At 36.1% G+C, this 144,179-nt stretch overlaps 1 long non-coding RNA gene across 1 annotated transcript; it reads left to right on the top strand.

Moving 5' to 3' along the window:
- Positions 1-22,809: 22,809 nt before the first annotated feature.
- Positions 22,810-97,182, top strand: LOC134728741 (uncharacterized). Its single transcript, XR_010109525.1, has 4 exons — positions 22,810-23,702; positions 49,572-49,691; positions 89,951-90,013; positions 93,512-97,182. It is a non-coding gene; the product is annotated as an uncharacterized LOC134728741 (long non-coding RNA).
- Positions 97,183-144,179: the final 46,997 nt, after the last annotated feature.

Here is a 144,179-nt window from a genome sequence, read left to right as displayed (position 1 = left end):
TGTCCTATAATACAACAATAACTAATTGACACAAGGAGATGCTTCAAAGATCCTAAGAAAGTGTACTGCAAGAGAAAAAGCCAGATATGATGTTAACTAATAGTAAACTAGACTAGAGTTTTTAATACCTGACAAAGTACAGTTGCAATACCCACAGGTGACTAGATAGCTGCTGTAGGTTCTCTCCAGGATATTGATCAAAGACAGGAAAGGTAAAACCATCAGAGATGGTTTCTAGTGGGATATTTTAGGTATATGTAAGTATGTATACAAATTAAAAGTTATATTTTATTTCCTTTCAGGAATAATTGCTTTAAAAAGGTGAAATGAGAGAGCGAAAGTAGAATATACTCACCCCAAAGTAAGTCATCCTTCCACAAAATCATCCATTAGGTTAATTTATTCCTTTAGCATTGGTAGGGTAGTTTTGATAATGTATGGCCACATTATAGCCCTCATCTACTAGACAATAAAGTTACATATTAATTCTAGATAAGTAGTTTGATTGGATCCACGGTGTCTTTACCCATGAAGCAAAGGTTTTTGCATATTATTAAATTAAAATAACTTTAGTAACCCACTAATCCAATTGATTTTTCATTATTTTGGGGTAATTTTAGACTTCATGTTCGTATCTTTAAATATGAAAATCATGAAAATGGTAATTACATAAGTATAGAATTTATCGTAGCTACAGTAATAATTAGAATATGAAATAAAATACACCGGTATAAACTCAGTTTGTCTTTGCAATTTTGATGTTAATTTGTTTAATTTACTAGGTTTAATTTACTATCACCTCAGGAGAGATGTCCCTTACTTCCTTGAGAGTGGAGCTCTTTAATCCTTTCTATTTGTAGTGCACCAAAGGTGATCTGATCTTGCCTCTAGTCCATCACAGATGGAGAATCCCCAGGAATCAAAAAGTAGATATAATTTTCTTTCCCTGCTGACTGCTGCTATAATCTACCTGGGGGAAAAACAAAACCAACCAACTGACAATAAACTGCTATATGGGGTTTACTTTGTCCTTTTATTGAAGGGTGCTTTACGTGTCCTAAAGCAGCTCAGAATAGAACTTGGACCTGTCTCTTTGTCTAACCTCTTATGGAAGGGGCTGTGAGAGGCGAAGTCACATAGGAAAAATTAATCTCCTTGGATATCTGTATACTCAAGGATAAATACATTCCTTGGGGGAAAAGTAACCTAAAATAAAAGAGTAAAGAAGTACAATTGATTTAAAAACACGGCATCTGTATTGGAAAAAGACATATTGCTTCTTCTGTAAAGCTGTTGGCTCTCATTAGATTATCCTGTGCCCCACATCTCTGAACTTATGTTTAAACTCCAGAAAGAGAAAGCTGCAATGAAAGCAAAAGAAAAGCTTCAGTGGCAGTTACTTTAAATTTTACATGAGACAATGAAAGCACTACTTGTGGCTTTTATAAATGAGAGCAATTTTTGTAGTACAGGTGCAGCACATAGTGTCTATTCAGACCAGTTTACTTTTAGAATAGAAAACAGGCACTGGATCTTGGCACTTTTAGCATGAGTGGTGCTGCCTTTGGTGCAGGTCTTGATGATTTGGCAGTAGGTAGCACATAGAAATAGAGCAGGAATGTGAAAAACCACAGACACAGAAGGTGATAACTCTGATAAATACTTGGTGAGTAGGTAGGAGACACTGTCCTAAAGATTAAAAAAAAAAAATACTATGAGGGTGGAATTTGGGGGTAGCTGGCATTCCTGCAGAAATGAGAGAATCAAAGCAAGAGAAATCATCTCTGTTTGTTTAAAAATGTTATCATGATTCTATTATTATGCCCAGGTTGGTGTCGTCTGATTAAACACAGTGAAGCTACTGACTTGATATAATTACATATAGAAAATTTGGAAAATAAAAAGAAATAGAAGTAAAGCCACAAAAAGCTGTCTGCTATTACATAGTTAGAATCTTTGGACATTTAATGGAGAAAATAGATTTGGATCAAGGGAAACATCAGAACCATGTAGTTGCTACTATACCATATTTTTAAAGGTGATCTGTGAGATCATTCATTTCCGATTTAAAAGTTTTTTGCACATTGCTCTCTTTCTGATGTGAACTACAAAGTTGAAAGGGAACATTAAGAAATGAAAATTTGACAGATGTACATAATAAAATGACTGCAAAAGAATAAATAAGGTTACACAATGAAAATTTCTGATATAATTAATACTAAGAGAAATACAAAGAGCAATTTAATAATCATATTTAGATATTTTAATATAGGCAAGAAAGAGAATAGGTTATTCTTTGTTTCCAATATGTGCCAACAAATGATATAGCTGAAATTTCTATCCATGTCTTCCTGCCTCTAAATCTATTGCTTTTGCCACTCCACAGGTTGCCTCAGAGTTGCTGAGGTCACTCTTATTCTCTAATGTTTGCTCAGACCTCCACTTCAAGAACAGGTGATTTGCTTCACTTCAAACAATTTTTTTTGTTTTATTATTTCTGAAAGTTTCAGAATGAGTAAATTGAATTTTTAAGAATGATCAAATGCACAAGGTGATCTTGCTTTTCATAACTTAACAGATTCTTATATGACATAAATAATATCAACTTATTTATATGCATTACAATTTTTAAATTTATACATTGTGATTCGTTAAAGATTATTGCAACCTATAGAATGATGTTGACTCAAAAGACTAAATAAGAAAGATTAGCAAAAAAATTTGAAAGGGAAAACACACATTTTTGTTCCTTTATTCATAAAATGCACTCTGTGTCACAAATGCTATAGTATAAGAATGGTGTTTAAACCAATCACTTATGGGAAAATATGAAGGGTAGATGATGCACATAAGTAATAAGAAAGACACAGAGAAAAAAATAGCAGTATCTTTTTCAAATATTTGTTATTAGTGTCTGGCGACATGCTTGGGGAAAACTCTAATAGAACTTATTTGCAAATTTAGAAATATTAAATCTATTATAAAGCCAGATCTACACAGATACAATTATTTCTATCCTTAGGGATAAATGAATCTTTGCTTAATGGTTTCATAAAAAATCATTTTGTTCAACTTCAAGTCTTGTATAAACAGATATTCTCAAGTAGAGATAATAATGGGAGCTTTTTAATATACTTTTATGTACTTAAGAAACGAAATGCATATTTCTGAAGTAAGCCCTCAGTGCTTTAGCAATAGAGTATTGTATAAATGAAAATCTACTTTAAATGAAAGCCTAGCAGAAATATATTAGCTCAAGGGAGTATATAAAATGTTCATGCTGCCTGTTGAATATAAATTTTATAATGGAAAATTAATTTTATTGCTCAGTCATTTAAATGATTATTTATATTGTTTATGATAATGGCAAATTATTATAAAATTGTAGCATTTAGGACAATACTTACATATCAATAAAATGTGACATTTATCTTGTATGTTAACATATACATATAGTACAATAACAATTTTTAACAGACATATCCAAACTTATCCATGTGTGCATTTTCATTAGTCATTGTATTTTCTTCACAGTCGACAAAACTTATATGGGAAACTCTTTGTCTTACCTTCTAAGTTTTATTTTATTTTATTTTTTCTAAATTTTAATAAATACAAGATTAAGAACAAAAAATGGATCAATGATTCAAAACACAGTTTTGTCCTCATCCAAAAAAGAATTCTCAATACCTTTGGGCTGAGAATAAGATATTGCAGATGATTGGAATAAGTTTATGGTTTCCAGGGTGGTTAATTTACAGGTAACCTTGTAGTTTCCCTCTGCCTGACTAAACTTTAGGCAGCCTTCCTTCTGACTCTAGGTCCTACCTCCCTTTCCTTAGAGCATTTTATTTAGAAAATCTGTAATTGTAAATTATTTCTCTGCCCTTTTGAGAAGTAAATCCTTTTAAAAGCCTCTCGTCAGTTTTACAACTCACGAATTTCTGAAGGATCTGTTTGCCATGTCTTTAAAATATAAACATTAAGAGAGATAGCACCCCATCTCCTACTTTCTATGGGAGGTTAGTGGCCCAACTTGGGTGGGTGACTGCCTTGCTCAAAGTTATAAAATTACTTCTTTTTATGAAAATATGAGAAAGTTTACTTTTCTTTTGGGTAAGATCAGTTGGCAACACAAATTGCCTATGATCTTCATCCCTGGCTTTTCAAAAACTCTCCTGTCCTCTGTTTCAATGCAGTTGAGTTCATACGATAGGTACCCTTTATCCCTAGTTTGACTTTCCGTAGTTTCAGTTACCCACGCACAGTCAACTGCAGTTCAAAATATTAAATGAAAATTCCAGAAATAAAGAATTTGTAAGTTTTAAATTACATAGTGTTCTGGGTAGTATGATAAAACTTGTGTTGAGAGACAAGACTAGCTGGGTTTCCCAGGCCGACTAAGAATTCCTAAGCCTAGCTGGGGAAGGTGACCACACCCACCTTTAAACACAACACAGGGCTTGTGGCAGGTAATAAAGAGGGCTCACTAAAACACCAATTAAGTTAAAAACAGGAAAAGAAATAGTCAAATCATCTATCATCTGAGAGCACAGGGGGAGGAACCATGATTGGGATATAAACCCCAGGCATTCCAGCCCAGAGGGGGCAACCCCCTTTGGGTCCCCTCCCATTGTATGGGAGCTCTGTTTTCACTCTATTAAATCTTGCAACTGCACACTCTTCTGGTCCGCGTTTGTTCCGGCTCAAGCTGAGCTTTCGCTTGCTGTCCACCACTGCTGATTGCCGTCGTCCCAGACCACCATTAACTTCCATGCCTCCGGATCTGGCAGGGGGTCCGCTGCATTTCTGATGCAGCGAGGTGCCCATTGCCACTCCGGTTTGGGCTAGAGGCTCGCCATTGTTCCCGCGTGGCTAAGTGCCTGAGTTCATCCTAATCAAGCTGAACACTAGTCGCTGGGTTCCTGGGTTCTCTTCCCTGACCCACAGCTTCTAACAGAACTATAACACCCACCACATGGCCCAAGGTTCCATTCCTTGGAATCTATGAGGCCAAGAACCCAAGGTTAGAGAAAAAAAGGCTTGCTGCCATCTTGGGAGCAGCCACGGCCATCTTGGGAGCAGCCCACCACCATCTTGGGAGCTCTAAGAACAAAGACCCACCTGTAACAGTGTCACCCAGCTCCATCCCACCCACCATGTGAATCACTCCTTTGTCCAGTATATGCACCTTGTATGTGCTACTCACCCATTAGTCCCCTAGAAACCATCTCAGTTATCTGATCAACTGTCAAGGTACCCCAGTGCTTGTGTTGAAATAACCCTATTTTACTTAATAATGGCCCCAAAGCACAAGAGTAGTGATGCTGGCATATTGTTATAATTGTTGTATAATTATTAGTTATTGATGTTGATCTCTTATAGTGCCCAATTTATAAATTAAACTTTATCATTGGTATGTATGTATAGGGGAAAACAGTAGTCATGTACCACATAATGAAGTTTTAGTTAATGAAAATGCACAATGCACATGCACAATGGTGGTCCCATAAGATTATAATGGAGGCCTGGTGAGGTAGCTCACACCTGTAATCCCAACACTTTGGAGACCAAGGTGGGAAGGTCGCTTGAGGCCAGCAGTTTGAGACCAGCCTGGGAAACATAGTGAGACCCTGTTTCTACCAAAAAAAAAAAAAAAATTAAAAATTAGCTGGGCATGGTAGCGCATGCCTGTGGCCCCAGCTATTTTGGATGGTAAGGTGGGAGGATAGTTTGAGCCTAGGAGTTCCAGGTCACAGTGAACTATGATCACCCCACTGCACTTTAGCCTGAGTGACAGAGTAAGACCTGTCTCTTAAAAAAAAAATTATTATGGAGCTGAAAAATTTCTATTGCCTAATGTTGTAGCGCAACACATTACCTTTACTATGTTTAGGTACACAGATACCATTGTGTTACAGTTGCCTACAGTATTAACACGTTATATAGATTTGTAGCCTAGAAGCAATAGACTATACCATATAGCCTGAATGGTAGTTGGCTATTCCATCTAGGTTTGTGTAAGTACTCTCTATGATGTTCCTACAACAAAATTGCCTATTGACACATTTCTCAGAGTATATCCTCCTCATTAAGCAATACATGACTGTATTTACCTAAAGGGCTTGATCCTGTCTGAGGTTTCAGCATCCACTGTGGGTCTTGGAACCTATCCTCTGTGGATAAGGTGGGGAGAAGTCTTCTGTACTGTATTCTGGTCTCTCTCTATTTTATTGCAATAGCATTCAATGAAATCTTTCTTGCCTGTTTAACTTTGGTGTTGCTTTCTTAGAGGACAAATTTTTAAATTCATTCTCTCCATACTTACCTACACATCTATTATTTCTAACATACTTCTTAAACTTTAGTTAGATGAGTTTGGGAACTTATTCAAAATGATTCTCATCTTTTATTTTTCTGTCATATGCTTACGAAGCAAGTAATGAGCATTGATGAAAAACATCACAAAACAATGTAATTAGTTCCACTTTGAAAGGATGCTATTTTTTTTTATTGAGTTTTCACAGTGTGCACACCTCTATTCAGTGGCTTTGTTTAAAACTTTTATATTATCTATATTTACCTTAAAATAGCTCAGTATGGACCAACAGCACAATATTTTTAACTCTCCCTTTACTATTATGAAATAGAATTCATAAATGTATGACCTACTTATACAAATAATTTTTTTAAATTGAATTACTGCAACAAAGCATGAAACATAGCTGTGACATAAAAAAGAGATAAAAGAAAAGTTATAATACAGCTAATTGCATTGTTTTTGAAAAAAGGTCATGTACCACTTGTGCTAGAAAGCATAATGAAATAGCTAAATGTTTCACCGATGTTTAATATTACCATGATGGCAACAGTCTCAAATGCAGACTGATATAGGGATGCAGTATTAATGATTCAATTAGTACAAATAACATTGCTATTGGTGACATTGTTTTCTGAAATTACACGCAATTCTTGATAAATACTTGAACAATACAAAGTATTGTCCCTTGACTCACATGTCACTTGCAATATTGAAAAATTAACAGTTCCCAAACACAATGCAGAAACACTTTATATTTTTATATAAGGCAGGGATGAAGCCTGGGTTCAGATATGTATAAATAAGATAATCGCTTACTAGAATTGTCTATCAGGTAGATCATTTGGAATTGTGTGGGATTCAATCTGATTCTGCTTTGTAAGATACTGTCCTAAGTCATGCAACTCTGGCCCTCAATCATTGAGCACTCAACAATGATATTTGCTGCGATTGACTTCAATCAACACTTTAGGAAGTGTTTAAATTTTAAGTAACAGAATGAGTTGTTTACAATTCAAGGGTGTTTAATTAGCATTTGAAAGACTTTAATCAAAGGCCCACACTTCAGCCACAAGTATAGCAAGCCATTCAATTAGTGTTATCTTAATCTACACTAGAGAATTTGTTAATTAACGTAAGGAATGGTAAAAATAAATTTTCATTATCTAAATGAGAGTTGTACAAGATACATGATTGGTTAAAAACAAAAAGTACAGTTATCATTAATGAGATCTAAAAATCTGAGGAGCTCAGCAAGCACACTAGTTCCAGTGACCCATTAAGACTTGTCCCTTTCACTTGCTAGAAGATTTTGTCTCTTGATCCAACTATAAAGTTAGGTCATCCTAACTTGTCCCCTTGTGAAGCCCCTTTCACAGCAGGCTCCTTTCTCTTGTATCCACCTGCTTCAGCAACTTTTCTGCAAGATAAGCAATCCTACGGGACCGCCAGATGGTTACAAGTTCCTGATACCTAGTACAGCCACGGAAAGGGAACAAAAGCCTCTTATTCCTGATGTAGCTTCCCCATTCTCCAGCCAATCAACACCCAAAGCCCAAGAAACCACAGGTTCCTGCCTGAAGCTAGGACTTTATCCACACGTGCAGCTAGGCTCAAGGTTTAGCTTACAGTGAACTTTTCCTCATTTTGATAGTAGAAAACACACCCCTAGGTGAGATTTTATAAGCTAATGATGCACGAGATGTGTGTTGGGATATGCAGATGCTAAGCCCCTCCACCAAGCACAGGTCCACCTTTGCATAACTTGACTTCACTAGTATTTTATGAATGAATATGTATAAACAACTCCCATAAAACAATGGCCATAAAAGGAATTCCTTTTAAGGAACTAGCTGCTGTCTCTCCCTCTGAGCAGCCCACTCTGCCTCTCAGAGTGTACTTTCACTTTGCAATAAACCTTGCCTACTCTTACTTTGGGCTTGCTCTCAAATTCTTCTGTGTGGTGAAGTCAAGAACTTGAGTTGGCCTACCAAGAACAGTTGGACTGCCTAAAAGGCTAAATAGCTAAGACTTCATCTAGTTTACATTAACATGACTTTAACTATTTTTGAACCTTCTGAACATGCAATAATTCAGCCTGAGTCTTACTGTGATGGTAGCATACCTCCCAGTAGTGAGGTTCTAGGAAAGGAGAACTACAGCTCCCACTGGCTTCAAATTGTTAGCTGCTGTCAAACTGATATGGGTACAGTTCTCATCCTTGGATGTCCAGTGGATTCACCTAAGAAGTTCTAAAATATATTGATGCTGAAAGACCTGAAGGAATTCTGGTTAATTGGCCTGGTGTGTCTGAGCATTGAACTTTTAAAAACTCCCCTGGTAATTTCAGTGGTAAAAGTTAAGAACTGCTCTCCTATGACCTTTCCCACATCATCTGATTGAAAACATTTTCCTATTTGTACAAGCCCAGGTCACTCTTTCATTTTTTTTTTCTTTTGAAACGAAGTCTTTCTCTGTCGCTGACTGCAGTGGCACAATCTCGGCTCATTGCAACCTCTGCCTCCCAGGTTCAAGCGATTCTCCTGCCTCAGCCTCCCAAGTAGCTGGGATTACAGGCGCCCACAACACCTGGCTAATGTTTTGTACTTTTGGTAGAGATGGGGTTTCGCCATGTTGGCCAAGCTAGTCTCGAACTCCTGACCTCAAGTGATCCACTTGCCTTGGCCTCCCAAAGTGCTGGGATTACAGGTGTGAGCCACCGTGCCCAGCCCCACTCTCAAATTTTTAATACTTAAGTAATATGCCATCTAGTTATTGGGGGAAGAGAGGATTTTCAATGAGAGTACTTTTGTTTGTCTTCTTTTTTGCCTTTAGGTTTCTCTGTCTTCATCTGTCTATATACCCGTCTATGGAAATTGGAATTCTCTTCCTTGCCAGAGCAAACACACTTATTGTTGTTTGGAATTAGACTCACCTTTCCCTACTGTTTCAAACACAATGTTACCTAGAATTTGGTTCATAGCATCAGTATCACTTGGGAGCTTTTAAAAAATGTAGAGTCGCATGCACCATGTAGAACTCCCAAATCCGATCTGTGTTTTTAACAGGTTATTCAAGCCATTTGTATGCACTTAAGGTTTGAGAAGCATTTCTTGAAGGCATTACTCTACTAAATAGTTATTAGTTGCATCTCTATTCTCTCCCTTGGCTGACTCTGTTTCACTAAAAAATAATAAATAAAAATTATTACCCTGAAATACCATCCTCAATGCCTTCCTTCCCTCCCCTCAAACAGATAAACAAACAATGATGAACAAACACAGTTCTCAATAATATAGTCATACATTCATTTACTCATTTATTTATTAAAAAAATTATTCTCTAATAAGTATTGACTGTGTCAGACATTCTCTGTGCACTGGAAATGCAGTGGAGAGCAGAGGAGACACGGGCTCTTCCTTAATAGATTTTTGAATAAACTAGAGGAGACGGACAATTAAGTAAATAATCTCAAGTCTGATTATTCCTCTAAGAGAGGAAGCATATAGTACACATATGCACATGCAATGCGATCATATTCATTAGTTCAAGAAAACTGAATGGAAGTGACATTTAAAATGAATCATGCAGGATGAGTAAATGAAAGCAAACGAAGTTTGGAGTAAGGGTTGTGTGAAAGGAAGATTCAAGGAATAAAGAGCAGAGTAGGACTGAGGGTACAATGACATGCCTGAGTAGCTGAATAAGCATGTTCCATTATACATTTATTCCTTCCTTATTCTTGTAAACAAACTATATTGTAACAATTTTTTATGTTTCACTTATTCCATAAATTCTTTCAGTCTGCCTTCTAGTACCAACACTCTACTTAAACACAAAAGTTATCTGTGCCCACAAAATACTGAAATTCACTAGTATTTTCTCCCATGCTTATTCCTTTAATGTGATCTGTGTAGCAGAGTGCCTGGTGTGTAAAACTTGATTAAAAGAAACAGCTGGCTGGGCGTGGTGGCTAACGCCTGTAACCCCAGCACTTTGAGAGGCTGAGGCAGGCGGATTATGAGGTCAGAGTTTGAGTCCAGCCTGGCCAACATGGTGAAATCCCATCTCTACTATAAATACAAAAAAATAGCCAGGCATGGTGGTGCACACCTGTAGTCCCAGCTACTCTGGAGGCCGAGACAGAAGAATTGCTTGAACCCGGCAGGCAGAGGTGGCAGTGAACCAAGATAGCGCCATTGTACTCCAGCCTGGGCAATAGAGTGAGACTCCGTCTCAAAAAAAAAAAAAAGAAAAGAAAAAAAAACACACACACAAAATCAAAAAAACCCAAAAACAAACAACAAAAAAAACCCCAGCTATACAAGTTTCCTAGATCTCTTCCTATAAAAGTGGAGCAGAAACTCCCTTTTTATCAGATTGTTTGTTATTCAAAGAGGAACTTAAGGAGTTCCTGTTTTAATATTAGCATTAGTATTAGCATTATTACTGTGCCTATTGCTCAGGGAAAAGTTTGCTGAAATTTTTTGCCTACCTTAAATTCCTTGGCAGACAATTAATACCAGAACAACAAGTGGATATATTGGCTTTCAAAATTATCATGATAAAATGTGTAAATGATGAAATCTGATTAAATGGTTAAAATAGAAATCAATTGGCTTGCATTTTATTTTTTCCCCACATCAGCACTGTATTTCAGAGGCATCACTTTAAAACAATTTTTATTTCAGTTCTTTTCCTAGTTCCTGCTAGAGCTCTCAATAGAATTCTTATGCCTCTTTCCCATAATTTATTAACAATATACAATACAGTAATTCCCTACTAAAGTATGTCAAGTTTGATCCACTTACAACATCTTTACCTCCTCTCCTTCCTCTCAAATTTGATAGATATATCAGTTTTTTAACAATTTGTTACATTTGAAAATTTAAATAATATGTTCATGCTTCTATTTCTTTTCCCATCAACTTTTGACTTTACATCTTGGTTTTGTTTTTGTATTTCTTGTTTTTGAGGTTTTAGAGACCTTCTGCTTCCTCCACATCTCTTCCCATTTTTCTTCTTGCTAATATGGGCAATATACCACATTGGTAACATCTATACTGTGTTCTGTAAGATAATGAACTGTTCAATAATTGCATTTAGGTAAATTCTAAAAGTTGAGAAATCTACTAACCACATTACTAACATTAATATACACTTATATGGATCTTCATATAACCTAGTTTCATGCTGATTACATTTCCTGCTTTACACTTTCAACACCTCAGTACTTCAGGCGGTATTTTTCTGCCTTTTCTTTAGCATGTTTGGATACTTTCAAGGCCATACCCTTGCTTAAATTATGTTTTATGTTTATCTGCCTCATTTAGGATTTTACCTTCCCTTCAGAGATACAGATAGTAGGTTAGGTGTTAATGTCTATATACTTTTTCTAGTTAAGAGCACTGAGTCTCTTCTGGAAAATCCAGGAGCTGTTCTGTGCTCTGAGATCCTACTAAAAGTCCTGTACCAAGGCCAAATCAATTATGTGGAATCTTAAGTTTGCCTATTCCGTCAGATCACATAAAACCTTGGAAAAGAGCAAGCCATCCCTGATTGACCTATTTCTGGTGAGATCGTGTCCTGGCTAAGTAGGACTTTTAGATTCAAAAGTTCAGTGTTTTTGTTTTGTTTTCCTTTATGTGCTATGGACTATTAATGCATTCTTCAGTCCACCACTCTCCAATTTAAGGATGTTATTGAGAAGTCTTAGCATTTTATCACATCAACTCCTTGTCTGAACACTAATTCCAAAATGATAGTTTCAGCATTAACAGCCCAGAAATATTATATCAGATTCTTCCCTTTCTTTTCTGAGTTACTAATTTTCATGTTTTAGGGTGTGAGGTCTTAGTCTTTTCCTTAGTCTGCTTCTGTGTGAATTTTAGCTGATATATTACGATGTATTTTCAAAAATATAATTTGGCATTAGAGTGTGAAGAAATCATTTTCTAGCTCAAAGAAAAACTGTGGCCTACGTGGAGACCTGAACCAGCAAAGTGATCATTGCAATATTGGTTAAAGTTTGTTTTCAGTGGCAGTATTCTATTTCAGCAAAAAAAGAAAGGTTACCTAAAACTGGAGTGCCCAGGGTACTGAGATAGATTTCTAATTTTCATTTCACCTGGTATTTTAAAAAGCTGGCCTGTAATTTTTGTTTGAGTATTGACCCAGGGTTCTTTTAGTCTTTGAAGTGAAAAAAGAGTTCTAAAGAAAATTGCTTGTCCTGCTAATTTTGCCTGAAGCATTTAATCTGAGTGTTAAATGGAATGTGACCTTATTTGTATCACACTCTTGATGATGTAGTAGTACTGGCTACCTCTATGCTATTTGTGGTAGATGACCACTAACTTGTTGCAAATTCTTCCTCCCTTGGTTTTGATACATAGTATTAGATATTATCTCCCTTATTTTTTTTTGTCTTTTTTTTCTTCCCATCTAAATGCAGTAACCCTCAATAACTAGGCTTTAACCCTCTTTATTTCTTGTTGCATACTTTATCTTTGGCAACTTCAAATTTCCAAGATTTACGTTAATTTAAGGGGTTTTAACGCCTCATAACAAAACCAACTCTTAACTATATTTCTCTGATTTATTTCTGTTAATAATTGCCACAACAATTCTTTTTGATCACCATGTTTCTAGTTCCTTGAAAATAAAACCTTGGAGACATCTATAATTTCTCCCTCATCCTTAGTTCACATTAAAGTAGACACATATGTGACTCTTTTCTGCAGCCTTACATCTAATTAGTTGTCAGGTCTGTTTATTTCAGTATCAATGTTTTTTTATAAATTCTCTCATTTCCATTCTGTCATCGGCCTAAATCAGGCTATAAAATGTTTTACTTTTATTATGTCATCACTTATGATTAAATGTCATCTCTCATGGTATGCTTTCCTCAAACTAATTCTCTTCTATGTGCCCCGGAAATACTATCCAGCTTAATAATTCAAAGGAATAGCTCTGATCATACAGCAATACTCTCCTATTCAGAAATTATCACTAATTGCTCTTACAATATTATTTTCTGAAGCATTCTTTCAAAATGGGTTTCAATAGTTAAACAAGTATAATAAAGCCTTTGTATAAATACAATTACAAGGTTTCTTTACTAGAAAACTTCTCAGAGCCTTTTATTCACTGGGTACTGGTTGTTGTTTTGTTTTGTTTTGTTTTAATTATTGTAGAGTAACTCGTAATACTAATGTTTCTTGGAGAACCCATGAGAGGATGTATGCCTACAGAATTGTAACAGATTTTTAACGACAATATTTTTTCCAGAGTGCACAGCTAAACTATATTTCCCATCATCCCTTGTATTTATATAAAGTCATGTGACTGAGTTCTAGCCAATAGAATGTGAAGGAGTTACATGTGCCATTTCTGAGCCATGATTTTTAAGAATGGTTCAATCTCCGCAGTGTTTTTCCCCTCGGTTGGTAGTATATGGATAAAGGTGGGGCCCTAGAGGACAATTGCACTACAAAATAAGAGGCAACAGTCTCTGAGCCACTATGTGGAGGAGAGCTGCCTGCCAACCAGCAACTTCCATCTTAGATGGTTATGAGAATGAGAAATAAACTTCTATTTTGTTCAAGCTGTTGTATATTTCGATTCTATTTGTTTTACCAGCTAGCACAACCCCAATAGATAAAGGTATGAAATTTAAATTCTTTAGCCTGGAAATGCAAAGTTCTTTACAATATGGGCACCAAGTATCATTTAGAACTACTTCTATTGAATAACAATAGCATATATTCTTATAGTGGGCCCAAACTATTTATTCATGATAGTGCTTCTGGTTACAACGTCTCTTTTTTCATTTAAATTTTTTGAAATTTAGACTCAGCTTAGATGTTACTTTCTTTTTTTTTTTGAGACAGAGTCTCACTCTGTCACCCAGGCTGGAGTGCACTGGTGTGATATCGGCTCACTGCAACCTCCACCTCACAGGTTCAAGCGAATCTCTTGCCTCAGCCTCCCAAGTAGCTGGGATTACAGGTGCGCCCCACCATGCCTGGCTAATTTTTGTATTTTTAGTAGAGACAGGGTTTCACCATGCTGACCAGGCTGGTTTCGAACTGCTGACCTCAAGTGATCTGCCTGTGTCAGCCTCCCAAAGTGCTGGGATTATATGTGTGAACCACTGCACCCAGCCATAGATGTTACTTTATTAATTCTAACATAAAAAAGAAACATTTGTTACTAGTAAACTCAAACTTTGGTTTAGCTTTATTTTAAATGAGTGAACATTGAGATCTTTTCAAAGTGTGGTCTTCAGGGTCAGCTATTTTAGAACCACTTAAAGTGCTGTGCAGAACCTAGGTGATCCCTCTCATTTTCTGTGACAGCTTATGGCTCTAAGTCTAACTCCATCTCCCTCTCTCCCTTGTAGCTAAGGTCTAAGGCCTGAATATGATTTGGGTTCTGCTAATAAAGTGTGTCAGGCCTCTGAGCCCAAGCTAAGCCATCATATCACCTGTGACCTGCACATACACATCCAGATGGCCGGTTCCTTCCTTAACTGATGACATTCCACCACAAAAGAAGTGAAAATGGCCTGTTCCTGCCTTAACTGGTGACATTGTCTTGTGAAATTCCTTTTCCTGGCTCATCCTGGCTCAAAAGCTCCCCTACTGAGCACCTTGTGACACCCACTCCTGCCCACCAGAGAACAACACCCCTTTGACTATAATTTTCCTTTATCTACCCAAATTTTATAAAACAGCCCTACCCTTATCTCCCTTGGCTGATTCTCTTTTCGGAGTCATCCCGCCTGCACCCAGGTGAAATAAACAGCCTTGTTGCTCACACAAAGCCTGTTTGGTGGTCTCTTCACACGGACGCAAGTGAAATTTGGTGCCATGACTCAGATCGGGGGACCTCCCTTGGGAGATCAATCCCCTGTCCTCCTGCTCTTTGTTCCGTGAGAAAGATCCACCTACGATCTCAGGTCCTTAGACCAACCAGCCCAAGGAATATCTCACCAATTTTAAATCCAGTAAGCGGCCTCTTTTTACTCTCTTCTCCAACCTCTCTCACGATCCCTCAACCTCTTTCTCCTTTCAATTTTGGCGCCACACTTCAATCTCTCCCTTCTCTTAATTTCAGTTCCTTTCCTTTTCTGGTAGAGATGAAGGAGACGTGTTTTATCTGTGGACCCAAAACTCCGGCGCTGGTCACGGACTTGGGAAAACAGTCTTCCCTTGGTGTTTAATCACGCAGGGACGCCTGCCTGATTATTCACCCACGTTTCAGAGGTGTCTGACCATGTGGGGACGCCTGCCTTGGTCCTTCACCCTTAGCGGCAAGTACCACTTTTCTGGGGGGCATGAACCCCCCAACCCTTCTCTCCATGTCTCTACCCCTTCTCTGCTTTTCTGGGGGGCAAGAAGCCCCCACCCCTTATCTCCGTGTCTCTGCTCTCTCTTTTCTCTGGGCTTGCCTCCTTCACTATGGGCAAGCTTCCGCCCTCCATTCCCCCTTCTTCTCCCTTAGCCTGTGTTCTTAAAAACCCAAAACCTCTTCAGCTCACACCTGACCTAAAACCTAAATGCCTTATGTTCTGCAATGCCGCTTGACCCCAATACAAACTCGAGAGTTGTTCCAAATAGCCAGGAAACGGCACTTTCAATTTTTCCATCTTACAAGATCTAAATAATTCTTGTTGTAAAATGGGCAAATGGTCTGAGGTGCCTGACATCCAGGCATTCTTTTACACATCGGTCCCACCCTAGTCTCTGTGCCCAGTGCAACTCATGCCAAATCTTCCTTCTTTCCCTCCCACCGGTCCCCTCAGTCCCAACCCCAAGCGTCACTGAGTCTTTCTAATCTTCATTTTCTACAGACCCATCTGACCTCCCCCCTCCTCCCCAGGGCGAGCTAGGTCCCAATTCTTCCTCAGCCTCTGCTCCTCTACCCTATAATCCTTTTATCACCTCCCCTCCTCACAGCTGGTCCGGCTTACAGTTTCATTCTGTGACTAGCCCTCCCCCACCTGCCCAGCAATTTCCTCTTAAAAAGGTGGCTGGACCTAAAGGCATAGTCAAGATTAATGCTGCTTTTTCTTTATCCCAAATCAGATAGTGTTTTGGCTCTTTTTCATCAAATATAAAAAGCCAGCCCAGTACATGGCTCACTTGGCAGCAACCCTGAGATGCTTTATAGCCCTAGACCCTAAAAGGTCAAAAGGCCGTCTTATTCTCAATATACATTTTATTACCAAATCTGCTCCCGACGTTAAATAAAACTCCAAAAATTAAATTCCGGCCCTCAAACCCCACAACAGGACTTAATTAACCTTGCCTTCAAGGTGTACAATAATAGAGTAGAGGCAGCCAAGTAGCAACATATTTCTGAGTTGCAATTCTTTGCCTCCACTGTGAGACAAACCCCAGCCACATCTCCACACACAAGAACTTCCAAACGCCTAAACCTCAGTGGCCAGGTGTTCCTCCAGGCCCGCCTCCCCCAGGAGCTTGCTACAAGTGCCAGAAATCTGGCCACCAGGCCAAGGAATGCCCACAGCCCGGAATTCCTCCTAAGTCACGTCCCATCTGTGCGGGACCCCACTGAAAATCAGACTGTTCAACTCACCTGGCAGTCATTCCCAGAGCCTCTGGAACTCTGGCCCAAGGCTCTCTGACTCCTTCCCAGATCTTCTCGGCTTAGCGGCTGAAGACTGACACTGCCCGATCGCCTCGGAAGCCCCCTAGACCATCACGGATGCCAAGCTTCGGGTAACTCTCACAGTGGAAGGTAAGTCTGTCCCCTTCTTAATCAATACGGAGGCTACCCACTCCACATTACCTTCTTTTCAAGGGCCTGTTTCCCTTACCTTCATAACTGTTGTGGGTATTGACGACCAGGCTTCTAAACGTCTTAAAACTTCCCAACTCTGGAGCCAACTTAGACAATACTCTTTTAAGCACTCTTTTTTAGTTATCCCCACCTGCCCAGTTCCCTTATTAGGCCGAGACACTTTAACTAAATTATCTGCTTCCCTGACTATTCCTGGGCTACAGCAACACCTCATTGCCGCCTTTTCCCCCAGTTCAAAGCCTCCTTCACATCCTCCCTTTGTATCTCCCCACCTTAACCCACAAGTATAAGACACCTCTACTCCCTCCTTAGCAACCGATCATGCACCCCTTACCATCCCATTAAAACCTAATCACTCTTACCCCGCTCAATGCCAATATCCCATCCCACGGCATGCTTTAAAAGGATTAAAGCCTGTTATCACTCGCCTGCTACAGCATGGCCTTTTAAAGCCTATCAACTCCCCTTACAATTCCCCCATTTTACCTGTCCTAAAACCAGACTAGGCTTACAGGTTCAGGATCTGTGCCTTATCAACCAAATTGTTTTGCCTATCTACTCTGTGGTGCCAAACCCATATACTCTCCTATCCTCAATACCTCCCTCCACAACCCATTATTCTGTTCTAGATCTCAAACATGCTTTCTTTACTATTCCTTTGCACCCTTCATCCCAGCCTCTCTTCGCTTTCACTTGGACTGACCCTGACACCCATCAGGCTCAGCAAATTACCTGGGCTGTACTGCCCAAGGCTTTACAGACGGCCCCCATTACTTCAATCAAGCCCAAATTTCTTCCTCATCTGTTACCTATCTCGGCATAATTCTCATAAAAACACACGTGCTCTTCCTGCTGATCGTGTCCAGCTAATCTCCCAAACCCCAATCCCTTCTACAAAACAACAACTCCTTTCCTTCCTAGGCATGGTTAGTAAGGTCAGAATTCTTCCACAAGAGCCAGGACCATGCCCTGTAGCCTTTCTGTCCAAACAACTGGACCTTACTGTTTTAGCCTAGCCCTCATGTCTGCATGCAGCAGCTGCCGCTGCCTTAATACTTTTAAAGGCCCTAAAAATCACAAAGTATGCTCCACTCACTCTCTACAGTTCTCATAACTTCGAAAATCTATTTTCCTCATACCTGATGCATATACTTTCTGATCCCCAGCTGCTTCAGCTATACTCACTCTTTGTTGAGCCTCCCACAATTACCATTTTTTCCTGGCACGGACTTCAATCCGGCCTCCCACGTTATTCTAGATACCACACCTGACCCTCATGACTGTATCTCTCTGATCCACCTGACATTCATCCCATTTCCCCGTATTTCCTTCTTTCGTGTTCCTCACCCTTATCACATTTGGTTTATTGATGGCAGTTCCACCAGGCCTAACCGCCACTTACCAGCAAAGGCAGGCTATGCTATAGTATCTTCCACATCTATCACTGAGGCTACTGCTCTGCCCCCCCTCCACTACCTCTCAGCAAGCCGAACTAGTTGCCTTAACTCAAGCCCTCACTCTTGCAAAAGGACTATGCGTCAATATTTATACTGACTCTAAATATGCCTTTCATATCCTGCACCACCATGCAAGAGGTTTCCTCACTACACAAGGGTCCTCTATCATTAATCCCTCTTTAATGAAAATACTTCTCAAAGCTGCTTTACTTCCAGAGGAAGCTGGAGTCATTCACCACAAGGGCCATCAAAAGGCATCAGATTCCGTTGCTCTAGGCAATGCTTACGCTGATAAGGTGGCTAGACAAGAAGCTAGCATTCCAACTTCTGTCCCTCACGACATTTTTCTCCTTCATATCAGTCACTCCCACCTACTCCCCCGCTAAAACTTCCACCTATCAATCTCTTCCCACACAAGACAAATGGTTCTTAGACCAAGGAAAGTATCTCCTTCTAGCCTTAGAGGCCCATTCTATTCTGTCATCATATCATAACCTCTTCCATGTAGGTTACAAGCCGCTAGCCTGTCTCTTAGAACCTCTCATTTCCTTTCCATTATGGAAATCTATCCTTAAGGAAACCACTTCTCAGTGTTCCATCTGCTATTCTACTATCCCTCAGGGATTGTTCGGGCCTCCTCCCTTTCCTACACATCAAGCTCGGGGATTTGCCCCTGCCCAGGACTGGCAAATTGACTTTACTCACATGCCCTGAGTCAGAAAACTAAAATACGTCTTAGTCTGGGTAGACACTTTCACTGGATGGGTAGAGGCCTTCCCCACAGGGTCTGAGAAGGCCACTGCAGTCATTTCTTCCCTTCTGTCAGACATAATTCCTTAGTTTGGACTTCCCACCTCTATACAGTCCGATAGCAGACTGGCCTTTATTAGTCAAATCAGCCAAGCATTTTTTCAGGCTCTTGGTATTCAGTGAAACCTTTATATCCCTTACGGTCCTCAGTCTTCAGGAAAGGTAGAATGGACTAATGGTCTTTTAAAAACACACCTCACCAAGCTCAGCCACCAACTTAAAAAGGACTGGACAATACTTTTACCACTTGCCCTTCTCAGAATTCAGGCCTGTCCTTGGAATGCTACAGGGTACAGCCCATTTGAGCTCCTGTACAGAGGCTCCTTTTTATTAGGCCCCAGTCTCATTCCAGACACCAGACTAACTTGGACTGTGCCCCAAAAAACTTGTCATCCCTACTATCTTCTGTCTAGTCATACTCCTATTCACCGTTCTCAACTACTCATACATGCCCTGCTCTTGTTTACACTGCCAGTTTACACTGTTTCTCCAAGCCAGCACAGCTGATATCTCCTGGTGCTATCCCCAAACTGCCACTCTTAACTCTTGAATAAATAATCTTTACTGGCAGGACTATGCTGAATCTCCTTAGGCACTCTCTAATTAGATGTCCTGGGTCCTCCCAATTCTTACACCTTTAATACCTGTTTTTCTCCTTCTCTTATTCCGTTTAGTTTTTCAATTCATACAAAACTGTATCCAGGCCATCATCAATAATTCTAAATGACAGATGTTTCTTCTAACAACCCCACAATATCACCCCTTACCACAAAATCTTCCTTCAGCTTAATCTCTCCCACTCTAGGTTCCCATGCCACCGCTAATCCTGCTCGAAGCAGCCCTGAAAAACATCGCCCATTATCTCTCCATACCACCCCCAAACATTTTCACCGTCCCAACACTTTACCACTTTTTCATTTTATTTTTCTTATTAATATAAGAAGACAGGAATGTCAGGCCTCTGAGCCCAACCTAAGCCATCATATCCCCTGTGACCTGCACATACACATCCAGATGGCCGGTTCCTGCCTTAACTGATGACATTCCACCACAAAAGAAGTGAAAAGGGCCTGTTCTTACCTTAACTGATGACATTGTCTTGTGAAATTCCTTCTCCTGGCTCATCCTGGCTCAAAAGCTCCCACGCTGAGCACCTTGTGACCCCCACTCCTGCCCGCCAGAGAACAACCCCCCTTTGACTGTAATTTTCCTTTACCTACCCAAATCTTATAAAACGGACCTACCCTTATCTCCCTTGGCTGACTCTCTTCTCAGACTCAGCCCGCCTGCACCCAGGTGAAATAAACAGCCTTGTTGCTCACACAAAGCCTGTTTGGTGGTCTCTTCACACGGACGCGAGTGAAAGAGTGTACCTATATAACAGAGGGACAAGTAATATTTCTGTTGGCTTGTGTTGATGCCAATTGACACACATGCTGTGAAGATCAAACATTTTGGTAGTGGTTGGGCCCTGCATTCTGCTAGTTCATTACCCCCTTCAATGATGGTACCTGTGGTGTGGAGTGGCAGCATTTGAACCACTGGATTGTCAGCCACTGCAATAATATATTCTTGAAATCACATGTCCAGTGGCAGTCCCCTGATTATCACTCCTTAATTAATTCTAAGTATTTTGGAAATATAATTTTATTAAAATGCCTCTCTTTAAAATGGCTAGAGTCGTTTCTATGTCCTACACTAAATCTAGACTGGTACAAATTCCTAGATTCTACCCTAGACTATGGAATCAGAAAATATGTAGATAGAAACCTTGTATCTGTGTTTTAACAAGCTCTTCATGTGATTTACGTATTTTCTAAAGTTTGAGAACCACTAACTTAGATAGTCCAGTTTTCTTTACTTTCTCTCCTATGGTGTACATAAATGAGTACAGTTAGCATTACAGAAAAAGAGTGAATCTGTCAGAGAAAGACCAACACATGACCTAGGCCTCTAAAATATGTTGACTTCTTACCATGTTTTAATAGCTTAATTCTTTTTTGTGCACATGCCCATCTGAGTTAATTTTAAAAAGCTCAAAAATTCCATTGTTAATGCTTTTGTTGTTTGACCTTAGAAGCTTTGAAAAATAATACTGACAAAGTCATACTAGTTGTTTTTTTATAACAATATATATGATTTATCATTACATAGTTTTATTTTAATGTAATCCATATCTTACAGAACAAAACAGTAAATAATATATTTTATGGATTGAATTGTGCCCCTGCCAAAAGGATACGGTAAAATCCTAACCACTGGTACCTGTGAATGTGGCTTTCTTTGAAAATAAGGTCTTTGTAGATATATTCAAATTAATATAAGGTCATAGTTGATTAGGGTGAGCCCTAATCTAATATGACTGGTGTCCTTAAGGGAAGAGAAAACAGAGAGACTCCCATGGGAAGATGCAGAGACACAGACACAGAGGGAGGGCAGCCATATGAAGATGGGAGCAGATATGGGAATTGTGCTGCCACAATGTAAGGAATCCCTGGGGTTACAAGAGGCAGAAGGAGATGAGGAAAGATTCTTCTCTAGAGACTTTGGAGGGCACATGGCCCTGCTCGTACCTTGATTTTGGGCTCCTATCCTCCAGAACTATGAGACAATACATTTGTTTTCAGCCACTCAGTTTGTAGTACTTTATTATGGCAAATAATGCAATATTCAATGATAAAAAAACAAACAAAAGCAATTTTTTCATAGACGATAGCACGTTTCAGTATCTGAATATCTTTAGTCACTAACATTTGTTTTTCTACCTTTCTCCCTTGAATTTTATGTAAAATTAACTACAGTTCTTTTCATTTCCTTTATATGTGGCTGAAGAATGTTTTCATTATCTTGTCTCCAGGAATGTAATAATCAAATATCAACTTCTCATAGTTGCTAAGGATTTCAAATTTATAAGGAGAATAATAGAAATAATTCTAGAGAGGCTATGAAATAATAAAATATAAGAACTTGAGTCATTGAAATTAAAATTAAAAGTGATGAAAGGAATATGAGTTGGTATCAATGTAGTTTTTCATATATTCTATATGTATAATTAATATGCGTTTTAAAAATAGGTATGTCTTATTAGAACTCACTTTTCTTTAAAAATGTAATGCTTTAGACAGTGTCATTACAATTAATCTTTGTATTAAGTATTACAGGTTTTTGCTCAATCAGTTGTGAATTGTGTTGAAAGCGATTTTCTTCTTTCTCAAAAAATAAATAATATAGTGAATAATTTGTATTTTAAACATATTTAAGTGGATTCAAGTTATTTCTTCAATAATGTCATCTTCAGTGATACTCAGATATTCTTTGTGAGTAAAGAAAGTGTTTTGTTATATGTAGCAAAACTGAAATTCGTATGGGAGGGCCTTGAACCTGTTTGTGTATCACACAGCAGAGAAAAAATAGTTTGAGAGATGCAATATTTTTACAATATTTTTCTAAAAATATTATCTCTACTATTTAAATAATATTTTATGTAAATGTTAAATAACTTTGAATATTGTAGAACTTTCATGTTATGTAGTAATATATGCAATTCCATCAATTATCATTGTTAAGAAATGTTGTATATTGATTTATTCATACTATAATTAACTTTGAGAAAAGCAGAAATGTAAAGTGATAACACTTTATTGTAAAAGAACTCAAAAAAAAAAAAAAAAATGCCCGTTGATGTCAGGTCTCTGAGCCCAAGCCTGCACGTATACATCGAGATGGCCTGAAGCAACTGAAGAACCACAAAAGAAGTGAAAATGGCCGGTTCCTGCCTTAACTGATGACATTACCTTGTGAAATTCCTTCTCCTGGCTCAGAAGCTCCCCCAATGAGCACCTTGTGACCCCCCTCCCCCCACCCCTGCCTGCCAGAGAAAAACCCCCTTTGACTGTAATTTCCCACAACCTACCCAAATCCTATGAAACGGCCCCACCTCTATCTCCCTTTGCTGACTCTTTTCAGACTCAGCCTCCTGCACCCAGGTGATTGAAAAATTTCATTGCTAGTGAGCCGAGATCTAACTACTGCACTCCAGCCTGGGCGACAGAGTGAGACTCCGTCACCAAAAAAAAAAAAAAAAAAAAAAAGTTTTATTGCTCACACAAAGCCTGTTTTGTTGTCTCCTCACAGGTACACGCATGACATTTGGTGCCAAAACCTGGACAGGAAGACTCCTTCGGGAGACTGGTACCCTGTCCTCGTCATCACTCCATGAGGCGATCCACCTATGACCTTGGGTCCTCAGACCCACCAGCCCAAGGAACATCTCACCAATTTCATATCAGGTAAGCAGTCTTTTCACTCTCTTCTCCAGCCTCTCTTGCTACCCTTCAATCTCCCTGTCCTTCCAATTCCAGTTCTTTTTCCTCTCTAGTAGAGACAAAGGAGACACTTTGTATCCGTGGACCCAAAACTCCGGTGCCAGTCACAGACTCACGAAGACAGTCTTCCCTTGGTGTTTAATCACTGCAGGGATGCCTGCCTGATTATTCACCCACACTCCACTGGTGTCCGATCACTGTGGGGACGCCTGCCTTGGTCATTCACCCACATTCCCTTGGTGGCAATTCAATTGTGGGGATGCCTGCTTTGGCTGCTCACCCACATTGCAGCCCAGGGCTGCTCACCACTCCCCTTCTCTGTGTCTCCACCCTCTCTTTTCTCTGGGCTTGCCTCCTTCACTATGGGCAAACTTCCACCCTCCATTCCTCCTTCTTCTCCCTTAGCCTGTGTTCTCAAGAACTTAAAACCTCTTCAACTCACACCTGACCTAAAACCTAAATACCTTATTTTGTTCTGCAATGCCGTTTGACCCCAGTACAAACTCGACAATGGTTCCAAAACGCCAGAAAATGGCACTTTCAATTTCTCCATCCTATAAGATCTGATAATTCTTGTTGTAAAATGGGCAAATGGTCTGAGTTGCCTGACGTCCAGGCATTCTTTTACACATTGGTCCCTCCCTATTCTCTGCTCCCAATGTGACTAGTCCCAAATCTTTCTTCTTTCTCTCCTGTCTGTTCCTTCAGTCTCCACCCCAAGCTCTGAGTCTTTTGAATCCTCCTTTTCTACGGACCCATCTGACTTCTCCCCTCCTCCCCAGGTTGCTCCTCGCCAGGCTGAGCCAGGTCCCAATTCTTCCTCAGCCTCCACTTCCCCACCCTATAATCCTTCTATCGCCTCCCCTCCTCACACCCGGTCTGGCTTACAGTTTCGTTCCGCGATTAGTCCTCCCCCACCTGCCCAACAATTTCCTCTTAAAAAGGTGGCTGGAGCTAAAGGCATAGTCAAGGTTAATGCTCCTTTTTCTTTATTCGAGTTATTTCTTCAATAATGTCATCTTCAGTGACACTCAGATATTCTTTGTGAGTAAAGAGAGTGTTTTGTTTAGCAAAACTGAAATTTGTATGAGAGGGCCTTGAACCTGAGAGTTTGTGTGTCACACAGCAGAGAAAAAATAGTTTGAGAGGTGCAATATTTTTACGATATTTTTCTAAAAATATTATCCATACTATTTAAATAATTTAAGTAATCATTAATAACTTTGAATATTATAGAACTTTCATGGTATGCAATAATATATGCAATTCCATCAATTGTCATTGTTAAGAAATGTTGTATATTGATTTATTCACACTATAATCAACTTTGAGAAAAGCAGAAACACAAAATGATAACACTTTACTGTAACAGAACTAAAAAAAAATGCCCATCAAGACATTTTTCAGCCTCTATATGACTTACCAAAACATTAGTGTATTTAGTTTTCTTTGTAACATCTAACTCTTTTAAAACTTATTTTTAAAGTCAGAAATGTTTGCTTCAGGAATAATTTCTCTCCTTACTCTGTTTTCAGGCATTATATGTATTAGTCTCTCAAAACCTTGAAAAGAGAGGTATTCTGAAGAAATATGTCTTTTCTAATATATTCATATATAATTCATTTTCTCTCTTTTATATATCCAAATTTTTATTGGTATAGGTTTCTTTAATAGGGAGACTATACATATTTCCAAAAAGCCTTAAGAAATTAATAAAATTAAGGAGAAATTACTAACAAAATTTCAATTTTCTTTTAATTTTTTGAAACAATATTCTACGTTAAACATACATAAAAGTGAATCATAGAGAATTGTCATAATTCATATTTTTATTTTGAAATATTTTATTGAAAAATAGAAATTGTATATATTCAAGGCATATAATGTGAAGATTTGATATACATAGACGTTGTGAAATGATTGCCACAACCACATTAGTTAACACATCAACTTATGCTGTACATTAGCTTCCCCAGAATTTATTCGTCTTATATCTGAAAGTTTGTACCTTTTGACAAACACCTCTCTATTTTCCCCATCCCTTAGCCCCTGACAAATGCTGTTCTTTCTATTCCTATGATTTCAAATTTTTTAGATTCTACATATATATGAGATCAAACAGTATTTGTCTGTCTGTGTCTGGTTCATGTCATTTAGCGTATTGCTTTCCTGGATCATACATATTGCCATAAATGGAGGATTTTTTTCTTTTTGTGGATGAATAATGTGCATTATATGTCCTCATTTTATTTATCCTTTCTGCCATCGATGGACGCTTAAGTTGTTTCCATATCTCGGCGATTGTGAAAAATGCTGCCAATGACCACGGGAGTGGAAATATGTGCAGATATATGAGACACTGGTTTATTTATTTTTGCCTATATAACCAGAGTTGGGATTACATGGTAATTTTTTAATTTTTTTGAGGAGCCGCTACACTGCTTTTTACAATGGCTATACCAGTTTACATTTTTACCAACATTGTATAAGGGTTTTCTTTTCTCCACATCTTTTCTTACCTCTTGTCTTTCTAATAATAACCATCCTACACAGGTGTGAGATGATATCTTACTGTTTCAGCAATTATGTTTTTGGACATGAGACCAAAAGCACAGGCAAGAAAAGCAAAAATAAGGAAGTGGAACAACTCAAACTAAAAAACTTTTGCACAGCAAAGAAAACAGTAAAATTGAAAAAGCCACCTATGGAATGAGAGAAACTATTTACAAACGATGTATCTGCTAAGCGGTTAATAACCAAAATATAAAAGGAGTACTTACGACTCAATAGCAAAAACCAAATAACCCAATTAAAAACATGATCAAAAGACCAGAATAGACATTTTTCCAAAGAAAACATTTACATGGCCAACAGGTACATGAAAAGGTGCTCAATGTCATTTCTTCTTTAAATGTCTGATAGAATTTAACAATTAAGTCATCTGAGACTGGTGCTTTCCATTTTGGAAGATGGTTAATTATTGATTCAATTTCTTTAATAGATATTCAAATAGTCTATTTCTTCTTGTATAAGTTTTATAGATTGTGTCTTTAAGGAATTGGTCCATTTTATCTATGTGGGAATACTATTGTTTATAATATTCCTTTATTATTTTAATGTCCATGGGATTAATTATGATACTCTTCTTTCATTTCTAATATTCATAATTTATATTATTTCTCTTTTTTGTTTGTTATTTTGCCGGGAGATTTATCAATTTTGTTGGCCTTTTCAAAGAGTTGGCTTTCTGTTTCATCTATTTATTTCCTATTTTTTATTTCATTGGTTACTTCTCCAGTGAAAAATGATCAAGATACATGCAGATGAGGTAGTGAGTTAGTGGAAGAGAAAATTATTAAAGGGAAATGATAAGATTGATTTTCTAGTTTAACAAATGAAATCCTATTTATAACTTCTCCTTGCTTTCTAAGAAGAGTAGATACTGTTAATTGGAGAGAGTTTCCAGAGCAATATGATTGGTGTGGGGATGTAAGTACTAGATAGGAGCTGGGGAACAACTCTTTGTAATAAGTAGAGAGAAATTCAAAGTCCCTCCAACAAAATGCAACATAAAAAGGAGACTGGAGAAAGCAAGGCCACATGCTACATGAGCAATTTGAAGGAAGTTAGAATCCTTGGTGGCAGCATGGCTACAAAGAAATTTGGAGAAAAAAATTTTTAAAAGGATTTGGAGCCTGCTTTGGGCTGTTGGAATATTCTATTTCACACAAAGTTATCAATAAATTACACAGTTTACTAATGTTTAAGATAGGGAACATGCCGTTGAGTTGTTCATTTGTGCTATAAAACAATTTTTAAATATAGTACTATATTTTAGTCAATGATATATTTATTGTAAGAAGTGTTTAGATGTAGAGTTCCACTTTATGCAACATTGGACTAGGTAATGTATACAAACCATCCACATTTAGTTTGATTAATCCACATTTGGATTATAGCTTATTGTTTCATTGTTCTATGGGACTCTGATATTTACCCATTTTAATAAATAAATGTGTTTTTCAAGCAAGACAAAACAAACATCTAACAATAAATTTAAGATTCATGAGAGGCTTTATCTTTTCATATGCATTACAAAATACATTTATTGTGATTTTAAGACACCTGGATACATGCATCTTCAGCTTACAAGATTTAAAATGCAGCTGAAAAGCAACCAAATAATTTTTTCTGAAATCAGGTATTTTTTTACATGAGAAATATTGGACATATCTAGACCACATTCCTCATATTCCACTCCATTTATCTACTGACATTACCCTTCCTACTAGAATCTTCCATTTTCTGAGGAACTTAATATTGTTGAGGCAGATACTGTGGTTAGGTTTCCCAAAGCCATTTATAACTCCTTTCTCTTATCTTCCTTTATACTTCTGACTGAGAAGGCAAATTATTTGACCTCTCAGTGTCCATCATAGCTACAGATGGCCATATGACATAGTTTTGGCCAATGCTGTGTAGATACAAACTCTAAAAGAGGCTTTTATTCTCAAATAAAAAGACAAAGTTCCACAAGGATAAAGTCTCTTGTACTTTCCTTCCTAGTTTTGGCCAACAATATAAATATATCTAGAGGAGCAGAAGTTGTCTGGTGACCTAAATGTTTTGATGACAACAGGCTAAAAATTGTGGCTAGTCAACTGTAAACCAACAGCAAGAATAATTTATCTGTGAAATTATGTAATCTTGGATCCCTATGATGATATTCAATATTTAGTGGCTAAGTCAAAACCTTAACATCTGGTAAGTGCAAAAATTATTATAACCCTAATATCAAGGAAGGTACTATGCTGCCATTCTATATTAAAACAAAATTAATTTTAGCTTTGGAATAATTTTCCTTTAAGCTCAACCCTTTCTAATTCTAAGGCTTCTGTGGTTAATAACTCTGCCATTTTACTAGACAGGCCTCAAAAAGGCCAGTTATATCCTAGACTATGGTGAAATGGGTGAACTCTACAAACACTGAGTTCTCACAGTTGAATCTACAAGGGACCATCAGTTAACTTAAGGGCAGTCAGTCCACTGGTTGGCCACCTATCCATGGCAACTGAGACAAGAAATAGCAATTTTCCTTCTTAGACATTTAACTAGTTTGATGAAAATGAAAACAAGTTAGCAATGAGAATGTAAGCTAAGAAGAAGTCATAGGTAGAAAGTCAGGACTATAAGGGATTACAACAAATCATAATTTCTAAAAAGCTGAAATTCTGCTTCAGTGGAAAAACTAATAGTAGAGGTTGAGATATCCTATCATAAATTGACCCAAAGAAGGACTACAAATTTAACTGAGCCTCATCAATGGTGGAGCATGGAGTGAAAATTTTAGAGTCAGTATTTCCATAGATTCCAGTTTTATTCAGGTTTCATATTTCTCTCAGTTCATGTTGTTCAGCTTTGATTGTTCAGTATTTTATAAATTTGCATGTCCATACATGTAATTTAAGATTCTTTTGGTTACAAATGACTTATGTAAAAATATGAATTTATCGTGGTACACTTAGGCCTATTATATATTCCATTCCATCAAAGAGTTGGGTCACCAGACAGGGGAAAAGCAAAATTTTATAAAACTTTCCTTAATATGCTAACATTAATATAACACAGGTCCTGCAAAACCGGTCTATCATTTAGTTTAAAATTATTTATTCATAGGAAAAAATATTTGATTAGTCTACCTTTCTTAGGTGTACCATTGATGATTCCTTGGGAAGAACAAAGATGTGGGGAGTGACACCCATGTTAAAAGAGGGTAGTTTTTGGAGTAGATGGGCTGGAAAGAGAATTTAGTATGTATGCACCACAATGTTGATTCTTACAACTTCTAAATTATTTGAGATACGTTGACAAGTTTTTTTGTTCTTTGCAAATAAAACAGTCAAACTACCCTCAGCATTAAATTTGAGGCATTTACACATGGTGGCAATAATACATCTTCATATTTTTCAAGGAGTTATGAAATCCAGAGCCTCTCCAACCTGTAGTCTCAACTGCCCAATCACATTTCCAACTTGAAGATTCCAAGAATTCCAGAGCATGTTATGAGTGGCTGAATATCCGGTCCCAGGTGAGGTAGCTGAATGCTAGGCTAGTATGTTTAGATAATTTTTCTATGAACTTTGTTAAGCTAATTTTATTTGTAAATAACCAAGCAAAAATCATAGCTTTTTCCTTAGAATGACAGAACGAGATAATTATCTACACGTTTCCTTATAGCTCTAATCATCATTTAATTCCTAACCCTTAATTCCTTGAGAAAATTCATGCAAAATCCCCATTCTATTTAGTTGGTCTCAATACCTGCATTTTCGAAAATCTTACCAGGCTTGTTCTTGAGTATTTAATGGAATGATCTGCTCTAGGTCTGTATGTACTAAGAAGTCTAGATATTTCTCAGATGCAAACACAGCTACTTCCTTGGCTTATTGGGAAGGCATCTTATGTGATCTGTAAATAAAATTCAAAACGTATTAGAATGATTAAAGGAGTTTTCTTTAAGTAACTGAAGAACATAAGTTTAAGTAAAGTGCACTTTGCCTCATAACAATGTTAGTAATATTTTATACCTTGTTATCTCATTAGTATGTCTTATCAATGCTTTAAACTATTAATTCTTTGTTGAGAGGTATGTAAGCAGAAAGTGAAATTTTGTAAACCCTAGAAGAAAAATTCCAAAGCTCAAACATATGTATAAAAGGAAAATTTATTTTGCTTTTAACATTTGTTATATTTTAGAATGCCAAATGCTAATTCGGTTAGTCATTAAAAGCCAGAAAGCTGGGCACGTGGCTAACGCCTGTAGTCCCAGCCCTTAGGGAGGCTGAGGGGGGCAGATCACAAGGTCAGGAGTTTGATAGCAGCCTGGCCAACATGGTAAAACCCCGTCTCTACTAAAAGCATACAGAATTAGCTGGGCATACTGGCAGGTGCCTGTGATCCCAGCTACTTGGGAGGCTGAGGCAGGAGAATCATTTGAACCCAGGAGGCGGAGGTTAGTGAGCCGAGATCTCGCCATTGCACTCCAGCCTGGGCAACAGGACGAGACTCCATCTCAAAAAAAAAAAGTCAGAAAAAGTGTGTTCTGGAGTTAGCAGATCTGGGAATGACTATGCAAATACAAAGACATTCCAAAAGAGATATAAGCCAGGGGTTGCATTCAACTGAGTCAACCTTTTCGACATGATTTTATTGAAAGATGACTCAACTGGTTATTGCTAAGACAATAACATGGATAGTTTCCCATGAAGATTGGTGTGATACTGTTTGGAATAGAGACACATTAATTAACTTTTCATTAGTATAAAGAGAAAAACAAATGCAGCAAATGTTCTGGTAAGAGGAATTTGATTTCTGGAATATTAATTAAATAGCAGAGTAATGATTAGAATGAAGGGACAACTGATAAAGTAGTTCAAAATAATCCCTTCATTATGGCAGTTTACTTTAGAATAATACATTGGGTATACAGCTTTATGGAAACAAAATAAACAGTTCTCGATAACATAAAATTATGACATTAATTCACTGTAAAGGCCTCTTGTAGCTTGGAAGTTTATAAGAAAGTTAAACAGTTTTCAGTAGTGCAGGTTTGTGTAGATAATTTAATAAAGTAGAAATAATCTTAAGAAAAATGCTTTATGTATTTATTACAAACTAAATTAATTAATGAAAATCTTTCCTTTAGAACATTTCTGTTGACCAATATTTTATCTACCACATTTTGGAACTTGCTCTCCTGTATGTATTAATAATAAATCCACTGTATGAAGCCCTGATTCCAAGTGTGGCAATATATGAGTTCCCTAATATAAAGGCAAAGCTGGGATTATATTAAATTTCGTTTTTGCAGTTATTGTTATAAGACAGAATGAAACTTTTGTAATATTTATTTTTCTCATTTAGTCATTTAGAAATAAGAATTTATAGCGTTTTAATTTTGTAATAGATCCAAATTCTTGATTATAATTAATTTTCAGTAATAAGATTCACTTCTATTTGAAGTGTCTAAAATAAAAGCTTCTTTATTAAGATTATAAACCTTAATAGATTCAAGTACTAGATATGTTTGTTTGGATTTGTTTCTAAGGAATTAAATGTCACTGAGAGAAGAAAGGTTTTTGTTGTTGTTGTTGTTTTGTTTTTTACATACTTGCCACAGTTGAGCAGAACCTGCTAACTGAACTGCATTACCAATGTTACTAATGTTATTTTGGGTACTGATTTTAGGTGATTATAAAATAAAACAGTTTAGAGAATGCTTACACTATTATTTCCTTTACATAATTCATCTTATTCAAATTGATAATTGTCCTTTCTAACAAGAAATTAAATTGTGCAGATATTATTGTTAGAAATATTGGTATCGTTACTTACCTATCCACAATATCAAACATCAAAAAATAATAAAACCGAGCACAAAAAAGGCATACACATTGAAAAGAGAGAAATACAGCCATCTTTATGTATAGATGAATAATTGTCTATGCAAATAATCCTAATAAATCTACAAAAAGAAAACACAAACAAATACCAACCTCCTTGAACTAATAAGTGAGTTAAGCAAGGGTGCATGTTACCAGATCAACATACAAAGTCAATCCACTCCTATATACTGGTTATGAGTATGTGTGAAACATTTACGATTGCTCCACTGAAAATGAAAACTTAGTTACAAATCTAATAAAATATGTAAAGAATCCTCATGGTAAAATTTTAAAATGATAATGATAGAAATTTTTAAAAATCTAAATAAACGACATAGTAAGAGACATCCTATATTCATGGATTGGAACATATTAAACGTGTCACTTCACCTAAAATTGGTCTGTAGGCTTAATGCAGTCCTTATTAAAATCCTAGTGAGTTTTATTTAGACATAGACATAGACAAAAGCATTATAAAATTTATACGGAAAAGCAAAGAAACTAGAGTAGTTAAAAACAGTTTTGAAAAAGGTTAATAAAGTGGGAAGAATCATTGTATCTGCTACGATTGAATATTACTCAGCAAAAGAACAAACTACTGATCACCATGACACCTTTGATGGATCTCAAAGGAATTATGTGGAGTGAAAAGAGCCAGTCTCAAAAGTAACATGCTGTAAAATTACATTTACATAGTATTCCTGAAATGCCAATATTATAGAAGTGGAAAATAGACCAGTGCTTGACAGAGGTCAGGATCGGGAGAGGAAGAAGGTGGCTGTGGCTATAACAGTGTAACCTGAGGGAACCCTCTGATGGTGTTGCATGTGATGGTGTTGGACGCAAATATACACATGCAAAAAATTACATAGAACTAAATATATATGTGCCCAGAAATGATTGCATATAAAACAAGTGGAATCTATTCAGTGGGTTTTAGTAATGTTAATTTCCTGCTTGTGATACGGTAATATAGTTATGCAAGATGTTGCCACTGGGGAACACTGCATGAAGGCTATGGAGTATGCTCATGCTCTGTATTATTTCTTATAACTACATATAAACCTACAATTCTCTGAAAAGAAAAAGTTTTTAAAAAGAGACCAGGCGCAGTGGCTCACACCTGTAATTTCAGCACTTTGGAAGGCCTGGGCGGGTGGATCATGAGGTCAGGAGTTTGAGACCAGTTGACCAACATGGTGAAACCCCGTCTCTACTAAAAATACAAGAATTAGCCAGGCGTGGTGGCGCGCATCTGTAATCCCAGCTACTCAGGAGGCTGAGGCAGGAGAATCCCTTGAACCCGGGAGACGGAGGTTGTAGTGGGCCGAGATCGCGCCATTGCGCTCCAGCCTGGGCGACAGAGCAAGACTCCATCTCAAAAAAAAAAAAAAGTAAGAAAAACTAAGAAAACATTGTTAATGAAATGTATTTTGTAAAATATGAGGTCCAGCATGGATGCTATTTTTTGCCTTTAATATTTTAGTTAAAAGGTCCTGGGCCGGGCGCGGTGGCTCACACCTGTAATCCCAGCACTTTGGGAGGCAGAGGCAGGCAGATCACGAGGTCAGGAGATCGAGACCATCCTGGCTAACACAGTGAAACCCCTTCTCTACTAAAAATACAAAAAATTAGCCGGGTGTGGTGGCACTCACCTGTAGTCCCAGCTACTCGGGAGGCTGAGGCAGGAGAATGGCGTGAACCCGGGAGGCGGAGCTTGCAGTGAGCCGAGATGGCGCCACTGCACTCCAGCCTGGACAAAAGAGCGAGACTCCGTCTCAAAAAAAAAAAAAAGTCCTCTAAGAGCAGATGATATTGGAAAAGGATTTTTAATAGGGCAAATTCTATTATAGCAATGTTAAACTCCATCTATTTCTAGAATGAACTATGCGATATCCTCATTTCTTATTAAGATTATGTTATATCTGGAGATCACTTAACTATGTTTTCGTGAGTATGCTGTAGCCTCTCTGATAAATCTGACCAAACCTAAGTATTTTATCCATTGCTCCTTAAAGTGGGTGATCTCCACAGGTAGTTTATTATGTTTGATTGTTATTATAATAGATTTAATTCTTTATCCTGTTAAAGTTTTAGGTACCTCACTTGCCCCCAGGTACTTTGATAGAAATGGATTTCATGACAGTCATATATGTATTATGGTTATATTCTCATTTCATTTGTATTTGTTCTATACATGTGATACAGATTTCCCCCACTGTAAAACAACGGCGTAAGAATAGGTATTGTGTACTTTGTTTTTACTCTTTGGTGAAATTTAAATTGGTCTAAAGGAATGCCCACATTATTTAATTTGAAAAATTTTACATGTTCAAATATCCCTTAAGATAGAAAGTTATTTAAGCTTACAAGGTTAAAATAGGTATTTATTTTTCCAGTTGCAAAATTATATTTAAAAAATAGTAAAGAAAAATCACTCTTAAGCCACTCATTCAGAAAAAAACTGCTGTTAACATTCTAAAGATTATCTTAATATATTTTACAATACTTACATAGTGTATGTAAGTGTATGTTTTATGCCATGTGTTTTATGCACCATGTAAGTGTCTTATGCATATGTGTTTTATATATACACATGTATATATGTGTTTTATATATACACATGTATATATGTGTTTTATATATACACTTTATATATATACATATATCTATGTATGAGATTTTAAAAATATAAATATATACATACAGTAGAGACAAAGTGTACAGACATTATACTTGAAAATTTAGGCCTGCCTTAAATAATTAATAATATTCTATTGTTTATAACATAAACAATATGTTATAAACAATAGTATATTATTAAATATTTTATGATTTTGATAAATAGATCAGTATGAAATGATTTTTAGGGGTGTAATTAATATGAAAATAGCATGTATCTAACTAAAATAATTAGAAATTTACATGGTGCCCAAGTGTTTGCTACTTTAAAGAATATTCTAAGGCATACCATTGTTTATATATTTATTATATAGATTTATAAGTGAAAATATTTATTTGGAAGATTGTTTTGAATTGATGCATTTTCTTATGCTTTATAAATACTCTAATATTAGGCTGGGCATGGTGGCTCACGCCTCTAATCCCAGCAATTTGGGAGGCTGAGGGGGTGGGTCATTTGAGGTCAGGAGTTTGAGACCAGCCTGACCAACATGGTGAAACCCCGTCTCTATTAAAAATACAAAAATTAGCTGGGCGTGGTGGTGCATGCTTATAATCCCAGCTACATGGAAAGCTGAGGTAGGAGAATCGCTTGAACCTGGGAGATGGAGGTTGCAGTGAACCAAGATTCCACCACTGCACTCCAGCCTGGGCAAAAGAGTGAGACTCCATCTCCAAAAACAGAAAACAAACAAACAAAACCCCCCAAATACTCTAATATTAAAACATTTCAAAATCTTTATGTTAGAGAATTAATACATCTGATTATAAATATATTAAAGTCACTTTTCTTTGTGCCAAATATCTTGCGCAGGCCATGGCAGTCATGAGATGATAGTGAATAAATGAATAAATGAATGAATGAAGCACTCCTGTCTACCTCATTGAGTTCTATACTTTCAGATGGCTAGCCCTTATCTTTAGGCCTCAATTTCCTAACACGTTTTCACCAGCTCTCCAGTCCATCATTTAAGTTAGCTTTGCCTCTAGTATTTAGTTTCTTCTTTACTAGTGGTTTTCTACCCCACTTGTATATGGCTTCTGTTATTGCAGCCTTTCAGCTACTAGTTTTGGATAAAAAGGTGATCCTTAAAAATACATTTGAAAGATAACAAACATAAAACCTTGAGAATATGTTTGGCCACCAAATACATTCTTAAGTTCCAATATTTTAAAATTCAGAACATTTTTACATATCAAAAGACTACATAGAAAATAAAATTTCACATTGCAAGCAAACTTTTTCAGTACATTGCAAGATAAATTACTGCAGTAAATGTTAGTGACTCAGTTTCGTTGTTAAAATATGACAAGGTAATAGTTGCACATGTAAATGTGAAAAGATTTTCTTTCAAGGTCTGAAAAAAGGAAATAATTTTATTCACGTTAGTTCCCTTCCTGTTTTTACTACCATCATTTCAATTCAGGGCTTGTTTCTGCACAGGATGGAGTAATGGCCTCCTGTTTTCCTTCCGTTGCCATTTATTCCACCCTGTGCAAGACTGTGAAGTTATTCTTTCTAAAATAGAACCCTGATAATTTAACCCACCTGCTAAAAACAAACAAAATGGAAACAGCTAATAACTCTTCACTGCCTACAGTTCAAACTTGTCAGGCTGAATTTAAGGCACTCAATGATCTGGATTCCTCCACCTGCTTCTCCAGATTCATTTCTCGTTATTCTTTTCCATGGATGCTGCACTTCTGCCTATCTGGACACCTTGATGTTCCCTTCACATATTTTGCATGGTCCTGCTTTATACTTCTTACTCTGTGTTATTTTTACTTTCTTTCGATTTCTTGATTTCCACCTTTTCTTAAAATTCCGCCTCATTCGTAAAGCTTACCATCAGCTAGCTACCATTTATGATTACTTATTGTTTTCGTGAATGTTCATTATAGTTTAGTATATTTTGCCTTCAACTAACAAACAACAAAGTCAAATAATAAGAAAATTATACAAATTATACTTTGTATAAAGTATTTTATTACTGTATCTATCAAGGAAACCACTGTATTGTAAGCACCTTGAAGTCAGGTTTTGTGCTTTGCTTTGTTTTGTTTTCCTGCTTTGTGTTCTGTCACTTCCACCGCTCTTATAACTATCATATTATATTGCACAAAGTATATGTAGAGTAAGTGTTTGAGAAATTGAATAGAGCCACCAGAAATAGTTAAATTGAGCTATTTCAGTTTGCGTCAGAATAAGGGCTAACATTTTCTTTCTCAGTATAGTGGTTTACTAAATTTAAAATGTGTTGTGAATTTTATAGTTTGGTAGGTGACATGTCTCTGAACAGAGCACTGTGGCCTTGGGTTCACATTGGCATTTGGAGTTGGCTAAACCTACAGATGCCAGAGTGTACTTTCCCGCCTGCTGTTCCAGCTGAGGCTTTAATGTTGGACTTTTAAGCTGAGCCAAACAGGTAGGGGAAACGATTGCCAGCTATCTGATACTGTAGAGATTTAGGCCAGATGGAAACTTGCTTTAAAAATCAAATCAGTTTCAGTCATACCAACATGAGCTTTCTTGGATGTCTGCTTTGGAGACATTATGTTATTATCATCATCATCATCATCATCATCATCATCATCATTATTACTAAAGACAGAAGTCACTAAAATATTGTATTACATTTTCAAAAATACCTGGGAGGTGGATACAAGAATGTCATGGTAAAAATACTGATCCTGGACTAGAAGGAGTAGAAAATAATAATTGTAACTTGTGTTATTTTCCCTCAATGATCTAAAATCTGGAGGTGAAATTCTTTAAAAGTACATCATAAAGGCAGCTAGGAGAACTGATATTGTGGTAGCTCCAAATGGCTATTTTGTTAGAGGTAGTAAAACTTTTTCAATGTAAGTGAAATGATCCAGCAATCAGTTCCTCCAGGACTTTTCCTGAATGTTTACTTTTAAAGAACATTTATACCTTCTGTAGAATGTAAAGGGAGGATGGACACATGATACTCAGAACAGTCTGGTCACTTTACAAGAAAAAAGACAAGAAGCAGGCTGATAGGAAGTATGAAAATACCAGGAAGTCCTTAATGATCAGACAATATAAATTACGAAAACCACAGATAGCTGATACCCAGCCATTCAACAGAACCCTTTAAGACATGATTATGGAGTCATAGTCAAGGACTCAGTTTGACTGAATGGGAGCTTTATAAATTTTTAAACTACTATCTTCTTAATTATTGCATTAGCCTACTTGAATGTGAGAGAAATTATCTTTTTCTTATCACAAACATCTACTGGGAAAACACCTGCTAAATTTCAATAGTCTGCAATTTTAATGTACCATAATGTAGTACTATTATGTCCAACAATGACTGTTTCCTCTTATGCAATTATGCAGATGTTGCAATAAGTGATCAACATTGGACTATACTGTGTCTAATGTCCAAGAGTAATAGAAGTAAAGACAGTCGATACTCCTTAATTATGAAGCAAGCTGTTTAAAATTTCAAGACATTTCTGATCAACCACATAAGGCAAACTTCCAATTTATTACTCCTGCATTTTGAATCAGAACTCTGGAGCAATTCAATGCAAGAAGAAAACTATGTGGATTTTCTCCCTTCTCCCCATATCTTTTAAATTTATGCATAATTATAATTATCTTCCTCCTTTAGTGTCTTCATTAATAAATTACCACAAATGTTATTTCAGTTTTCAACATTTGCTAATAAAAAAGAGAGTTTTAGTTCAGAGAGAGTATAACTGCTCATTATATAAACAGGATTATATTTAATAGGCAATAATGTTCTTTGTTATTGATAACAATTACCCAGAGATCCTGTAAGCATAATGAACTCTGTAAGTAAGAGTGGATTGTTTTATTCTCTCAGGAACTTAAATTCATTCATTCATTTTCTCATCATTAAGTATTTATTTTTAGCTATTATATGTCAGGCATTATCTCAGATGATAGAAAAACAAGGAAGATTAATACTGAATTCTTATCTCCCAGGAGCTTACCATCTCAAATAAGGTGGCAAGCATGTTAATAAAGTCTGTATGAGGGAGAAGGAAGCCAAAGGAAAGAGTTTAAGAGTTTTGACAGCATTTAAGAGACACAAATAAATAGAGTCAATTTTCTTTTTTATGCTGTTTTTTTTCCCCCACACTTAAAAAAAAATTCTCACATCCATTTCACAACTTCTTGACTTGAGAAAACTCTACAGCAGTTTTATGGAAGCATTTATGAGGAGCTGAAAGGGTACAGTGTAGGACTTCACATGTGGGGATACACAGAGTGGAATAAATATATTTCATGGGCTATACCTCAGAGTTGCAAGAAAACTAATGTAAAGTTATTAATGCTAGAAAAATTCAAAATATATTAAGCAAAATACCTATTAACTTACAATAGGATTTTTTTTTTTTATAGTCACCAGAATACTAGATGCTCCCTCCTACCCCTCAAATCACTGTGCTCCCAAAAATAGAGCATCTGAAAGGCCAACTTGGCAATGAGGTGAACAGGTACAGTGAATATGGAAATATCAGGGAGAGGCGAGCAGTCATTAGGTATATTTTGTCTAGGCAACAACTAAACTTTATATATTGTTTATGCCTCAGAATAGAAGATTCTTCTTTAATGTTCTTCATTTATTCTTTGTTAGAAGAATAAATTTCTGTTCATGATATACAGATTTACATTTCTTATGGACACAGGTTAAAATAATAGATCATACAATCTCTGGCTTCTTTTTTCTAATTAATACTGGATCCTTCTTCCCAGTATCTTGTGCTCTTGAAGAACATAGCAGATATGTTCATAAAGAGTCTATATGGAAAAGAATGAGGCCAAAGTAATGAATTTTAATGAGAAAGTTTAGTACAAACAAATAATAGTACTGTTCTGATGAACCTTCTTATCATAACATATTTTTTTCTTCAGACAGGTTGCAATATAACTGCTACTGATTATAAACGTTATCCATTTCTAGAATTGATTAAGCTACAGCATTGTTCTTTTGTTATGATTAGGCTAAAGCTGGTGATAACTGAGACTGCTTTAGTTACTCTGATGGAAGTTTTCTCTTTACCTATTTTCTCTCTGTTCTTTTAGGGTGAATCATTTCCGTAAGTGGCTTATTACATTTGGTAGCAATTATTCTTGATTTCATTTTTCAGTTTGTCAAAGTTCTAGGAATACCTTACTTTGTTAAATAGGTTTTATGACAATCATGTCTGTTATATTGACACTGCTCTCATTTCATTTACACTTTATGCATGCAGTGTGCATATGCATACCACAGTGGAACTAGCTTTAGTTGGAGGACATTTTGCATGCTTTCCTGCTGTTCGTTGGCACAATTTAAATTGGTACATTAACGAAAGAGTAGGCATTGGAGTAAGTGTTATTTGAGTGACATGGCATCTAATAAACTCTGAATCGCTTTAAAGTAGATATAAGGGCAATGCCTGCTTCTGCCCTTAACACACTCTCAAAACTTGGGCAAGTTCCTGCAATTGTCCACGTTTAAGTATTTTTGTCTGTAAAAGAGCCTAACTTGTCTCCAAGCTACCTCTGGATAGCTACCTTCTAGTATCTCAGAGGTCATTTAGAGCAGTAATAATGTATAAAAATGTCCTGTGGTGGGAGAAATATTTGAAATATTTATTCTATATAAAGATTATAAAAATTCAAGGGGGCAGGGAAAATGCATAAGGAAGAACAAAGCCAATTAAAAATCCCCCTGTTAACCAGTTTATGAGTGTTAGAGTAACTAAGTACCAAAGCTCCACTGAGATAAACAGGAAGGACAAGGAAATTTGCAGAAAGCTCACACACACACACACACACACACACACACACACACAAGCACACACACACACAGAGAGAGAGAGACAGAGAATAAGAGAGACAAGCTGTCCATAAGTAACGATCTTCTAACAAAGAATAAATGAAGAACAGGCCAGTGATGATTAGTACGTAATATTCAGCAAATGAGAAATGATTGGAAAATTTTCTTCTGCTCATGTGGGATACAGCAGCTTAGAACATACTACTGCTCTTCATGCCTTCTCTGAGTAGATGATTAAGGGCCTGGTAATGTTTAGTCACACAAATTTATCCCCAAAAGGTTACCTGCCAACATACTAATAATGATTTCTCCATTGGATAATCCACAAAACTATGGTAAAAATTTATGAAATACTCTTCCTTTGTTCTGAGGCGAAAAGAAGTGAATGGACAAGCACACTATATGCCACTGCTTTACAAATAAATTGCCTTTCATTTTAAGTGACTGGATATCATAAGTGATAGATTTAGACATAATTTATAGTAGAGAGAACTGGGAAGATTTTTTTTTTTTTTTACTCTTGGATTCTGTTGAGTTCTAGAAGTATTAGGTAGAAGCATTCATGGATTTCCTGGAGAGACAACAGCTATGGGACTCCCAACTTAACCAAAGATATGAGTGACAGGAAGACGCAAAGGTCAGGCTGAGCATAGATACATACAAGGTATAAAAATGAAGAAAAACTTCTTGGTGTTTTGGCTCTTTGGGGTAGTTTCTTGGTTAGGGCTTCTACCACCACAGCTCTGGTTGAACTTTAGGCCCTATGTGTCAGCTGTTCTCTCTGCTTTTACCTTTCTACTGCTTACTCAGTGAACATTCCAGAATAGCAATATACTGTTACATTTGGATAAATATTTTATCCAAAGTACAAAGTGGAATGAATATACTACTAAACACTGGCGTTAGGTTATTAAATTTATAACATGTTTTAAAAATTATACTACAACAAATAACTCATTTAAGACATCTATTGTCTGAAGAAAAGTCTTCAATTGTAAGGTCAAAATCATTTTGTTTAATGCAAAGAAATCTAGTCATGATCAGAGATAAATGTAAAGTCATACAAGAGAAAACAATTGTTTACTCAGCTTTTGTTCAAATTATCTTATGGGTTTTATTACAGTAATTTGTATACAGAACATTTATAGATTTGACTTAGAACAGACTTCTCCATACATTCAAAAAATGTACAATTCCACTAAAACTTGTATTGGTCAACTTTATCCCTAATTAGAAGAAAAGTAGTGAAATATACAATAATTCTAATATTATTTCTGCTCTCTAGATTGTGTTAGTCTCTAATATTGAGTGAGGTCATCAGTGTTTGAGGTTTACAATATACAGAATGTAACAGATTACATGATACTTGAATAGGCATTGGTTTAAAAAAAATAATATATTAGTGTTTGAGAATATGTTTCCAAAGGAATGTGTACCAAAATGTGTTTCTAGAGTGGAAAATCCCTCAGTTGGTCACTCTATATTTAGAAATATATTTGACAATGTTTTTGTCAGTAATGCTTTGACTCAAGCTGAGTCAAAATTCGTTTCATTTTTAGAGGACATGAAGAACAAAATAAATATAGCTGATTACGTAAAGCAGGGTTTCCCTAGTCCAGAAAGCCTAAGGATTACAGAGAGGCTGATAATTGTCTACACTGTGTGTGTACCTGCACTGAGGAGAGAAAGGTGTGAATATAACAAGTGCCTGGGTATTATACAACAACTGAAAACCCATGTCCAGGTAAAGAGAAATCCAAATAAACATCTGGATCGGTTTACATGCAGACATGCTGCTAATATAAGTAAGTTTCTATCGTTTATCAACTGAGAGTTAAAAGTAGCTATTAACATTTGGATACATTCATAAGATTTAGACCTTGTTATCCCTCGAATTAGTCATATTGGTAAAGTGAAAGCATAAACATTTGATGGTTTCTCTTATATCTTTGATTGAATGAGATAGAAAATAAGTGTTATAAAATGTATAGAGTAAGTCTATGAGAAGGGTAGCACAAGTCCCTGCAATTCTCCCTTTTACAACTTAGCAACTACCTGATCCAAGGCATCACTGTGCTCCACTGGAGCACTGCATTTGCCACCTGATTGTAGGCTCCCTCCATCAATGACTCCTTCTACTCCATACTCCAGACAGCAGCAAGGGTGAGACTCCTTGAGTGGAAGAGTGAAGCCCTCCATAAATCCATTTCAAAAAGAAACAAAAATACTGGCAAAATTGTCAGAATCGGAACTCTGCTCCTACTTCATAGAAAGCTATGGCAAAAGGGCCTTTGTAGATGTGATTAAGGTAAGTACCTTAAAATGAAGAGATTATCCTAGATTATGCAACATAATCATGAGTCTCTAAAAGTAGAGAACCTTTCTGGGCTCTGGTCAAAGAAATGTGACAGTAGAAGAAAGACATGAAGATATGCAAACTCACTGCTGAATTTGAAGATGGAGGAAGAGGACCATGAGCCAAGTAATGTATACTGCCTCTGAGAATCAGGGGAAAAATGCAAAGAAATGGATTTTCCCCTAGGGCCTTCACGAAAGAATGTGGCCCTGCTGACACCTTCATTGTAGCCAAGTGAGACTGCTGATAGACTTCTGAAATGCAGAACTGTAAGATAACACATCTGTCGTTTTTAAACCCGATAAATTTCTGGTAATTTGTCATGGCAGCAATAGAAATTGAATATATTCGTGTATACACCTTTGACTTCTTTACCTCTGTCTGATTTATTCTTCAGATATCTAATAATTTGCTTTAAAACACTTTCTTCAATTCATTTTTCAGGTAGCCTTGCCTCAGTGAGATCCTCCCTGGCCATTGTGTCTAAAGTTGTAACCCCCTTCACTTCCACCCCAAACAGTTTCTAGGCTGATATTCTGTTTTATTTGTCTCTTTAGCACTAATCTATTCCTAATATATGATGTATTTACTTTATTAATTTTGTTTACTGCCTGTCTCCACTTCTAGAAGGTAGCTCCATGAGAGTAGCATTTTCATCCCTTTTTTTCTTCACAACTTTATCTCCAGCATGTAGACATGAGTCTACTATGTTGTATTCTTAAACGATGTTTAATGAATAAATGAGTGTAAAGTAGATGTAGCTGCTTTTTCATGAGACAAGCCATACTTATATACTCATTTACTTATAGTTTTTGTCAGTCTCTTCTGGGGTGTTAGATTCATAAGTGCATAATAATTTGTCGTCTTCTCAGCTACAAGTGTCTCAAATGAGAATTACTTTAAAATACCAGAGGAAGAGACTCTTTAAAATCCTAATATTCTCTTTATAAAAATACAAACATGCACAACCATTGGAATATAGTTTTCAGATAATTCATGGACACACTGAAGCCCATTCTTAAGATCCATACTGGTGTAACTATTAGAAACATATAATTCCTACCGTAGTGAACATTGTAAATGCGTGGCATCACTTTTGAGAACTTGAAAATAAAATCCTTATTACAACTGATAATTGAACACAGGGTTAAATGAATATTAATAGATCTGTGAGACATGGAAAGCCCTCTTTTCACAAACATAAAGAAATGTATGTGTGCATTGACCAAGGAAATAAGAGAATCATTTTTGCCTTATATGAATGCTAAAACCATTTTAATAGTTTTTCTTTTCCTGATGGTAGTTTAATAAAACTTTCTTTTTATAAATTAACATTTATCTCTGTACTTTTTTCACTTACTAAATAAATTGAAATGCATAAAATGTTATAGAAAATATACTCACTTGAAAATGTCATTATTATCTAATTATGAAATAAAATTGAAAAATATTTTGTAACTTCCAGCAGTAATTAAAATTTTTGCCACATATCAGACAACAGACAGACCAATGGCACCTACAACTTTATCAAATTTTAAAAGCTCAATAAAAAAGTCTGTGAAATATGTAAATTTGCTTAGATTTGCTTCCTTACAGACAAATTCATAGGACAGCAGTAATTTGTAAGAAAAATGGTAAAAATTAATTTATCCACAGTTATTATTTAATTCTTACTGAAGTCAATTAAAAGAGTCACAATTCCCTCACTGAACGATATTTGCTATCTGTTTAAACATATGAGAAGAGATACTAATGCATACACAAAGTGCAGTTTACAGCTATCACTGAAGATATCTTAGTAAAAAGACTCTTGGCTTCATATATCCAATAGAGTTATTAATTCTATTATTGTTACCCACATTAGCCACACATTATAGTGCCTTCTCTCTGACATGACACTGTGTTAGGCACTTTACATATATAAAGTGAATATTATTAGTCCCTATTTTACAGATCAGAAACTGGAGCTTATTTAGTTTTAAAAATGTGTCCAAATTTATATAGCTGGGAGTGGTAGAGCTGAGATTTAAGAGCTACTGTCCTTACCACTCTCTTATTGCCAGGACCTCCTGGTTATTTCCACAGATGACTTCTATTGTTTTTCTCCTTAGTGGATCTTGTTATAATGGACTTTGTCTTCTAAACTGCTTTTCTTAGATTACATTTTTCCCATTTGGTATTAATCAGACATAAACCAGAGCCAATCAAGGCTTCTGATGAGCATGACTTCAAGGGTGCTGATATGTTATCATTGGTTACAATCCAAAAGATTTGATATTGTAATCATTGTGTGCAGTGTTTTTTAGGATAAGTATACCTTCCCTTGGGCTTTTCCAAATAATGGAGCCTGAGAGTCCCCACTACTTTCATGGCCCCCTTGATGTGTAGAAACCTCAGGCTTGTAATACCCAAACTATCACAAATGCTAAATTTAATCAATGTTGCTTTTATGCTATGGATTTGGAGTCTAAGAGACAAAAACCTCCCACCCAACTGTTACAACCCTGTCCAACCCTCAAGTTATTATTTCTGTGCTTGCCATGTATCAGACCCTGGGCTAAATATTAGAAATATAATAATCAGCACATGAGATCCCTGTTATCAGGACGCTTAAACACAAATGTGGGTGAGAGTCTCAAATCAAATATGACACAAAATATACAATTGTACATACTTATGTACCATTAAGGAACGATCTCAGACAGTAGACAATATAGGTACCTACCCTAATCTGTCAGGTCAGCTAAGTCTTCCCTAAACAGGATAAGTTAACTGAGGGTGCAGGGAAATCCAGGAGAGGGACTGGCAGTCTCAAGTTCTGAGGCTGGAGCAGACTTTGACATCTGAGAAAGTGAAAAAAGAGCAGCATAGCTAAAATACAGAAAGCAAAGGGGAAAGTGGTATAAGATGAAGTAAGAGAGGTCAGAAGGGCCTTATAGGCTAGTTTAAGATAAATCTAATTTAAAGCAAGAGCAATACAAAGCCACAGAATGGTTTTACACAGGGCAATGACCTAATCATATTTGCATTTTTATAAAACCACCATTTCCTTGTCTTTGAAAATGTGGTGTGTTTTTTTTTCTCCGAGTAGATAAAAAGAGAATTTGACCAAAAACATTTTATTCAAACACAACCCAGTCACTTTAAGACAAAGGAGAGTATTGGTTAATGAGTATTAATCACTCCTACCATTGGTTGGTTCAAAATGAATTTCAACTTTTAACATTCCAGAAAAATGTGAATAAACATGTCCTTGTAAATTTGCATAATTACAAGTATATTCCAAGTATCATGAGAGAATTTCTAATTTAAGTACAATGCCATCTATGTTTGGTACTGCATTTCTGAGTAGGATGTTTTTTGCACATTTCCCATAATGAATTTCAGAGCCTTGGTTGAGATCTTGTTCTCGTATTGTTTTCCAGTCATATGATAACATCACTGAAAGTTTTACTCATCAGGAAAATATGTTGCACTATTTGAAGAGGCAGAGGGACAAGGATAGACATGAACATATCCTGATGCAATCATTAATTTTTCTTTCAAGAAACCCTTGTTTAATATTGAATATGTATCAACAGGGTGAGATGAAAAAAGAATAGTTCTTCCTCTTTCTCTTTCTCCTTATACTCTTGTTTTTCTTATTCAGAAAGGAAAGGACAAACATGGTTCCTTAGAAGAAACTGTAATTTTATTCCAAAACATTTCATATCATCTAAAATTGTGAAAACTATCACCAGAAGCAAATACTTGGTAGATTTTGCCAGTCTAATGAATTAATTCACTGTGAAGTTTATGGTTATATTAATTTTATGTATGAAAAAAAGGAGGTTTGAAAATCATTAATTAGTGCATAATTCAAAAGAGGAAAGGTTGTAGGGCCAGTGCTCACCCCTTATGAGTATCTACTGAAAAGCTGTGTGCCTAACAAAAGCTTGAGTGTCAAGGGACTCCAGGTGAAGACAGTCTCAGGTAAGTCCAGACAAGTAATTCTCAGCCCTGGATGCATATTAGAGTCATCAGGAAGTTTTATAACATGCCAGCAGTGGGTATGGTCAATATATAAGCTTCTCTGGGTTTGACCAAGAGAATCACTATCTTTAAGACTCTCCCCATACTTCCAAAAATGCAGTTAGATTTGAGAATCCCTGGTTCAGACAAGGATTCTTTATTTTAATTCAATCTTCCTCTACCTTCATCACCTCACTTTTCCAATTGTTTTATTTCCTGTAGTCATTATTTCCTTTAAAGCTAAACCTTACAGAAGTTTTGGACAAAGAAACAAAGGAGAGAGAACAATTCATTGGCTACTGAGTGCTATTATTTACAATTCTTTTTCAAAAGCTTTATTAAAGTATAACTAATATACAAAAAATGCAAATATTTACTGTACACATTTGGATTTCACCTTTTTTTGTTGTTGAACCTATTGTCACTAGACTTGCCATCTCACCCTGGATTACTGAAACTTTCTTCCAGTTTCTTTATTTCTCTCATTAATATTATATATTAACTATGCAGTTATATTCAAGTAGACTTTTAACTGCCAGTGTACTGGTAGAAAAAAAAAACAGCGTGGTTTAAATTTGTGTACTGCCACTGCTTCTCTGCTTTCAAAACCTGTCCTTATATATTTTATACTGTCACTATTGCCCCAGTGTCACAGACTCAGCTCCAACCTTCCTGCTCATTCTTATCATGGAGGATTTCCTTTTATGCTTCCTTCCCTCTTGCCTTGATGGGCCTATCATCATCATTTGCCTTTCTCTTTCTAAAACCCCTCTCAATTCCTATCTTCTCTATGAAGCTGCTATTATTGCAGCCCACACTGACTGCTTCCTTTTTGGAGGTACTAATTTTGTATATTACATCACAAGAATTAGAACTTTATTGTTTTCTAATAGTTTTATAAATATTGGGCCCTTCATACTTTGTTTTATACTTTTTGACAGCAGAAATCAAGTTGTATATTTTTAAGTTATGTCCTCCACATCTTCTTTGAACTTCCAAACTCCATAAGTACTTAATGCTAATAAATATAATCCATGCCCTTTTGTAACGCATCGTACTCATTCATGTAACTTTTTCTGGAGTCCTAAAATCTTCTTTAGGGATACTTCTGTGTTTGTCTCATTCTTGCATACTTCTAAGGGTATTTTCATTACACTATATTGTAATGGTCTATTTGTCCACTTCCTATATCTGCTAGATTGTGTGCTTTTTGTGGACAGGAGAAATGTCTTATGTGTTCCCTGTCACTTTAATGAGTTGCTTTTCTTATGTCCTTGCAATGATTCACATATGCATTCCTCTATATACCTTCATCATCTTCTACGTCTTCCGTCACAACACTTAATATAAATACAACTTTAACATCTCTTTCACACAATACATTGTAACACAATGCTTCTCAACCAAGGATGTTTTTGAACCCTGGAGGACATTTGGTAAAGCCTGGAGACATGTTTTGTAGTCATAACTGAGATTCTATTGTCATCTAATGAGTAGAAACCAGGGATGCTGCTAAATGTTCTTTAATGCACAGGACAGAGCCTCCCCATTACAAATAATTATCCCGTCCAAAATATCAGTAGTGACAACACTGATAAATTTTGGTGTAAACTCAGGGAACAAGCACTATGTTCATGGATATATGGCTAGTGCTCAGAACTATTCCTGCCACATAATAGATACTCAAGAACGCTTGTGTAATTGAACAATGAAGCCTAAGCAGCTCAACTGAGTCCTCTGAAAAAAATAGCATACCATGCTTATTTTATCCCTCCATCAATCCATCCATTGATTCATATGTACATGTTGATCACTTCCCATGTGTGACGCAGGCCAGGCATGGGATGAGGCAATAGGTATGCATTGGAGACTATATATATTTGTGTGTGTGTGTGTGTGTATGTCTTACACTCAAAGTTCTTCTATATAATAATAAATACAGATAAGAGGCAATTTCACAACACTGTATGTACACTGATAATGGGTTTTCTGAGGCCAGCACAAAAGAAGATCATCAAATTCAAACTTGGGGATCACCAAGGGTTGAGTTTTAAAGCCAAGATTTGCAGGATAAATAAAAGTTAACAAAAAGGGGAACTAGAGAAAGACTATACACAAAGGATTAGAGGCAAAAAGTCTTTCCATATTCCTAGAATTGTAAGCAATTTGGGATAGGTCAAGTACAGAATACAACAGAATCCTAAAAAAATGAAAGATTTGGAATGATAAGAAGTTTGGACTTTTTATATGATTAGAATCATATAATTCTAATAGCATTATACAATTTTAAGCAGTTATTATAAAATAACATATATGTAAGGTATTACTATTATTTTTGTTCTTACTGCTAATGTCATTACCAGTCTTTGAAAAAAGATTGGGGAGAGGACAAGAAAATTGAAAATAATATAAAAATTCTTAATGACATTTATTTAAAATGAAATATTCAGTCATCCTTAAATAATGTTAAGTGTCATTTTACTTTGTTTCTCTTCTACTTCTGTATTTTATGCAGTTATGTCTATTTTTAAAGAAAACTGGAGCTGCCTATAATGCTTTATTGGACAAATAATACTTCACTGTGAAACCTTTCCCCAACCACAGCCTCCACGAGAGCATCCAACAATGAAAAATGGTAAGTATGATAATCTAATCTAATTTGATTATATCTTATCAATGGAGGTGGAAGTCAAAAATAGAGGTAGGTGCTGCAGGATTCAGGTAGTAGAATGAAAAGTTTAAGGCAGGAGTTATTTACAAAGGCTCTGCTGATTCTTTCTAGGTCACTGTAAAAGAAAAAGATGAGCTTTTCTTTAAAGTCCAGAAGTGGAAACTACAAGATGGAAAAGTGTTCTGATCCTTTTTTTTGAGGACTTTCATTTTATTTCATTTCTGGTGTTATGAAAGCTGACCATTTCATTTCTGGTGTTATAAAAGCTGCTTTCCCTAGCAGTTTTACCCTCCTGTTGGTTTTCCACCTTCCTAACTCATATTTTCAGATGGACAAAAATGCAATCATACATTACTTTTTGCATACCACTTCAAAGTTTACCAAATGTTTTGATCTGCATTTTCTTAGCGAAATGTTAGAGGGTTGGTTTTCACCAAGTTTCACTTACTCACCATCTTATTTTCTTTAGTATAGAACTTCACATGGTGAAAAAGAGAGAAAAAGAAGATCAGTGCAATTCAAATAATCAGCAATTACTCAGGAATTCTTACCTTTATCAAAGTACTCATTGCCAAAAATTATATTTGGTTTTTAATTATGTATGTAAAAATACATAACAGGATTTAGTCATAAGGACAGCTTTTTATTATTTGCCCCATCTTTTGGCCTTCATGATGGGCATACTTTTAAAACCAAGAGCTCAAAACAATTTGTTTTTCTATCTGTTCTTGAATAAGATAATCTATCATTCATATGTATCTGTTAAGACAGGTGAGGCCTGTAGCATTATTTTTTAAGCAAGAAATAAATTATTTTGGTTTTAAGTGAAAATACTTCACGCTAGTAATGAAACAAAGCAAATAAATTGTGTGTGGTATTTTCTTTGTGAAATGGGAGTATTTTTCTGATTAATTATTTGGAATCTGTAATAGAGAAACATATTGTTTTGAAAAATAATTGCACAGGTGAAAGCAATAACAAAATCTTCATTAGAAAGGCAAGGGGAACTAGCAGCAGAGGAAAACTAAAGAAATTCACTGTGCTTGAGACTAACCTATTTAAGGAGAAATTGCTGACACATCTCTTCAAGAGGATCGTATCTCATATATTTGGAGGATGAAAGAATTTGTAGCTAAAGGAATTAGCTTTAGGCTGTATTTAAATCTCACAACCAGTCTCAATGCCATGAGTACAATTGCAATATCTTTTCCAAAGTACATATTTTTTTCCCAATTTTTGAGAATACAATTTTATACTTTGAGTATAATTTTCTCTTTTATGTATTTTTTCAAATAAACTTTATATTTTAGAAAAAATGTTGATATACAGAAAAGTTGTGCTATTAGTCCACAGTGTAGGATTCTCATATACCCACACTGTTTCCCCACTTGTTAAAATTTTATATTAGCATCTTAATTTTGTTGCAATTGATGAAATGACATTGATACATTTTTATTGACTAAAGTCCATACTCTTTATTCAGATTCCCTTAGTTTCAAACCTAATGTCCTTTTTCTTTTTCCAGAATCATATCCAGGATACCACAATACATTTAGTTGTCATGTCTCCTTGTCTCCTTAGGTGCTGCTTGACTTTGACAGTTTCTTTTCTTTTTCTTTTTTTTTTTTTTGTTTGTTTGTCAAGATGGAGTCTTGCTCTGTTGCCCAGGCTGGAGTGGAGTGCAGTGGCACAATTTCAGCTCACTGCAACCTCTGCCTCCCAGGTTCAAGCAATTCTCCTGCCTCAGCCTCCCAAGTAGCTGGGGTTACAGGCACCCACCACCATGCCCAGCTAATTTTAAAAATATTTTTAGCAGAGATGGGGTTTCACCATGTTGGTCTCAAACTCCTGACCTCAGGTGATCTGCCGCCTTGGCCTCCCAAAGTGCTGGGATTACAGGCGTGAGCCACTGCATCTGGCCGACTGTGACAATTTCTTATACTTTCCTTGTTGTTGATGGCTTTAACAGTTTTGAAGAGTATAAGTGAGGTATTTTGTAGAATGTCTTTCAATTTGGATTTCTCTGATGTTTTCCTTATGATTAGATTGGGGCTTGTGGATTTGGGGGATGAAGACCACACAGGTAAAATACCATTTTTTTCATAGCGTAGCAAAGGTATATACTATCATTGTGACTTACTTTGAACACCTGGTTGAGGTAGTGTTTGTCAAGTTTGTCCATTGTTAAGCTTTTCTTTGTTTCTCTCTTTCCATTCTGTTCCTTTTGGAAAGAAGTCACTATACACAGCCCATACTTAAGTGAAAATTACACTTTATTTTCTTGAGGGCAGAATGTCTAGATAAATTATTTGGAATTCCTCTGTATGGGAGATTTCTATTCATCCAAAATAAAAAATTATTCACTCATTTATTTGTATCAGTAGGGACTCAGGTGTTTATTTACTACTATGAGTTATAATCCAATACTACTTCATTTATTTTCTTGCTCAAATTGCTTTAACCATTGACAGCTCTTTCAGTTGGCTCTTGTGTTCCTTTGGCATAATCCCATCATCGTGTTTAAATTTTTTCTTTGTAAATTTTTGAGCACTTCTTTACTTTATGGCAATATAAGGTACTATAATCTCATTTTTAAGTTTTCTGCCCCTGTTGTAGAATCAGCCATTTCTCCAAAGAGCCTAGTTGCTTTTGCTTTTATTGGAGAATGGTATTAGAAACCAAACTCTAGGCATGAGGGGTGCTCATGGCTACTAGAGTGTTGTTGCCTCCAGCCTTTCTCAGCTGACAGAACAAAGGAATACATGTGTATATACATGTAGCTATAAATATATATATAAACCATCTGTGTATTAAGCTAAACATATTAATAAGTCTGTAGCAATGTCTTCAATTCCAGTCCATTACCACATAAATCGTTCTACCCTCTTCTCTTTGCTTACTTGTAATCTTCTGCTCTAAAAGTGAAACACCTGGCTTCTATCATCTACCATTTATTTACTAATTGTTCAATTTTAGTATATATGTATAGTTCTGTCATTGTTTAACACATACCCCCGTGAAGATTAAATCTGTCAGCTCGCATATTATCCATATATACAATTTATTTTGCCTTTAGCCATACAGATTCCAGTTATATGCAAAGTTTTTCAGTTCAGCACTTTTTCCTCCACCCCTTTCAGTGGGGTTCTTTCATATATTTGTAATACAGTCAGATTGTTTTGTCACAGCCTACATTCCATCCTACAATACTTTGACCTCCTAAATATTTTCTAAAATTTGCATACATTAAGATTCTAACTTCTCAGGTAGCCTGCAGGCTTTTTTCTTTTCTTTAAGTTGTTACACATATAGTTCTGTTTATCCAGAGTGGTTTTTTCCCACTCACTGTTTACTTAGCAAGATCCTATTCATTCTTCAGGTCACACTTATTTCAGTATTTTAGAAAAGGGTTTCCTTGACACATCACTATAAAATACTTCTTTTTTAGGTCCTTCCATATATTCCTGGCATTTTTCTAGATGTTTTTTTCTTCTATACACTGCTAAATGAAAATTTCCATTCCAATTATACACAAAAATACAAATGAAAAGCTATACATTTTCTTTTAAATATTCACTTTAAACTTTGAAGTTGTTGCCCAACCTTACTATCTGTTTATCTATTTTAACTCAGAGTGAGGGCTTCTCAGTGTTACAAAATCCAATTATTTCTCTATTTGTTAAATCTTTTTGAAATTTTGATCACCAAGACCAGTAAATGCTTCTGGGAATACTATCCAAGGCTACGTTTGTATACAAAAAAGTCAAGATAAAATATTCAGTCAAGAGGTCCAGTGAACTTTTTTCAGAGATTTTATGTACTAAGTTTAATGGTTTAAAAATAAAACATTAGCACTTGACAGAATTACATCACTACAAATAAAAGGAAGAAATTACTTTCTTTGGCTTTTAGATCAAGCTAATAGGTTTTAGTAATACTTATGAATCTTATTCTTCTGATTTTAACTTTGAGATTTTTCCCTTACTTTTTTATGAGAAGAAAGACTACATTTAATGCAGCAGCAAGAGGAGGGATATATCCTGAATCTGAGTGATAAAATCACATCCATAAAATTCAAGACTGCTGATGTAGGGACAAAGTTTATCTCACCCCTTCCATTTCATAGTCACATTTTGTGTCCAGTTTTGTATAACATCTCTCCTTCAAATGTGATGGGGTAGTCTGATGTTAACTTCAGCTACATATGATGAAGATAGATTCCTCTCATGATTTTTCCAATCTTTTTCCTACTTGTAGAACATCCCACTAACTAGATGAAAAAGTGTTGTTTTGCTGACAACTCAAGGAAGGACAGAAAGTGATTTTCAATGCATCTCACTTTGATTGGCATACACATTTGGTGGTAAAATCTTGTTGCTTTTTTAATAGTTCCCCCTAGATTCTCTTCCCATGTCACCCTCAGCACTGTCTTAGATGTCATTTACTCTAGAACTATTTCTGTTACTATCACTTCACAAGATAGTTTTTCAATACTGTTCTTTTTAAACATGCCCCTTCAATATATCCTCGTTTCTACTGTCAAAAGTATTCTAGCATGAGTTATTTTTAACATATTACAACCACCCTAACACCTGGAAGTTTATCTCTAGCTTCCCATTTCACTATACATTCAGTTCCAGCTTCTTATTTTAAGATCAAAGTCCTGCTACGAAATTATATGTATTTCTTCCCCTTCGCTTTCTATTTCCAAACAATTTTCTGAACCTATTTCCGGGAAGCCTATTGTCACTTTTTCTCTACTCTCATTTTGAATTTTTCCCCTACCAAAACAATGTCATATGCCTGGGGCTATGTTCCTGTAAACACAACCATAGTCCCTGAATCTTTATCTTTCTCTCTCTCAGTCTCTTTTTCCCTCTCTCAGTCTCTTTCTCCTTCCTGAAATAGTGTCTAACATTTCACCTATTTCAGAAAACCTTTCTAGATTGATTACAAAATCTTTCTAGATTGATGGATGGAGGGGTCCTCCTGAATTGGAAGGATGTTCAAATACTGGTGTTTAAAAATCCACACATTTGTACATTACAGTAGCTTTCTACCTTTTTGTCATTGTTTTAAATTGTGGCCTAGGAAATAGGAAACATATTTTTATTACTCTTGTATGATAACTTTCCAAGTTTAGGCATGATTTTGCGTTTTTGGACATGCTATTAAGGTTATCATTGCTTCATTGTGAATGCATCTATTCACAGTGTAAGAGGAAATTTTCCTTTGTGAGTTATCATTTAATGGTGATATGAATACAACGATTTAAGCTTCTTAAACATTTTAAAATAAGATGTGTATACTATGAAAATGTCATTTGGTTTCAAATCTTTGTCTTATCTTTGGTGTCTTATTGATTAGAAGGTCAAAATAGGACTTGTAAATTTACGTATCATATATTAGCTTAATTACATGTTTCTAATGTACAATCTGCTGGATTTTATTGGCAGGGTATATCACAACTTTTAATGAGCCACATCTTGCACCAGTCCACACTTTGAAACAGAAAGAAAGCAAGTAATTAAATCAGGTTTCCTACATTTAAACACATTGGACTGATTAGATACTTTGGTTTAATTTTCTGGGAAAAGATAGACAGTTTTAAATTGAATTAGTTATTTACATTGTGTTTTTCATTTATGTGAAGGGTAAATTTATTATGGATATAAAAAAGAAACTTAGCATGTCTTTGCCTTTAAGCAAAATATATGAATGTTTGTATCATATAGAAATTGACTGCATATGTGCATGTATGTGTATTTTTAAAATTATTGAATTCCCCAGATATTTAATTAAAAATGCATATACATTTATATATTCATTAGATTCTCAAAGAGGGTCTGATCAGAAAAAATTCACAATAATATATTTTAGTCACTTATTTTCCTTTTTTACTACTTAATAATTTTAATAAAGTGGTAAGTCACCTAGTTATTAAAAAACAATATTTTGCATTTGTATACAAATGTATAAAATAATATTTGTATACTATCACCATATTTATTTATTTTCTTAAAATTTATTTGGTGGAAGATGAGGTAAAAATGCATGTGTAAACTGTACATTTATAGTTTACATATATATTGTTTATAAGTTCATCAAGATATTTATATATATATATGGCGTTAAAATGTTAATAATGCAGTCTAAACTTAAAAATGTGTAAGTTCTGTAGATTTTACAATGTAAATAGAATATTTAAAATGGAAGGGATATTTTTCCAGTATTCAAAACTATTGCCCAATTAAGCAAAGTAGTCATTCACATTACTGACAAACACAGAAAAATATTAGCCCAAACTGTTCATCATTACTGAAAAAAAAACACAGAATACATGTTTTATTGATATGAATAACTTATTACTCCAAAATTACTGCTCTAAAATAATACTTGTTTCCTTTTTAAGTCTTTATGTATATCAACTGCTCTTTGTATGTGATCTACTTTTATATTTACGTGTAATTATATATGTACTTACACATTTAAAGACAATTCACACATTTAAAGAGCCATCTTTTTCCCAGTTCCACTGACCATTATTAAGATTTTTAAGTTTTTACTTACATAATTATTGACTGCTTTCTTTACTGTATTATCTTGGTTGGGTTCTCTACTGAAACATACACTCCAAGTACATATCGCTTTTCTACCAGATCATCTTCAGGTTAGAGTTGGGAAATTCCTTAAAGAACCAAAAAAGCAAACACACACACATTCACACTGAACAGTATTTGTAACTGTGATATTTATTTAAAAATTCACAATAGTCCATAGGAATGATTTATAATTCATTTGGTGTATTAAAATTTTATTTAACTTTCAACAGGTGAAACACAAGCTTTGAAATGCAGAAATCTGTAGTGAACATGTTTCAACTGAGGATAATTTGGAGCAGGGCCAGTGGGGATTTTATTTTATGGTGGTGGCAGAGAGGAGAGTCTGGTGGCAGGCAATGAGTATCCAGCTGTGTTGGCAAAGTTCAAATATTCGCAGCCCCAGTGGTGATAGCTGTGAGCGTCCATCTGGACAATGGCCAAGTGCTATGCAATCTGTGTTTGGCTCTGGACACCGCTTTGTATTCCAGCCTTCCTACTGGTTCTCTTGTTTCCCTATGACATTCCTACATTTATGCATAGGTTAACTAAGGTCAGAATTTGGTTTACTTTTTTCATTTAATATCAAAAAACATTGATTTGATTAATTGCTATATTTTCACATTTAGGGCAACTAACATCCCATGCCAGATGAGAGTTTTCTCTTATACTGGCCACTACTATTCTGCCTCTCAAGATTCCTATTCATTCTCCTTTCTGTCATATAAAAATTAATTTTAAATTAAACAATGGGGTCTTGAACTGAATATGGAGATTCATTGGGATTCTATATCTGTGAGATATAAAAGCATAGTGAGTCTCTGGACAATGAAACACCTTTGCCATATATGGTTATCCAAAGGAAGGGGCAATATTATTTTCCAAGCTGTACCAAAAACATATGTTCTTCTCTAAAAAAGAGAATAGTTAGAATCAACATTTTGATTGACAACTAGGCATAAAAGGAGTTAGTTCTGTATTAAAGTCTTTCTATTCTTTAGTACAGCTCAACTTTTAAAAAATTTATAATATCCTCATCATATAACTATTTCATGTCCACTGTTCTAAATATTAATGACATCGAAAACTAACCATTTGTGATGTTTCCTGAGACAAAAGAGACTTTACTACTATTACATAAAGGTTTAGTGAGCATTTGCAAATCGTCAACTATATTCAAGATAATACTCCTGTTTATGTTCAGATTCAAATAATCAATCCTTTTAACTAGTAAATTAGGCATTTTGTTCCAATTATTTGTTTAGTTTAAACAGCTGCAAGTCTTTAATAAAATAATTATTTGTAATAGGAACCTGATGAGCTGGAATATCAGAATGTGCCATTATTAGTTGTAGACATTAACTCTCTTTTTGTCTAATAAGTAAGGGATTGGACTTATTCTCTTAACAGAGAGAGCTTGATGACTGGATGAAATGTCGAATTTCCATTTTCAAATGAGCAGTTTCTAAGGTAGGAAAAAAAGATTGCACAATCTAACCATATTCTTTGGTATTAAACACATCTCCTGAGAACATTGAGAGAAAAGACCATATTTGCTAAAAATGTATAATTCAAAGCTGGGAATGTTCATTAAATAGAGTTAAGGATATTATCCCCAGGTAGAAGAAGCAAATAAGAATATGGATGAGAGAAAAGCCTGGATTCTGCAGTAAAATAGAAGGAGGACAATCCCAGAGGGAAAGAAATAATAGCTATGTTTTAAATGCTCAGGGGACAGTGGTTAGTGGGGTCTGTAGGTGACTTTGGATTGGAGATTTCATTTGACCCAGACCCTGATGGAAATAGGTAATAGTAATTAACACTTTAACACTTTGCAGTACTTATTATGGGCTAGGTATTATTCTATGATATAGCTAGATGATTGATAGATAGATAGATAGATAGATAGATAGATATACACACATACATGTGTATTTATGTGTGTATGCATACATGTGTATATATGTGTATATGTATATACACATCCATATGTGTGTGTGTGTGTGTATATATATATATATGTCCAGTCACTTAATGCTCACAACAATTCTATGAGTTTGGTCCTATTAGTATTCTTAATATACAAATGAAGAAATTAAGGTAACAAGACATTAAGAAACTTACACAAGAACATACAGCTCCAACAGCTAGTCATATAGACTGGCTTCAGCACCAGTACCTTTCATTCTACAGCCCATTCTCAGATCAATTGCTCTACCCGCAGCTCTGCTAGAGGGGTGGACTTTACAGGTAATGTTTCTGAATTATTAAACTCTGCTTCTGTTTCATGCCTTGAGAAGGAGGTAAGGAGGTGAACAAAGAATAGTAATTTGGAGCTTTGTGCAAATATTCAAGCTGAGCCAGTGGGATTCCCTCTTATGAGTGGGAATTAAAGAATGCACAGAGAGTAGGCCAGTGAGCAGCAGAGATTGCAGCTCAATTGTCATGGTATAGAGAAGAATCTGAAGAGGCCCTGGTGGCCATGGGCAGAAAATAAAAATAGGCTCAGGAATCTGGCTGGCAGAGAAAGAATTGAGAGAACACAGTAGAGCAATGGGGAGCCAGAGACACCATGAGAGAGAAGTAGACAGAGCAGCTCATCCCATTCCAGGCAGCATGTGTCTTTATAATTAATACAAGAGAGAATTTGAGAGTATATATGTTTCTGTGTAACTCTTATCATTAGTTATATCGTTGGGAGCAACTGGGAGTTTTCAAACAGAAGGATAAAGTGATCTGGCAGATGATACAGTATAAAAAGACAGCAGAGGATGCGGATTGGAAAGGGAAAAACTAAGAGCAAGATGTTCTTAGTTTGCTAAGGTTATGGCTATAGTTGAGATAAAGAGTAATTTCATTAAAAATGGATCAGAAAATGATTTTGAAGACTTTTATTTATTAAATAGGGAATCCTTTCCCTGTTGCTTGTTTTTCTCAGGTTTGTCAAAGATCAGATAGTTGTAGATATGTGGCGTTATTTCTGAGGGCTCTGTTCTGTTCCATTGATCTATATCTCTGTTTTGGTACCAGTACCATGCTGTTTTGGTTACTGTAGCCTTGTAGTATAGTTTGAAGTCAGGTAGTGTGATGTCTCCAGCTTTGTTCTTTTGGCTTAGGATTGCCTTGGTGATGCGGGCTCTTTTTTGGTTCCATATGAACTTTAAAGTAGTTTTTTCCAATTCTGTGAAGAAAGTCATTGGTAGCTTGATGGGGATGGCATTGAATCTGTAAATTACCTTGGGCAGTATGGCTGTTTTCACGATATTGATTCTTCCTACCCATGAGCATGGAATGTTCTTCCATTTGTTTGTATCCTCTTTTATTTCCTTGAGCAGTGGTTTGTAGTTCTCCTTGAAGAAGTCCTTCACATCCCTTGTAAGTTGGATTCCTAGGTATTTTATTCTCTTTGAAGCAATTGTGAATGGGAGTTCACTCATGATTTGGCTCTCTGTTTGTCTGTTGCTGGTGTATAAGAATGCTTGTGATTTTGGTACATTGATTTTGTATCCTGAGACTTTGCTGTAGTTGCTTATCAGCTTAAGGAGATTTTGGGCTGAGACAATGGGGTTTTCTAGATATACAATCATGTCATCTGCAAACAGGGACAATTTGACTTCCTCTTTTCCTAATTGAATACCCTTTATTTCCTTCTCCTGCCTGATTGCCCTGGCCAGAACTTCCAACACTATGTTGAATAGGAGTAGTCAGAGAGGGCATCCCTGTCTTGTGCCAGTTTTCAAAGGAAATGCTTCCAGTTTTTGCCCATTCAGTATGATATTGGCTGTGGGTTTGTCATAGATAGCTCTTATTTTGAAATACGTCCCATCAATACCGAATTTATTGAGAGTTTTTAGCATGAAGGGTTGTTGAATTTTGTCAAAGGCTTTTTCTGCATCTATTGAGATAATCATGTGGTTTTTGTCTTTGGTTCTGTTTATATGCTGGATTACATTTATTGATTTGCGTATATTGAACCAGCCTTGCATCCCAGGGATGAAGCCCACTTGATCATGGTGGATAAGCTTTTTGATGTGCTGCTGGATTCGGTTTGCCAGTATTTTATTGAGGATTTTTGCATCAATGTTCATCAAGGATATTGGTCTAAAATTCTCTTTTTTGGTTGTGTCTCTGCCCGGCTTTGGCATCAGGATGATGCTGGCCTCATAAAATGAGTTAGGGAGGATTCCCTCTTTTTCTATTGATTGGAATAGTTTCAGAAGGAATGGTACCAGTTCCTCCTTGTACCTCTGGTAGAATTCAGCTGTGAATCCATCTGGTCCTGGACTCTTTTTGGTTGGTAAACTATTGATTATTGCCACAATTTCAGATCCTGTTATTGGTCTATTCAGAGATTCAACTTCTTCCTGGTTTAGTCTTGGGAGGGTGTATGTGTCGAGGAATTTATCCATTTCTTCTAGATTTTCTAGTTTATTTGCATAGAGGTGTTTGTAGTATTCTCTGATGGTAGTTTGTATTTCTGTGGGATCGGTGGTGATATCCCCTTTATCATTTTTTATTGGTCTATTTGATTGTTCTCTCTTTTTTTCTTTATTAGTCTTGCTAGCGGTCTATCAATTTTGTTGATCCTTTCAAAAAACCAGCTCCTGGATTCATTAATTTTTTGAAGGGTTTTTTGTGTCTCTATTTCCCTTAGTTCTGCTCTGATTTTAGTTATTTCTTGCCTTCTGCTAGCTTTTGAATGTGTTTGCTCTTGCTTTTCTAGTTCTTTTAATTGTGATGTTAGGGTGTCAATTTTGGATCTTTCCTGCTTTCTCTTGTGGGCATTTAGTGCTATAAATTTCCCTCTACACACTGCTTTGAATGCGTCCCAGAGATTCTGGTATGTTGTGTCTTTTTTCTCATTGGTTTCAAAGAACATCTTTATTTCTGTCTTCATTTCATTTTGTACCCAGTAGTCATTCAGGAGCAGGTTGTTCAGTTTCCATGTAGTTGAGCAGTTTTGAGTGAGATTGTTAATCCTGAGTACTAGTTTGATTGCACTGTGGTCTGAGAGATAGTTTGTTATAATTTCTGTTCTTTTACATTTCCTGAGGAGAGCTTTACTTCCCAGTATGTGGTCAATTTTGGAATAGGTGTGGTGTGGTGCTGAAAAAAATGTATATTCTGTTGATTTGGGGTGGAGAGTTCTGTAGATGTCTATTAGGTCCACTTGGTGCAGAGCTGAGTTCAATTCCTGGGTATCCTTGTTGACTTTCTGTCTCGTTGATCTGTCTAATGTTGACAATGGGGTGTTAAAATCTCCCATTATTAATGTGTGGGAGTCTAAGTCTCTTTGTAGGTCATTCAGGACTTGCTTTATGAATCTGGGTGCTCCTGTATTGGGTGCATATATATTTAGGATAGTTAGCTCTTCTTGTTGAATTGATCCCTTTACCATTATGTAATGGCCTTCTTTGTCTCTTTTGATCTTTGTTGGTTTAAAGTCTGTTTTATCAGAGACTAGGATTGCAACCCCTGCTTTTTTTGTTTTCCATTTGCCTGGTAGATCTTCCTCCATCCTTTTATTTTGAGCCTATGTGTGTCTCTGCACATGAGATGGGTTTCCTGAATACAGCACACTGATGGGTCTTGACTCTTTATCCAATTTGCCAGTCTGTGTCTTTTAATTGGAGCATTTAGTCCATTTACATTTAAAGTTAATATTGTTATGTATGAGTTTGATCCTGTCATTATGATGTTAGCTGGTTATTTTGCTCGTTAGTTGATGCAGTTTCTTCCTAGTCTTGATGGTCTTTACATTTTGGCATGATTTTGCAGCGGCTGGTACTGGTTGTTCCTTTCCATGTTTAGCGCTTCCTTCAGGAGCTCTTTTAGGGCAGGCCTGGTGGTGACAAAATCTCTCAGCATTTGCTTGTCTGTAAGGTATTTTATTTCTCTTTCACTTATGAAGCTTAGTTTCGCTGGATATGAAATTCTGAGTTGAAAATTATTTTCTTTAAGAATGTTGAAGATTGGCCCACACTCTCTTCTGGCTTGTAGAGTTTCTGCCGAGAGATCCGCTGTTAGTCTGATGGGCTTCCCTTTGAGGGTAACCCGACCTTTCTCTCTGGCTGCCCTTAACATTTTTTCCTTCATTTCAACTTTGGTGAATCTGACAATTAAGTGTCTTGGAGTTGCTCTTCTTGAGGAGTATCTTTGTGGCGTTCTCTGTATTTCCTGAATCTGAACGTTGGCCTGCCTCGCTAGATTGGGGAAGTTCTCCTGAATAATATCCTGCAGAGTGTTTTCCAACTTGGTTCCATTCTCCCCATCACTTTCAGGTACACCAATCAGACATAGATTTGGTCTTTTCACATAGTCCCATATTTCTTGGAGGCTTTGCTCATTTCTTTTTATTCTTTTTTCTCTAAACTTCCCTTCCCGCTTCATTTCATTCATTTCATCTTCCATCGCTGATACCCTTTCTTCCAGTTGATCGCATCGGCTCCTGACGCTTCTGCATTCTTCACGTAGTTCTCGAGCCTTGGTTTTCAGCTCCATCAGCTCCTTTAAGCACTTCTCTGTATTGGTTATTCTAGTTATACATTCTTCTAAATTTTTTTCAAAGTTTTCAACTTCTTTGCCTTTGGTTTGAATGTCCTCCCGTAGCTCAGAGTAATTTGATCGTCTGAAGCCTTCTTCTCTCAGTTCATCAAAGTCATTCTCCGTCCAGCTTTGTTCCATTGCTGGTGAGGAGCTGCATTCCTTTGGAGGAGGAGAAGCGCTCTGCTTTTTAGAATTTCCAGTTTTTCTGCTCTGTTTTTTCCCCATCTTTGTGATTTTATCTACTTTTGGTCTTTGATGATGGTGATGTACAGATGGGTTTTTGGTGTGGATGTCCTTTCTGTTTGTTAGTTTTCCTTCTAACAGACAGGACCCTCAGCTGCATGTCTGTTGGAGTACCCTGCCGTGTGAGGTGTCAGTGTGCCCCTGCTGGGGGGTGCCTCCCAGTTAGGCTGCTCGGGGGTCAGGGGTCAGGGACCCACTTGAGGAGGCAGTCTGCCGGTTCTCAGATCTCCAGCTGCGTGCTGGGAGAACCACTGCTCTCTTCAAAGCTGTCAGACAGGGACATTTATGTCTGCAGAGGTTACTGCTGTCTTTTTGTTTGTCTGTGCCCTGCCCCCAGAGGTGGAGCCTACAGAGGCAGGCAGGCCTCCTTGAACTGTGGTGGGCTCCACCCAGTTCGGGCTTCCTGGCTGCTTTGTTTACCTAATCAAGCCTGGGCAATGGCGGGCAACCCTCCCCCAGCCTCGCTACCACCTTGCAGTTTGATCTCAGACTGCTGTGCTAGCAATCAGCGAGACTCCGTGGGCATAGGACCCTCTGAGCCAGGTGCAGGATATAATTTCCTGGTGCGCCGTTTTTTAAGCCCGTCGGAAAAGCGCAGTATTCGGGTGGGAGTGACCCGATTTTCCAGGTGCCGTCTGTCACCCCTTTCTTTGACTAGTAAAGGGAACTCCCTGACCCCTTGCGCTTCCCAAGTGAGGCAATGCCTCGCCTTGCTTCGGCTCGCGCATGGTGCGCGCACCCACTGACCTGCGCCCACTGTCTGGCACTCCCTAGTGAGATGAACCCGGTACCTCAGATGGAAATGCAGAAATCACCCGCCTTCTGCGTCGCTCACGCTGGGAGCTGTAGACTGGAGCTGTTCCTATTTGGCCATCTTGGCTCCTCCCAACTTTTTTTTTTTTTTTTTAATAATTGGCAAACAAAAATTGTATAGGCTGGGCATGGTGGCTCATGTCTATAGTCCCAGCACTTTGGGAAGCCGAGGCAGGAGGGTTGCTTGAGACCAGGATTTGAGACCAGCTTGGTCAACATAGCAAGATCCAGTCTCAAAAAAAATTATTATGAACAGCATAATGTTTTGAAATATTTATTCATTGTGGAATGACTCAATAAAGCTAATTAACATGTACATTACCTCACTTTGATTTGTGGTAAGACCACTTAAAATCCACTCTTTTTGCAATTTCCGGAAGATAATATATTGCATCTTCAATGTCTTTTCTATTACCCTATGAGCTACCTGAAGAAAATGTATGAGTTTGGAAGCCTAGTAAATAAACACCATTATTAGGCCAAGAAACAAAACACCTCCTCCAAGCTTACATTGGCTAGACAGGATCAAATGAAGTTCTCCCTGGTCTTGCTAATGGCAGGCCTAAATTCAAGCAGGTAAATGACTGTTTTGGCCTCAGATCTACTGATCCTGTCCTCTGATGGGAAAAGCCAATTTAGTTTACAAAACACAAGCAAATTAGCATGAAGACTAGCACAAGAAGCCAGATCATTTGCTCTAAAACCAAGAGCTTTTCATGCCAGATCTTCTCAGTCTTAGAGTATCTCCCAGGCAGGACTATAACCCTGGCTGTCTCATCTCATCATTTCTGTGGGAGAGAAAACTGAAAGGAAATAAAAGTGGGAACCAAAGAGAGATATGAGATTCTGTTTTTAGCTCATGGAGGCAAGACTGTCCTTCAGTAGAAATAAAAGAAACTGACAGAGACTGGAACATGCCCTAGCAGAAAGCAATTGCCCATCTCCCCTTCACCTTTCTTACCTCTTTAAAGTGCCTGTTCTTTCTGGCATCAAGTAATAATATGCATCTCAAAAGCAATAATTTCTAAGGAAATTTGGAAAATGTTACACACACCTTCAAGATCCCCATGCATATTAACACAGAAAAGCACTAGAAAGTCCCATACTAAAGAAATGTATTAACTTATTTTCATAAACTTATGTTAGCAGCTTACATATAAATAACATTATCAAATATTAGAGAAAACCCTTTGGGAGATACTGCAGTAAAGGAGGAGATCATATAAGTTTTCTATCACTTTCCCTGTCCTAAAATGACATTGTATACTTCTAAAAATCACATTTTTTTTCTCAGACACAGTCATATGTCACTTAATAATGGGGAAATTTTCTGGAAAATGTGTCATTAGGTGATTTTGTCATTGTGCAAACATCACAGAGTACAGTTACACAAACCTGGATGGTATAGCCTACTATAAACCTAGGGTATTTCATATAGCCTATTGCTCCTAGGTTACAAACCTGTACAGCATTTCCTCTACAGAATACTTGTGGGCAATTGTAACACAGTAGTAAGTATTTGTGTATCTAAATCTATCTAAACATAGAAAAGGTAATGTGTTGTGCCACACTGTTAACCAGGCTATAACATCACTAGGAAATAGAAAATTTCAGCTCCACTATAATCTTATGGGACTACCATTGTATGTGTGGTCCCTTGCTGACTGAAAGGTTGGTTTTGTGGTGCATGACTGTATATTTCGTGCTCATTAAATTTTGGGTGAATAAATATTTTCTCTGTGATGAACATTTTCTATAATGTTATGGTAGTCAGTGGGATGATCATATTGTATCTCCCAAATTATACTCCATAAGTGTCTGATCTGTATATCTGAAAATAAAGTCAGCTCTCAGAATTTGAGAGAGTCCCCTACTGTTGTCAGGGCCAAGATGACCAGTAAAGCTGTGACACTGGAGCTTGACTGCTTTACTCATAATTTCAATAGTAAAAAAATATCGTTTGTGTTATTTGCTATATTTACATGTATGTGAATTCCTTTATACCTAGAAGTTTCCCCTGATTGTTTCTTTTCCTAATCTCCACAGTTCAGTTTTTCAGAAAATACAGATGTTTCCTATTTAAATATTTTTGAAATCCATCAACTAATTTTCATCTTGCTGACATCACCCCAATCCCAGTTATAATCATCTCTCTCCCGGACTTCAGCAGTAGCCTTTATATCGTTCTCTGTTTCTATCACAAATTCTTCTCCATAAAATAGCAAGAATGTCATTTTCTAAAGATAAGTTATGTTTCTTTCTTGCTTCAAGCTCTTAAAATGCTTCTTGCTTTCAGAGTAAAACCCAAGTTACTTCGGCCTTCAAGTTCCTTTATGGTTTGCTCCTACTTTCCTAAGACCTAGTGTAGCTGACTCTCCACAGCCTAGGACTTTATTTTGAACAAGATTCTGATGGTCAGTCATGACTGAGAATCACCCCCTTCTTCACTGTTGGTATTCACCAAATTCCCTCACTTCTCACTGTCTCAGCAATGGATTCCGGTGGCTTAAAAGTTTTGTTTCCTGCTAGCAGAGAGACAGCAGTTTGACCAATGGCAAACACCATGGTTCCTCTTGAAGACTGTGGTCTGTGCTGTGTTTTTTCACCTCAGACTCCGAGCCTCCTTTGAGGCTCCTCTGAGTTTGCTTGCTGCTTCTGCCGTGGCTGCTTTATTTCTGCTACCACAGCTGCTATTGCTGCATGTCCATGTTGCTAGATTACCTGCCACGGCACTCCTATGCTTCCAGAGCAGGGGAATGCTTTTTGACCTTGGCAGAGAGGATGCATTTTCCCAGTGAACATTCCCAAATTTGAGAACCAAGCATCAAAGACTGCTCTGTCATCACCTTTCAACTGCATGTCACGATTTACGCATGCAGAAGTGCTGGGTTGTTGGATGGTGGTAACGGCCTTAGCAGTAAAGCATTCTCATCTGCAGAATTCTGTAACACCCTTCCCCTTCCCAGCACACACACATACATGCACTCACCACTGTTTATGTGCACATCTGTTTAAACATACTCTCTCTAACTTCAAAATGGACTAAAGATAGTTTTACACCTATCACTACAGATGATAGTTACCATTTTGAGTACTAAATATAAAATCTACTCTTTGAAAATGTTGATAATGAAGAATACCCATTCTGGAGTTAATATGGGGAATGATGATAAAAGTGTTAGAGGATATTTTACTATAGCTGTGATGTTAGTTTAGCTTTCCCAAATACAGTAGGCTTCCCAAACCAAAGCCATATTCAAATGGGTAGTGTAAAAAGGAAACAAACAAAAAATAAAACAGAGTGTCACAGGTGGTGGAATTTTGCAAGCGAGCAGGGCAAGCAAAACATTCTAGAGCTGGTGAATGACTAACTGCTTCTATTTCATTAATTGTGTGCCTGGATATAGTTGACAAAGGGACATAATTGTTGTTCCAGCCCGTGAAAGATAACAAAAAGTCTTAAAAAATAGTTTTAATGAGATCCAGATAGTTTTAAGTAATTGACACAAAAATATTTTAACTTCAGGGTGATGATTAGCCAAAACAAAAAATTTGAAGAAAATGAAAATTTCAGAAATTTAAGGCATTATAATATTTTTTAACAGACTACATGAGTTTTCCACCTATATCTTTGATCAATCATCTAACACCTATAATTTGTTTCACGGATAACAATATTACTAAAATTTAATGTTTGATTTATATCTTCTAAAAGCCATATGTGTAGTTTCTTTTTAAAGGTCATTCATTGCATTTTTTAAGGTCTAAAATTTTCAATAATGTGTTAGAATTTCCTACACATTTATCACCTAAATTTTACTGCATATCGATTTGGAATTTCCTTGCACATACACTTGTTTATACATACATATTCGTGATACCAATTTGATTAATGATCTTTTCTTTCTTACTCCTACAGTTTAATGGATAAAATAGAATGCTTGACAAGGCTCTTGAGTTTGGAATGAGACATGCTAATTACTTTTTTTGAAGGCCAATGAACATTTTCAGTCATAGAACTTTCTGGTATTTTTAATGTATGGTATTCTTAATGCTTAATTCTTCAAATTGTTTCAACTGTAATGGTGATGGGAAAATAACAATAATTGCTGCAGTTGTTTTTGTTGATTCAGACTCTGACATTCAATCTATTTATGCCAGAGCCTTTTAGATGGAATGTGGTCTGAGCCTTCATCAAGTGAGCAAGGTCAGTATTTGAAAAGGCAAATAATGTGTAGTTAGATGATGTGTTTTTCTCACTGCTGGATTTAATTTCATCAAGAAAACATATTCATTTTTGATAGTTTTTGACAATATTCCTGATTATAATATAGAATTGAAGAACTTTAAATCTGAATTGAATTTCCAATAGTTTATTAGTCATCCCACACAGAAACCTTATGAGGTCAGTATAATTAACCATCATTTTGTAGTAAGCCTATTAGAAAATTTCCTCTATGTACCTCTTAGTGTAGCCTTGTTATTCCAATATTCATTTTGATAGTAATAGCAGAGGTTGTGTTCAATATTACATCTTCAGGTGTACTGTACAGAATATATTTTATTATCTGAAGCTTTTTTCATTTAATTTTCATAATAATGCAAATATAAAACAATAAAGCATGAACAACAAACATATCCTTCAAGATTAAGTACGAGTTCATAAAGGAAATAAAGGTTGTAAGATTATGGTCAAAATTATTCACATATATCTAAGACACTTAACTCATTTTATGTTGCCTCAAAATATGGGGAATGCTAATTATTAAAATCTATGTTGTATAAAGTGGTTTAAACTAATTAATATTATGAAAGATACACTGAAAATATTTTTCTTACATGGTAACTTTTCAAATGCCTGCTGCTTGCCATTCTTACACAGTTGTCTAACTTGGGCAGGACTACTTGGTTTGGCTTTCCATATTTGTCTCTTTCAAGTGTCACTGAAAAAATATGTATGACATATATCTCATAAATACACATACTTATGTAGTCATCATAGATTTCAAAGGTGTATCCATTTCCACATCATTATTTTTGTAACTTTAGAAATAAATCATGTTTTAACCAAATTATCTGGGTGTTGCTTTCTATCATTGCTATGGGTGGGTAGACAGATAAGTATCTGAGGGCACTGCACTTGATTTATATGCTGTGGGAAGGGGCATGCTCAGACTTTGTCATAATGTTGCTTTGAGAAGTTAGTGAGGTGACGCAGGCTTAAATGTTTTGATGAAAGTGTGAAGCATATAAAATCTTAATTTAATAACTTCTGAATCAGCAGTGACTATATGTACTTAACTAATCAAGACAATTGCTTCCAAGTATATGAGGGAACAGTGGAAAAAACGGACAATGTTAATAAAAATAAACCATACAAGTTTTATGAAAAAATACTAAAAAGTGGTAAAAAGCCCATTATTAACAAGTAGCAGACTTGTTGTCTCAAAAAGTGATTAAGGTAAGTCTATATTTTAAAAGCAATTGAGTATATTTATTTATTTTTATTTAATTTATTTACTTACTTATTTATTTATTTTGAGACAGAGTCTCGCTCTATCACCCAGGCTGTAGTGCAGTGGCGCAATCTCGGCTTACTGCAACCTCCACCTCCTGGGTTCAAGTGATTCTCCTGCCTCAGCCTCCCGAGTAGCTGGGACTACAGGTGCACGCTGGCATGCCTGGCTAATTTTTTTGTATTTTAGTGGAGATGTGGTTTCGGCATGTTGCCCAGGCTGTTCTAGAACTCCTGAGACCAGGCAATCCGCCCGCCTCAGCCTCCCAAAGTGCTAGGATTACAGGGGGCCTGGGCAATTGGGTATATTTAAATTGATGATTATAGGATGGGAATAGTTTAGATAAATGCTTATATCTAATTTTAGAAATGGGAAAATAAACATAAATATGTGGCCTGACTAAAATTGAATGTTGTCACATTGTCTAAGTAGCTATAATATTAAATTAATTTGTTTACCATGTGGTACAATAAATCTTTTAAACTGATTTATCTTACCTAACTAGAATATTGTATTCTTTGACCAAAATCTCCCTAACCATCCCCCTAGACCCCGATGAAGCCACTGGTAACCACCACTCTATTTCTTATGAATTCCACTTTTTTAGATTCCACATGTAAGTGAGATCATGACGATATTTTTCTTTCATTGTCCGGCTTATTTTATTTAACATAATATTTTCCAGGTTCATTCATGTTGTTGCAGATGACAGGATTTCCTTCCTTTTTATGGCTGAATGGTTTTTTTTTTTCAGTCTTTTTTTTATTGAGTCATTTTTTTTTTATTCAGTCATATGTTGGTAGACAGGTGGATTCCGTTTCTTGGATATTGCCATTGATGTTGCAATGAATATGGGAGTGCAGATATCTCTTCGACATACAGATTTCAATTCCTTTGGATATATACCCAGTAATGATATTGTTGGATCATACGGTAGTTCTATTTTTAATATTTTGAGGAAGATCCATACTTTTTCCCATAATGGCTGTACTAACTTATGTTCCCATGAACGGTGTGCAAAGATTCCTTTTTCTCCACATCTCTGCCAACACTTGTTATCTTTAATCTTTTAGATGAAAATGGCTAATAGCCACTCTAATAGCCATTATACTTTAAGTAGGTATAACTGCATAGACTCTTCTATCCTTTCTTATCTAATTATTGCTATGTCTCTTTTTATTTTTAATTTTTAATTATTATGGGTACATAATAGGTGTATATATTTTGGGGATACGTGTGATGTTTGATACAGGTATACAGTGTGTAATAGCCTAATTAGGATAATTGGGTATCCATTGCCTACAAGCATTTATCATTTCTTTGTGTTAGGAAAATTCCAATTCCACTCTTTCAGTTATCTTAAAATATATAACAAATTATTGTTTACTATTGTCATCTTGTTTTGCTATCAAATGTCTTATTCTATCTAATCATATTTTGCACACATTTACCATCTTCATTTTATCCCCCGCTACTTGCTGTCCTTTCCAGCCTCTGTTTATCAGTATTCTACTCTCTATCTCCATGAGATCAACTGATTTAATTTTTAGCTCCCACATATGAGTGAGAACAAGCAGAATCTGTCTTTCTGTGCCTGGTTTATTTCACTTAACATAATATCTTCCAGTTCCGACCATGTTGTCGAAAATGACATTTCATTGTTTATAAATGAATAATATTCCATTGTGTAACATTCCATATGCCCCACATTTTCTTTATGCTTTCATTTGTTGATGGACACTTAGGTTGGTTCCAAATCTTGGCTACTGTGAATAGTACTGCAATAAACATGAGAGTGCAGATATCTCTTTGATACACTGATTTCCTTTATTTTGCCTATATACCTAGCAATGGAGTCACTGTATCATACAATAGTTCTATGTTTAGTTTTTTTGAGAAACTTTTCTGAGATGCTGGCAGAAGCATCTATGGTTTTGACCCTTTTGGGATAATGAATATTAGCATTCTAACAAGACAAGGGGATTGATAATCAGAGAGACTCATTGCCTACAACTTAGGTACAGGTAACTTCTGATATTTCTCCTGTAAAATAAGACTGCAAAACACACTAGCCACTTCTGCCTGGGAAGCTGCTCCTTGAGAGGAAGTGTTAGAATGGCCAGTGGGAAGATGGATTCACCTTTGAGTCCATAAATTGAGCCAAGTACCACCCTGAAGACTGAATCTGCAATATTCCCAATATCACCAGGGGGCAGTAACCATGAAACATAATCATTAGCTTTGCTTGTGAACTCAAGGGTCCCAGAGATAATTACAGACAATTGAGAAAATTCCCACTATACAAAAAGTAATGTAGAGTGAGGATGGGAAATAAAATACAAATCTCACATCTCCCATTAAAAATGATAAATGATATGAAGAGATTAAATTTTGAAACACAAGAAGAAAATCAATATGAATGAAGATAACCAACAAAATCAACAAGTAAGGCATGAGATAATTCCAAAGGAAATCAGTCTTATAAAATAATATGACACAAAATTTCGTATGAGTATATCCAGAGGGTTTTGACTCAAAGAGTTTAAGGAGTAATCTCTCAGGAACAAAATGTTATATGACAAGAACAGGCAGAAATAAAACAAAAATTTGGCTATGGAGAAGAAAGTAAAGTAGAAATCTTCAAAATAAAAAAAATCCCTGAAATTAAAAAAATAAACTCAATAGACATTATAAACTCTGTGTTGCACTTATAGGAAGGAATAATTAATGAAGTGGAACACAATACTGATAGATTCATCCAGAATGTTTTTCAGAAAACAAAGAGTAATTGAGTGACATAGAAGTTGGATTAAATAACTCCAAGGTGTATCTCATAGGAGGTCCAAGGAAATAAAATAATTATAATGGAGAAGCAATATTTGAAGGAATAACAGCTGTAATTTTTTTCAAATTGAGGGAAGACAATATTCAGATAACAAGTGTGGTTTGAGTACCTAAAAACTGTAAATAAAACTCCACACTTAAGCACATAGTAAACCTACAGAACTTGAATTAAAAAAAAAATTTTAAAGCAATAACAGAGAAAATACAGATTACCTACAAAGGCATAACAATAAACTGAGAGATGACTTCCTACACAATAATAGGCTCCAGGAGAAAGTAGAAGTGTGTCTTCAAGTTGTTGAGCAAATACACTTGTCAATCTAGAATGGTATAATTAATGAAGTGGTTATTCAAGTATAAGGACAAAATAAAAACATTTTCAGGAATAAGGTTACAAGAATGTCTACCACAAAAAACCTTAATTAAGAAGACTATTAAAAGATGCACTGAAAAAGAAAAAATGAAGACAGAAATGTGTGGAATAATAAAAAATGGTGGGCATAGGAATTTAAATATCTCTTAGTAAATTCAATTAACTTTTGACTGAAAAATAGAATTAAATTTTCGTGTCAATCAAAATATAAATAAAACTACAGAAAAAATGTCAAGATTCAAGCATGCTGAGTTCTTTGCAGTGTTCAAGAAGCGAATAAAAATAATAATTAACTTCAGACACTGACAGAAAAATATATAGTTAAGAATTTATGTCAAATATCTAAAAGTGACCACTGAAAGAATGGTTTCCAAACATCACAAGGGGGAAAGAAAACTATGGAATACATTTATCAGTTTGATAGGAGACAAGAAAGTGGAAAAAATAATCAAAGGAAGAGGATAAGTAACAAATAAATCATAAAATAAGGTGAAATATTTAAACTCATGTATATTAGTAATCATGAGTCTAAATGTATTTCACTTACCTATTAAATGAGAAATACTAAATGAATTTAAAAAATAAAAACTTATGCTGCCTAAAAGACCCACATGTAAAACAAGATCATTCAGAGAATGTAAAATTAAAGAGTTGGAAGCTAAATATTAGTTATCTAATAGCAACAAACAAATACCTGGTGATTAAATATGGAGTCTGGAAACCAATATACGCGGGTATGACAAATTGATATATAGTAATAAAGATGAGGATAAGATGATGATTATGACGATAGTGGCTACTGTTATTGTGTGCATATTGTGTACCAGGCTTAATAAATGCATGTATGCTTTAGCCAATTTAGTTCTTACGACAACCACAAAGATTTAAAAAGCCATATTGTAAATTGTTCTACTGTGGTGCTGAAGAGGTTATTAGGGGTAAATACCCGGGGTTTGTCATCTCGTGCCAGGAAAATTCAAGACATGGATACATACAAGAAGTTAAGGAGTGGAGGTTTAATAGGCAAGAGAAAGAGAAAGAAAGAGCAAGGAAAACAGCTCGCTCTCTAGCGAGAGAGAGGGGACTTCTGAGAAGAAAAGGCTGGATGGCAGCTGAGGCGCCAGATTTTATAGTCAGACTTAAGGAGGCAATGTCTGATTTATATAGGGCTCACAGATTGGCTCCATCAGGTATGACGTTTACATAGTGCGCAGGAAGGCTGGCGCCCCACTCTAATCGTATTATGCAAATAAACTTTCCACTTGGCCAGCACCATCTTGTCTGCTCCTTACTATACACGTGGCTGACAAACTGAAGGGAAGATGGAGCCACCATCTTGAACATGATTGACACAACTGCTGGCATCTATGTCTGTAGCTCGATTTTACAGGCACTCTTTGTTAGAAAGGAAAATGATTTGGGGCTGCTTTTCATTAAAAGAAAAGCCTTAGGAAAGACTTCCATACCGTCACTACCTGCCTAAGTAATTTCTTCTTAACTCCTGTATGGGCACTTCATTTGATGCCAATGGGAACACATGCATTCAGACCTGCAGTGATGAAGAGAACCCCTTTAAAAAAACAAAACTGACAGCCCAATAGAAAACTAGTCTATGAATATGAACAGGAAATATACACACAAGAGGAAAATAAAGAGGCTGATAAATATGTGAAAAGGGACTCATTTATCTGCTAATCAAAATAAGTTTCTGCTTCGTTCTCAGCTTGGAGAAAAACATAAAATTCAACAGTTGAAAAGGATACAAAGAAACACAATATCTTACAATGTTGGTAGAAGAGTAGATTGGCACAACCACTCTAGAGAAGGTACAGAATAAATTTACCTTACATTCTACCAAGCAATTTCATTTCTAGGAATACTAGAAGTAATGCTTGCTCGTGATAACAGGAAAATATATAAAAGATGTCTTACAAAAGGGATGTTTTTATTAGGAAATTGTTGGAATTAATTCAATGTATATAAATCTCAATTACATGATATTGATAAGAGTAAAGAAGTAAAGATACATAAAGTAGAATGCTGTTTACAAAAGTATGAAAGCATGCAAATCAATGTTATGTATTATCTCAAGACTCATATATTAAAAGTATAACATGATGAATTTCAAAAATAAAACAAATTCAGGAGAGTGGTTACTTTTGGAGAAAGAAAAATAGGGAGAGAATAAAGAGGGTTGTACAGAAAGCTTAATTTTATCTGTAATGCTTTATTTTAAAAAAAGCAAATGCACGAAAATTTTAAATTACGTTAAAACTAAGCAATGGCTACTTAGATACTTGTTAGATCATTCTTCATATATAGCTCATTTAAAGTATTTTATAATATATAATTATATATTAATATTATATAAGTATTTTATAATATATAATTATATATTAATATTATATAAGTATTTTATAATATATAATTATATATTAATATTATATAAGTATTTTATAATATATAATTAATATAATATATGTTTAATATAATATACTCAATGTAGTAAATAGATTTATAATATAATTAATATTTTCATGAAACATTGTATGTGTTTCCAATATGTTTTCTCCTTTCCAATTGGCTCAGTATTCTTGGTGATTAACAAAATACCTAGCATATGACTGGAGTTCAATGAATGTTTGTGAGTAAAGGGATGACTGACTGAATTAAAATTCCTCTATACACTGTGTGTACAAATAACCAGAAGAAGACTGCAGTAGATATAAAGAAACAAATACAGAAATTCCAGAATGTGTCATTAAGACACAGTATAGAAAATGATTTTACTTTTTTGATGCTTTTCTTAGAAATGGTATACTCTAAATATTCTTGGAAATAGATTTTCACATATTTCAAAACAAGTTATTTTACATTGAATTTAAGATAATTGGTATAAATATAATTAATTTTTGAAAAAATGTTCGTGAGTAATCTGAGCACATACTTTTTCCTAAAGGTTATATCAATAAACTGTGAATGATTTCTGATAAGCTATAAACAAATAAGAAACAGTTTAATTCTACCTACTAAATGAGCTCATTAGGAATTAATGTAGTCTGAACAGCTGCTGTATTTAAGTAGAAATCCAATAGACAACTTATAAGAACATAATTCAATAGAAATGATAATATAAATCACATTAATTATGCAATATATTTTGAATTTTAAAATATTATTAAAATTAAGGCATGTTCACATTATGAAAGTACCCGGGAAAACATCGAAGTAACATAAATTCCAATTATTGTTGTAATTTGTATATAATAAAGTCTTTTTTCATACTCCTCTCATACTAGCCTGGAGACAAATCTATTTTATTTAAGCCATAATTTAATTTTGTCATCATGGTCTTCTGACTTATAGGTGATCCAAATCTGAACTAGGAATTTTACTCTGAGCAAAGCAGACAGATAAAGAGAACATAGTTGCTTTTAGAAAAGAGCCAACTTATGTGAGGAAGAGTCAGAGGTGCTGCTCTCATTTAGGCACTGATGGATGCCACAAGAGAGGAGACAGTGGCTGACATTACTCACAGGGTCCCAAGAGTGGTGTAATGTTAAGTGACTGGAAAAAGCCATTCAATGTAATTTTTGTTATGTGCAAGAAAAGACAATCAGACCAAGTTTCAAAATGGACTTAAAGTGACTCATAATATTAAATTATATAAATGACAAAGAGCTGACAAGATTACAAACTTGCAAGCCTGTGGCCTTTCTCCTCTGACCAAACCTAGAGCTATCCCAGAATTAGAGAAAAGCACATGCATCTCAGGAACGCAAAACTGCAGGAAACCCCAGGGATACGGAAGGTGTTCTGGCCTCATGTGGTATTGAAAGGGAGCTCAGGGTAAAGAGGTCCTGGGTGTCACAGCTCATGAACAGGTTGCAGAAGCCTTTTTCAATATGCTCTTTTCTCTCCACAGTGTAGTCCTGGGCAAGTTATAGTATTTCATTAAATACCATGAGACAAAAGAAATAAATACATATATTTCATGCATACATATATAAATACATAAAAATAAAATAAACACAACTCAAAAAGTGATAATCCTCAACTATGAGGGCTGAAAGGTTACTAATATTTAAAATAAGCAAGATAAACATTCTGGAAAATAATTATTATATTGGTAACACTGAGTAGGTAAAATAAATTATAAACAATTATAACTAAGTGGTAAAGGACCATTTATTTCCAAAGAGAGCTGAGTTACAGCAGAACCTCTGGGCAGTACCATTTTTATTTTCAGAAGGGAGTTTTGTCATTGCTAAGTTCCTTGGACAAGTTTTCAATGTATTGCAATGATATTGCATGAAAGAGCTGATTTTGATATATTCTTTTTAATATATGCCATTGCTAATCAATCACCTTGTTATTCATTAATATTCATAAATATCTACCCTGAAACCCTTTTGGGGACAGGTCTACCTGATGGACATTTTAGGATGAATTACACCAAAACATCTAAAAATGATAGAATTAATTAATCTGTTGAAAAGTAGAATTTAGTATTAACTTAAACTTTGATAAATTATGTCAAAAGTAATTTAATTTTCTTTTTTCTTCTTTTTTTATTATACTTTTAAGTTTTAGGGTACATGTGCACATTGTGCAGGTTAGTTACATATGTATACATGTGCCATGCTGGTGCGCTGCACCCACTAACTCGTTATCTAGCATTAGGTATATCTCCCAATGCTTCCCTCCCCCCTCCCCCCACCCCACCACAGTCCCCAGAGTGTGATATTCCCCTTCCTGTGTCCATGTGATCTCATTGTTCAATTCCTACCTATAAGTGAGAATATGCGGTGTTTGGTTTTTTGTTCTTGCGATAGTTTACTGAGAATGATGATTTCCAGTTTCATCCATGTCCCTACAAAGGACACGAACTCATCATTTTTTATGGCTGCATAGTATTCCATGGTGTATATGTGCCACATTTTCTTAATCCAGTCTATCATTGTTGGACATTTGGGTTGGTTCCAAGTCTTTGCTATTGTGAATAATGCCACAATAAACATACATGTGCATGTGTCTTTATAGCAGCATGATTTATAGTCATTTGGGTATATACCCAGTAATGGGATGGCTGCGTCAAATGGTATTTCTAGTTCTAGATCCCTGAGGAATTGCCACACTGACTTCCACAATGGTTGAACTAGTTTACAGTCCCACCAACAGTGTAAAAGTGTTCCTATTTCTCCACATCCTCTCCAGCACCTGTTGTTTCCTGACTTTTTAATGATTGCCATTCTAACTGGTGCGAGATGGTATCTCATTGTGGTTTTGATTTGCATTTCTCTGATGGCCAGTGATGATGAGCATTTTTTCATGTGTTTTTTGGCTGCATAAATGTCTTCTTTTGAGAAGTGTCTGTTCATGTCCTTTGCCCACTTTTTGATGGGGTTGTTTGTTTTTTTCTTGTAAATTTGTTTGAGTTCATTGTAGATTCTGGATATTAGCCCTTTGTCAGATGAGTAGGTTGCGAAAATTTTCTCCCATTTTGTAGGTTGCCTGTTCACTCTGATGGTAGTTTCTTTTGCTGTGCAGAAGCTGTTTAGTTTAATGAGATCCCATTTGTCAATTTTGGCTTTTCTTGCCATTGCTTTTGGTGTTTTGGACATGAAGTCCTTGCCCATGCCTATGTCCTGAATGGTAATGCCTAGGTTTTCTTCTAGGGTTTTTACGGTTTTAGGTCTAACGTTTAAGTCTTTAATCCATCTTGAATTGATTTTTGTATAAGGTGTAAGGAAGGCATCCAGTTTCAGCTTTCTACATATGGCTAGCCAGTTTTCCCAGCACCATTTATTAAATAGGGAATCCTTTCCCCATGGCTTGTTTTTCTCAGGTTTGTCAGAGATCAGATAGTTGTAGATATGCGGCGTTATTTCTGAGGGCTCTGTTCTGTTCCATTGATCTATATCTCTGTTTTGGTACCAGTACCATGCTGTTTTGGTTACTGTAGCCTTGTAGTGTAGTTTGAAGTCAGGTAGTGTGATGCCTCCAGCTTTGTTCTTTTGGCTTAGGATTGCCTTGGCGATGTGGGCTCTTTTTTGGTTCCATATGAACTTTAAAGTAGTTTTTTCCAATTCTGTGAAGAAAGTCATTGGTAGCTTGATGGGGATGGCATTGAATCTGTAAATTACCTTGGGCAGTATGGCCATTTTCATGATATTGATTCTTCCTACCCATGAGCATGGAATGTTCTTCCATTTGTTTGTATCCTCTTTTATTTCCTTGAGCAGTGGTTTGTAGTTCTCCTTGAAGAGGTCCTTTACATCCCTTGTAAGTTGGATTCCTAGGTATTTTATTCTCTTTGAAGCAATTGTGAATGGGAGTTCACTCATGATTTGGCTCTCTGTTTGTCTGTTGCTGGTGTATAAGAATGCTTGTGATTTTGGTACATTGATTTTGTATCCTGAGACTTTGCTGAAGTTGCTTATCAGCTTAAGGAGATTTTGGGCTGAGACAATGGGGTTTTCTAGATATACAATCATGTCGTCTGCAAACAGGGACAATTTGACTTCCTCTTTTCCTAATTGAATACCCTTTATTTCCTTCTCCTGCCTAATTGCCCTGGCCAGAACTTCCAACACTATGTTGAATAGGAGTGGTGAGAGAGGGCATCCCTGTCTTGTGCCAGTTTTCAAAGGGAATGCTTCCAGTTTTTGCCCATTGAGTATGATATTGGCTGTGGGTTTGTCATAGATAGCTCTTATTATTTTGAAATACGTCCCATCAATACCTAATTTATTGAGAGTTTTTAGCATGAAGGGTTGTTGAATTTTGTCAAAGGCTTTTTCTGCATCTATTGAGATAATCATGTGGTTTTTGTCTTTGGTTCTGTTTATATGCTGGATTACATTTATTGATTTGCGTATATTGAACCAGCCTTGCATCCCAGGGATGAAGCCCACTTGATCATGGTGGATAAGCTTTTTGATGTGCTGCTGGATTCGGTTTGCCAGTATTTTATTGAGGATTTTTGCATCAATGTTCATCAAGGATATTGGTCTAAAATTCTCTTTTTTGGTTGTGTCTCTGCCCGGCTTTGGTATCAGAATGATGCTGGCCTCATAAAATGAGTTAGGGAGGATTCCCTCTTTTTCTATTGATTGGAATAGTTTCAGAAGGAATGGTACCAGTTCCTCCTTGTACCTCTGGTAGAATTCGGCTGTGATTCCATCTGGTCCTGGACTCTTTTTGGTTGGTAAACTATTGATTATTGCCACAATTTCAGCTCCTGTTATTGGTCTATTCAGAGATTCAACTTCTTCCTGGTTTAGTCTTGGGAGAGTGTATGTGTTGAGGAATTTATCCATTTCTTCTAGATTTTCTAGTTTATTTGCGTAGAGGTGTTTGTAGTATTCTCTGATGGTAGTTTGCATTTCTGTGGGATCGGTGGTGATATCCCCTTTATCATTTTTTATTGCGTCTATTTGATTGTTCTCTCTTTTTTTCTTTATTAGTCTTGCTAGTGGTCTATCAATTTTGTTGATCCTTTCAAAAAACCAGCTCCTGGATTCATTAATTTTTTGAAGGGCTTTTTGTGTCTCTATTTCCTTCAGTTCTGCTCTGATTTTAGTTATTTCTTGCCTTCTGCTAGCTTTTGAATGTGTTTGCTCTTGCTTTTCTAGTTCTTTTAATTGTGATGTTAGGGTGTCAATTTTGGATCTTTCCTGCTTTCTCTTGTGGGCATTTAGTGCTATAAATTTCCCTCTACACACTGCTTTGAATGTGTCCCAGCGATTCTGGTATGTTGTGTCTTTGTTCTCATTAGTTTCAAAGAACATCTTTATTTCTGCCTTCATTTCGTTACGTACCCAGTAGTCATTCAGGAGCAGGTTGTTCAGTTTCCATGTAGTTGAGCGGCTTTGAGTGAGATTCTTAATCCTGAGTTCTAGTTTGATTGCACTGTGGTCTGAGAGATAGTTTGTTATAATTTCTGTTCTTTTACATTTGCTGAGGAGAGCTTTACTTCCAAGTATGTGGTCAATTTTGGAATAGGTGTGGTGCTGAAAAAAATGTATATTCTGTTGATTTGGGGTGGAGAGTTCTGTAGATGTCTATTAGGTCCACTTGGTGCAGAGCTGAGTTCAATTCCTGGGTATCCTTGTTGACTTTCTGTCTCGTTGATCTGTCTAATGTTGACAATGGGGTGTTAAAATCTCCCATTATTAATGTGTGGGAGTCTAAGTCTCTTTGTAGGTCATTCAGGACTTGCTTTATGAATCTGGGTGCTCCTGTATTGGGTGCATATATATTTAGGATAGTTAGCTCTTCTTGTTGAATTGATCCCTTTACCATTATGTAATGGCCTTCTTTGTCTCTTTTGATCTTTGTTGGTTTAAAGTCTGTTTTATCAGAGACTAGGATTGCAACCCCTGCCTTTTTTTGTTTTCCATTTGCTTGGTAGATCTTCCTCCATCCTTTTATTTTGAGCCTATGTGTGTCTCTGCACGTGAGATGGGTTTCCTGAATACAGCACACTGATGGGTCTTGACTCTTTATCCAATTTGCCAGTCTGTGTCTTTTAATTGGAGCATTTAGTCCATTTACATTTAAAGTTAATATTGTTATGTGTGAATTTCATCCTGTCATTATGATGTTAGCTGGTTATTTTGCTCGTTAGTTGATGTTGTTTCTTCCTAGTCTCGATGGTCTTTACATTTTGGCATGATTTTGCAGCGGCTGGTACTGGTTGTTCCTTTCCATGTTTAGCGCTTCCTTCAGGAGCTCTTGTAAGGCAGGCCTGGTGGTGACAAAATCTCTCAGCATCTGCTTGTCTGTAAAGTATTTTATTTCTCCTTCACTTATGAAGCTTAGTTTGGCTGGATATGAAATTCTGAGTTGAAAATTCTTTTCTTTAAGAATGTTGAAGATTGGCCCACACTCTCTTCTGGCTTGTAGGGTTTCTGCCGAGAGATCCGCTGTTAGTCTGATGGGCTTCCCTTTGAGGGTAACCTGACCTTTCTCTCTGGCTGCCCTTAACATTTTTTCCTTCATTTCAACTTTGGTGAATCTGACAATTATGTGTCTTGGAGTTGCTCTTCTCGAGGAGTATCTTTGTGGCGTTCTCTGTATTTCCTGAATCTGAACGTTGGCCTGCCTTGCTAGATTGGGGAAGTTCTCCTGGATAATATCCTGCAGAGTGTTTTCCAACTTGGTTCCATTCTCCCCATCAGTTTCAGGTACACCAATCAGATGTAGATTTGGTCTTTTCACATAGTCCCATATTTCTTGGAGGCTTTGCTCATTTCTTTTTATTCTTTTTTCTCTAACCTTCCCTTCTCACTTCATTTCATTCATTTCATCTTCCATCGCTGATACCCTTTCTTCCAGTTGATCGCATCGGCTCCTGAGGCTTCTGCATTCTTCACGTAGTTCTCGAGCCTTGGTTTTCAGCTCCATCAGCTCCTTTAAGCACTTCTCTGTATTGGTTATTCTAGTTATACATTCTTCTAAATTTTTTTCAAAGTTTTCAACTTCTTTGCCTTTGGTTTAAATGTCCTCCCGTAGCTCAGAGTAATTTGATCGTCTGAAGCCTTCTTCTCTCAGCTCGTCAAAGTCATTCTCCATCCAGCTTTGTTCTGTTGCTGGTGAGGAGCTGCGTTCCTTTGGAGGAGGAGAGGCGCTCTGCGTTTTAGAGTTTCCAGTTTTTCTGTTCTGTTTTTTCCCCATCTTTGTGATTTTATCTACTTTTGGTCTTTGATGATGGTGATGTACAGATGGGTTTTCGGTGTGGATGTCCTTTCTGTTTGTTAGTTTTCCTTCTAACAGACAGGACCCTCAGCTGCAGGTCTGTTGGAATACCCTGCAGTGTGAGGTGTCAGTGTGCCCCTGCTGGGGGGTGCCTCCCAGTTAGGCTGCTCGGGGGTCAGGGGTCAGGGACCCACTTGAGGAGGCAGTCTGCCGGTTCTCAGATCTCCAGCTGCGTGCTGGGAGAACCACTGCTCTCTTCAAAGCTGTCAGACAGGGACACTTAAGTCTGCAGAGGTTACTGCTGTCTTTTTGTTTGTCTGTGCCCTGCCCCCAGAGGTGGAGCCTACAGAGGCAGGCAGGCCTCCTTGAGCTGTGGTGGGCTCCACCCAGTTCGAGCTTCCTGGCTGCTTTGTTTACCTAAGCAAGCCTGGGCAATGGCGGGCACCCCTCCCCCAGCCTCGCTGCTGCCTTGCAGTTTGATCTCAGACTGCTGTGCTAGCAATCAGCGAGATTCCATGGGCGTAGGACCCTCCGAGCCAGGTGTGGGATATAATCTCGTGGTTTGCCGTTTTTTAAGCCGGTCTGAAAAGCGCAATATTCGGGTGGGAGTGACCCGATTTTCCAGGTGCGTCCGTCACCCCTTTCTTTGACTCGGAAAGGGAACTCTCTGACCCCTCGCGCTTCCCAAGTGAGGCAATGCCTCGCCCTGCTTCGGCTCGTGCACGGTGCGCGCACCCACTGGCCTGCGCCCACTGTCTGGCACTCCCTAGTGAGATAAACCCGGTACCTCAGATGGAAATGCAGAAATCACCCGTCTTCTGCGTCGCTCACCTTTAATTTTCATATTAAGTTTTCATATGAAGTTGTCCTTTCTGACAATAATTAGCCAATAGTTTTATTTGTTTTTATATTTATTCTTGGTTTTTGATAATAAATAAAACCAGCAATATGTAATACTTGTGTTGTCTACTTATTATAGGATATTAGTCTAAAATAGATTGTGGATTTTTTAGATATGTTAAAACCAATGGTAGAGCTAATTCATTCAGTATAACATATAATAAAAACATTTTATCTGCCAGAAACTTCTTTGTCTGTGGCTTAGAGGAATATTATGGTACAGGCTTTGTTGATACAATAATAGCATATGATCTGTAGCAAGATTGTATATGCTGGAACACAGTCAGAATCTATTTGTGGAATCAAGGCAGGATCAATGAGCTCAGCAAAGAGCTTATTCTATTATTAGTCATTTTCTTGATAAGATGAGAGAGAGGTTAGACACAGTGGTGGCATAATTGTGTCTAAAATCTACTTGCTTCTCATGAAAGATTTTAAATTGAGTGATTTATTCTAATAAGCTGTAAAGAAAGAAGCTTAAATATAAATATGAAGGTGAGATAACTCATAAAAGTATAATCTACGGAGATGAGGGTTTATTTTCATGAAAATAAATTAGACTATATTTTGAGACTATCTTAAAACTGCTAGACTACTTTAAGGATGACTGGAATTCGTCTTTCAGAGGAAGATAGAAAAAATTATAATGGTAAGAGTTCCTTGATTTGGCCATTTCAGATTAAGGAGATTATGCATTTTACAGTAGATAAAGTTGTTGGAATCTAAAAATATAAGAAATTCAGGGAGATCTTCCAAAAACCATAAATTTGAGGGGAATACTTCACTAATACAGCAGTTTTCATTGTTAGAATTTCCAAATGGAACATTTGCTCTGGAGACAGAATCCAAAGATTCGCTTTCAAATCTATTATGTTGGAATTTGTTTTAATTATTTTGAATTGCTTAAAAATTACTTTAAAATCATTTTATTCTGTTTCATAATGTTTTCTTCTTGATATTTAAGCTTTATGATAGTTTAAGGAGCTTATGAAAACATGGATACATTTGGGAATTAAGTATGACATAAGGAATTATCTAATTCAGCATTAACTTAGGTAAATTTGGGATCTTCAGTTCATTTGCCAAAGGATGTGTACTCCTCTAAGGTAAATGAAAAACCAATGTCCAGGCAACAGAAATATGCTACATTATCCAGATATGCCTCTGAGTTAGCTACTTTTGGAGGATTAACAAATTTTTTTCACCTTTTGGGGAGAGAGGATATGTGAGAATTTGTTAGTTTTATAAAGGTGTTAGCATATTTCAGCTAAGAAAATGGTGGAGTCTCCATAGTAACTTCTGTTTTAGGCAAAGATTATATTTAAAATATTTCACATAATGTCCTGAGGAATCAGAAAGCTCACACTGAGCGAAGAGTTCATAGACAGTGATCTGGGCTACAAACAGACCTCAGAAATATTGCAGATTCAGTTCTAGACCACTGCAATAAAGTGAACATTGCAATAAAGAAATCCACACAAATTTTTTGGTTTTCCAGTGCATATAAAAGTTATGCTTACCCGGCCGGGCGCGGTGGCTCATGCCTGTAATCCCAGCACTTCGGGAGGCCAAGGCGGGCGGATCACGAGGCCAGGAGATCAAGACCATCCGGGCTAACACGGTGAAACCCCGTCTCTACTAAAAATACAAAAAAAATTAGCTGGGCGTGGTGGCGGGCGCCTGTAGTCCCAGCTACTCCAGAGGCTGAGGCAGGAGAATGGCGTGAACCCGGGAGATGGAGCTTGCAGTGAGCCAAGATCGCACCACTGCCCTCCAGCCTGGGCAACAGAGCGAGACTCCATCTCAAAAAAAAAAAAAAAAAAAAGTTATGCTTACCCTATACTATAGTTTTTAAACTGTGCAATACCATTATATCTAGAACACAAAAGTACATATCTTAATTAAAAATATTTTACTGTTATAAAATGCTATCAATCATCTGAGCTTTCAGTATCGTACTCTTTTTGCTGGCAGAGGGTTGTGCTTTTATGTTGATGGTTGCTGACTGATCAGGGTGCTGGTTGCTGAAGGTTGGTGTGGCTGTGGAAACTTAAGATAGCACATTGAAATTTGCCAGGTCAATTAGGTTCTTATTTTCATGAAAGATTTCTTTCTGGTACATAATGCTGTTTGACAGCATTTTACCCACAGTAGAATTTCTTTTAAAATTAGAGTCAGTCCTCTCAAACCCTGCTACTGCTTTATCAAATAAATTTATGGAACATACTAAATTCCTTGTTGTTATTTTAACAATGTTCACAGCATCTTCACTGGGAGTAGAGCTATCCAAAGAAACCACTTTCTTTGCTCATTCATAAGAAGCAACTCTTCATCCACTCAAGGTGAACACTTAGAGACACGAAATGAGCACATGCTGTTGGAAAAATGGTAGGGGTAGATGTGCTCAACAAAGTCTTCCCACAAGAAGCACAATAAAACAAGGTATGCCTGTAATGCCCTGTAGTATGACCCTGGCTTGCTTTCTTGCATCAATATTGCAATTTTAAAACTAAAACAATTTTAAGAAAGCATTCTAAGAGATACCATCTCAGTTTTCTTCGTGGATCTTACCTTCTTGAGGCAATGGTAGGAGTAACCCTGAGCTATATAGATTCCAAGAGGCAGAGGAACTGATGGAGGGACCCTTAAGGAATCTAGAAACTCCATGGAGAGTATTATTTCGTTGCTAGAAACTGCAGTGTGTTTGTGATTTTCAACCACAAACACATGCTGTCTGGGCTCAGGACCTCAGAGGTAGGTGTAGGAAACTTTAATAATATATTAAACTACTTTGGAGAGCTCCAGAATCCTTCCACTTATTCAGTTTCTGATATGAGTCAAGAATACAACTGAGGCTGGGCACGGTGGGTCACACCTGTAATCCCAGCACTTTGGGAGGCTGAGGCGGGCGGATCACGAGGTCAGGAGATCGAGACCATCCTGGCTAACACGGTGAAACCCCGTCTCTACTAAAAATACAAAAAATTAGCCGGGCGAGGTGGCGGGCGCCTGTAGTCCTAGTTACTCGGGAGGCTGAGGCAAGAGAATGGCGTGAACCCCAGGGGGCGGAGCCTGCAGTGAGCCGAGATCACGCCACTGCACTCCAGCCTGGGCGACAGCGAGACTCTGTCTCAAAAAAAAAAAAAGAATACAACTGAGCCAGGTTCTGGGGTTTTGAACTTGGAGTAGGGGAGACAAATAACTAAAAAGCACTATTGTTCTCATGGGGTATCCTCTTTAGGGCCTCTTTTTTTCAGCTTCCCCCAATTTATATGGCTACTAATATTGTTTGGTTCTGCGTCCCCGCCCAAATCTCATGTTGAATTGTAATCCCCACGTGTCAGTGGAGGGGCCTGGTGGGAGGTGAGTGGATCCTGGGGGCAGATTTCCCCCATGTTGTTCTCGTGATAGTGAGTTCTCACGAGATTTGGTGGTTTAAAAGTGTGGCACTTCCCCCTTCACTCGCTTGCACTCTCTCCTGCTCCCACATGTGAAGATGTGCTCACTTCCCCTTCCCCTTCTGCCATAATTGTAAGTTTCCTGAGGCCTCCCCAGCCATGCAGACTTTGAGTCAATTAAACATCTTTTCTTTATGAATTACCCAGTCTCAGGTAGTTATTCATAGCTGTGTGAGAATGAACTAATACAGCTACTCTTCCATATCCTGTGGCTTCTGCATTAATAATCCTTCTCTCAGAAGAAAAGAACCCAGAACTCCCTATCCCTCACCTCACCCCTTGCATTAGAACACATGGAATGAAGCTGGGGCCTAAGAGTAGGTTAATAGAGAGCACACTGCTGCACCTGCTTCCAATCAACAGGCACTTGAGACTCCTAACTCCTTATGGGTTGTCTCTCTCAGCTCACCAGAATTTCCGGAGCCCAAGAGCTGTGCTCATTTAGACTGAAGGAGAAAAAGCAGGAATTAGGGTTACGATTAAAATCCCTTTTTATATGAGATATTAAAGGAATGTCATCTTTTCTCTTTTTTCTCTTATTTTACCCCAGATAGTTAACATAAACCTTTCTGCTCTGACAAAGATTTACTACTCTGATAAGTGCATTTCATTTTTAATCTAAAATGTTCCTTAATGAAATAACTGACTAGTGTCAGAATGAAGACACTTTAGGTTTTATTGCTATATCTTTTGATTTATCTACTTCTAGCTGTGACATTGATTGATGTTTATAAAATCCCTAAGCCTCTACTGGCAACTATGCTCTTTATCTTAGAGCATATAATCAAAGAGGTGTGAGTAAAATTACGTAGGAAGAAAAAATTTCTTGACTTTAAAGAAAAAATTGTGTTAATAATGGCAATTTATATGCAAGGGAAACATTTGAGCAAACAGAATTTTTTTCTCTGATGTTTTTAACCCCAAACTTTGTTTTGTTTAATTTTTTTTGCTTTTGCTTTCTAGCCTGCCAGTTGGCTACATGGGTATATCTTAGTATCCATGTTATTGTTAGCACAATCATAGATCACTATTTGATTGACTCTGACTGTTATTCCACATGGTAATAGCTGTGTGATTGTAGCCTTGTATTAAGAATCTAGTCATTTTATATTCTTAGAAGTTCTGAGATAAAGCATTGAAAGGTCGGCTAAGCATCAATCATTTAAAAAGTTGATAGTTGCATTAGTGGTATTCTTAATAGAGTGTTCTTTTGAAGACACACTTGTGATCATATACCACCTAGATATTAAAAGCACAGCTATTGGATAAATGTACTGACAATGAAATTCCAACAGCTATAAAAATATAAGCCCCTTATCAACAGCCAAATAAACTAAATTATGTTCTCGGTTAGGTCATTTGTTTTCCTGTTCATTCATTCCAGAATTTGGAGCCAAGTATCTAAATAACATTGCAACAGAGCCATACAATTATAGTCAGTAATAACATTCTTAAGATAATTAGGTGAAAATCTATTTGTGGTAAGTTGTAACAAAGCATAATTATACTGAATTTTAGGATAGGTAGAATATAAACTTAAAGTTTTCTATTCTCTTTCAAATTGATGTGATAACAAATAGGAGAGGCAACTTGAAGTTCTGGATTATAGTTAGGACCTGATTGCCAGTTAAGCCTGGACTTGAGTTATGCCCTGGTTGTAAACTCCCTCCTCTCCAAGCCTCATTTAAAAGTATTGGAGTAACTCTGGGAAGTCCTGTGAAAAACTGGGCAAAGCGATGAACTCTGATCCATACTTACTTTCTGATAACCAGGTTACCCCAAGATGGTCAGATTATTCTGCTCTTCAACGAGAAAAATACCTAGTTTCTATCGAATAATAATCACTTGATAACTATTGGTTCTATATTCATTTCCACTTTTCCTTATTCTGAGGACTTATTTCTTTACTTCAATTTAGCTCTGGAAAGAGAAGGAAGAGCCATCTTAAATTACCACTCTTGGCGACTTTTCTGGACAGTTGATAACTACATGGTAAATTTCAAATGCCATACATCAAGAATCCTGAAAACTGGAGCTAACCCAAAGTCCTGTAGTTTGGACTCTGGAGGCCACTAAGATAACTGATGGTGTTACTTTTATAAAACTCCCTCTCAAGCAGCCAGTCATGAATCAGGAAGATGGGAATGTCAGGCTACCAGGACGTTCAAGTCTGCCAGATTACCAGATAAGTTGAGCCATAAAGAGGAAAAAAATCCACACGTTAGGGGATAGAAAAGATAGTTTATAAGCCAGGAACATGTAAAACCACAGATGATATTGATAACTTCTCAGAGAGTGGTAGCAGAAAACTACATGTTGTTAGAGTCAGGAAATTGTTGGAGATATGAAAAGGAGGCAGAACAGTACAGCATAGAATAAATTTTGCAGGTAGTTATTTGCCTGCATTTTATATTCTTTTTATTTTTTCTGCAGTCTTCTGTACTTCCTATAGGATGCCAATTGTGTATGCTCCCAGATTCTATGGGATATCTCATTTTGCTAGACTGCCAGGATTTGAATCTTGGCATGGCAAATTATTAGTTGTATAACCCCTATTCAAGAGTCTTAAATAGTTTTATATAGAAACTTAAGGTACTTTGTTTCCTTCTCTGTGAAATGGGTAAAATGATAATGTGTCCCTCATAGAGTAATTATAGGTGTTAAGTGAATAATTAATCAGGTAAATAATTTAGAATAGTGCCTGGCTCATCATAAGTTTCCAATAAGTGGTGGCTATCATTAATATTTATTATTGCTGTTAATAGCTCCACTAAAGGATAGGTACTCATTGACACATCATGAATTAATATTAAAAATGTTTACCAGTCCTGTATTATTTACCAAAAATATTGTTTTGCTTACCCTGTAATGATGAAAGTGATCACCATTAAGAAAATTTGGTGATTCATTTAAAAATTATTTATTGCGTATCTATTAAGAAATACATTATGAAAAATGTGGAAGGAAGATTTTAAAAAATGAATAAATAAGAAACAATGCTCAAAGACATTATTTCTTGCAATTTAAGAGCCAATCATTATTATTTTAAACAAAAGCTACGAGTGAGAAGTGTTCTATAAAATAAATGCAGAGAAACTTTCTTTCAGATAGTGTAATATCAGAAAAACAAGTTTCATAACAAGAAGGGTATATTCTTAAACATGTATAGATTTTTCCAATTTATGTTGTGCAAAATATTTCATAGATTTCAAGATTTGTATTTTGTCAGTTTCTAGGGGTCGCTTAATAATGATGTGGATTCATTAAGGAGAAATCAAAGTCACCCATAGAGGTAAGTTAAAAGTCTTAAAAATAAGTCCTGTGAGAAAAGCCAAAAGATTGAGATTATTGAGTTGGAAGAACTGATACTATAGTATGAATTAAAAAGTAAGCAAAGATTCCTTCAACAGAGATGATAGCCAGTCGTTGGCTTCACTGAGGATTCAACAAGAAATCAGGCCTTGAACAGGGTTCTGTACATAAAAAAAGTTCAGTGAGCAAAGTAAGTTCACTGACAGCAGTATGGAGGATTTGGGTCATATCTCTGACAGTGATTTCTTTTAAACACTGAGGAGACTGGAAGTACTTTCAGCTTAGAACTGATAAATTCATCAACAATTAGAATGTTTACAGTTGGCAATAACTAAAAAGCCAGCTTGAACTTGCCTGATTTACTGGCTCTTGTAACAGAAGCAGATCATGCAAAGCCTGATCTAGTGGCTCAATGACGTCACTAAAAGCCTCATTTCTATCTCTGTGATTTACCTTAAAAGATACTGGCTTCATTTTAGGTGGAGACCAATGCTTCTAGGGCTACAGTTTTGTCTAGTTATACTCAGGGTAGAAGGAAACAGGAAAAAGAAGTCTTGATTGGATTAACCCAAGTAACTTGCTCCAAAAATGGAGCTGAGAAGATTCAGTTTCCCTTCTTCAATAGAAACCTGGAACCCTTAGGAAAGAGTTAGAGTCAATGCCAACAAAATACTAACAAATGCTCCATCCAGGTCGTATTATGCAGAAATGAATTTTAATTTTTGTTCAGTAGTTTTAGTAAAATTGTATGTAATTTAAAAAAGAGAATTAGATAAACCCCTACTCTTGCTGCAAAGGTATATTAATGTACTCTATGATTGAACTCTAAACCTGTGGCAAGCTAAAGGGTTTAATGGAAATCTGAAAGATACTATCAGGAGACCTGGGGTCTAGCCCTGTCTCCAGTACTTGCTAATAGTCAAAATTCACCAAGTCATCTATTTTTTCATTCCATTCTAAAATGAATATCAGCTTTTGCCTTTTCTCCTTACCAAATAGTATTTATCAAGTGAGGTAATATATGAGAAATACTTTGTAAACTATATCATTCTATCTAAAATTAAGAAATATTGTTGTTCTAACTAAACATTAGAATTTTGCCATTGTCTAGTCTAAAGATTACCTTGAAATGTATTTTTTAAGAGCTTGCTGCACTAATAATATAGCTTGTCAAGGTTTATTTCCTATGAGTTGTTGGAGACATTCACTTCCATAAATGAACTCCAAATGTAGTTACTAAATGTATTGTGCTACTGTTAGTTTTTTAAATAAATTTATAATTATTAATAAAAACCACACTGGCCGGGCGCGGTGGCTCACGCTTGTAATCCCAGCACTTTGGGAGGCCGAGGCGGGCGGATCACAAGGTCAGGATCAAGACCATCCTGGCTAACACGGTGAAGCCCTATCTGTACTAAAAATACAAAAAATTAGCCGGGCATGGTGGCGGGTGCCTGTGGTCCCAGCTACTCGGGAGGCTGAGGCAGGAGAATGGCGCGAACCCAGGAGGCGGGGCTAGCAGCTAGCCGAGATCGTGCCATTGCACTCCAGCCTGAGCAACAGAGCAAGACTCCGTCTCAAAAAAATAAAAATATAAATAAATAAAAAATAAAAACCACACTATGTATTTCCTCTTTAGAGGGGATTTTAGTGCCTATTCTTGCATCTTGTTACTTTCGTTCTTTGTGTTAGGTTTAAAATATAGCACAATGGGAAAGGTTAGAGGTAGGACTCTTCTTCAATAAAGGTTTTTCCATAATTCAGAGCTTAAGAAATGAACCAGTGTCATTGTCTAACTGAAGTTCAATACCAAATAATTCACAGAAAGGTAATGAGCCATTTTAGACTGCTATTTGAATACAATCTAGTTATATAAAGCCATATAATTTGTATTACAATATATTTCCATCATTTCAAATTTTAGTTTGAAAAATTTGCTTTTTAAAATCATTTTAGGCATTATAATTTATAAAGTATTAATTTAAAGGATTATTCTTAGAACTGTTACTGGATTATTCTTAGAACTGTTACTGGCAGTTGTTAAAAATGGACCAGGCCTAGATTTCTATTTGTCTCTGCTTACCTATGCCCCATTGCCTCAATATCTTATCCCCCCAATTCAGGTGATGTTAAAAATATGTCCTTTATATTATGCAATTATGCTTTAAAAAGTTAGAAATTATTATGTTTCTATTTGACATTCACCACTCTGTATTAGCTCATTTCAAAAAGACAAATGCTAGAATTCATTCCTTCTTTATGCCTTAACCTTTATTATGTGCAAGATATTGTACTAAATGAGTGTAGATATTAAATTTTATAAGAATCATTCCTACCTTTCTGGCTTTCAAATCAGCATAGATATAAGACACAATTATTTTCAAGATATGTGATAAGAGTGGTAGCAAGCACAGGGGAAGTGAGGACAAACTCTGAGGAAGCAGGCATTGTTTCCATTTTTAACACATGAGAAAGAGCTCTTGCAGACAGTAGATGTTTATCTGGGCAGATTCATATGTGGCAATCTGAGTGGAAAGTGTATTCTCAACTGAGAGGAGGTTATGAGCACCTTCAGAGGCAGGAAGATATGTTGAATGTCGGTGTGGACTCACCAACTGGTCACCAGCTGGTTTAATTTGGCCTTCAGAGATATTTTGTTTGTTCTGAATCATAATTAAAATTCTTTAGAATTATTGCCAACATTAAAAAGCAGGAAAGTTCTCTGTTTCCAGTTTCTTATGAAAACGTGAAGATTTATCTACATTCCATATTCTGACATTCTTATAGCCTCACACAACAATTATTTAGAGCTGAGAAGCTGCTGCTTCACTCAAAGGGAGAAATCACCTTTCTTCTCTAAAACAAAGGGTTTCTTCTTTCGTTTAGGTTACTTGATTCAGTTCTGTAATTGAGTTAGCTGTCCCTAGCCAGGATTACAAGGTTAATTCTGTGTGATGGAGTCTGATTTAGAAAGTATTTGAACTTGTAAAATATATTGAAAATAATATATGTTCCATAAAGAAAAATATCTTGAATTCATTGCTATATGGAGATTAAAGATGAAGTTTTCTTTAGATTTAATTGAATTTGTATTTTAATTTATATTGTGTTAATTAACACTAATAATCAAAATGGAACCTTGTTTTTTTAAGCTCCATTGTTAAACATAATTTAATTAATTAGTCAGAAAACATTTTTAGGATGTCAACAATTTCAGATTTGAGATAATATTTAACCAGTTTGGTACATTTCATACTCTTGATTGGTTGACCAAATATGTGTTTAATGTGAAGATATTGGGTAAGCTATGCTTTTATAATCCAAAATTTGTTATAAAAGGAAAATGGGGAGTTTCACATATCTTCAAATATTTTCACGCCAAAACAAAACGAAATGAAACAAAAACACCACTATTTTTCTCCTATTTCTCAGCATCAGGAGACCAGAAAGAAATTTAGACACAATTAATCTCTTTCAGGATTAAAAAAAAAAAAAAGAAAGAAAAAGAAAACAAACTGTGGGGAGTTGGCCTGCATTTGATCGATTTTGTCTTGTGGATAGACTCTGACGAGATTATCTTGCCTGCTGTTTCTTTAAATGTGCAACAGTGAAGGATCATGAAGAGCAGCATGGACTAAATCTAATGGATTGGTAACCAAATGTTAACTCCACAGACATGATTAATAAATATTTAATGGGTAAAAATAAGTGAATGTAATAATACATTGAAGCCAATAAGTTCTACTGCTGGCTTAGAGATTATCAAGACAGAGTTTAAGTAAAAATGTTCTACTCAGTATTCTTTCCTTTTTTTCTCCTTCCTTTCTTCCCTTCCTTTCTTTTAAATATTTGTAGAAAATTAAGTTTCTCTGTAATTCTCATAGTTAATGTAGGGCAGTGTTTGTTTTGTTTGTTTTTGTTTTTGTTTTGAGACGGAGTCTCGCTCCATCGCCCAGGCCGGAGTGCAGTGGCGCCATCTTAGCTCACTGCGACCTCCACCTCCCGGGTTCAAGCGATTCTCCTGCCTCAGCTTCCTGAGTAGCTAGGATTACAGGTGCCCACCACCACGTCCGGCTAATTTTTGTATTTTTTTTTTTTTTTGAGACGGAGTTTCGCTCTTGTTGCCCAGACTGGAGTGCAATGGCGCGATCTCGGCTCACAGCAACCTCCGCCTCCCAGGTTCAAGCCTTTCTCCTGCCTCAGCCTCCGGAGTAGCTGGGATTACAGGCATGCGCCACCACGCCCGGCTAATTTTGTATTTTTAGTAGAGACGGGTTTCTCCATGTTGGTCAGGCTGGTATCGAACTCTGGACCTCAGGTGATCCGCCCGCCTCGGCCTCCCAAAGTGCTGGGATTACAGGCGTGAGCCACCGCGGCTGGCCTGTATTTTTAATACAGAAAGAGTTTCACCATGTTGGCCAGGCTTGTCTCGAACTCCTGACCGCAAGGGATCTGCCCACCTTGGCCTCCTAAAGTGTTGCGATTACAGGCGTGAGCCACCGCACCGGGCCAGGGCAGTGTTTTACATATTACTCTTACAAAACCAAATTTGCTTTAATTAGAAACTAAACCTTTCATCTTACAATATGTAAGTTAAGTTATTCTAAAGTTCAAATATGATTTTCACATGTATTTGATGTGTAATCTCAGGAACAACTACTTAGAATAAATTTCAAATTAGTAATATATAGTAATCAACTGCAATTAGTAATTTGTTTAGCTTTTTATAACTCATAATGTACTGTAACTCACAATATTAGCTGTCCTTTTCAATGCTTAACCAGAAAAAGTAGTTATTTATTCTAAATAAATAAGCCCCCTTTTTAGTATAAAATTCAATGCCATGCAGATGTCACTGCCTACTCTTAAATTGTTCCACGATTCTCATAAATTATGTATTTAATTTGTCCACCAGGTCATTGTTGAGATGTTCTCTGTAATTAGTGAAGATATTTAATATCCTTAGATTTTTTCAATGTTGAAAAAGCTATTATTTAATATTTTCTGTGTGTCAGATATTTTTCTAATCATTTTACATGAATTACTTTTAAAATAATCTCCAAAACTTTATGATTAATTTACCTTTACTAACTATGTACATGGGGAAAAAGAAACATGGAGAATTTAACTTGTTTGATAGGGACAAACAGTAAGTAGTGGAACAGGATTTAATTCCAGGTGATCCAGCTTAGAACCCATGCTCTTCACCTCTAAATTCTGGTAGTGCAGACTAGAATGATCTCCTCAATCGTATGCTAGTGCCGATGAGGCTGACATGCTTTTTCTTTCTCAGAAGTACTAAAAATCCAAATGTTATGCTGAGCTAACTCTGCAAAGCAATTTTTAATATTCTCTGTTCTTAACAGTGATGTGTGAAGGACTCATAATACACCTTTTTTCTGATGTGCCCTCTGCTACGGGTTAGCAGGAAATGTTAGATTATTCTAGAAATAGGTCACAGTTGAAAACAATAAAGAAACATTCTTTAGTTCTAAATTATGCCTATTGCCATAACTGAGGCGCAAGAGAGGACAAGACACTTGACCACAGCCAGATAAGTAATAAGTGGTGGACCACTGGCATGTTTCCCCTAATTTTGAGAAGACTCTGGGAGGTTTATAACAGCCTGGTAAGGGAATCCAAGAGACCTCCAACATCAGACTTTCTAACATCTGAGATTGTATAAAGGATGCTCAGCAGCCTGCCTGAGGAATTTTGAATATACTGTATGATAGAGGCAACACTTTGAAATGGCCAGTGACAGGATCAGTCAGGACACCTGTACTTTCAGCAGGCAGAGGGGTCACCCTGAGCCAGCCACATAACTACGCATTTTTATAGACAGATCCTCACATATTAGTTGACTCTCCTTCCTTTCAACACTGTTCCCAAAATGGCACAAGTGAATTCTGAATGAGGAAAGGACTATAGTATTTGAAATAATAGTGAGTGAGAAATTTTCACAATTAATGGCACATACCAAACCAGATTTAGCAAGCTCAGAAAACCCAAGGAGAATAAATACTTCAAACCAACAAACCAAAAAACAACAAAAATTCAACTAAGGATTTTTTTTTTTTTTTTTTTTTTAAGAGTCTTGCTCTGTCAACCAGGATGGAGTGCAGTGGCATGATCGTGGCTCAGTGCAGCCTAGACCTCCTGGGGCTCAGGTGATCCTCCCACATCAGCCTCCTGAGCAGCTGTGCACCACCAGACCTGGCTAATTTTTTTTTCTTTTGGTAGAGATGGGTTTTTTCCATGTTTCCCAAGTCTTAATCTCCTGGGCTCAAGCAATCTGCCTGCCTTGGTCTCCCAAACTGCTGGGATTATGAGTGTGACCCATCACACCTAGCAGAAAAAAAAAAAAAATCATATTTACACTGTAAAAGACAAAGAGAAAGTCTTGAAAAGAAAATTATATCCAGTGAAAGTATCCTCCAAAACCAAAGAAGAAATACTACTTTCTTATACAAGCAAAACCTGTGGAAATGCATCACTTGCAGATGCTGCCTCAAAGAAACGCTAAAAGTTCTTCAGGCAGAAGGAAAATGATACTGGTCAGAAACTTGGAACTACATATAGAAAGAGAGAGTATCACAAAAGAAATAAAGGTAAAATAAAATTGTGTATTTTTCTTATTTTTTTATTGCTCTAAAAGATAGCTGTTTGAAGCTGTAATAGTAGCAACATATAGCTAATTACAGTGTATGGATAAACATGACATAAGTATGGATAAGAGAGACAGCAATGTCACCAGGTCGAGAGAGAGGACTGAGAATACTGTTATGAGATTCCCACACTACACAAGACATGGTATAGTATTCTTTGAAGGTGAGTTCAAATTATTTTAAAGTGTGCTGTAAAGCTTAGGGAAACTACTAAAAATATTTTTAAAGGATTGTAAATGATACAGCAAGAAGGAAGATAAAATTGAATCATATAGAATGTTCAATTAAAACTAGAGAAAGCATAAAATGTGAGGGGGAAAAAAAGAAAAAGTAGTTGTAGGTATCATTTTACATTCCCACCAATCTGTTATGAGAGGTCCAGTGGCACCACATCCTTGCCAATACTAGGAATGATCAGTCTTTTGAAATTGAGATACTGTATTAGGTGAGTGGCTCATTGAGCTTTTATTTTTTCTTTGATGTCTAGTGATATTTTAGGATTATTTCATGTGCTTGTTTACCATTTATATTTCTTCTTTTGTGAAATGTATGTTTAGAGCTTCTCTCTTCATTAAAAGTTATTTCCTTTTCTTATCGTTGAGTTTTGGAAGTTCCTTATATATTTGTAGATATAAGGCCTTTATTAGATCTGGATTTGCAAATATTTTTTCTAAATCTGTGGCTTATATTTCCAATCCATTAATAACATTTTTGGAAAAACAGAAACTCTTAGTTGTGTTGAATTTACCAATGTTTTCTTCTTTTATGCATTATGTTTTTGGTGTTGTGACAGACATTTTTGCTAAAACCAAGATTACATTTTGTTCTATCAGTCCATTTTATGGACTTTCAATTCTATTCCACTTTTCTATCTTGACACCAAAACCACCATGCCTTGATTACTTACCTTGAAAATATATCTCTACATCAGCCATTTAAGTTCTCCATTTTTTCCCCAAAGTTATCTTGGTCCTTCTAGGGTTTTTTTTGTGTTTTGAATTTTCATTTGAATTTTTTAACTTTTATTTTAAGTTCAGGGATACATGAATAGGTTTGTTATATAGGTAAGTAGCATATTATGGGATTTGGTGTACAGATTTCATCACCCAAGTAATAACCATAGTAGCCAATGGTAGTTTTTTGATCCTCACCCTCCTCCTACTCTCCAACCTCAAGTAGGCCCTGGTGACTGTTCCCTTCTTTGTGTCCATATGTACTCAATATTTAGCTTCCATTTATAAGTAAGAACATGCAGTATTTGGTTTTCTCTTCTTGTGTTATTTCACTTAGGATAATAGCCTCCAGCTCCATTCATGCTGCTGCAAAGGACATGATCTTATGCTCTTTTATGGCTGCACAGTATCCCATGGTGTATATGTACCATGTTTTCTTTATCCAGTCCACCATTGATAGGCTTTTAGGTTGATTCCATGTCTTTGCTGTTGTGACTAGTGCTGCAATGAGCACATATGTGTGTATATCTTTAAGACAGAAAAATTTATATTCCCTCGGGTATACACTCAATAATGGGATTGCTGGGTCAAATGGTAATTCTTTTTTAAATTCTTTGAGAAATCATCAAACTGCCTTCCACAATGGCTGAACTAATTTACATTCCCACCAGCAGTGCATAAACATTCCTTTTTCTCCACAGTCTCACTAGCATCTTTTATTTTTTGACTTTTTAATAATAGCTATTCTGACTAGTGTGAGGTAGTATCTCACTGTGGTTTTGATTTGCATTTCTCTATTTATGAGTGATGTCGAGCATTTTTTCACATGCTCATTGGCCACATGAATGGCTTCTTTTGAAAAGTGTCTGTTCATGTCCATTGCCCACTTTTTAATGGGGTTATTTGTTGTTTGCTTTTAAATTTGTTTAAGTTCTTTACAGATTTTGGATATTAGACCTTTGTCAGATGCATAGCTTAAACATATTTTCTCCCATTCTGTAGGTTGTCTGTTTACTCTGATGATAGTTTCTTTTGCTGTGCAGAAGCTCTATCGTTTAATTAGGTCCCAGTAGTTATTTTTTGTTTTTGTTGCAATTGCTTTTGGCATCTTTGTCACGCAGTCTTTGTCAGGTCCTATGTCCAGAATGGTATTTCCTAGGTTGTCTTCCAGGGATAAAAACCCTATGAAAAAGTTTTTGGTTTTATATTTAAGTCTTTAGTCCACTTGAGTTAATTTTTGCATATGGCACAAGGAAGGAGTCCTCATCAGTTTTCTGCCTATGGCTAGCAAATTATCGCAGCACCATTTATTGAATAGGGAGTTCTTTCCCCATTGCTTGCTTTGTCAATTTTGTTGAAGATCAGATGGTTGTAGATATGTGGCATTATTTTAGTGTTCTTTATTCTTTTTCATTGGTTTATGTGTCTGTTTTCACATCAGTGCCATCATGTGTTGGTTACTGCAGTCTTGTAGTATAGTTTGAAGTAGGGTAATGCCTCCAGCTTTGTTCTTTCTGCTTAGGATTGCCTTGGCTATTTGGGCTCTTGTTTGGTTTCATATGAATTTTAAATTAAATTTAAATTTTAAAATAGTTATTTTTTTCTAATTCTGTGAAGAATGTCATTGCTAGTTTGACAGAAATAGCATGTAATCTGTAGATTGCTTTGGACAGTATGGCCATTTTGACAATATTGATTCTTCCTATCCATGAGCATGGAATGTTTTTCTATTTCTTGATGTCACTGATTCCTTTGAGCAGTGTTTTATAATTCTCACTGTAGAGATCTTTCACCTCCTTGGTTTGCTGTATTCCTAGGTATTTTATTCTAATTATGGCTATTGTGAATGGGATTATGTTCTTGATTTGACTCTCAGCTTGAATGTTGCTGGTGTATAGGAATGCTACCGATTTTTGAACATTGATTTTGTATCCTGAAACTTTGCTTAAGTTGTGTATTAGATTAAAAAGCTTTTGGATAGAGATGGTGGGGTTTCCTAGGTATAAATTATATCATCTCTGAAGAGAGAGAGAGTGATTTTCTCTCTTTCTATTTGGATGCCTTTTATATCTTTCTCTTGCCTGGTTGCTCTAGCTAGTACTTCCAGTACTATGTTGAATAGGAGTGATGAGAGTGAGGATCCTTGTCTTATGCTGATTTTCAAGGGGAATGCTTCCAGCTTTTGCCCATTCAGTATGATGTTGGCTGTGGATTTTTCATAGATGGCTCTTATTATTATGGAGCATGTTTCTTCAGTGCCTAGTTTGTTGAGGGTTTTTAACGTGAAAACCTTTTCTGCACCTATTAAGAAGATCATGTGGTTTTTATTTTTAGTTCTGTTTATGTGGTGAATAATATTTATTGATTTCCATATGTTGAAACAACCTTGCATCTCAGGATAAAGCCTACTTGATCATGGTTGATTAGCTTTTTGATATGTGCTAGATTCAGTTTGCTAGTGTTTTGTTGAGTATTTTTGCATCTATGTTCATTAAGGATATTGGCCTGAAGCTTATTTTTTTGTGTGTGTCTCTGTCAGGTTTTGGAATCAGGATGATGCTGGCTTCATAGTATGAGTTATGAAGCAGTCTCTCTTACTCCATTTTTGGAGTTGTTTCAGGAGGAATGATACCAGCTCTTCCTTATAAGAAATTAGAATTTGGCCGTAAATCCACATGGTCCTGAGCTTTTTCTGATTGGTAGGCTTTTTATTACTGATTCAATTTCAAAATTTATTATTGGTGTGTTTAGGATTTCAGTCTCTTCCTGGTTTAATTTCTGAAGACTGCATTAATATGTTTCCAGAAATTTATCCATTTCTTCTTGGTTTTCTAGATTTTGTGCATAGAGATGTTTGTAATAGTCTTCGAGGGTTTTTTGCATTTCTGTGGGGTGAATGGTAATGTCCCCTTTGTCATTCCTGATTGTGTTTATTTGGATCTTCTCTTTATTTATTAGTCTAGCTAGTGATATGTCTTGCTTATTAATTCTTTCAAGGAACTAGCTCTTGGATTGGTTGATCTTTTGTATGTTTTTTTGCATCTTCATTTCCTTCAGTTCAGCTCTGATTTTGGTTATTTCTTGTCTTCTGCTAGCTTTGGGATTAATTTGCTCTTAATTCTCTAGTTCTTCCGGATATGATGTTAAATTGTTAATTTGAGATCTTTCTAACTTTTTGATGTGGGAGTTTAACACTGTTTTGGCTGTGTCCCAGAGATGCTGCACTTAACACTGCTTTGGCATGTTCTAGAGATTCTGGTATGTTGTATCTTTTTTCTCATTAGTTTCAGAGAATTTTTTGGTTTCTGCCTTAATTTCACTATTTACTCAGAAGTCATTCAGGATCAAGGTTGTTTAATTTTTATTTAATTGTATGGTTTTGAGCAATTTCCTTAACATTGATTCCTATTTTTATTGCACTGTTGTCTGAGAATGTGGTTGGTATGATTTCAGGTTTTTTTGAATTTGCTGAGAGTTATTTAATGCTCAATTGTGTGGTCGATTTTAGAGTATGTGCCATATGCAGATGACAAGAACGTAAATTCTATTGTTTTTAAGTGGAGAGTTCTGTAGATGTCTATTAGGTCCTTTTCATCAAGTGTTGGGTTAAGGTCCCGAATATCTTTGTTAGTTTTCTGCCTTGATGAACTGTCTAATACTGTCAATGGGGTGTTAAAGTCTCCCACTATCATTGTGTGGTTATCTAAATCTCTTCATAAATCTCTAAGAACTTGCTTGATAAATCTGGGTGCTCCAGTGTTGAATGCATTTATATTTAGGATAGTTAGGTCTTCTTGTTGAATTTAGTCCTTTCCCATTGATGTGGTTTGTCCGTGCTGTGTCTCCGCCCAAATTGCATCTTGAATTGTAGTTCCCATAATCCTCATGTGTCATGGGAGGGACCTGGTGGGAGGTAATGAAATCATGGGGGTGATGGTTTTATAAAGGGCTTTTCCCTCTGCTCAGCTCTCATTCTCTCTCTTGCTGCCCTGTGAAGAGGTGCCTTCTGTCATGATTGTAAGTTTCCTGAGGCCTCCCCAGCCATGCAGAACTGTGAGTCAATTAAACCTCTTTTCTTTATAAATTACCCAGTTCCAGGTATTTCTTCATAGCAGCATGAGAACGGTCTAATACAACCATTATATAATGCCCCTTTTTGTCTTTTCTGATCTTTGTCGAGGTCTGTTTTTTCTGAAATTAGAATAGCAATCCTTGCTTTTCCCTGTTGTCTATTTGCTTGGTAGATTTTTCTCCATCCCATTACTTTGAGCCAATGGTTGTCACTGCATGTAAGATGGGTCTCTTAAAAAGAGCATACTGTTGGGTTTCACTACAACCTTGAAGAATATAATGACTGTGTCTCAGGGATGGTCTTCTTGTGTAGTATTTTGCAGGGATTCTCTGCATTTCTTGAATTTGAATGTTGGACTCTCAATCAAGGTTGGGAAAATTTTCATGGATGATATCTTGAAATATGTTTTCCAAGTTACTTGGTTTCCTTCCCTCTCTCTCAGGCATGCCAGTGAGTTGTACATAGGTCTCTCTAGATAATCTCATATTTCTCAGAGGTTTTGTTTATTCCTCTTTATTGTTTTTTCTTATTTTTCTCTTACTGAGTTATTTCAGAGAGCCAGTCTTCAAGATCTGCAAATCTTTCCTCAGCTTGATTAGCATTAGTTCTAATGCTAATACTTGTGATTGCATTATTAAATTTGTATAGTGCTTTTTAGCTCTCTCAGATTGATTGGGTTCTTTCTTACAATAGCCAGTTTGTCCGTCAGCTCCTGTATCATTTTATTTTATGTCTTAGATTCCTGGGATTGGATTTTGACTTACTCCTGTATGTTGATAATCTTTCTTCTTATCCATATTCTGAATTCTATTTCTGTCATTCCAACCATCTCAGCTTGGTTAAGAACTATTTCTGGGGAACTAGTATGGTCATTTGGAGGTAAGCCGACACTCTAGCTTTTCAAGATGCCAGAGTTCTTGCCCTAGCTCTTTCTCATCTTCGTGAGCTGATGTTCCTTCAATCTTTGAGGTTGTTGAGCTTTGGATGGCTTTTTTTTGTAAATCCTATTTGATGTCCTTGAAGGTTTGATTGTGGTGTAGGGTGAGTTCAGTTGACTCGCTTTATTTCTGGAGGAATTTAGTGGGGAAAGGATCAGTTCAGGACTCCTGGACTGCATGCTCTAACTCTCGGTAGCGGGTATTGGGCTCCTAGCTTGGTTCTATCACCCCAGAGCCTAGAAACCTGCTGTGCTGAAGGGGCCAAGTTTCCCTGACCACTGGTCACAACATTCCAATGGGTAGTGCTAACCAAAGCACTTTACAGTGAGGTTGGCAACAGGATCCATTCTAATTTTCACCTGCCAACAGTAGCGGTAGTGCTCAGTGGCAGTGCAGTGGGGTGCTGGTAGGTGCAAGAGTGCTGACCTCTGTGCAGGTGCTCACAGCAGCCACAGGTGTCAGCATGGTGCAGGGGTTCGGGGGCCCCAGCAGTATCTGTGAGCATGTTCACAGTTGCAGTGGTGTTAGCATGGAGGCAAGGCATTGATGGACATGGGACTGTGTGTGCCGCCTGTGAATGTGTTTATGTGATTGGCAGATGCCACTCAGGGTGGGAGTGGGTCCAGTGCTCCCCCATGTAGTTTTGTACTGGCAGCAGTGTTGGCACTGGGCAAAGTGCTGGCAGGCATGGGACTGGTAGTCTCTATGCCTGCAAACACTCTGATGGGAATGGTGGCTTAGTGGGGAGCTGGGAGAGTAGGGTGCCCTCATGCCAGCAACAGTGGCATGGCGAGGTGCACATGCACACATGAGCTGGCAGGTAAGGGGAAGAAAGGTTCACCCATGCACACATGTGCCGGCAAAGCAATGTAGGGGGTGGCTGCTGGCGAGTACATGCAGGCAAAGAGCATGGTGGAGATTCTGGTGTGGGAGGGCACTGGCTGGTGTGCATGTCTGGTGGCTGCTCGGCTGGAGCTCTCTAGTGGTCAAGTAAGGACTGCCAGTGCAGGAGCTATGATGTGGGCCCCCAGGAAGCACCCCATCTGGGCATTCGAGGCTGCACTGCAGGACAAGGTCCCTGGGAGAGACGAGCAGACTAAAGGGTGCTCATGTTGGACTGCACCTGTCTCATCGGCAAGACTGCCTTGCACTGTTCAGGTCATACAGTTTGACTATGGCTATAGTCTATTAGAGAACGAAACTAAGCCTTGGAAGATATGCTTCTCTGGCTGTGCTCCACTACAGACCCTCTGGCGCCAAATCCTCTGGGCTCTGTACAGGCTGGAGTTTTGACTCTGAAACTTCTCGAGGCAGCTCTTCCTGCCAGCTCAAGCATCCAGGGGGGTTGTAGGGTCTCCTGCTGCCAGAATTCCAGAGGCCTGTGGCCAGAGCAGGTGGCTCTTTGCCTACTCAACCCTTCTCCAGGAGTCCTTGGGGGCTAGGAAGGAGTCCCAGAGTGCAGTAGCCCCCTGCAAGGTTCCCAGCATCCTCCCCCTTCAGCCCAGCATTTGTGTCTTCCCTTCATCCACTCTCAATGCCTTTCCTCTGAAGATCTGCTAGGAGTGCACCAGTCTGCCCAATGTCCTGGTCCCTTGGTGGCAGATGTTACTCCCAACTGCACCTAGTCAGCCATCTTACCCCGTTCTCTCCCATTTGAATTTTAGAAGCAGAATCTTAATTTATTTTTAAAAATCTACTGAGATTTTTATTGTGATTACACTGAATGTATCAATCAATTTTGGAAGAATTAATTTCTTAATATTGAGTATTTTGATTCATGAACATAGTAGATTTTTGTAAGGATTATCAGTTTATATATGATTTATATAGACTTCTACGCGTCTGATCAGAGGGGTTTTATATGTCTAGTTTTCTAATTTTTTAATGTGAAGTCATAGGACTTTGATTTAATTTTTTGGGCTTATTTTCTATGAGGAAATATCATAACTTTTAGGAATTCATACCAGATATTCAATATTTATGCAAAATACTAAATATCAAAATTATTGAGTGCTTTTTTTGGTCTGGCTTCTAGTCATATTGTTTGATATTGACTTTTAATTTTGTGTTGTTTGCCTCCTCACTTGGTTTAGTAAAATAAGCACAGACTTGAGTGAAAAGAGGTAATTTAGAATCTTGGGTCATCTACTTATTACTCTATGTAGGCTAACTTTCCTAGCACCAAAATAAAGGTATAGACATATTCCCCTAGAAAAGTTAAAAGCACTAAATTAGATGTAACTGAGACTGCATCCCCGAAGCTCTAGCATGTAAGAGACACTCCATAGACATGTTTCTGTGCATTTGTATTTTAGCTTTATTCTCTTTTTAAACATTTGATAACTTTTTTCCTGATAGTGAAAATCTACTAAAATCATGATTTAAATATAGTAATCATCCTTCTTTCTTCACACCTCTCAAATTTAACTGTTATATTGAGTACTGATTCTTTTAAGTTTAAAATTATTTTTAAATATGAAGCAAAATTTATCACAGGATTAATCCCTGGAAAACTCTTCTTCAAATTAGTCATAACTACTCGTCATAACAATTGTATGACTAAGAGCACAAAAGTAATTGTGTTTGACCAATATTTTTTCCATTACTGAATTCAAGTCATCAATGCCTTAAAATATATACTTTTATGATACACAGAATCACTGGGCAAGAGAGAGAAAGGGCACTACTACGTAACAGGCGTGAAAAGCCCAAGTGCTGATAACTCATAAAAACTTTCCTTTTTCTCAGTTAGTCATCAAGTAAGTGTAGCTTTCTTTATTAAAAAAAATTTGATCGTGTTATTAGAATAAAGTTGGCAACTTGCTGATATAACATGGACTGCACTGGCGTTTATATTCTGCATACTCATGTCTAGAAAAGTGATTAAAACAGTGATTAAATTAAAATTTTATTTCAGCTGGCTTTATTGCAATAAAAAGTCACTGTATTTCCTCTTATTACTTTTTTACCTAACTCATTTTTAGATGAATATACAGGAATTTGTATTAAAACAAGACCGTACTATTGAAATAGTAAGGAAATAAAGTGAAAAACTTGGAGAATGACAACCAATTCTGAAATAAAATACTGTAGCTATTATGATGAAAAATTTGCCCTGAAGTTATTTTGCTAAGGCACAAATAAACTACGATGAGAAAATATCAAGTTCTTGAAACTTTGTTTGCTTGACTGAGAATTAAATCTCTATATTTGTTCCAGGGTAAAAATTAAGTCTCTGGACTCTGTCTATATTAAAATATGGATTGACATTAATTATTTAATAATTCAAAGTTTCAGAAATGCTAAACATATTGTACAGTCTCATTTCTAACATCAAACTAGGACATACCGACAGTGGTTTGTTCTTATAGTCGTGTTTCCAATAGTACTCCTTTTCTTTTTTAAATAATGAGACAAAGGAAACTTATTTCCTTGTATAATTGGTAAATTTGATTTTTTTTTTGGCTTTATAAACAACCTGCATGTTGCTTATGTTATCATCCATGACAGTAGTGGGTCAGAAAACAATTTTTTAAAGTCTTGTCTTGAAATTGGCTTTTCTTCTGAGGTAACAGTGGTTTGAATTACAGCATCATTTTTCCATAGCTATTTTATTTCAGTACTGTTTGCAGAAAAAAATACTTTTGAGTGGAAAAAGAAAATGACCATAGATTTGATTGGGAAATAATACCTAAGAAGGCTAAGAGAAACCAGAAAAAAAATCATTGTGTTCTAAGGATTAGAAAATGTTCAAAGAATATAAGACAAAATAAGTATAATACTGTCCATAACTCTTAACTGATCAATGTGACAGTTGGTCCGTATATCTTCCATATCTGTAAGCCCAGAGACAACATGTACTCAGTGAAAGCTACGTATCAATGGTCACGTGTGGAAATTTTCAGCTTTTCTTAATAAATTAAAACCTAAGGCTTCATAGGCTGACACTAAAAGTGTAATCTTCTTGTACAGAGATGGTGAATGATGCAACTCCTCTGTTCTCAAATTGTCCTTCTTTTGGAATTTCTTATTGCCAGCACCACTGTCAAGTTTATCTCAGTGTAGTTCTCCCCTTAAACAATCAGGCTTGGCCCTTTCCATCTCAATATAATTTACAAAAGTAAAGTATCAGTCAGAGCTGAAACATTTTCATTCACACAACTTCAACCGCAGGAATGGGGTAATATGACTGCACCTGGTACCTTAAGTACACATGTTATCTGAAGCAATGCCTATGGAGAGCATGAAAACACGTGGGTGTTCTTTTAAAAATACAAAATACTGGCCGAGCACGGTGGCTCACGCCTGTAATCCCAACACTTTGGGAGGCCGAGGCGGGCGGATCACCTGAGGTCAGGAGTTCTAGACCAGCCTGGCCAACATGGTGAAACCCATCTCTACTAAAAATACAAAAATTAGCGGGGCGTGGTAGTGGGCCCCTGTAATCCCAGCTACTCAGGAGGCTGAGGCAGGAGAATTGCTTGAACCTGGGAGATGCAGCTTGTAGTGAGCAGGGATTGTGCCACTGCACTCCAGCGTGGGAGACAGGGTGAGACAAACAACAACAACAACCAAACTTAAATGTACAAGAAATACTTTTTAAATTTTAAAGGTGAGAATTTTTGACTAGATATAGGGCTGGGTTCTTAATTTACTAGTACGTAAATCATATTCTAAGTTATTTCAGTTGCATAAAATTGGTTATTGGATCTATTTTAAGAAAGCTAACAAAATCTCACTAGTTCAACTATGCTATATAATTATATTAATACAGTATGATAGAATGAAATATTTTTATAAAGAGTTTTATAGAGAAGTAGTGAAACTTTAGGTGTACATAATCTCTCTTCAAGATGCATTTATTTCCATTTATAGGAAAATAATGAATGCATTATTTTCTGCATTTTATTTTGTTGGAAAAAAGTATGGAATTAGGCCAATACACATGAGACCATGTCTTCTTTGGGAATTTTGAGATTACAGTTAGTGTTGCCAGATAAAATGCAGAGTTTCCAGTGCAATTTGAATTTCAGATAAATGATGAATATTTTTGTGAGTATAAATATGTTCCAAATATTGCGTGGGATATATTTATACAAAACAATTGCTCATTGTTTTTCTCAGATTCAAATTTAGCTGGGATTCCTGTGTTATTTGCTAAATATGCCAATTCTAGTTTTAATGCAATTCTAAGTGACTTGAATGATGAGCCATTTATGTATTGGTTTCTGTGTGGGACGAGTTGTGACAATTCAAACTTCTCAGAGCCTGCAAGTTTTCACTATTTGGTACTCTCCTTCTGTCAAACTGCATACTTCACAGGGTGTATCCCAGGTAGTGTGGTTCTGAAAAGTCAGGCCAGCACCTAGCCCTTGTTAGGTAACCATGATTTCTCATTAAGACACATGGGCATGTGCAGTATCCTGTACAAGATGGAAGAGCGGGAAGCTTTTGCACTGGGAAGCTCCGAGACTTCCTGATTTGGGTTGGAGTAAAAGAGTATTGTCAGGAAGTGCTGAAGAGGTCCCTTTCCCCTTTTGCCTGAGCTGTTTATCAGTGTCTGGTTGGTAAATATAAATATGTGAAAGTAGTTGTGCAAATCTTCTGGAGTTAAAAGAAAGTGAATGGGGAAAAATGGACATTTTCTGAATTACACCTTTATTCTTCTATGAAAAGACACTAAAAGCAGCAAGAAATAAAGAGCACTTAGTTTCAGGCACTACTGATTATCTCCTTGATTTCTTTAGAAAGCTGTTATTGATTTATGTCAACAAGAGAAGCAAACACTTCATTTTATTTAATCAAAGGCTTTCCTTGCATTCATTCTCCTAGTCACTTAATATTTTACTTGGAACTTATAATATATAAATTCTTTACGTTATTACTTTTCCCATTATAGGTCCAACCCTGATGTTAATTTCTAAAAGAAAAAAATTGTTTAAGTTGTATTACTTATTCTGACTTTGAACACTTTTCCAGAAATGCAATTAAATTGGTGAATGTTTGCAATGTTTGGTTAAATAAAATGGGAGTCTCTAAGATTTTTGGATTTGAGTTGGTTTTAAAATTGTTTTCACAGAAATGATTACTTATTAATTTATCCCTCTGTGTGCATAAGAATATCAATACTGTCCGGCCTTTTCATTATATTTTCATATATATTTTTCCTTCATAAAATTATCTGGAACATTCTTTAATTCCAGTTTTGTGGAAGTGTCAGTCTCTATCAGAATGTATTAATTAAATTGCTGTCTATGAAAGTAAGCAAAGATCATTGTCATGATAAACAAACTATTTTTATTTTGAGGCTATTCATTGAAACTAGCCCTTCTCACTAGATTTGCTTATTTATTTTATTGTTTTAACTCTGTGCCTCATATTCTGCATTCTTCACTGGCTACAATTTATCTGTGTCATTTTCTGTATCCTTATTATCTTTTTTAATCTCGTTATATCAGAGTACCCCAGAGCTTAGACCCAGATCTCCTTTTCTTTTCTTTCTCTACTCTCATGCGCTACATGACACTTTCAATTCCATGGCATCTAATTGCCGCTAAGTGCTGACAACTCTCGATTTTATCTGTACCCATAAATGTTCTCCAGAAATCTAGACATATATCCAAATGGCTATTAACTTCTCAACATGGATGTCTAGCAGACATCTCAAATTTAGTGCATCCTAAACTGAATTATCAATTCCCACACACTCTACAAACCAAACTTGTTCCCACCACAATGTTCCTATATTTCAGTGAATAGCACCACTATCTGCCTGTGTACTAAAGTCAAAACCCCTGAAAAGGATTCTTTAATTGTCTTTCTCTTCATATCCATATCCTATATGACAAGTTTTATGAGCTACATCTTCAAAATATCTCGTAGAACCGGTCACCTCTCACCATGCTGACCACTCTCACCATGGCTGCATGGATTACTGTAGTAGCTTTCCCCTTGTACTACTCTTGCTTCCAGTTTTGATGATCCCCAGCACCATGTAATCTACTGTGGCACAGTGATAGCCAGAGAACCTTTTAATACAACAATAAGATCAAATTATCATCTGCTCTAAACCTTCAGATGGTTTTCTTTTGCAGTTTGCCCGAAGTCTCTCCTGTGTCATACACTGTCTGGCCTCTGCCTGTCTCTCTCTGATTCATGTTCAACTCCTGGGCCTTTGCTTCTTGTGCTTTATGCTAAAAATCTCTTACACAAAATTCTCTGATCCAGCCTTATTTATAATTTGCTACACTTGATAGTACCTAACTTTATATGTTGGTTCATTAAAAAATTTTTTTATTGTGTTGTCTTTATCTGTTCTTTTATTACTCAATGATCTAGTTCTAGCCTATATTTCTAATTAATTACAACTTCTCATCACATGAACTTCTGCCAAATTAAAATATTGCATGACAGTAGAACATCATGTATGCTTTTCTAGCTTCATACATTTTCTCTTTATGTTCAGTTTAACTTTCTTTTTGAGTTTTTGTAATGTGCTATCACCATTTAGTTTTATATTAAAAAGCTAATTATTTGATAAAGGCCTTTCCTAATACAATACCCCTCACATCCATCCAGATTCACTTGTGGAGCTTGCTATATTATTATTATTTTTTTGAATGCTGTCAACATGTATTTTTTATTCCTGAAGTTGAGAATCCACACTGTTCATCTTTTTATCTTCTGTACCACCATTTCAAGTATAAGAGACAGTCATTACATGTTTAGTGAATAAAATTCTGCACTTTCTTGTCCCATGAAAGTGGTCTGCAAAAGCATTTTTTGGCTACAAGTCCTAATGATTTTACTTGATCATTCTAGTTTGCAAACTTCCACTGCTTTTTACATAGTTAAGCATATGTTTATTCTCAAATAATAAATCTCCTAAAATAGTGCATGTAGAATATTTTGACTTCAATTGTTATATTGTAGGATATCAAGCTACTTTGAAGCAATCTGACTTATGAGTAGAATTGAATTTTTGAATAAGAACAATTTTTAATAACATTTTTCAAGATTTTGCTGATGATGTTTTTGAGACTTTTTCCTCCTTTTATTCATTTCCTTCTAAGATACTTAAATTATGTTTTGGAGACAATGAAATGTCTAATAACGATTTATGAGAAAATTACTTCTTCTTGCAAGTCATATTGCTAGAAGTAATCTTTTTCTCCCTTCCAGCAGAACATTGGGCACCAGTGAGGTTCAACAAGTACACCTCTAGTTTTATGGCACTTATATGAAATATGAATTTTTGGCTTATGTTATAGTGTAGTAGTCCAAATTAAAAATATTCCAAAGACATTTTATGCCTGTAATGCAACAATATATTAATCTGTTTTGGTACTCTTTTAAAACTACTAGCTGTGAAGTTAACTCAGCTGCTGAAATTTCCCCCCAAGGTGCTTAATTCTTTACTCAGAGATCAGTTATTTCAGATGAATTTTGAAAAAAGTGCTTAATGTCCTTTTTTTTTTCTGAGAAACTGTTAACCTATTTTAAATCAAAGAAACAAAGCAAGAAATAGAATTCTGCTCACTGATATAGGATATCTGTGACGTACTGAAGAATTTGGAGGAACTCTAATCCCTACAATCTTTACATTTCCAGATTTGCCCTCTACCGTCCCTCAGCAGGAAATCTGTGAGGCTCCATCCCACTATGAGCCTTGTCTTATATGTAGAGTTGGAATGTCTTATGTAAAACTGAAAGGAGAAGCCAACTCTAAAGTGCCAAGTGTTGTCTATCAAGTCTGCCAAGACCTCTCCCAAGAACCACTGCCACAACTTATTGAGCAGCTTATCAGCCACTAACCATGCACTTCTCACTTTAAGATGGATGTATTTCTATCTTTCTGAACTATGCCCTTCAGAAGCAAATTTAGCATTCATCTGTTGGTGAATTCTTCCATTTTTTCTTTGTTTGAAAATATTTATTTTATTATTGTTCTTGAAAGATACTGTATTAGTCCATTTTCATACTTCTATAAAGAAATACCTGAGACTGGGTAATTTATAAAGAGATTTAAAAGACTCAGAGTTCCACATGTCTGGGGAGACCTCACAATCATGGCAGAAGGAGGAGGAGCAAAGGCATGTCTTACATGGTGGCAGGCAAGAGAGTGTATGCAGGGGAACTGCCCTTTATAAAACGATCAGATCTCATGAAACTTATTCACTATCACAAGAATAGCATGGGAAAATCCCACCCCCATGATTCAATTAACTCCCTCCAGGTCCCTCCTATGACATGTGGGGATTATGGGAGCTACAATTCAAGATGAGATTTGGGTGGGGACACAGTCAAACCATATCAGTTACTTTTACTTGATGTTGAGTTCTAGGTTGTCAATTATTTATTTTCAGTACAAGCTGAATATCTCTTATCCAAAATACATGGGACCAGAAGTGTTCTGGATTTCACTTTTTTTTTCAGATTTTAGAATATATGCATATTCATAATGAGGTACCTTGGGAATGAGACTCAAGTCTAACTTCTAGTTACTTAGTTTTGATAAATTTAGGTATATTTTCTAGTTCCCTTTAGGTAAGTCTAATCAGTTTGTCATCCTTGAGTTTTTTATTTCAACAATTATACATATATATTTTCAAAATTTTTATTTCTAAATGATCTTATTTGTTTGTTTTGAAATCTATCTGGTAATTTTGGATTATCTTTTTTATTTTTCATGTTTCTTGCCAATGCATTTCTTGTTTCTTTAAAAATTTCATATACATATGATTGTATTGTTTATCTCTTTAACATTTTTATACATGTACAATTAATGGCAATTTTTTGGGCTGGCTGTTTCTCAAAAAACGATTTTCTGATAAATTTGACTATCTTTGATAAAAGCTCATATTGGTTGTTCTTAACATTTGTAAAAACTGAGGCCTAAATTGAAGATTATTTCATCCAGTAAAACTTGCTTTTGCTTCTTTGTGAGACAGGCAGTATCATCAATCTGAGACCCTAAATTTAAATCTAAAGACATCTCCTTTAGATTCCTTGGTTCAAGCTAGCAGACTGGTCACTCCCTCCTCTCCCCTTAAGCAATCTTGATATTAGAATTTTACCTACACTTCTACTGTGCTTCCTACTCCAAGCTCAGATTTCAACTATTTTTTTGCCTCTTGGAAGTTTTCTCTACTTCCATCTCCCCACCTCAGAAGTACAACAAAATTTATTATTTTATCCAAGTTCTATCCACTTTTCCACGTTGATAAAACCCTAAGAATGCATGCCGTAATAGTAGTAAAAATCAATTTTCTTTAATTATCTGAAAAATTATTTTGCCTAGCAACATTTTGTATTGATTAGTATTGTACTTTATGAAATTCTAACAAAAAGTGAATTAAATTTTAAAAATAAACAGAAAAAAGAACTTTTTCACCACAAAACAGTTTCCAAACCTCTTAAAACACTCAGGAATAGTCAAGAATAGCTCTTAGGAAGGGTTGTAAAATCATTCTGACTACTGTTTCTGATTTTGTCCTATAATTTATTGCCTTTCTGAATTGCGAATTTTTTCTGAAATGCTGATCTAGTTTCTAATGCTGCCAAGGAGAGTGTCTCACTCAGCCAATATTTACAACTATTTCATTTTGTTCCACAAAGGGTAATTTGTCCTTTTGGGTTTTCTATAACCCTCCTTTATCTACTTAATAATGTGGAACAATTTCCCTTGGATGGGTCAGAGCACTTTTGAATGGTCACTGGGAAATTTCCTTCAATCTTAGTATCTGTACATGAAGCACTTGTCTTTTGACAACCTCCTGAGAATATAATGAAAGGTCTTAATGTTAATATCCTGATACTCAAGTCTTTTTCACTAATAGGAGGATTCTTAAAAATTGTCATTCAAGCAATTATCCTGCCAGTCTGCTTTGATATCATGGTCTAATGAAAACTTAGTGATTTCTTTATAATTTGATGGTGCTATGACGGTAAAGATTGCTGTGTGAGAGTAAACTAAATCTAATTTAGGAGGTGAGGAATGGCCAGGAAAAGCTTCTCTGGAGAAATAAAATTAAAATGAGGGCTGAGGTCAAATAAGAATAAGCCAACGTGGGAAAAGAAACATTTTAGGCAAGGAAAATGCACATGCCTTGAGGAGAAACAATGAAGGGCAGTTATAGAAATAGACAGCACAGAATGACTAATTTGTGTTCAGTGATGGGAGTGGTTAGAAATGACCTTGAAAGAAGTGGGAAGAATTTTAACATCAGAAACAACATGTTCAGAAAGTTAGACTTAAAATATAGGAACAATGTATAACTTTTAAAGTATTTAGTTGTAACAGTGAAAAAAATCATATTTGAAATTAAAAAAAAAATTCCAGCCGTAACTGGAGAAAGGGGATTTGGTTGGGAGTAGAGTCTGTAGTGGATTTGGGATGACAAATTTGGAGGTGTGGCAGTGGTCTAAGTAAGAAATAATGGTGGATTGGACGATGGTAGTTACAATGGAAATGGACAGACTCTTAGTGTCTTGATACTCAAGTCTTCTTGATTGAGATTAAGACCTTTCATTAAATTAATAGGACATTGTCAACTGAGGTACTGGAAACTACAAGTATTGGTGACAAGAATAAAGAATCATGGTCTACAAAATTAACACCAGCTTTGAATCAAATGTGATCTATTCATCCTTAATAGATGAAAAAAACACTGTAGTGAAAACTTTCTTTTTTCCCATTTTTAACAGAGTTCCTTTTCTATCCTCAGTCTTTCCATCAAATAACTTATCACTTCTACCTTTCCCTGTCAGAGACGAATGAGATATTTTACTTTTTTTCTGCACAGTGTGACATTTGGTTCTTTTCAGTATCCTAATGCCTACCCCTTTGTTTTTATTTACATGTTGTTTTTCAGAAAACCAAAAAAGAGATTGCAATATTAAAATATTTCATATCTTCACTGCATGTAAAAGAGGGAGATTGAAATAGATTTTTGGTCCCTTCTCAATTCTTTTTTCTTGATATGATGGACCTAGTTTAACCCAAACATATTTGGAATAATTATTGTAGAGTTACAAATTCAATATTAGGAAGTTACCTCTAATTTATTAACGGTGTAGTTTTGAGTTGGCAGGAAATCCCCTTATGTACTGACTTATGAACCCATTCACTGATGACATATTCTGATTGGCTGAGAAAGACTTCTTGAGATTTAAGCTGGTTTTAGAATTTATTTAATTAGTGCTTGTAAATCATTAAATAATGTAAACATATATAAAATATCATATTTAACCCTTAATGTATAATATATACGGTTATTATTTTTCAATTAAAAATAAATTTTAAAATGTTTTAGAAAGTGGTAGTTACTTTTATACAGCTATGGTTCAACCTTGCAATCTTTCTAAAGTATATTCATTAAAAAATTGCTACTAATTTAGAAATTTATTAAAACTTAAATCTTACATTGGAATCATTTGTTATACAAAACAGTATATCATTAAGCAAAATCAAAACCCCTTACTGCATTTTATTTTGTCAAAGATTAGTGTGCACCAGATAATTAAGGAGAGATTTTGTACAGCCTATTGCCATAGGGAAAGCACTGCAGATCTGAAGATTAGTGTCCTGGCAGGGTGATTTTTGCCTTAGATATTCATAGGGAGGAGTAGACAATTTTCAGGTGGTGTGATTTAGAGTTGTGACTGCTTTACAATCAAGGGAAGTCTCAGTCAGTTAGCTCAACAGGAAATGTTTATCTCTGTGTCTGGCTAGTTTCAAGGGGACAAATAGTTCAAATCTTAGCTAATCACTCTTGAGACACAGAATAAGAATTTAGAGGGTCTCTCTTTGGTCTTTTCTAACCAGATATTAAAGGAAGTCATATGCAAATCTTATAGGAGTCAATAAAAGAGTGTACCATGAGTCTTATTTGAATTTTATGGGGAAATGTGGTTCTTTATGGAAAGATGTTTCCTTAATGCAAAAGGCTGGATTTGTTGTTGTTGTTGTTGTTTTGTTGTGTTTTTTGTTTTCTTTTGTTTTTTTTTTGAGACCTTTTCTCAAAAACTTCACCTAGGCTGGAGTGCAGTGGTGCAATTATGGCTCTCTGCAGCCTCCACCTCTCCAGGCTCAAGTGATCCTCCTGGCTCAGCTTCGTAAGTGCCTGGGACTATAGACGTGAGGCACTGTGCCCACCCTGGCTGGGGAAATTTTAGAAGACAAAAATTTAGGGGCAGATTTCCTAATTATCAGTGTTTATTGGGAAAATAGGGATTGAGTAAAGTTAAATATTGTCATATTTTACATGTGAATTCCACATTCCTGACATAAATATATGTCATCACAGTAATACATTTTCATCACTTCTTCCCGGATGCTGCTTGTTTCACAAAACTGAGTCAAAATTTAAATTTTGGAGATTTGGGGCTATAAAGAAATGTTCAGAGGGGTTAATTTTCCGGAAACATATCTCGTTTTATCTGGTAGTTGCAGGAATATCAAGCTGTTTGCTTTATGTTTATGGTAGAAAGAAACATTATTGTAGTGTAGTTGGTATTTTATTGTCTTTTATTTGATTTATTTTCCATGATAAACTGTAGAGTTTTACTAATCATTATTAGAGCACACTCCTACCGAATATTATTAGTTCCCTGGTTGAAACAAAATAGTAGCTTGCTTAGGAAATGATTTTACAGTGTTTACTTAAATTTGAGCTGTTTATATGTTGTTCATTAAATATGAATCAAATGTTTCAGAATATTATTGTTTTACTACTTTTTGAAAGCTTGACAAGAAATCTTCTATAATAGTTCAGTAAAATTACATACAGTCTTATGTTCTATCAAGCTGTGCATGCTCCCATTCTGTGTTGATGAACATCCTTCTATTTTAGGGGAAATTTCAAATAAAAACTGAATTTGAGCTTTTTTTCTGAGTAACTTCTTGCCCATAATCCTGGGCTGGTTGCCAAGTAATAATGTGATTGCTTTACAGTCAGTGAGAAGTAATTCAGTGGCGTTTTCCCATTTGTAATGCCTCTCAATGAGGAATAAGGTTGTTAGGCAACAGATGACATCAGGTAGGAGCAGGAAAAAGACTTCAGAGTTAAGAATTCACACCAAAAATCACTCTATTTTCTATATTGAGTCAATTTTTAAACTGCTATCTGGAAACAATTTTAGATTTAAATATTGTAAGAACAGTACAGAGAGTTTCTGTGTACCTTTCACTCAGGTTCCCCTAATGATAACATTTTATAAATGTTATATAGTGTAATTTAAAAACAGAAAATTGAATATTATAAACCAAACTATCTGATTTTTTTTTTCAGATTTCACCAGTTTTTGTACTTACTTATTTCTTTTTCCTTTGGGTTTTTCGTGGTTGTTGTTACAAAATGCTATGAAATATTATCACATGTATAGATTTGTATAACCCCCACCAAAATCAGGATAGAAAACTGTTCTGGTGCTCCAGAGAAACTCCCTCATGCTACCTGTATGTAGTTACTCCCTCTTCCTAATCCTGATCCCTGGAAACCACTGATTTTTTTCTCTATCACAAATTTTTTTTATTTTAATAGGTTAAATAAATGAAATCATAAATTATGCAACCATTGAGAATGACTTTTTATAAAAAAATTGTTTTGAAAAATTTAAGACTCATAAAACTTTGCAAAATAAATACAGATAATTTGCATTACACAGTTTCCTCAATGATGACATTTTACATAACCATCATATATTATCAAAGTCAAAATATTGACATTGGACCAGTATTATCAAGTAAACTACAAAACTTAATTGGATTTCATATTTTTAAACATATTTTTAAAAAGTTTAATTCTATGAAATTTCATCATAGATATAGATTAATATAATTACCACCACAATCGAAATAGAAAAATGTTTCATAATCTCAAATCAACCTTTTCACACTCTCCCCACTAAACCTAACCCCTGGCAATCATGGATCTGTTTTAGACTTTTATCATTTAAACTTTTCTAGAACTTAGCATAAATGTAATCATATAGTATGTACTCATTTTTGGTTCAGTTTCTTTCACTTAACATAGGGCCCTTGAGATTCATTAAAGTATTTGCTTATATCAATAGTTTATTCCTTCTTATTCCTGAGTAGGATTACTTTGCACAGATGTACCACCTCTTTTATACCTCATTTACTTGGTAAAGGACATTTAAATTGCTTCTAGTTTTTCACTATTAAAAACAAAGCTGCTATGGAAATTCATGGATGGGTTTTTAATATGACCGTGAGTTTTTATTTCTCTATTATAAGTACCCAGGATTATATGATATGTGTATATTTAAACTTATGAGAATCTTTCAGACTGTTTTCCAGAGAGGTCACACCATTCTTATTCCCATTAGGAGTATGTGAAAGATCCAGTTGGTCTGTATCCTAACACCAGGATTTGGTAGTGTCAGAATTTATTAATTTAGCCATTCTAATACATTTATGGTGTTATTTCATCATAGCTTTAATCTGCATTTCCTTAATGGCTAGTATTTTTCTTTTCATGCGATTTTTTTTTGCCTTTTATGTATCTTCTATGATTAAATGTCTGTTTAAGACTTCTGCCCATTTTCTGATTGAATATGAGTTCCTTACATATTCCTTACATATTCCGGAAACAAGCCCTTTGTAACATAAGCAATTTGCAATATATTTTCTGCCAGTCTGTGGCTAGTCTTTTCAACCTATTAACAGGATATTTTACAGAACAAAGTGTTTCAATTTTAATGAAGTTTAATTTATAAATATTTTCTTTTGTAAATTGTACATTTGGCATCATGTCTAAGAATGTGTCACCTAGCCCAAAGTAACAAAGATTTTCTCCTGTGTTTTTGTCTAAAAATTTTAGTGTTAGGTTATTTATATCTCTAATTTATTTTGAGTTAATATTTTATACAATTTGTAGGTTTAGACTGAGGCTTATTTTCTGCCTAGGGATGTCCAATTATTTCATTTGTTAGAAAACTATCCTTTTTACATTGAATTTCTTTTGAATCATTGTCAAAAATCAGTTGTGAGTACTTTGGTTTGCCTATTACTGAACTTCCTATTTTGCTCCACTGGTATTTGTGTCAATCCCCCTACTCATGCTTCTTTTACACTTACTGTAAAGTATGTAGAAAGTCTTAAAATCCAGTAATGTGATTTCTCAAACCTTATTATTCATTTTCAGATTGTTTTAACTCTTCTATAGTTCCTTTGCTTTTTATATAAATTTCAGTATTACTTTGTATATATCTACAAAAATATCCTAAGTTTTTGATACAAATTGATAGAATACTATAGGTTAGTTTTGAGAGAATTGTATTATTGATCATGTTGCATCTTCCAATCAATGATCATGGTGTATCCCTACATTAACTTAGGTCATTGTTGAATTATTTCATCAGTGCTTTATAGTTTAAGGTATATATGTACTGTACAAGTTTTGTTAGACTTATACTGAAGTTTTCCGTTTTGGAGAGTTATTTAGTAACTTTAAAATATTAATAACAATAGCTCATTACTACTCTATAGAAATATACTTAATTTTTATGTCATGGTCTTATATTCTGTGACCTTGCTAAGTTCACTTACTAGTTCTAGGATATTTTTTTTTCAATAGATTCTTTGGGACTTTCCATATAGACAATCATGCCATCTGTTAATAGGAACAGTTAACATTTCTTTCTTTTCCAATACATTTCTCAATCTGTATGCCTTTAATTTCTTTTTCTTGCCTTATTGCAGTAGCTAGAACTTCTAATACTACTGAAATAGGAATGGTGATAGTCAACATCTTTGCTTTTCTCCCAATTTAGGGTGGAAAATATTTAATCTTTCATCTGTAAGTTTGATGGTAACTGCGTATTCTTGATAGATACTCTTTATCAGATTGAAGAAGTTCCATTCTGTTCTCAGTTTGCTGAGAATTTTATATCAGTGAGTATTGCATTTTGGCAAATGTTTTTCTGCATCAACTGATATAACTTTTTGTCTTTTTTTCTTTATACTCTTAATGTGGTAAGTTTTCAAATACTAAACCAGCTTTGTATTCCTGAAATAAACTGCCTTTATCATTGTATATAATTAATTTATCTATAATCTGGATTCTATTTGCTAGTATTTTGTTGAGGATTTTTATATGTATGTTCACAGGGATTATTGGTTTGTAATTTTGTTTTTTTGTACTGATGTTATCTAGCTATGGTATTAAGGCAATGCTGGGCTCACTAAAAGAATTGACAAGTGTTATCTATTTACTGGATAAAATTGTGTCAAATTGGGGTCATTTCTTAATTATGTGTTTGATAGAATTTACTATTGAATCTATTTAGGCTGAGTGTTTTATAAAAAGCTTTTTAACTAGATACTAAATTTTGTTAATAAAGATTATTCATGTTATCTATTTTTATCTTTGATATATTTTGATTGTTCATATTTTTTGAGGAATGGTGCATTTCTTTTTTATTCCAATTGGATAATTTCTATTGATTTGTCTTCCAACTGGCTAATTCTTTCCTCTGTCACGTTCATTTTGCTATTGAACCAATCTTGTGAGTTTTCAATTTTTCTTACTGTATTTTTCAGTTCTAAATTTTCACTTTCGTTTTTCTTTATATCTGATATTTCTTTGTCAAGATTTTCTATATTTTCATTTGATTCAAATAATTTCTAATTTTTTATCAGAGTATTTTTATGATACAGATTTTAAAATCATCATCAGATAATTGCAACATCATGTTGCAATTAGATACATCTTGCTTTGGTGTCTGTTGATTTTCTTGCTCAAATTGATATTTTCATGGTCAACATGGTAAATGATGTTTAATATATTCTGGAAATTTTAAGTTGTATATGATAGTATTTCCTATTTATATCTGCTAAAGCAGGTGATATACCTGTTAAAGTTCAGAGTGCATGTCCTGGCCAACTTTTGTGGGCCGTAGTTTAAATGTTAATTGAGATTTCAAAACATTTACAGTGCTCTTCTGGTCTCTTCTGTTTATGTGCTTTTCATTACCAACCAACTTGAAATCTTGGCAATATTCTGCACCATCGTTCAGTTCTCATACATTTTGCCCTGTGATTCTGGTTGGTTTCATGCATGGCCACTCTGGAGTTTGCCCAGAACTTCATATACAGGATCTCTTTCTGAAGCTCCCTCTTCTTCCTATACATAGCCTCTATTTTCTAATTAGGTGAGAGTTGGTTACTTCATCTTTGCTGTCACTCGGCTAGTGCAAGATTAGGATAGTAGCAGTGCTCTACTTCATGAGCTCCACAGCACATGACAGGAAGGAAAAAGAGTGCTGCTTCTTTTCTGATGCTTAGTTCAGCGTTGGAATGATCACATAGCTTTTTTACTCCACAGTCTTCCTAGTCACAATGCTCACTGTGGATGGGAGGGAAAGCATATCTGCTCATGCTATTGCAATGTGGAGATGATTGGTAGGACTCTAACACACAGTTGGCAGAGTGCACAGTGGGGAGAGATAGGGATACTGCCTCCTTTGTGCAAAACAGGGATGAAAGACAAGCTATTGTTCAAAGTCTGGGGCTGGAGGATGCAGTAGGGAAACAGACAGGTGCAGCGTTTTCTTGGAGGGAGTGCATAGTCAAGAAGGTTATGTCTCATTAGCCATCCTTTTCTGTGTATATATATATGATGATGGGAGCAGATAAAACAACAACAACAAAACCCCCACAAGGATGGTATATATACCCCCACAAGGATAGTGTATATATATATGCATACATATATGTGCGCATACATATATGTGTACCATCCTTGTGGCGGTTTTGTTGTTGTTGTTTTATCTGCTCCTATTATCATTTATGTTTTGTGGGTTTCTCCAGTACCCAGGCAGAGATACATAGGAGGAAAAAACAAACAAAACACAGACAATTCACTTCCCCATTATTCCTCAAGTCATAAAATCTCTAGCTAGTTTGCTTTCTTTTCTGGACTTTTAAGGTACTCTGATATTTACTTATTTTTTCTGAGTTTTTTTGTTGTAATTCATAGAAGGAATAAGGGACTAACTTTTTTGGGGGAGGAAAACATCCTATGTTCAGTCAATTTTTAAGGCCAGACTTTTAGTTCTAGTCTCATTTTCTGTTTTTCAGCATTAGCTAAATATGTTCTGAGTACTCTATTAGCTCTTGCGGGCAGTTAGAAAGGAGAAGTAGACTTAGTTCTAGCCCCTCCGTCTATTATGATCGAGTTCGGATAAAATATATCTACTGAAAACCTTATGTGTACAAGACACTGTTCTAAACTGGGGGTGAATTATCGTGGTCTAATTGGGGAACAGAAATTCAAACACACAAACTCATTATGAAAATTTTTTTTTAAAAATTATTGAAGCAATGCGAATTTATCTTTTTATATATGTACAATTAAGAGAAGGCATAACAACCCTATGAAAACTGAGTAGTTTCACAGTTAGGTAGAAATTTGATTGACTAATTGGGAAGTGGGACAAAGTGGAAAAATACAAATTTTCACACAATAAATCTACAAATTCACATAACCAGTAAAGCCCATATAGAAATATACTTGTTAACTAAGCAATTAAATTGATATAAAGAAGAAGAAAATAAGAAATAAGAAAAATGAGGGAAAACATGTTGTGATTTGGTTTTATTGAGCAGTATTTCAGGTGATAAGATCAGTCATAGAGAAAGGTGAACTATATGAATTCAGGGCATTACACACATGTGAAGAAATGTCATATGATTTTCTTACTATGGAGATAGTCAAGTACCTTATTTTAAAAATGGATGAGAAGCCCATTAAAACAATTTTCAGTTTACATGAGAGGGAAATATGGAGATAGTAAAATGAAATATCAGTGTAATATCTATATAATACCATGCTCACTAGTGAATATGACAGATTGAAAAGAAAAGAGAAACAAAAGTTAAAGAAAGACAAGGTAGTAACTCAAAGATAACATCAGAGTCACTCTGACAAAATGACTCTGAGGTGACATGGCTATTTCTTTTTATAAGATCTGATAGAGGAAAAATGATTACAAATACTCTTTAAGGAATATAGTTTTTAAAAATTAAAAACAAATGAAAACAATAATTAACTCTTAAGGGACTTAGAAAGTATTTCTTATAAAGAAAGTATAATTTATTTCTAAAAAAGTAATGTTATTTGGACCCTATCCATATTGGAAATTAGGTCAATTATAATGAACGAAGGCCAAAATCAACTTTTAAGAACTATTTTCAGTTTGTTTAAAACATATATTGATTCCTTAATATTTGAGTACCTGATGACATGAACATTCACAATTTTAGAAAGGCCAAATTTGCCACTCTAAACAAGAGAAAACTTGTCACAGCCAGACGCAACATTCTTAACTCTACCTGGCACCTAAAAATGTTAGGAGAAAGACAATGATTCCTGGAAGGGACATAGCTTTTCTTGGCATTTTGTGGTAACATCTGCTAATGCTGAAGATGGCTATCGATGAAACGAGAGGGACCTACAATGCTTTGAACATGTGTCTGCTCTAAAATTCATGTTGAAACTCCACCATGCTTAGCATGTTACTGCCATCTTCATAGTCCGAAAATGGTTGTCATGAATTTTATCATTGTTTCCTTTGTCCAGGCAGAAAATGGGAGAAGGATGAATGGAAGAAGTGCAAGCAACTAAAGGGACATAACGCTAAGGCTATTCATCTTAAAAAGCTTTCCCAGAATCTCCCCAGGGATGTCCACTTAGATCTTCCTGGCCATAAGTGGGACATGTGGTAATGAAGTCAAGGATTGTTAGAGTGCTAGCACTCCCACCACTGTGGAAGATAAAAGTAAGGGAGAAGAAACTATTCATTGCTTTCTTTTGAATAGAACAAAGCACAGAATATGCCCCAGGAGATGGGGATTTGATATCGTCAAGTGGTTGATATAGAGTGAATTCATCCTAAGAACAGTATAGTTGACCTCAGTGCCCTTGAATATTCAATGTGGTTTGCATAACAAGAATACACAAAATCTCCATACCTCTTCTGGAATATACTTTATTTTTCTGAGCCTATCTTCTGGTCCAAAAACTTAATCTAATCTCTTTACCCTGAGCCTCCTATTTTTGCTTATTTATTCTTCAGATTTATCCTCAATTCTTGTTTTTAGAGTCTGATTTTGGCTTTTTCTGAAATTTACTTTCTGTCTGTCTAGGAGAATTTGATCTCTAGTATCTTACCTCATCACTTCCCAGCTTTTGTAGTATTTTGTTCTGTTTTTCTCTATGTGGTTGTTGCTTTTAATCTCTCTGTGTGGCTTTCTTGATTAAGCTGCAATTATGGCCACTAGTGGCTCCCAGGCTCACATCTTTTCTGTGCATCACTACAAAGGAAGTACTCTATTTTTAAACAATTCTTGTTTGAAATATCATAGAGAAAGACACTTTTAACATTGTCTGGGTCACATGCCCATGTCAGAAAACATGAGTGGTACGGTTAATTCCACCGTGAAATGAGTATGAATCCTGCCACAACAATTTCCCTAAAAAAAAAAAAAAAATCCTGGGGTATTTCTCAGCAGAATCAGAGAAAAACATTAACAGGATTTGAAAAATGATGCACATTATTCTACCATATGAGGTTCAATTTATTTTCTTTCTCTGTATTTATAAAAATGATACACAATTTTTGTGGTTGGTAAAATGGCTTGAAACTATTTCTAAAATTTTGGTTTAGCTCTCAATTAAGTCAATTAAGCATTTCATAAATTGTTTCAAATTTCACAGGGCAATCTCCTCTATCAAATCAGATTCTGTGTTTTTTAACTATAGAGAGTAGGACTGTGTTTAAAGATGACAAGGAAAAAAAGATGATGGAAATACATCTTACGTCAGATGAATAGAAACATCAAGCAGTATGGGTCTGCAACCTCTTAGGTCCTGTTCTATAGTGGAGATAATAGCCATGGGTCCAGACCCTGATCGCTCTAAAAAGAAGAGAGAAACGATAAAACATATTTTACACTTACTAAAATTGTGAGGTACAATATGGCCTTTTATCTGATAATATTGGGTTTGAATGTGCCTGTTAGAATTTTCTGCATTTTCCAGCACACTCTACCCAGAGTTATAGTTCCATTTTGACCTTCATTTTTAGGCTGTGACTATGATTTAGCAAAATGTATTTTCATTTAGTTCTAGTTCAATCTCATTATCTCTGAGAATGAGTGTTATTGCAGTTTGATTGAACAAGTAGTATTTGATGATTTTCATTCTAGGTGGACAGTAAATAATAAATACAGTGTATTACTGTTGAAAGTGCAAATGAAAGATGTTACCAGATGCAGAGGAATAGTAACACGTTTTATCTGAAAGCAATAGCACCTTAACATTTGTGTAAAACAATTGTTAACAAACCAATTCCACCTATATCATTTAATTCTTAGAGTGTGTTAATGGGGTATGAAATATTTTCTTCATTTTAAAGAAAAGAAAATCATTACCAGAGATATTTACATGACTTGCTTAATATCCTTAGCCATTAATTGTAGCCAAGAAACTCAAATCCAAGACTTCTGATTCTAGTTCAGCCTTTTTTTAATACCACAATTGCTTATTTGAACACAGAAGAAATATTCTCTGCCTGCTCCATGACAATGATAAGATGATAGGACTTGGAGTAAAGGTGCAATGTGATTATCTTTATGATAGGATCAGAAGGTAATATATTCATTCATTTCAATAATATCTATCATGAATCTACTACAAGCTTTATCTCTAGTACCTAGCAGAATGTCTGATACGTATTATAGGTAATATAAGCAGATATGTAAGATTAATAAATGAGCAAATGAGTCCTACATCAAGCAAGCATCATACTACACTGATGATACAGTGGTAAGATAAAGACCCTGCTTTCGAGAAACTTGCTTGTTAGCAGGAGATACATGAATATCAATAAGAAAATGTCATATAGAGTGAAAAGTACTGAAGTGAAAAATAAACAAGATGTTCTGAGGCATATAAATGGTGGATAAGTTGAACAAATCTTCAGTGAGCAGGTGATACTTGAGGTTGACCATGAAGGACTAATCAGATCTTCCGTCATAGAGAGAGGAAGCCTCACACTCAGAAGTGATGTGTGAGAGAATATAGGAAGTTCCATGTGAAGTGGTGCTTCAAGCAGCCTAGGTTGGGGAGTTTAGGATGAAATGCAGGACTATGGAATATGATTGGCACCTAGAGAAAAACGTTGTTTTGTGTCCCCTGATGACAACTGAATTTGTTGTTTAGAACATTGACTCTCGTGGCAGCAGGGGGAATTGATTGGAGTAAGAAGAGCTGTGAGCCAGAGAATGAATTCCTGAACCAGCCCAAGAAGGTGAAAGTGAGGAACAGATTCTAGAGATGACTAGGGAATAGCAGGAGCTAATCCACTTCTGTGGGACTCTCTCTAAGAAAAAGTGCTCAAAATTACAAATACAAAATTAAGTATGAAAGCAAGTATTTGTTTATAATTAGGAAGTAAATAATAAAACATTACCAACTTTAGAAGGCTAACAAGGCCAGGTGCGGTGGCTCATGCCTGTAATCCCAACACTTTGTGAGGCTGAGACAGGCAGATCATGAGGTCAGGAGTTCGAGACTAGCCTGGCCAACATGGTGAAACGCCCATCTCTACTAAAAATACAAAAATTAGTGGGGTGTGGTGATGGGTGCCTGTAATCCCAGCTACTCGGGAGGCTGAGACAGGAAAATTGCTTGAACCCAGGAGGCAGAGATTACAGTGAGCCGATATCGCGCCAGTGCACTCCAGCCTGGGCAACAAGAGCAAAACAAAAAAAAAAAAAAAAGGGGGGGGGGGCTAAAAAATACTACAAACTTCAGATAATCCAGAAAAATAACAGAATAGCTATAGATTAATAACTATAATAATACAATAATAGTTAATAGGTAATTGAATTACCTTCTTGACACATCTCCATATATTATCCATATAAAAATGTTTTGGACATATACTTTTTAATATCTTCATATGAAAATGATTTTATAAAACTATTTTCCATAGAGAGGTCAGAAAGAAATCAAGACTTTTTCTGCTACAATTGGTTAAAAAATTTACTGATAGTTTGGATGCAAAAAATATGGTTTTACACCAAGTTGTATCTGTTACTTATAGTACTGCTACTGGTTGCTCCCTGCCAACACAGAATTTCTGATAAATTTAACTTTAAGCACTTTTCATCAAAAGAAGGAAGAAAAAGAGCATGGCAGGTTTATAATTATGCATCCTGCATTATAAATCATATTTCTAACCAGAAATACTTTCATTTTGATTAGGCACTTATGAAAACCAAATATTCTTTTTATAATGTGTGTATATATATATATATATATATATATTTAATGATTGGAAGATTTTTCCACATATTAGCTACTGGTTCTGCACATTTTAAACAATATTTCTCCTTTATTCTCACAGTTCCAGTGACAGATGGGAGAGGACACCTTCATACAGCAGTAAATTTTTGGCCATTCTCCTTCCTCCTGTGTTGCTGGGTGGGTCAGCACAATGAGTGGTAGGAGTACTTCTGGAAGTCATTCCTACAGCAGGGATGCTAGCAATTATGAAACCATTCCTAGAAGTGTCTGAAAACCACAACATATTCCAATAAACCAAAAATGAAGTATTTCCAACTCAGTTGCCCCTTAGTTGGATTCCAAACATGCTTTGTGGTCACCCTTACATTACCCAACACGAAGGGAAGTGTGATGGAGCAGCAATCACTGTGGAGACAGTCATCTTAACTGATGGTGGTTTTAGAAAAACATATATACATGTGAACACATTGGCAGGGACTCTCTCAGAGCTTGGGAAGGAGATCCATGCACAGAAGGGGCTTCCGGTTTATACTATGTTAGCTTATGGTGAACATGTCTCTAGGAAATAGAGCCCACTTCTGGGGACTGGTTGGATATGAATGAAGGATGAGAGAAACAGGAATCTAGGAAGTCTGGCAGATTTTTCTAGCTTGTATTCCAGGTTGAATGATAATATGGTAAACAACAACAACAAAAAATAGAATGACCACTTTTCAGGCTTGATTGTCCTATTTTTAGTATTAAAAATCTCACATTCTGGAGAAACACCTCTTCAGGAAGCAAAAATCTCAGTTTTTAGGTAAGGAAGGTTGCAGGGAAGTGCCATACTGAAAAGACAGCCCCAAAAATAGTAACTGAAAGAAAGCCGTTTTTAGTGTCAAATGAATACCAGTATAGATTATCTGTCTTTCATAGTTGTTGCCGTTTTTACTTCTGATCACTAATGTTTGCAGCTATGATTGGCAGTTCTCCAAAATGGTTCATGCTTGGTTGGATCACTCCAAGTGACACAATTTGTGTGAAACCTTAGTGCACTGTAATCACGAACATTAACAATCTGTCTTTGGCTTTGCCCGTGGATTAACTGTTGTGCTTTGTATTGAGATACTGCTTGTGAAAAAAAACAAAGACAATCCAAATAAGAACAAACAGAGGCCATTTAATCAGAGCTTGATAAAGCAAGGGAGTCAGCCACCATCACTTGCATTTGGTAGACTCAAAGGCAGACAAGGGAGCTTTATAGTGGATAAAAGGGGAGACTTCAGTTATACCTTGATAAGAGGTTATTGGCACAAGGAAGCTGGAAGTAAATTAACTAGCAGTTGGGCATAGTATATAATTGGTTTGGGAAGTATATTTGGCTCTCTCTGATTGGTGCTGAGGTGGAAGTCAGGGCAAAAATTAGGAAAGTTGGCAGTGAATGACTAAGTCTTGACCATTCTGGGCTGATTCCTGCGGCGCTTTTGGATTAAAATTCTATTGTCTTATATGGTCTGACCCTTTTCTATTTGTACATTGTCCCTCAAGACAGTTTAATTTTAACATTGTAAATTTTATGACCATATTTTCCAAGAACCTAGATACTGAAAATAAAAGCAATTACAATACCAACACCAGTATTACCCATATATCCCCCTAAAAGAAGGCTTAATAACTTTGTTACATTAATGGCAAATGGAAAAACACATACAGCTGCATTAAGGAAATAAATAACCAAAACAAATTATTTTGCAGATTATGCAAAAAATAATTTGGGATTGGGAATGGTGGAGTAGGGGATGGGGAAACATAAGGTTAGCATAAGACAGGTAAGTACTGCTAAATCATTCAAAAGTTTTTATTTTTATTTCCCCCAAAATACCAATGGTCAGTTGAAAATAGTGGCCACTGAATTACCTTAGGCATATCCCAGTAATGAACATGCATTATCATATTATTCCCTTGATGGTTGTATGAAACTGTGTTAATTACTTGGCCTGATTCAGAAGTTGCATCTAAAATGTCCTGTTGGGGAAAAAATAGGGGATTTTGATAACAGATGCATTGGCCTCTTATGGGGTAGATCTGATTCTGTCAGATCTTAGCAAAGATTATGTTTTCTACAGTGGGTCAAGGGAGGTGCATGGAATCACAGTAGTAACAAAAATGTTTCTTTTAGTACATAGACACTTTAATTTGAAAAATGAAGTTTCAAATAGTGTTCTTAATTTGTATGAATATTTTAATGAAACTTTGGAAAAGACTTGCTCCTATATCCACATATTCAGTAGACGATGAAAATAAAAATGTTGGCAAATTCCATTCAGTCAGTAAACTCCTTATCAAAGAAAGTAAAAAGATCTTGCCAGCTAAATGTCCTCGTTACCTTCTACAACATGTAGATTAAAAGGTGTGTGATCTGCTTGCGTGCCATATTAGGGCTTTCATAATGAAAGTTTTTGGTCATTTTTAGTGTCCTCAAATATGAAGAAGCACATAATTATATTTTTGATTGTATAGGTATAGAAGGAAATAGCTTCATTAGGCATGTGCCTAAAAGATGGCTATCATTGTTGCTTGACATGGAAAAGATATTAAAATGGTGGCCTTCCATAAAATTATAATTTCCAACTGTGGAGCAAGAAAAAAATCCTTCTCTAATTTGGAGACATATGAGAGTAAAAATAGATAAAAGGATTACAGTAAAGCAGAAATGTATATGCTGTTTCCTAAAAATGTTTGATAATCTTTGACAAGACCATAAGGCAACTAGAAAAAGATGAACTGACTACACCTGAGTTTTGTAAGGTTACATGTAGGTTGCAACAAAAACTCATATAGAGAATATGACTCATTTTTAGAAATAAGACTCCTTCAGAATGCAAAAAGATGTTACCAGAAAAAGGCAATGAGTTAAACATAGCTTTTCAAATTTCATTACTAAAACTGCAACTTATTTAGAACCCAATTTTGATTTAACAAATTCAAATTACCTCTGTGCCTTAAAATGATTCCCTGAGAAACAGGTTACCTTATGAAAACATTCAATGTGCTTTGAAATGTTTAAATTATCGACATTTGAAACAGGAGACTATATGACAAATAAATACATGCAAAGGACCTGATTGATTCATAGCTGGATTACATGAACAAGCCTGTAGGTATAAAGGAGGAGGACATTTTAGGACAGCTGGAAACAAATCCCTATGCATGTGAATTCTGCTTTTGCTATTAAGTAAAATCTTAAATAATCCATGTTCAAACACTTTTCTTGCGAGGTTACTTGTGTTGATGTCATCACATTTGTCTGACACAAGGAGTCAGTGTAATTGAGCTTGATAAGAACATAGTGCTAGTCAAAGAGAACTTTCTGTTTGGTTGTATTCAGTTTTACTAGTACATGAAACAACAGAGCTAGTCATCTATGCTGCAGGCAGCTGAGATAAATGGCACTGGAAAAGGAACACAAAAATATTCTACTGGCTCACAGGACAGAAAAAAACATGTCAATGTTATTTTTATTAAAAATAGGTAATGTCTGTTTATTTAATCTGCATTTTCTTCTTTTAAAATGTCCTAATTAAAGGCTCTTGAGAGTACATAATCAGTCAGAGCTAAGATGGCTGAGTAGACACAGCCATAAAGAGCTTTTCCCATCGAGAGAGACCAGATCATCAAGTAGAGGAGGATACTCCAAACATATCTTCAGTAAAAAGACATTGAGAGTGGACAGAGGGTGGATACAGACTCAAGGCTGAAAGAGAAGAGAGCTGGGAACCCTACAAGAGGTTGCCAAGCATCAGGACTTGTTCCTGGCCCCCAGCTGCTCCTAGGGAAGGGCTGAGTGAAATAGGCCTGGAGTGGTCCACTCTCACTATTGATCTCTGGGATTCTAGTTGAAGGAGACCCCAGGACCCCCAAGGACATCTGAGCTGGCAGAGAAAACTGCCTGGAGAGTTGGTAGAGACAAAACTCCTGCATTAATCAAGCCCAGAATATTTGACACAGGAACAGCTGCAGTGGAGCATGGCCATGGGTGCCCATCCCACAAAGCTCTCCATACTCCATTAGGCAGCTTTAGACTTTATTAGCTGCTGGCATTGGACAGAGCAAGGCTATGCTTCCTGTGGGATGGGGTCTGATATTACTTGGCTGTGTTGCCACCCAAATCTTGTCTTGAATTATAGTTCCCATAATCCCCACATGTTCTAAAAGGGATCCAGTGGAACATAATTGAATTATGTAGATGGGTCTTTCCCATGCTGTTCTTGTGATAGTGAATAAGTGTCATGAAATCTGATGGTTTTATAAAGCAGAGTTCCTCTGCACATGCTCTCTTGCCTGCCTTTGCTCCTCCTTCACCTTCTGCCATGATTGTGAGTCCTCCCTAGCCATGCAGATCTCTGAGTCCATTAAACTTTCCTTTTATAAATTACTCAGTCTTGGATATGTCTTTATTAGCAGCATAAGAACAGACTAATATAGGGCCAGTCTGATCTGAGCAACCCCCTGTCTGCTGGTCTCTCCCAGTGTCCCTGCCTGGCCTCACCCACTTACAGCACTACCCCAGCATCCCAGCCAAAGTGCTTTCCAGTGGCCACCACTATAGCTTCTTTGCCAGGAGAACCTACCTACCGATTCGAGCACTTTTGCACATATTTTTGGAGACCCCAACCAGTATGCACCCACTTACAGCCTTTCCCCACTGGTACACACTCATCCACAGCCTCATCCTGCCACCTTATTAGCATGCATATGTGCATAGACCCCTTGCTGCCCTGCTGGCACACACATGCATACATGAATGGAGAGTCGCACTGCTCCTCCAGCACACATGTACATGGGGACTCATTGTTGACATGCATGTGTGTGAGGACCACTACCACCTTGCTGGTGCACACATGAGTAGGGAAATGGCGACTCACCACTGCCCTGCTGAGGAGCTTTTGTCAGTAGCCCCTGTTGGAGTGTTGCTAGGTTAACTTTGACAAGCCAGAGATCAAAGCCATGGACCTGGTTCCAGCCCCCAGGGTTAGAGCATGTAGCCTAGGAATGCTAAGCTGAGATTCTGGTCCCCTGAATGTATCCAGAAACAAAACCAATGGACCAAACCCAGCTTATACTACAGTCAAACCCTCAAAGGCATTAAAGAATATACAAGAAAAAAAAAAGGCCACATCTGAAAGACAACAACTTCAAAGATTAAAGTAACATCAGCCTACACAGATGAGAAAGAACCAGTGTAAGAGCCCTGGCAACTCTAAAAGTCAGAGTGTCTTCTTACCTCCAGGTGACTGTACTGGCTCCCAGCAATGTTTCTTAACTGGACCAAAGTCTGGTTATCTGGAAGATAAGGAAGCTCATCAAGATACAGAAGAAGGTTGGAACTCAATCAAAGGAAAACAATAACACCATCCAACTGTTGAAAGACAACATAGACATTTCAAGAAAGAAAGAACCAAATTTAACTTCTGAAAATAAAAATTTCACTACAGGAATTTCAGAATACAACTGGAAGCATTAATAACAGAATACAGCAAGCTGAGGAAAGTATCTCAGAGCTCAAAGACTGTTCATTTTAATTGACACAGTCAGACAAAAATTAAGACAAATAAATTTTAAAAGATGAATAAAACTTCTGAGAAATATGGGATTATGTAAATGCACAAAACCTACAACTCACTGGCATTCCTGAAAGAGATTGAGAGAGAGAGCAAGCAACCTGGAAAACATATTTGAGGTTATTGTCCATGAAAATTTCCCCAACCTTGCTAGAGAGTTTGTCATGCAAATTCAGGAAATTCAGAGAATCCCTGCAAGATCTATACAAGATCATCATCTTGGGGATCATCATCCCCAAGACACATAGTCATCAGATTCTACAGTCAATGAGAAGGAAAAAACTTAAAGCCAGCTAGAGATAAGGGGCAAGTCGTGTACAAAGGCTACCCCACCAGGCTAATAGTGGCCTTTTAGCAGAAACTTTGCAAGCCAGAAGAGACTGGGGCCTATATTCAGTATCCTTAAAAAATAGAAATAGCAACTGCTAATTTCATATTTAGCCAAACTAAATATGAAATTTTCATAATTGAGAGAGAAATAAAGTCCTTTTCAGGAAAGCAAATGCTAAGGGAATTTGTTACCACTGGACCTGCCTTACAAGAGGTCCTTAAAGGAGTGCTAAACATAGAAATGAAACTATGCCTGCCACCACTGTTAAGTATATTAAATATAAGCGAACATAGAAGAAATGGGTAAATTCCTGGAAACATGCAACCTCCCAAGATTGAACCAGGAAGAAACTGAAATCCTGAACAGAACAATAACAAGTTCCAAAATTGAATCAGTAATAAAAACTCTACCAACTGGAAAAAGCCCTGGACCACAGAGATTCACAGCCACATTCTGCCAGACATATAAAGAAGAGCTGGTACCAATTCTACTTAAACTTCTCCAAAAATCAAGGAGGAGGGATTCCTAACTATGAGGCCAGCATCATTCTGATACCAAAATCTGACAGACAAAATGAAAAAAGAAAATTTCAGGCCAATATCCCCAATGAATATAGATGCAAAATTCCTCAACAAAATACCAGCAAATCAAATCCAGCAGCACATCAAAAAGCTAATCCACCATGATGAAGTAGGCTTTATCCCTGGGAAGCAAGGTTGATACCACATACACAAATCAATAAATGTGATACATCACACAAATAGAAGTAAAAACATAAACCACATGATCATCTTGAAATAGGAGAGTTCTCTGACCCCCTTCGCAGGATGTGTGACAGGGGTGTGGCTCACCTGTTCAGCAACTGCATGCGTGCTCAAACACCTTACAGGAGCGGGGAGCATGCAGTCAGGTGCAGTAGCTGGGTCAAGCATTTTTGGGCTCTGGCCCCAATGGTGGTATCTATGGGTGGGTTCCTGTGACTCCTGAAGCCATAGGGTGTGTTACAGTGCTCCTTTAGGTTTGCTGTCCACAACGGCTTAAGTGTTAACCAGCTCAGTGCCCTCTTGGTATGCGGGTCCTTTTCCAGCATCCAGGAAGAAGCAGGTCACACACAGACTTGAAGGATGGTGAATGAAGAGGTTTTATTGAGTGGTGAAGGTGGCTCTCAGTGGGATGGATGGGGAGCCAGAAAGAGGTTGGAGTGGGAAGATGGTATTCCCTTGGAGTTTGGCCATCCTGCAACGGATCTCCTCTCAGACCGTCTCCAGCTGAACTCCTCTCAACGTTCAGATGCTCCTTCTTTCCTCTGCAGCACTGCTCTTCTGCTCCTCTGCTCTTCTGTTCATCCACTCATTTGCTCGTCTGCTCGTAAAGCTTGGGGTTTGGGGTTTATATGGGTACAGGATAGGGAAACGTGGTGGGCCAAAAGGCAACATTTGAGCGCGAAAGCAAGAATGCCTGTTCCCATTTAGGGCCATGGGCTTCCAGTCTTGAGGGTGGGGTTTTTGCCGGGGAACTGCCCTCTTCTACCCGGTATTTCCCTGTCTCCTGTCCATATCAATCTCAATAGATGCAGAAAAGGCTTTCAATGAAATTGAACATCGCTTCATGTTCGAAAAAGCCCTCAACAAACTAAGTATTGAAGGAACATACCTCAAAATAATAAAAGCCATCTGTGATAAATGCACAGTCAACATCATACTAAACAGGCAAAACCAGGAGGCATGAGAACTGGAACTGAGAACTGGAACAAGACAAGGATGCCCACTCTATGACTGCTATTTAACACAGTACCAGAAGTCCTAGCCAGAGCAACCAGGGAAGAGAAAGAAATAAAAAGCATCCAAATGGGAAGAGAGAAGATGAAATTATCTCTCTTTACAGATGATGTAATTCTGTATCTAGAAAACCCCATAGTCTCTGTCCTAAGGTTATTAGAGTTGATAAACAACTTTAGTAAAATGTAAGGGTACAAAATCAATGTACAAAAGTTAGTAGCATTTCTATACACCAACAAGTACCAAGCTGAGAGCCAAACCAATAATACCACCCCATTCACAATAGCCACACAAATAATAAGATAACTACGAATACAGCTAATGAGGTAGGTGAAAAATCTCTAAAATGAGAGTTACAAGACACTGTTGAGAGAAATCAGAGGCAACACAAACAAATGGAAAACGATTTCATGCTCACTGAAAGTGTGAAAGGAAAATGAATCTCAGGATCCAAAATCACTAAGCCTGCCTCTCGTTCTATTCCTGAACAAGATAGTTGCTAACATAAAAAAGTTACATACCTCCCTCACAATTTATCCACAAGGAAATTCCTTGCAGACAAAGCACAGGCAGAGCTCAAAGTTATTCCTCTTTTCACTGAGATAAATGCATATCTGATTGCTTCCTTTGGAAAGGCTAGGGAGAAAGTTAAGCAATATAACCGTAGGTGTTTATCTACAAATGACCTGGAAGTCCCCTCCCCACTTTGAGTTGTCCTGCTTTTCTGGAGCGAACCAATGTACATCTTACATCTATTGATTGATGTCTCATGTCTCCGTAAAATGCATGAAACCAAGCTCTGCCCTGACCACCTTGCACACATGTCAGGACCTCCTGAGGCTGTGTCATGGGTGTGCATCCTTAACCTCGGCAAAAATAAACTTTCTAAATTGACTGAGACCTTTCTCAGTAATTTGAGGTTCACAATAGGAAGAATCAATATTGTTAAAATGGCCAGACTGTTTAAAACAATTTATAGATTCATTGCTAGCCCTATCAAATTACCAACATTATTTTTCACAGAACTAGAGAAAACTATTCTAAAATTCACATAGAACAAAAGAGCTGAATAGCCAAAGCAATCCTAAGAAAAAAAAAGCTGGAAGCATCACACTATCCAACTTGAAACTATATTACAAGTAATCAAAACAACATGGTACTGGTAAAAAAAAAAAAATAGACACATAGACAAATGGAATAGGTTAGAGAACCCAGAAATAAAGTTGCACATCTACAACCATCTGATCTTCAATAAAGTCAACAAAAACAAGCAATGGGAAAAGGACTCCCTATTCAATAAATGGTGCTAGGATAACTAGTTAGCCATAGGCAGATTGAAACTGAATCCCTTCCTTATATTATATACAGTGATCAACTCAAGATAGAATAAAGATTTGAATGTAAAACATAAAACTATAAAAACTGTAGAGGAAAACCTTGGACACATTCTGGATATAGGCCTTGGCAAAGAGTGCCGGACAGATTCTCCTAAAGCAATTGAAACTAAAACAAAAATGCTGGATCTAATTAAACTAAAGAGCTTCTGCACAGCAAAAGAAACTATCAACAGAATAAACAAATAACCTAGTGAATGGGAGGAACTACTTGCAAACTGTGCATCTGACAAAGATCTAATATTCAGGATCTGTAAGAAACTTAAACAAATTTATGAGCAAAAATCAAACCATTAAAAAATGGGCAAAGGACATGAACAGGTATTTCTCAAAATAAAACATACATGTGGTGAACAAGCATATGAAAAAAATACTTCACATCACTAATCATGAGAGATGTGTAAATGAAAACCACAATGAGATACCATCTTACGCCAATCAGACTGACTATCATTAAAATGTCAAAAAACAAATTCTCATAAGGTTGCAGAGAAAAGGGATGCCTATACACTGCTGGTGGGGATATAAATTAGTCTTAGTCACTGTGGAAAGCAGTTTGATTTCTCATAGAACTTAAAACAAAACTACCATTTGATTCAGCAATCCCACTATGAATATACATCCAAAGGAATTTAGCATATTTCTACTGAAAGACATATGCACTCATAAATTCATTACAGCACTATGCACAATAGCAAAGACATGAAATCAACCTTAACACTCAACAGTGGTGGACTGAATAAAGAAAATATGGTATGTATGCACCATAGAATACTATGCAGCCATAAAAATTAAATGAGACCATGTTCTTTGCAGCAAATTGAATAAGCTGGAGGCCATTATCCTAAGTGAATTAACATGAGAACAGAAATCCAAATACCACATATTTTTGCTTATAAGTGGGAGCTAAACACTGAGTACATGTGGACACAAAGAGGGGAACTATAGACACTGGGGCCTATTTGAAGGTGGAGGGTAGGTGGAGCATAAAGGTCACAAAACTACCTATCAGGTACTGTGCTCACTACCTGGGTGATGAAATCATTTGTATAACAAACCCCAGTGACACGCAATTTACCCACGTAACAAACTTGCACATGTACCCCTTGAACCTAAAATAGAGTTTGAAAAAAGAGAATTAATTAGTTAAGGAAAACAAAATTTGTCCAAGGTGATATACATTTTGGCAATTGTATATAATTTTAATGTAGAAATTTGTCTAATAAGAGTGCAATGAAGATTACTAAAAACAAGTAGAACCATCACAAAACATATTTGTTTCTAAAAATTAAAAATAACGTGTAAAAATGTAACTATACAATTTATATATCCAATGCAAGTTTTAAAAGAGTTAAAATGAATCGCTAAATAAGAAGACAGAAGGAAAATTGTAAATTGTAAACATATTGTTATAGTTTTTCACACATATATTCTTACTTGTCTAAGTAGACTTGATTGCCTAATTAATTTCTTTAATTCTAATTGCCACTATTAACTAGCTCTATTGCCATTTTACTGAAATTATGGCATTTATGTAGCAGAAAGGTAAGTAATAAGTAAAACATACTGGTATGTTTTGATTCATAAATAAATAATTCTGTAACTGAAAATTTGTGGAAACCTATGTGAAAATTCTTGACAATATAACTTGCAAACTGAGCTGACTGTATTTAAAGAAACTCAAATTTCTGTTTTTGAATACATGGTTTTGATAAATCTATTTATAAATACAAAGATTAGAGTAAATATAGCCTCACTAAAATAATATAAACTTCTATATTGTATGCATATATATATTTGTTTTTCCTTAGAACAAATTTTAAACATTATTTTGCCTTTCCATTATGGTTTAACATTGAACTTTCTGGTTTTTCTTTTTACTTTCATACAATATCCTTTCATACAAAAGATGTTGACTATTTCTTTTACTTCAGAGAGCATCTTATTTCAACGTTTTGTCTTAAGATCCTAAATATTTTTCTTTGTTGTTGGTATAGTTTGGCTGTGTGTCCCCATCCAAATCTCATATCAAATTGTAATCCCCACTTCTTGAGGGGTTACCTGGTAGGAGTGATTGGATCATGAAGATCGTTTTCCCCATGCTGTTCTCATGATAGTGAGGGAGTTTTCACCAGATCCGATGGTTTAAAATCAGCAGTTTACCCTGTGATCTTTCTCGCCTGCCACCTTGTGAAGAAGGTGCTGCTTCCCCTTTGCCTTTTGCTATGAATGTGTTTCCTGAGGTCTCCTCAACCATGTGGAAACGTGAGTCAACTAAACCTCTTTTGTTTATAAATTACTCAGTCTCAGGTAGCATCTTTGTAGCAGTGTGAAAACAGACTAATACGGCAGTCAATGTTTTAAGGCTAACATTTAGCAATCCCTGTGTGATTCTGAATTGAATTATTTAAATATTCTATTTTATGAATGGGTATCCCTGATATATTTACATCTAGGCCCATTTCTAAGTGCCGAAGAAAACAGCTATGAAAGAGCAATGCTGAATGCCCCCTCATATTTTTCTTGTCCTCAGTACAAAATGATATTTTTGATATTGTGAGTATGTAATAAGTTTTCAGAGATCCTCCAAATTAACAAATTATAAATAAGTTTTATTTCAATGTTATACAGTTTATTGTTTCTGTCTTAAGCGTATATTGAGTGTCTTTGGGAACTGTATTCATAACAACTGAAAAGAAATTATAAATTCAAATCTTTATCAAATGTTGACACCTTTGTCATGTGACAATTGAATGTTGTTTTAATAAGAAACTAACACCAAATTAATTCTAGAATATAGAGAAACCAAATACTTCCAAGAAGAGTTCAGATGAAATTTTTAATTGTGATTTTGCTCTCAGCTAAATCAACATACAGGTGAAATCATTCTTTGTCATTTTTTTATCAGCTGTCTCAGAGCTCTCATGTACCCCTAGGACACATATGACTTTAAGTAGATCACAATAAAAGAACAGAGGCAGAAAGGAATGAAGAAAAGAGAATGACACTTGCAATCAGAGAACCTGGCTTTCAGACACAAACCTGTGCCTTTCTGACTAGATGATTTTAGTGACTCATTCTTTGAGCTTGAGTGATCTTATTTACAGAATGGAGATAATAATTCTTAATCCATACCCTTTGTGAAAGGAGTAATTAAGATTATAATTGTGAAAATGCCTAATATGAATTCTGGCAACTGGATGACATTTAGAGGATCCTCATTTTTAATTTTCTCATTTATTCATCAAGATTTGTGATATACTTCTGTTTTTTCAGTCCCTAGAACTGATTCTCAGTCCCAGGTTTGCACTTTATTCATTCCTTCTTTCCTCCAGCATGACTTAAATATTCGATTTGCATGTTTGTTTTGTTCCTGTTGGCTGTTCCGCAGAAAGGTGCACATTTTATAAAATATCTTATTTTTTTCTTCCTCTGAAATACATGTAAAATATTATTAGACATTAGAAAATAATTCTAACAATTGCTGTTTGTGGTCTTCTCCACACTATAGTGAATTAGCCAATGCTTTTTTCTACACTCTTCCTGTATGGTTTTTGAAATGTTCTAATTCTTTTTGTGTTGTCAGTCAGTTCAGCCCAATGTGATGTTCATAATCAGTTTCACTGGTGAGTATGATTTATCATTCTTCAGTCCAAAACAGGTTCTTTATGAAAGTAATGCCAAGACTTACGGATACTTAGTATCCAGAATGTGTGCCTAAGATTTCTATCAAGATATTATTCCTAACACAATGTCCTCCAATTCCATCCATGTTGTCACAAATGGCAGAATTTCCTTCTTTTGTAAGGGTACATAGTATTCCATTGTGTATATTTACCACATTTTCTTTAACCATTCATTCACTGATGCACGATTATAACTTGTCAATTAAAACTAAATAAATACATATGTACATATATAAACATTCCATTTTTCTTTCCCAACCTTTAATACCCTGACCCTTTTTACCACCTCATTCATTCTTTTGGCCTTGATCTGAATGAATTACTGCCTTACAGATAGGTCAAAAATACTTGGATCCTGCCTTTGCCTCAATAAAGAATGAAGAGTCTGTCATAGCTCTTCAAATGTCCCCTGAACTATTTTGCCCTTCCTTAAAGCTTTCATGGCTCTATTTCCTGGAAACTACTGTCTTTTCTGATCTATTTTTATTTCTGTGCAGTTTTCCAGGATTCTAATCAGTATTTTTTTTTTGAGACGGAGTCTCGCTCTATCGCCCAGGCTGGAGTGCAGTGGCGCAATCTCAGCTCACTGCGAGCTCGCCGCCCGGGTTCACGCCATTCTCCTGTCTCAGCCTCCCGAGTAGCTGGGACTACAAGGCGCCCGCTGCTATGCCTGGCTAATTTTTTGGATTTTTAGTAGAGACGGGTTTTCACCGTGTTAGCCAGGATGGTCTAGATCTGCTGACCTCGAGATCCGCCCGCCTCGGCCTCCCAAAGTGCTGGGATTACAGGCGTGAGCCACAGCGCCCGGCCTATAATCAGTGTTAAAGTCCGAGTTATGGCTGTACTGTTCATGAAGCTGTATGCCTTTGTATAAATACTGGTATAAATTATTCTTATTGGTTGTCAGCAGGCTCTGATAACAGACATAATTGTGTTCTCTATTTTTCTCCTGAAGTAACAAATCTCCATATCTTCTTGTTTTAAAGCTCATGCCCTTCCAAGGTATTTATTATTTCTTTTATTATTTCTTCAATAAATATTTTTGGGTCCCTCGTTTATTCAGATCTCAGACTAGGTGACCAGGACTTAAGATCAAAACAGAACAATACAAAATATAGTTTGGTAGTTTATATCTTCCAAGGGTTTTGGTCCCTTTCATCTAAGTTATCAAATTTGTGGTTATAGTCATTTGTAATATTTCTTTATTATTATTATTATTTTTGAGACGGAGTCTCGCTCTGCACCAGGCTTGAGTGCAATGGCACGACCTCTGCTGGCTGCAACTTCCACCTCCCATGCTCAAGTGATTCTCCTGCCTCATCCTCCCGAGTAAGTGGAAATACAGGCATGTGCCACCACACCTGGCTAATTTTTCTATTTTTAGTAGAGACGGGGTTTCACCATGTTGGCCAGGATGGTCTCTATCTCTTAGCTTCGTGATCCACCCACCTTGGCCTCCCAAAGTGCTGGGATTACAGTCGTAAGCCACCACGCCCAGACTTTTTATTGTATTTTTAATGTCCATGAATTTGGTAGTCACAACCTCTCTTTCATTTCTGATATTGTTGTTTTTTTCTTTTTTTCTTTTCTTTTTTTTTTTTTTTGAGGCAGGGTTTCACTCTGTCACCCAGGCTGGAGTGCAGAGGTGTGATTTCGACTCACTGCAACCTCCACCTCCTAGGTTAAAACAACTCTCTTGCCTCGGCCTCCCGAGTAGCTGGGATTACAGGCGCCTGTCACCACACCAGCTGATTTTTGTATTTTTACTAGAAACAAGGTTTCGCCATGTTGGCCAGTCTGGTCTTGAACTCCTTACCTCAAGTGATCCACTTGCCTCAGCCTCCCAATGTACTGATATTGATAATTTTTGTCTTCTCTCTCATTTTTCCTTCATTAGCCTGGCTAGAAGTTTATCAGTTTTGTTAATCTTTTCAAATAAATGTTTAGATTCATTGATTTTTCTCTATTGTTTTCCTGTTAATATAGTGGTATATGGTGGTTCTTCAACTCTAAAATGACTAAATACCCTAGAACTTAAGGGATTCAAATATTTCATTCTGTGAATAAGGGTCATGTATGTGCACACAAACACACACGAGATTCAATGAAAGTAGAGTTGCTAACACATATACAACTATTGACTACTCTGCCTTGTTTACTCTGTATTAAATGTTTAATTAATTCATATATGCATTCATTCTGTAATTATTGAAGGAAAACCTACTGTGGCCCTGGCACTCTTCTAGTGTCTAGGAATGAGCAGCAAACAGCAGCCAATTCATGAACTCATGAAGTTTACGTTCTAGTATGGAATTTAAAACTATAAATAAAGAAGTAAATGTCAAAGAGTGATAAGTGCTATGGGAAAATAAGGAATGTTCAAGAGAAGGTATTATATATATTGGGAGGTGCCCCAATAATAATATTTAAGCTGAAGATAAGAAATGAACCATGTGCCTTAATGGTTGAAGGGTAATATAGGAGAAGGAGGAAACAGAAGTTCACACGGTGAAGAATACCTAGTGTGTTCAAGGAACAACAAAGAGTGAGTGGCTCCAACAAATGTATTAACATTCAAGAAAATGACAGAGGAATAATTATAAAGACATAATCATAGAATAAATATTTTAAGAAAGTTTAAGCTCTTAGAATTCTGGACCCATTTCCCATTTACTCTGAAATGTGAGAGCTTTTTTTTTAAGCTTTGGCACATGCATGCTATATAAAGTTGGATGTTAAATTCAAATCACTAGAAACCTTATTTAATCACATGTACATAGTCCACTTCCATTAATCACTATGAATTTAACAGTTATCTTAAAGCTAGGATGGTTTGAAAACCCTCCCACCCACCTAGAGACTCTAACTCTTTCCCCTTTACTCTAGTAGTTTCCATGGTTCTCAAATTTTCATGTGCATAAACATTACTATGCACAATTGTCCACACAAAGTTAAGTTTGAAAAACATTATGTTATGCATAGCCAAAGAAACACGAATTTTTCCAATACATCACTATTGGATTGTTTTCTTTCTTTAGAATTTCACTCCCAAATAAGTTACAACATCATTGTAGTGAATTGAAAGAGAACCACTTCTTCTGAGATAGTGTATAAATTTTTTGCCTGTAAAAACTTAAAATACATATTTAAATTAGATAACCAAAGTATGTCCTTATAAGAATTTTCATGTCAATAATATGAAGATATTCTTAGTATTATATCTTCATTTATTAAGTAATAGGTAAATATTAATAAAAAGGAAAGATGAGTAAAAATCAGTGTTTTAATATAACTCACAATAATTACAAATTTATTAAAAAGACACGAATTTTCCCTCATTGAATGTTATTTAAATAAAAAATATAACTTGCAGATACTGTGTAATAAAATCATTGCTATCGCTGTAGAAAACACACAAATTTAAATTTTACTGCAAGACATTGGTTGTGATGATCAGTAAACACAGATGCTGTCACTGGCATTTCTTAGGGTGGGTCACTTTGTAGTGTAAAAATGTAATCAAGAAGTCTACTGCCCTGTAACCAATGAAGAAAGTGGGGAAGCATGTTTTCTTTCAGTGGATTTTTTTTTCTAGTGGATATTTACTGAGAAATTACTATGTGCACATGGACCACTGCACTATGTACTGAAAACATCTCTAACTTCCAGGAGCTTATTGTGTAGTGCAGGACAACAGGAAAACAATAGGTCACAAGGCAATATATGGACAGATGAATGGAGTGCCTTGACAGTAAAATGATCCTGTATTTTTTCTTTCAAATAACTAGTGGAGGTTTCTCTTTCATATATTTGACCTGTTGATCCACAGATATGACTATGAGTGAGAAGCAGGGGAAATCTGTAACACCTTTTATCATCTTCCACATAGCTACCATTCCTATTAGATAATGTGGGTCTTCCTTCTGCCAATGTATCTCTTATATTTTGTATCCTCATCCCTGGAACACTGTTGCACATGAAAGTGGACTCTAAAGAATGATTGATAAATTGAATGAATTATCATCTCACTCTTGATCATATTTCTATGCTTGATAATTGTTTGTGTTCAGAGAGAAAGATATAATTGATGACCATTTCTATATTAAAAATAAAAGTCTTACTTATGTGATTTTCCTTTCAGTTATATGTCTCTTCTCTCACTATATTTTATTGTTTTAGAGTGCATTTTACTAGAAGTATGTAATGAATGCATAAGAGATATCTATCTCAAGAAACTTTTATTTAATATCCATTCAGTTCCTGAGACAATGGTAATACAAACTCTTACAAAACATTATTAAAATTTTATTTCAGATCCATTTATATTGCTCAGAAAGCACATTGGAATTAATTCAAAAACAATCTAAAGGTATAGTCTCTAAGTAAAC

Source organism: Pan paniscus, chromosome 13, assembly GCF_029289425.2.
Source record: "Pan paniscus chromosome 13, NHGRI_mPanPan1-v2.0_pri, whole genome shotgun sequence".
Classification (NCBI taxonomy): domain Eukaryota; kingdom Metazoa; phylum Chordata; class Mammalia; order Primates; family Hominidae; genus Pan; species Pan paniscus.
This window is presented reverse-complemented; position numbering and strand designations above follow the sequence as displayed.